Source organism: Hemitrygon akajei, unplaced genomic scaffold (genome assembly GCF_048418815.1).
Source record: "Hemitrygon akajei unplaced genomic scaffold, sHemAka1.3 Scf000057, whole genome shotgun sequence".
NCBI classification, from domain to species: Eukaryota; Metazoa; Chordata; class Chondrichthyes; order Myliobatiformes; family Dasyatidae; genus Hemitrygon; species Hemitrygon akajei.
Window position 1 is genome coordinate 1,437,999 of NW_027331943.1, and position 144,179 is coordinate 1,582,177.

The following is a 144,179-nucleotide window of genomic DNA, read 5'->3' on the forward strand; positions in this document are numbered from 1 at the left end:
GCACACGTTTCCTGGTGTCTGTATCCTCCTCTCTCCACGACACTCGGAGTGATGACGCATAGGATCCGGAGAAGAGGATGTCGGATCGGTCTCTATTGTTTGCGATATATTTATTATTTGTGATAAACAGTCTGCGCAATCGAGTGGAGGGTGGTCTGTCCTGCGAGGGGCTCCCTGATTGAAAATGGTGAATAGGGAGGGAACGTCAGAAGGATTTAAAATGGTGGGGTGAAAGGTTGACTGAAAATGGTCCCCGGGGGTAAATGATGGGCTGCGTGACAATGGGCGCCAGGGAGGGGGCGATGGGGGCATTAAGATGGCCGTGGTCACCTTGTTTCTCATGGCCGACGGGGGGGGGGGGGGGGGGGGGGGGAGTGATACACTGACAAGAGAGTGGGAGTGACAGGTGGAGTTAAAATGACCGACAGGGTGGGCTGATTGAAAATTATCACCGGGGGAGAAGTTTATGTACTGATTAAAAATAGGATTCTGGATTAGAACCCGAATATATATATTTCTAATCTTTTTACTAAGTTTTTCAAAAGTAAATACATAACGTTCATAATAGTATAAAGGGAGTGGGATTACATTGTTGGTAATTAACATCGGAATAAAAGCTATAATAGTAATTTATAATATATATAATTGACATCCAAACCTTTGATACCCAGAATAAAAACAAAAATAAAAAGATGGAAAAAAAAAACCAAATTGAAATCGAAATAAAAACTAAACTAAACTAAACCAAACTAAAACAAAACTAAACAAAGCCGGGCTGTTCAGTTATATAAAAATCAATCATGTCGTCAACTCCGCTCCTCTACTCAAGTCAATGATAAAAAATAAAGGAATTGGGAAAGGTCAGATTACGTTCTATGAAAGTGTTGAATAAAAGGCCCCCAAATTTCTTCAAATTTAACCAAGGGGTCAAATATAACGCTTCTAATATTTTTCTAAATTTAAACAAGATATGGCTTGGGAGAACCATTGAGATGTGTTTGTAGGTCTAATCTCTATCCAGATCAATAGAATAGATCTTCTAGCCATTAAGGTAGCAAATGCAATCATCGGCCGAGCTGCAAAGGGCAAATCAGTCATTGGTAAGCCAAAAATTGCAGTAATTGGATGAGGTTGTAAATCCATTTGTAAAATTGTAGAGAATATATCAAAAATATCTTCCAAAAACTTATACAAGAGAGGGCAAGACGAAAAACATATGAGTTAGAGAAGCTACTCAGAATGACATCTATCACGGATCGGATTTATATGAGAATAAATTCGAGATAAGTTATCTTTGTACCACTTTAAATTGAATCAACGTATGTTTAGCACAAATAGAAGAAAATTAACTAATTGTAAAATTTTCCTCCCATTTTTCTATAGCTACAGAAGTTGAAGTTCCTTCCCCTATTCGTTTTTAATTTTATCAGATATATCTATCTGTATATTTATTATCATACCATAAATGATTGCTATTAAACCCTTTTGATAAGGATTTAAGCCGATTTTCCCCCTATGATTTCAGTTGTATATGAAATCGGAAAGGTCGGTAACATCGTATTTTAAAAATCTCTAATTTGTAAATACCTAAAAAAAAATGGGATTTGGGCAAATTATATTTATTAGACAACTGTTCAAAAGACATGAAACAGTTATCCAAAAATAAATCACGAAAACATATTATACCCTTCATTATCCAAACCATAAAGTTTTGATCCATGACAGAGAGTTGAAAGAAAAAAAACTCAATATAATAGGACTTGAAAAAATTAATTTATTCAAGCCAAAGAATTTACGAAACTGAAACCATATTCGTAATGTGTGTTCAATTATAGGGTTAACCATTTGTTTATTCAATTTAGGGAGAACCAAGGGAAGTAAAGTCCCTAAGATGGAAGCCAATGAAAATCCTTGTGCCGATTGCGTTCAAGATTAACCCAAAGAGGACTAGCATTCACATCCACTTCATATGTCCAAAATATTAAATATCGAATATTAATTGCCCAGTAATAAAATCTTAAATTCGGCAAAGCCAAGCCACCATTCTTTTTGGATTTCTGCAAATATTTTTTTTTACTTAACCTAGGACTTTTATTCTGCCATATATAAGACGAAAATTTAGAATCAATAATATCAGAAAAGGATTTAGGAATAAAGATTGGTATCGCTTGGAAAAGATATAAAAATTTAGGTAAAATTGTAGCAGTGTGCTGCACACAGCGCTGGAATAATGACACGCAGACGGTGAGTTGCAATTGCGTAAAAGATTTATTCAAACTTCGTGGCCTCGCTTTTAAGCTTCACAGTCCCTTCCCGCGCGCGGGCTTTTCCCCTTGCTGGTGAAGAAGGCCTGGAGCCCTTTTTGGGGCCGGCCTCTCTGCACCATCTTGTGAGCCGGTTCGAGTGCGCTGGAATGTGGGTCGCCACATAACCCCCCCACCCCCAGAACCGGCGATACACCCCCCCCCCCCACCAATGTCCACAGTCGGCCTCTGTTTGGGAGGTCTGCCTCTGCGCCGCTGTGCCTGAGCTTCGACCGGCTGCGCCGTCCACATGGGCCGGTTTGAGTCGGTCCACCGTGACAACCTTCTCTCTCCCCCCAATGTCCAGCACGAACGTGGACCCGTTGTTTCTGATCATCGTAAACGGCCCCTCGTAGGGCCGCTGTAGCGGTGCCCGATGTCCGCCCCGGCGTACAAAAACTAACTTACAGTTCTGCAGGTCTTTGGGTACGCAGGTCGGGCTCTGTCCATGCTGTGAAGTGGGTATGGGGACCAGGTTACCGAGCCTGTCACATAGTCTGTCCAGGACTGCTGCGGGTTCTTCCGCCTGCCCCCTTGGGGCTGTTATGAACTCTCCTGGGACGACCAGGGGTACGCCGTACAGCAACTTGGCCGACGAGGTGTGCAAATCCTCTTTGGGCGCCGTGCGGATTCCGAGCAGGACCCAGGGAAGCTCGTCCACCCAGTTAGCTCCTCTCAGGCGGGCCATGACAGCCGACTTCAGGTGACGGTGGAAATGCTCCACCAGTCCGTTCGACTGTGGGTGGTAGGCAGTGGTGTGGTGCAGTTGAGTCCCCAAATGGCTGGCCATAGCTGACCTCCGGCTGGAGGTGAACTGGGCGCCTCTGTCGGAGGTAATGTGAGCCGGTACCCCAAAGCGAGATAACCAGATTGCAATCAGTGCCCGGGCGCAAGATTCGGAGGTGGTGTCGGTGAGCGCGACCGCCTCTGGCCATCTTGTGAACCGGTCCACGATAGTCAGGAGGTGCCGCGCTCCTCGCGACACTGGCAGGGGGCGCACGATATCCACATGAATGTGGTCGAAACGCCGGTGGGTGGGGTGGAACTGCTGCGGCAGAGCTTTGGTGTGCTGCTGCACCTTGGCGGTTTGGCACTGCATGCACGTTCTGGCCCATTCACTGACCTGCTTGCGGAGTCCGTGCCAAACGAACCGTTGGCGACCATCCGGCCGGTTGTCCTGATGGAGGGGTGTGCTAAGCTGTGAATGGAGTCGAAAACGCGTCGCCGCCAAGGTGCCGGGACGACGGGACGCGGCTGGCCGGTGGCGACGTCACAGAGTAGGGTCCTGTCACCTGGGCCTACGGGGAGGTCCTGGAGCTGCAAACCGGAGACTGCGGTCCTGTAACACGGGATCTCCTCTTCTGCCTGCTGTACCTCTGCCAGCGTCTCAAAGTCTACCCCTTGGGAAAGGGCGTGAATGTTAGGGCGAGAGAGCCACGACCTTGTCCTTACCCGAGACGTGCTGGACATCCGTCGTGTATTCAGAGATATAGGACAGATGGCGCTGCTGGCGGGACGACCAGGGATCGGACACCTTCGTGAACGTAAAGGTAAGCGGCTTGTGGTCCGTGAACGCGGTGAAGGGCCTACCTTCTAAGAAGTACCTGAAATGCCGGATTGCCAGGTATAGCGCCAACAGTTCCCGGTCGAAAGCACTGTATTTGAGCTCGGGTGGTCGCAGGTGTTTGCTGAAAAACGCCAGGGGTTGCCAGCGACCCTCGATGAGCTGCTCCAGTACCCCACCGACTGCCGTGTTAGATGCGTCCACTGTGAGGGCGGTAGGGACGTCCATTCTGGGGTGCACTAGCATCGCGGCGTTCGCCAAGGCTTCTTTCGTTTGAATGAAAGCGGCGGCGGACTCCTCGTCCCAGGTAATGTCCTTGCCCGGACCGGACAGCAAGGCGAACAGGGGGCGCATGATCCGGGCAGCTGAAGGGAGGAAGCGGTGGTAGAAATTGACAATACCTACGAATTCCTGAAGGCCTTTGATCGTGGTGGGTCGGGGGAAATGGCGGACCGCATCTACCTTAGATGCGGGCAGAGGGGTTGCCCCGTCTGTGGTAATCCTATGGCCCAGGAAGTCAATGGTGTCGAGCCCGAACCGGCATTTGGCCAGGTTGATCGTTAGACCGTAGTCACTCAGCCGGGCATAGAGTTGTCGGAGGTGGGACGGATGCTCCTGACGACTGCTGCTGGCTATGAGGATGTCGTCCAAATAAATGAATGCGAAGTCCAGGTCGCGTCCCACCGCGTCCATCAGCCGCTGGAACGTCTGTGCGGCATTCTTCAGGCCGAACGGCATGCGGAGGAACTCAAAAAGGCCGAACGGGGTGATGAGAGCCGTTTTGGGGACGTCGTCCGGATGCATCGGGATTTGATGTTATCCGCGGATGAGGTCTACCTTGGAGAAGATCCGTGCGCCGTGCAGGTTTGCTGCAAAGTCCTGAATGTGCGGCACAGGGTAGCGGTCCGGTGTTGTAGCCTCGTTCAGCCTGCGGTAGTCGCCGCATGGTCTCCAGCCCCCTGTCGCTTTGGGCACCATGTGTAGGGGGGAGGCCCATGGGCTGTCGGGCCGCCGTATGATCCCCAATTCCTCCATCCTCTTGAACTCCTCCTTCGCCAGTCGGAGCTTGTCCGGGGGAAGCCTTCGAGCACGGGCGTGGAGGGGTGGTCCCTGGGTCGGGATGTGGTGCTGTACGCCGTGTCGGGGCATGGCTGCCGTGAACTGCGGTGCCAGAACCGATGGGAAATCCGCCAGGACCCTGGTGAAGTCGTTGTCGGACAGCGTGATGGAGTCGAGGTGAGGGGCTGGCAACTGGGCTGCACCCAGGGAGAACGTCTGAAAGGTCTTGGCGTAGACCAGTCTCTGCCTCGGCAGGTCGATAAGCAGGCTGTGAGACCGTAAAAAAATCCGCACCCAGAAGCGGTTGGGCTACGGTGGCCAGTGTGAAGTCCCACGTGAACCGGCTGGAGCCGAACTGTAGCTGCCCCGTACGGGTGCCGTAGGCCCTCACTGTGTTGCCGTTCGCGGCCCTCAGGGGGGGACCCGGTGCCCTGTGGCGGGTGTTGTAACTCGTCCGAGGTAAGACGCTGATCTCGGCACCGGTGTCGACCAAAAAACGGCGTCTCGACCTCTTGTCCCACACATACAGGAGTCTATCCCGACGGAATATGAGGCAGGGCTTGTGTCCTCCGGCCAGAGATAACAAACAATCCGCCAAACCATCCAGGTGCAATAAACGGGCAGCCCGCTCGCGCCGTGAGAGTCCGAAAGTCCTCATGAGCAGGGCTTTGAATTCCGTGTATTTGCCGTCCGCTGGGGGAGACTGTATAAACTCCTCAACCTGGTCGAGGGTGCTCACCACGTAGTAGTAAAGTGTGTCCTCTGAGGTTATCTGCCGAACGGGGAATTGGGCTTCTGCTTGCTGGAACCAGAGGTGAGGTCGCAGCGTCCAGAAGTTTGTCAGTTTCAACGAAACCGCATGAACAGATGCGGCGTCGTTCCTCTCCGGTCCAAATATCGTTTGGGCCGTCGGGGTCACCAATTGTAGCGGTGTGCTACACGCAGCGCTGAAATAACGACACGGAGTCGGTAAACTGCAGTTAAAAAAAGATTTTATTCGAACTTCGCGGCCTCACTTTAAAGCCTCCCTGATCCCGCCCTCCCCGGGCGCGGATGCTGTAGGGGGCACGTACTCACTGTCCTGTCCCGCGCGCGGCCTTTTCCCCTTGCTGGTGAAGCAGACTTGGCGGCCTTTTGGGACGGGCCTTTATGCCGGCGCGCTGGCTATTTATGAGCCGGTTCGAGTGCGCTAGGAAGCGGGTCGCCACAGCACATTGTGAATGATCTCTCTGTAAGTGGAGTGGGCCGTTTTTCAGACGGAGCTGACCGCTAGATGGCGCTAGAACCACGGCCGCCGTTCTCCCCGTGCAGTACTTTGTTTTCAGTTTCTGACAGCAAATGGCAACAAACCGATCGAAGGTGAAAGTGACGGTGAACCAGACGGAACAAGTCACGGCAATGCGGGACAGGACACGGAGAACAGTGCCCACAGAGGGGACGTTCAGGAAACAAACGGGAAAATAATGATAATTGAGTTGATACAAAACGACCCCAGTGATAATGACCAGTAGATCCACCGCTGCCATGGCCACCAGGTACCGTGTGGTGCAGAAGGAGAGGTCGCACTTTCCCCGGGACAGGATGATAATCGCCACTAAATTCACTGGAGAAAGAGAAACGAATGACATAAACATTACGATTCGCAATCAGGTACCCCCAACTTAATCGCCCTCCACTATCCATCAAGGCGAAGGTTGAGTTACTGTTAACCTCAGATTCACTGCTATCGGATTCCAATGACTTTCCACTCACGAGCGGTAAAGAATTTCATCTGTTATCCGTCGTGAACAGCGTATTCATTCTTCTGAAATGTTGCCTCCTCGGCCTCGACCGCACGGTGCAGGATGCATATTCCCTGCACCCAGACTGTCAATCATAGAATCACAGAAATCTACAGCGCATTACAGGCCCTTCGGACCACAATGTTGTGCCGTCCATGTAAACTCAGATAGAGATTATCTGCAATATTTGCAAATCGTTCATCTTGCTCAGTGTGAATGAATGCACAGGTCATTGTTTGAATGAAGCAGCTTCGCGACGGAGCGTCCAGTCCACGTGATCCGATCCCCGTCACAGTACAGCCACGTCAGAAGCCAAGATGGTGAACATTCCTCTATTGCGAGTCGGTATTTCTTAAGGAAGGAACACAAGTTGCACGTGATACAACAATGCTTGTATCATAATGTCGAGACAAAGTTAGAGTAGGAAAACATGACTCTGACAGTGGGATAAAAGTTACTTGCTGAGAATATCAACTGACCATCTCTGAATCTGACTGGTTGCCCTATTTACAAGTGAAGAGTGTTCCAGGTGACCCGAGAATCAGCTCACGAAAAATTTCCAATATATTATGCAAGTCGCTATTTTGGTAGCACTTCGCTTTTAATTTTCCCCATACAGTACATTTATCCACGTTATATTTCTGTAATTGCCATGGATTTCCGCACACATCGAGATTCACTAAATGGCACTAAATCATCCTGGCATCCTCATAATTCTGCAAATAACCCAATTTCAACCCGCCCGGAACGTCAGGGGGAAAAAAAAACGTTCATGTAATTCTCCACATCGCCCAATTTCACATCACCGGGAATGCCAGGAGAAAAAAATATATTCTGTCCTCATAATTCCGCACATCGCCGGGGACGCCAGAAAAGAATAAAACGCCCGGTCCCGACCTAATCAATATAATCGATACAGTCTATATCATGACAGACGGGTTTCATTCTGAGCGCTACCGCACATGTGATTGCCTGCTACCCGAAAACAGAATAATTTATTGCCAATATCTATTTTTCGTCTGATAACGATTATTCAAACTCGCACATCACTGTCTTTTCCACGGGGGAATTTATCCGCGATAATACTTGTAATTTCATACTTTATAGGGAATTAGAGAATCGTTCCTGTTATTGCTGATGGACTAGACAGTTCAGAGAGATGGGGCAGAAAAGAAATAAAAGGGTGCGGAGAGGGCTGAGGAGAGGTGGATAGGGTGCCGAGAGGGGTAGGGAGAGGAAGTTAAGGTGGGGGTAGTGGTGGGGAGAGGAGGATAGGGTGGGGAGAGGGGTGGAGAGAGGAGGATAGGGTAGGGAGAGAGGTGGAGAGAGGAGGATAGGGTGGCGAGAGGGGTAAGGAGAGGAGGATAGGGTGGGGAGAGCGGTGAGGAGAGGAGGATAGGGTGGGGAGAGTGGTGGGGAGAGGAGGATAGGGTAGGGAGAGAGGTGGAGAGAGGAGGATAGGGTGGCGAGAGGGGTGGAGAAAGGAGGATAGGGTGGCGAGAGGGGTAAGGAGAGGAGGATAGGGTGGCGAGAGGGGTGGAGAGAAGACGACAGGGTAGGGAGAGAGGTGGAGAGAGGAGGATAGGGTGGGTAGAGGGGTGGAGAGAGGAGGATAGGGTGGGGAGAGTGGTGGAGAGAGGACGATAGGGTAGGGAGAGAGGTGGAGAGAGGAGGATAGGGTGGGGAGAGGGGTGGAGAAAGGAGGATAGGGTGGCGAGAGGGGTAAGGAGAGGAGGATAGGGTGGCGAGAGGGGTGGAGAGAAGACGACAGGGTAGGGAGAGAGGTGGAGAGTGGAGGATAGGGTGGGGAGGTATGGAGAGAAGTGATAGGCTGCGGAGAGGGGTGGATAGAGGAGGATAGGGTGGGGAGAGGGGTAGAGAGAGGAGGATAGGCTGCGGAGAGGGGTGGATAGAGGAGGATAGGGTGGGGAGAGGGGTAGAGAGAGGAGGATAGGGTGGGGAGGGGTGGAGAGAGGAGGATAGGGTGGGGAGGTGTGGAGAGGGGGGATAGGGTGGGGAGAGGAGTGGAGAGAGGAGGATAGGGTGGGGAGAGAGCTGGAGAGAGCAGGATGTGGGGTGAGTGATGGGGAGAGGAGGATAGGGTGGGAAGTGTGGCGGAGAGAGGAGGATAGGGTGGGGCGAGAGGTGGGGATAGGAGGATAGGGTGGGGAGAGGGGTAGAGAGAGGAGGATAGGGTGGGGAGAGGGGTAAGGAGAGGAGGATAGGGAGGGGAGGGGTGGAGAGAGGAGGATAGGGTGGGGAGAGAGGTGGAGAGAGGAGGATAGGGTGGAGAGTGGAGGATAGGGTGGGGAGGTATGGAGAGAAGTGATAGGCTGCGGAGAGGGGTGGATAGAGGAGGATAGGGTGGGGAGAGAGGTGGGGATAGGATAGGGTGGGGAGGGGTGGAGAGAGGAGAATAGGGTGGGGAGGTGTGGAGGGGGGGATAGGGTGGGGAGAGGAGTGGAGAGAGGAGGATAGGGTGGGGAGAGAGCTGGAGAGAGCAGGATGTGGGGAGAGTGATGGGGAGAGGAGGATAGGGTGGGAAGTGTGGTGGAGAGAGGAGGATAGGGTGGGGCGAGAGGTGGGGATAGGAGGATAGGGTGGGGAGAGGGGTAGAGAGAGGAGGATAGGGTGGGGAGAGGGGTAAGGAGAGGAGGATAGGGAGGGGAGGGGTGGAGAGAGGATAGGGTGGGGAGAGAGGTGGAGAGAGGAGGATAGGGTGGATTGAGGGGTGGAGAGAAGAGGATAGGGTGGGGAGAGGGGTGGAGAGAGGAGGATAGGGTGGGGTGAGAGGTGGAGATCAGAGGAGAGGTTGGACAGAGGAGTGGTTAGAGGAGGATAGGGTTGGGAGAGGGGTGGAGAGAGGAGGATAGGGTGGGTAGAGGGGTGGAGAGAGGAGGATAGGGTGGGGAGAGTGGTAAGGAGAGGAGGATAGGGTGGGGAGAGGAGTGGAGAGAGGAGGATAGGGTGGGGAGAGAGCTGGAGAGAGCAGGATGTGGGGAGAGTGATGGGGAGAGGAGGATAGGGTGGGAAGTGTGGTGGAGAGTGGAGGATAGGGTGGGGAGGTATGGAGAGAAGTGATAGGCTGCGGAGAGGGGTGGATAGAGGAGGATAGGGTGGGGAGGTGTGGAAAGGGGGGATAGGGTGGGGAGAGGTGTGGAGAGAGGAGGATAGGGTGGGGAGAGAGCTGGAGAGAGCAGGATGTGGGGAGAGTGATGGGGAGAGGAGGATAGGGTGGGGTGTGGTGGAGAGAGGAGGATAGGGTGGGGCGAGAGGTGGGGATAGGAGGATAGGGTGGGGAGAGGGGTAGAGAGAGGAGGATAGGGTGGGGAGAGAGGTGGAGAGAGGAGGATAGGGTGGAGAGTGGAGGATAGGGTGGGGAGGTATGGAGAGAAGTGATAGGCTGCGGAGAGGGGTGGATAGAGGAGGATAGGGTGGGGAGAGAGGTGGGGATAGGATAGGGTGGGGGAGAGGGGTAGAGAGAGGAGGATAGGATGGGGAGGGGTGGAGAGAGGAGGATATGGTGGGGAGGGGTGGAGAGAGGAGGATAGGGTGGGGAGGTGTGGAGAGGGGGGATAGGGTGGGGAGAGGAGTGGAGAGAGGAGGATAGGGTGGGGAGAGAGCTGGAGAGAGCAGGATGTGTGGAGAGTGATGGGAGAGGAGGATAGGGTGGGAAGTGTGGTGGAGAGAGGAGGATAGGGTGGGGCGAGAGGTGGGGATAGGAGGATAGGGTTGGGAGAGGGGTAGAGAGAGGAGAATAGGGTGGGGAGAGGGGTAAGGAGAGGATAGGGAGGGGAGGGGTGGAGAGAGGAGGATAGGGTGGGGAGAGGGGTGGAGAGAGGAGGATAGGGTGGGGTGAGAGGTGGAGATCAGAGGAGAGGTTGGACAGAGGAGTGGTTAGAGGAGGATAGGGTTGGGAAGGTGGAGAGAGGACGACAGGGTGGCGAGAGGAGTGGAGAGAGGATAGTGTGGTGAGAGAAATGTTGGGGAAGAGATGGATAGAGGGGACTGAGGGAGAGAGAGGCTGAGGGAGTGGGTAGTGGGTCTCATCACCTCTCCTCACCTTCTCTTTCTCCCCTCCCCTCCTCAATCTGTTTCCTCCCTCTCCCCCACCCTGCAGAAAATGGTGGTGATCCACGCCAACCAGCCCGCACCATCAGACCTCGCCTCCGTCTTCTCCGGCATGCCGGCGCCCACTCCTGCCTTTGACTGGCCCCAGTGACGACACGTCCCCCTACTCCACCGGACCGCCTGAAGGATTCGGGCCGAGCGATCTGAGGCTCAGCCCGAAAGAAAAGTCAAAGCAGGACTTTCGAGATTGAGGAGGGGAGGGGAGGGTAACGGTGCTAGCCTCTTCCCGTAGTCACATTCCTCCCCCGTGGGAACCCCCCAGTTCTTGCTCCCTTGTTACGAGCTGCACTCTCCCACCCTCGGCTCCCGTCAATCCTGAAACACTCCGCTCTCTGTCCCCTCGCTCTCCCCTCTATCACCTCCCATCACACCCTGACTGGTGGCCATTTTGTGATGGTTACATTGACAACCGCTCTCCCACCATTGTAGAATGGGGCAAACCCTTTTCCTCACCTTCCACTCACTTCCCTTCCTGTTTATCCAATCTCAACTCCTCATCCCTCCTCTCCTTCCCCTCGGTGCCCACTCTCACATCTCTCCATTTAACCTTCTGCCGACAGCCATATTGTGACAGGGTCTGATCCTCCCTCCCACTTCCTCCACCACGAAGTGTCACTTCCTCACACTCGCCATCTTGTCACCCTCCTTCCCATCCCATCACTAGCAAACCCCTTCCCTCCCTCCCCTCGCTCTCCTCTCCCCGCCATCTCGACGCTCTGCATCGTATGCTGGTTGGGGCTGCCATTTTGCGATGTCAATCTTCGCCTCTCCTCATCGCCCTCTTTCTCTCTCTCTGGTACCCGGTGAGTCACTCTCCTACTCACTCCGTCACTCCTGACACCCTTTCCCCTCTCTGGCCCTTGCCCTTTCTCCCGCCATCCACCACATTTTGGTGAACATTTTCTGATGGGAAATTTCGCTCCCCCACCCAATCCCTTCTCCCACGTCCGTTGAGTGAGTCGCTCCCCTCTCCCTCGTTGAGACAATGATCTCCCCGACCCATCAGCCCTGACCGCGTCCCCGACCCCCGCTCCCCCTTTCTCCTTCCCACGCCCCACTTTTTTGCAGCTCGTCTTATTTGCGAAGGAAATGTCACCACCCATTCATCCTCCACTATTGAAAACGTCACTCCCCCACACCCCACATCCTGTCCAATCAAACCACTCCCTCCCGTCCCATCACTTTCCCTCTCTCCCCGTCCCATCACTCCCCTTTCCTTCCTGTCGTTTCACTCCTTCTCACCCCGTCTTCTCATATCTTCTCCACGTCGGCCACCAGTTTGTGACAGGAACTTTCGCCCCTCACCTTTCCGTCCCCTATTGATCAGTGACTTCGCCACGCTCACCGTCTCATCAGTCCACTCCTTGTCCCATCACTCCTCTTCCTCCCAAACCCCTCACCCTTCCTCCCCAAAACCCACATGTATATGTGTGTGCGTGATCTGAGATATATACATTAGTTTATTCGATGACAAAATTATCAGAATTAAAACATATATACGGTACCCAAGACGATATAAAACACAAATTAAAATACTGTTATTACAATCAGTAACACACTCGATCCCGGGATTGTATCCATGGGCACCGCATGTTCTTTCGCCATAGATTCTGTGTGCGACAGTGGCCATTGTAAGTCAGTGTCTCACTCGATCCCTGGCGGCCACATTAACCAAGGGTTCGCCCATTTTAAATCAGCGCGTCCCTCCCTCTCTTGTGCTCACTTCTACCAAAGCCGCCACTCCCTCGCCAGCGGCCATTTCCAGTGAAGCGTCGGCCATTTGAAGTCAACGTATCCTTCACTCCTTCTCTGCCGATCACTGAAACCAAGGCGCCGCTCCCTCCTTGGTCCCGTTTCAACCCGGCCGAACGGGGTCTCCTTCAGTCACCACATCTCTCCCTTTTCCTCAACAAAATTAACGATAGTGACGGCCGTTTTCAATCGCAGTCTCACCCTCTTCCTTCCCGGCGCCCACTTTAAACAAGGTATCGCGAACCCTAAACTGCCCTGTCAGGCATTTTAAGCGAAACAACGGCTATTTTATGTCAGAGCGTCACTCTCTCCCATTAGATCATTGTACATCGACCTATTACCCCCTCTCTCTTCTCAATGTGCCACTGTCTCAATTTCGGCCATTTTTCCCGGTGCATCTCTCCCTCCCTGTTGACCATTTGAAGTCTGTCCATCACTCTCTCCCTGTCGGCCATTGTAACAAAGGAATCAGGGACTACTATTTCAGGTCGGACCGCCACTCCCTCGGATTTGTCAGTGCATCCCTCCCTCCCTGGTGATCATTTTCACTGCGTGCGTCACCCCCTCCCTGGTGACACTGTTATCTCGGCGCAACACTCTGCCCCGGTAATAATATTATATTCAGGCTTTAATCCAGAATCCTATTTTAATCAGCAGATAACTCCCCCCTCCCCGCGTTAAAATTTTCAGTCAGTGTGTCATCCCCACCCTGTCGGTCATTTTAACTCTGCCTGTCACTCCCACTCTCTTGTCAGTGTATCACTCCCTCCCTGCCGGCCATGAGAAACAAGGTGACCACAGCCATCTTAATTCCGCCCATCGCCCCCTCCCTGGCGTCCATTGTCACTCAGCCCATCGCTTTCTCCCCGGAGACCATTTTCAGTCAACCTTTCACTCCCTCCCTGGTGACCATTCTAAATCCTTCTGTCGTTCCCTCCCTGGTCACCATTTTCAATCGGGGGGCAGGAGGGGGACAGATAGCCAGAATGGGAGTTCGGTGGATATGAGATCCTGGGCACCCAGACTCTGCCAGTCCGACCTCCCTCAGCCTGGAATGAGACGCTACTGTGTCAGTGTGAGGAGCTCCGACCCACTGTTGCAGTGCACAGGGTGCGGGGGGCAGCAGAAACCTCAAATAAAACTCGAGTCCGACACCAGGACAGGAAGTTACAGCGGTTTACTGATTTCATCATGACAAATGTAAATTGAACAATGTGTGAGCTGCTGACGTGCGGGAATAAATAAGCTGCTCCCGACTCTCTCACAGTCACACACAATTAACTGACCGGCGACAACGAGCGACAGTTAGAATAATCAGTCCCGTTTCTCACCGTCACTCTGCATCGGGGAACCGATGATTATAAAATCACACTTCAGGGCCGTGTCCGAGATCGCTGCAGATCCAGTGTCACTGCCGAGGGATTTGTCAATTTAACAACATTATATCGGCCAGGCTGCCGAATGCACCGTCCTCAGCAAAGGGAGCAAAAAGATTCTCTCCCGGGATAATCCCACCCCGGGAAACCGGTGTCCCAGACTGAGCCCCGGACCCCCGGGCTCTTCCTGTCTGGGTAATTCTCCGGGGTGTCACGTGGGAGAGCCTCGAACCCGCACATCCGGCGGAAGCTGACCCGCCGGACAACAGGCGGAATGACGTCACGGCGGGACCGTTCCAAGCGACACACAGCGCGAGACCTGAGCCGGTTCAGTTAAAACTGTTGAGAGTTGAACCAGGCGCGCGGCCATTAAAGGTAAGGGCGGGAATTAAAGGGGAGGGCAGGGAATCGACCAAATGTCCCCATCCCGCGGGCGGGGATGTTCACACATTCAGATGTTCACACGGCCACTCTCAGTCCGGGTCTGGATTCCCGCAGAGATCCCAGTTCCTTCCTCCCGGTCACACTGAACCGATTCCCCCCCAGCCTGAAACAGATGGGAGAATAAAGATAAAATAAACAGATTACACAACAGTGTCAGTAACAGGGACTGGGGTTAATGTTTCAACAACACTCACAGACAAATATCACCAGAAAACCCGCGGATCCGCTGATATTTTATCACATTGAACATTAACACAAACACTCACTCGATCTGCTTCAGTCTCGGGAGGGTCAGTATGAGGCGGTGGAGAGCGGGGACAGATCCGTCTGTCAGAGAGTTAAATTCCAGGTTCAACTCCGTCAGTGATGGGTTTGTACTGAGAGCGGAGACGAGATCCTCGGCACCAGAATCTGTGAGACCGACCTCCCTCAGCCTGGAGATGAGAGAGAGTGAGGGTGAAGGACACAGAGAGACAGGAGACGGAACAAATCCCCAGTGTTTATCAGTAACACAATTACTGATCACATTAATGTTCAGTGTCAGACACCCAGTGACTGTAAACACAATCTCCCACAGTCTGGTACTTACCACAGTTTCTGTATTTTACACTCCGGGTCCCTCAGAGCCGCAGACACCAGTTTCACTCCTGAATCACCAAGTTTATTAGAACCCAGGTTCAGCTCCGTCAGTGATCGGATTGTACTGAGAGCAGAGGCGAGATCCGCGGCTCCAGAATCTGTGAGACCGACATCCCACAGCCTAGAGATGACAGAGAGTGAGGGTGAAGGAAACAGAGAGACAGGAGACGGTAGAAATCCCCAGTGTTTATCAGTAACACAATTACTGATCACATTAATGTTCAGTGTCAGACACCCAGTGACTGTAAACACAATCTCCCACAGTCTGGTACTTACCGCAGTTCCTGTATTTTACACTCCGGGTTCCTCAGAGCCGCAGACACCAGTTTCACTCCTGAATCTCCCAGTTTATTATCACTCAGGTTCAGCTCCGTCAGTGATGGGTTTGTACTGAGAGCGGAGACGAGATCCTCGGCACCAGAATCTGTGAGACCGACCTCCCTCAGCCTGGAGATGAGAGAGAGTGAGGGTGAAGGACACAGAGACACAGGAGACGGTACAAATCCCGTGTTTATCAGTAACAGAATTGCTGATTTTTTTCTTCAGCACGACTGTGCAAGTCAGCCAGTGAAAACAGCGAGAAGAGTTTAAAAGGAAGACAGATTTACAGAGTGAGCGTCAGAGGAGCGGGAGACAGAGTAGGAAGGCTTTGGCCCAACGGGGCTTCGGCGATAAAGGGTCGAGGCGAGGTAGGTTATCTGTTGACAATACAGACAGAGAGTATGTGTGTGAGGCTGGTTTTCTGTGCTCGGTGTCAGATGTGGGAGATCCTGGAGACTCCCAGCCTCCTGGACGGCAACATCTGCACCCGGTGTGACGAGCTGCAGATCCTTAGGGACCGAGTTAGGGAACTGGAGATGCAGCTCGGTGACTTTCGTCTGGTCAGGGAGAGTGCGGAGGTGATAGAGAGGAGCTACAGGCAGGTGCTCACACCGGGGCCACGGGAGACTGAAGAAGTGGGTCAGAGTCAGGACAGGGAAGGCCAAGAAGCATGTACTAGAGAGTACCCCAGTAGCTGTACCCCTTGACGATAAGTACCCCTGTTCGAGTACTGCCGGAGGGGGATGGCCTATGGGTTGGGGAGCATCAGTGTCAGTGCCTCTGGCACAGAGTCTGGCCCTGTGGCTCAGGAGGGCAGGGAAAGGAAGAGGAAGGCAGCAGATAGGGGACTATAGTCAGGGGGTCAGACAAACGATTCTGTGGACGCAGGAAAGAAATTCGGATGGTAGTTTGTCTCGCAGGTGCCAGGGTCCGGGATGTTTCTGATCACGTCCAAGATATCCTGCAGTGGGAGCGAGAACAGCCAGAGGTCGTGGGACATATTGGTACCAGTGACAGGCAGGAAAAGGGAAGAGGTCCTGAAAACAGACTACAGGGAGTTAGGAAGGAAGTTGAGAAACAGGACCTCAAAGGTAGTGATCTTGGAATTACTGCCTGTGCAACATGACAGTGAGAATAAGATTAGGATGAGGTGGAGGATAAACGCATTGACTGAGGGATTGGAGCAGGAGGCAGGGATTCAGATTTCTGGATCATTGGGACCTCTTTTGGAGCAGGTGTGACCTGCACAAAAATGACGGGTTGCACTTGAATCCCGGGGCACCAATATCCTGGCAGCAAAGTTTGCTAAGGCTACTGGGGAGAGTTTAAACTAGAATTGCTGGGGGGAGGGAACCAAATTGATGTGATGGAGGAGAGGAAGGTTGGCTCACAAATAGAGAGAATTTGGAGACAGTGTGAAAGGGAGGATGCGCAGGTGATAGAGAAGGGAGGCACTCAGTCCGATGGTTTGAGATGTGTCTATTTTAATGCAAGGAGTATGATGAATAGAACGGATGAGCTTAGAGCGTGGATCAGCTCTCGGAGCTATGATGTGGTGGTCATTACAGAGACTTGGATGGTGCAGGGGTAGGAACGGCTGCTTCAAGTGTCAGGATTTAATTGTTTCAGAAAGGACAGGGAGGGAGGCAAAAGAGGTGGGGACCTGTCACTGTTGATCAGAGATAGTGTCACGGCTACAGAAAAGGAGGAAGTCATGGAGGGTTTGTCTAAGGTGTCTCTGTGGGTGGAAGTTAGGAACAGGAAGGGGTCAGTAACTCTACTGGGTGTTTTGTGTAGACCACCCAATGGTAACAGGGACATCGAGGAGCAGATAGGGAGACAGATTCTGGAAAGGAGTTTTAATAACAGGGTTGTTGAGGTGTGAGGTTTTAAATTCCCAAATATTGATTGGCATCTCCCTAGAGTGAGGGGTTTAGATGGGGTGGAATTTGTTAGGTGTGTTCAGGAAGGTTTCTTAACACAATATGTAGATAAGCCTACAAGAGGAGAGGCTGTGCTTGATCTGCTATTGGGAAATGAACCTGGCCTGGTGTCAGGTATCTCAGTGGGAGAGCATTTTGGAGATAGTGATCACAGTTCTATCTCTTTTACCATAGCATTAGAGAGGGATAGGATCAGGCAAGCTTGGGAAACCTTTAATTAGAGTAAGGGAAACTATGAGCCTATAAGGCTGGAACTTGTAAGCATAAATTGGAAACAGATGCGCTCAGGGAAACATACTGAAGAAATGTAGAAAATGTTCAGGGGATATTTGCGTGGGGTTCTGAGTTTGTACGTTCCAATGAGACATGGAAAGGATGGTAGGGTACAAGATCCATGGTGCACAAAGGCCGTTGTAAATCTAGTCAAGAAGAAAAGAAGAGCTTATGAAAGGTTCAAAAAACGAGGTAATGACATGAATCTGGAAGATTATAAGGCTCGCAGGAAGGAGCTTAAGAGTGAAATCAGGAGAGCTGAAGGGACTATGAGAAGGGCTTGGCAGACAGGATTAAGGAAAACCCCAAAGCATTCTGCAAGTATGTGAAGAGCAAGAGGACAAGATGTGAAAGAATAAGACCAAACAAGTGTGACAATGGAAAATTGCGTATGGAACCAGAGGAAATAGCGGAGGTATTTAATGAATCATTTGCTTCAGCATTCATGACGGAAAAGGATCTTGGCGATTGTAGGGATGAATTGCAGTGGACTGAAAAACTTGAAAATGTAGTTATTAAGAAAGAGGATGTGGTGGAGCTTTTGGAAAGCATCAATTTGGATAAGTCACCGTGACTGGAAGAGATGTACACCAGGCTACTGTGGGAAGCGAGGGAGGGGATTGCTGAGCCTCTGGCAATGATCTTTGCATCATCAATGAGGATGTGAGAGGTTCCGGAGGATTGGAGGGTTGGGAATGTTGTTCACTTATTCAAGAAAGTGAGTAGGGATAGCCCAGGAAATTATAGGCTAGTGAGTCTTACTTCAGTGGTTGGTAAGTTGATGGAGAAGATCCTGAGAGGTAGGGAGAGGCAAAATATGATTAGGAATAGACAGCAAGGCTTTGTGAAAGGCAGGTCGTGCCTTACGAGCCTGACTGATTTTTTTGAGGATGTGACTAAACACATTGATGGAGGTAGAGCAGTAGATGTAGTGTATATGGATTTCAGCAAGGCATTTGATAAGGTACCCCATGCAAGGCTTATTGAGAAAGTAAGGAGGCCTGGGATCCAAGGGGACATCGCTTTGTGGATCCGGAACTGACTTGCCCACAGAAGGCAAAGAATGGTTGTAGATGGGTCATATTCTGCATGGAGGCCGGTGACCAGTGGAGTGCCTCAGGGATCTGTTCTGGGACCCCAAGTCTTTGTGATTTTTATAAATGACCTGGATGAGGAAGTGGAGGGATGGATAAGTAAATTTGATGATGACACAAAGGTTGGGGGTGTTGTGGATAGTGTGGAGGGTTGTCCAAGGTTACAACGGGACATTGACAGGATGCAAAACTGGGCTGAGAAGTGGCAAATGGAGTTCAACCCAAATAAGTGTGAAGTGGTTCACTTTGGTAGGTCAAATATGATGGCAGAATATAGTATTATTGGTAAGTCTTGGCAGTGTGGATGATCAGAGGGATCTTGGGGTCTGAGTACATAGGACACTCAAAGCTGCTATGCAGGTTGACTCTGTAATTAAGACGGCGTACAGTGTAATGGCCTTCAGCAGTAGTGGGATTGAGTTTAAGAGTTGAGAGGTAATGTTTAAGAGTTGAGAGGTTATGAAGGGGATAGATCGAGTTGACGTGGATAGGCTTTTTCCGTTGAGAGTAGGGGAGATTCAAACAAGAGGACATGATCTGAGAGTTAGGCGGCAAAGGTTTAAGGGTAACACGAGGGGGAATTTCTTTACTCAGAGAGTGGTGGCTGTGAATGAGCTTCCAGTAGAAGTGGTAGAGGCAGGTTCAGTATTGTAATTTAAAGTAAAATTGGATAGGTAAGTAGACAGGAAAGGAATGGAGGGTTACGGGCTGAGTGGGAGCCAGTGCGAGTAGGTGAGAGTAAGCGTTTGGCATGGACTACAAGGGCTGAGATGTCCTGTTTCCATCCTGTAATTGTTATATGGTTATATGTTGCAGCACTATAGGACCCTGGTCAGACCCTACTTGGAGTACTGTGCTCAATCCTGGTGTCCTCACTATAGGAAGGACGTGGAAACCATTAGAAAGGGTGCAGAGGAGATTTACAAGGATTTTGCCTGGATTGGGGACCAAGCCTTATGAGAATAAGTTGAGTGAACTCAGCCTTTTCTCTTGGAGAGACAGAGGATGAGAGGTGATTTGATAGAGGCGTACAAGATAATGAGAGGCATTGATCATGTGGTTCGTCAGAGGCTTTTCCCCAGGGCTGAAATGGTTAGCACAAGAGGGCATAGTTTTAAAGTGCTTCGAATTAGGTACAGAGGAGATGTCAGGGGTAAGATTTTTTAACGCAGAGATTGGTGAGTGCGTGGAAAGGGCTGCTGGAGGCGGAAACGATAGGGTCTTTTAATTCCAGAATGGCTACATGGAACTTAGAAATATAGTGGGCTATGGGTAAAACCGAGGTAATTATAAGGTAGTGACATGTTCGGCACAGCTTTGTGGGCCGAAGGGCCTCTATTGTACTGTATGTTTTCTATGTTTCTTTGTTTTTGCTGATCACATTAATGTTCAGTGTCAGACACCCAGTGACTGTAAACACAATCTCCCACAGCCTGGTACTTACCGCAGTTTCTGTATTTTACACTCTGGGTTCCTCAGAGCCGCAGACACCAGTTTCACTCCTGAATCTCCCAGTTTATTCTGCCCAAGTCTAAACACAAACAGACAGATTGATGAACAAAGTGATTCAAACCGTGGGTTTAGCGGAATTTCTCTCGCTCGGATATTTCAGGAAACATTAAAACCTTCAGTAAATCACTGATCGGAGTTCCCATCTCAGTCATTGCCCCTCACTGCCCAGCTCCAGCGTATTCACCAAATGTCGGTAATTTAGTTTGTCGGTGTGACCCTGTAAACTCTCTCATTTCCAGATGGCTAAACAAAATGTTCCTAACAGAAAAGCAGAAATGTCAATGGGACACAGTGAAATAGACCCACCCGAGCTAAAGGGATGGGGAAGAGAGATCCCACAAGAAGAGTGGAGGATGGGAACAGAGAACCCACACGAGAAAGGGTGATGGTGAATAGAGATCCCACAGGAGGAAGGGGATGGGCAAGAGAGATCCCCCAGGAGGAAGTCAGATGGACGAGTGATCACAAAGGAAGAAGGGTGATGGGGAAGGGATATCCCACAGGAGGAAGTGGGATGGGGAAGAGAGATCCCACAGGTAGAAAGGGGGTAGGGAAGATAAATCCCACCGGAGGAAGGGGGATGGGGATGAGAGATCCCAAAGGAGGAATGGCGAAGGGGAAGAGATAAATCAGCGGAGGTAGGGGGATGGGGAACAGATCCCACAGGAGGAAGGGGGATGGGTAAGAAAGATCCAGCAGGAGGAAGGGGGGAAAGAGAGATCCCACAGGTGGAAAGGGGTGGGGAAGAGATAGATTTCTCAAGAGGAAGGAAGATGTGGAAGAGAGATGCCAAAAGAAGAGTAGGGGATGGGAACAGAGGCCCCACACGAGAAAGGGTAATGGTGAATAGAGATCCCGCAGGAGGAAGGCGGATGTGGAAGAGAGATTCCACAGGAGGAAGTCAGATGAACGAGTGATCCCAAAGGAGGAAGGGTGATGGGGAAGAGATATCCCACAGAAGGAAGGGGGTGGATAAGAGAGACCCAACGTGAGGAAGGGGGATGGGGTATCGAGATCCAACAGCTGGAATGGGGATGGGGAAGAGAGATCCCACAGGAGGAAGGGGGATGGGGAAGAGATAGATCCCTCAAGAGGAAGGCAGATGTGAAGAGAAATCCCAAAAGAAGAGTGGTGGATGGGAACATAGGCCCCATACGAGAAAGGGTGATGGTGAATAGAGATCCCGCAGGAGGAAGGCGGATGTGGAAGAGAGATTCCACAGGAGGAAGTCAGATGGACGAGTGATCCCAAAGGAGGAAGGGTGATGGGGAAGGGATATCCCACACGAGGAAGGGAGTTTGGGAAGGAGAGTGCATGAAGGGGGAATGGGAGGAGAGATCCCACAGGAAGAAAGGGAGTGGGGAAGATAAATCCCATTGGAAGAAGGGGGATGGGGATGAGATGCCACAGGAGGAAGGGAGATGGGAAAGAGGTATCCCACAGGAGAAAGGGGATGTGGAAGAGAGATCCCACGGGAGGAAGGGGGATGTGGAAGGGAGATCCCACAAGAAGAGTGGGGGGATGGGAACAAATGCTCCACTGGCGAAGGTGGATGGGGAAAGAGATCCCAGACGAAGAAGGCGGATGGGGGAGAGTGATCCCACTGGAGGAAGTGGGATGGGGAAGAGAGATTCCCACAGGATGAACAGAGGTGGAGATGAAAAAAGATCAAGGGAGTGAGGAAGGGGATGTGGGAGAGTCATCCCACAGAAAGAAGGGGGATGAGGAAAAGCCATTCTACAGGAGGAAGGAGCATGAGGAAGAGAGATACAGCAGGAGGAAGTGTGATGGGGTAGAGTGATCCTACGGGAGGAGGGGAGCTGAGAAAGTCAGATGCCACAGGAAGAGGGGAATGGGAGCAGAGACCCATCAGCAGGAAGGGGGATGGGGAAGAGAGATCCCACTGGAGGAAGGGAGATGAGAAAGACAGATGCCACAGGAGGAGGGGAATGGGTACAGAGGCCCATCAGCAGGAAGGGGGACGGTTAACAGGAGGAGGTTGGATGGACGTGCGATCTTAAAGCAGGAAGTGGGATGTCGAAGGCAGATCTCACAGGAGGAAGGGCGATGGGGAATAAGGATCCGACAGGAAGAGGAGGGACGTGGAAGAGAGATCATACAGGAGGAAGGGGTTTGGGGAAGCAGGATCCCACAGGAGAATGTCAGTTGGGGAAGGTACATCGCACAGGAAGAAGGGGGATGGGGAATGGGGATCCCACAGGTGGATTGCTACCCATGCCACGTGCTAGTGAGGCTGGAAAAAGGAAGATAATGCAACTAAATACGTGGCTGAGGGGATGGTGCATGAGGGAGGGGTTCATGTTTCTGGACAATTGGGCTTTCTTCAAGGGGAGGTGGGACCAGTTCGAATTGGACAGTTTGCACCTGAACTGGAGGGGGACTAACATCCTTGCCGGTAGGTTAGCAAGTTCTGCTCCGGGGGTTTTAAACTAGATTGCAGGGGGAGGGGAACCGGAGTGTTAGAGCAGATAGTGAGGTGGAGGAGGATAAGCGTCATGCGAGGACTGCTTGTATAGACAGATATCAATGGTTTGTACGTGACAGAAATGTTCTCAGGTGCATCTATTTCAATGCAAGGAGTTTTGTACGTAAGGCCGATCAGTTTACGTCGTGGATTGGCACACGATGATTTTGATATTTTTGCTATTAGTAAGACTTGGTTGCAGGAGGGGCAAGACTGGCAGCTTCATGTTCCGGGTATCCATTGTTTCAGACGTGATAGGGGGTACGGATGAAAGGGGGAGGAGTGGCATTACCAGTCACCGAGAATATCACAGATGTGCGTAGACGGGTCTGCGCGGAGGGTTCGTCTACAGAGGCCATATGGGTGGAGCTGAGGAACGGGAAAGGTGTGAGCACACTAATAGGGTTGTATTATAGTCAGAGAGAATTGGAGGAGCAAATCTGTAGAGAGTTTGTAGACCAATGTAAGAAACAGAAAGTTGTAATCGTAGGGGATTTTAACTTTACACATATTGACGGGGACGCCCATTCTGAGAAAGGGTTAGATGGCGTGGAGTTTGTCAAACGTGCTCAGAAAAGTTTTCTAAATCAATATCTTGAGGTATCAACGAGAGAGGGTGCAGTACCTGATCTCCTATTATGGAACCAGACAGGTCAGGTGACAGAAGTATGTGTAGGAGAACATTTTGGGTCCAGTGACCATAATGTCATTAGTTTCAAGATAATTATGGATAAGGATAGGACTGGTCCACCAGTTAAGGTCCTGAATTGGAGAAGGGCCAATTTTGTGGAAATGAGAGAGGATCTGGGAAAAGTGGATTGGGTTAAGTTGTTTTCTGGCAGGGATGTGTTCAGTAAATGGAACGCTTTCAAGGGTAAAATTTTGAGAGTGCAGAGTTTGCATGTTCCTGCCAGGATTAAAGGCAAAGTTAACAGGGATAGGGAACCTTGGTTTTCAAGGGATATTGGCGATCTGGTTAAGTAGGTGTTTAGTAGGTATAGGTAACAAGGGACAAATTAGGTACTTGAAGAGCATAGAGAATGTAAGGGATTACGAAAGAAGGAAATTAGGAAGGCAAAAAGAAGACATGAGGTTGTTTTGGCAGATAATGTGAAGGTAAACCCGAAGGGTTTCTACCAGTATATTAAGAGTACAAGGATAGTAAAGGACATAATTGTTCCACTTGAAGATCAGAGTGGTCGTCTATGTGTGGAGCCTCGCGAGATGGGGGAGATCTTAAAGTTTTTTTGTGTCAGTATTTACTCAGGAAACTGGCATAGCGGATATGGAATTAAGGGAAACAAGCAGGAGTGTCATTGAACGTATAGAGATTAAAGAGGAGGAGCTGCTTGCTGCCTTACAGTGAATAAAGGTAGATAAGTCCCCCGGGGCCTGACATGATATTTTCTTGGACCTTGAGAGAGACTAGTGTAGAAATTGCAGGGGCCTTGGCAGAAATATTTAAAATGTCCTTAGCCACGGGTGCGGTGCTGGAGGATTGGAGGGTAGCTCATGTTGTTCCATTGTTGGAAAAAGGCTCCAAAAGTACACCAGGTAATTACAGGCCAGTGAGCCTGACATCAATAGTAGGTAAATTAGCGGAAGGTGTTCTGAGAGATCGGATATACACAGATTTGGACAGCCAAGGGCTGATTAAAGATAGTCATCATGGCTTTGTTCATGGTAGATCATGTTTAATGAATCCTGTAGTGTTTTTCAAGGAAGTTTCCAAGAATGCATATGAAGGAAAGGCTGTGGATGTTGTCTACATGGACCTTTGTAAGGGCTTTGACAAGGTCCCACATAAGAGGTTAGTTCTAAAGGTCCAGACACTAGGTATCCATGGAGATGTTGTAAAGTGGATTTGAATTGGCTGGGTGGGAGAAGACAGAGAGTGGTAGTGGATGATTGCTTCTCAGACAAAGGCCTGTGACTAGTGGTGTGTCTCAGGGATCGGTGCTGGGACCATTGTTTGTTGTCTATATCAAAGATCTAGATGATAATGTGATAAATTGGATCAGCAATTTGCTGATGACACTAAGATGGAGGCGTTTTGGACAGCGAGGAAGGCTTTCAAAGCTTGCAGAGGGATCTGGACCAATTGGAAAAATGGGCCAGAAAATGGCAGATGGAATTTATAACATATGACATATAACCATATACAGCACGGAAACAGGCCATCTCGGCCCTAGTCCATGTCGAATGCTTACTCTCACCTAGTCCCATCTACCTGCACTCAGCCCTTAACCCTCCATTCCATTCCTTTCCTGTCCATATACCTATCCAATTTTTTTTGTAAATGACAAAATCGAAACTGCCTCTACCACTTCTACTGGAAGCTCGTTCCACACAGCTACCATTCTCTGAATAAAGAAGTTCCCCCTCGTGTTACCCCTAAACTTTTGGTCCTTCACTCTCAATTCATTCCCTCTTGTTCTAACCTCCCTTACTCTCAATTGAAAAAAACTATCCACGTCAACTGAGTATCCCCCTCATAATTTTAAATACCTCTATCAAGTCTCTCCTCAACCTTCTACGCTCCAAAGAATAAAGACCTAACTTGTTCAACCTTTCTCCGTAACTTAAGTGCTGAAACCCAGGTAACATTCTAGTAAATCTCCTCTGTACTCTTTCTATTTTGTTGACATCTTTCCTATAATTCGGTGACCAGAACTGTACACAGTACTCCAAATGTGGCCTTACCAATGCCTTGTGCAATTTTAACATTACATTCCAACTCCTATACTCAATGTTCTGATTTATAAAGCCAGCATACCAAAAGCTTTCTTCACCACCCTATCCACATGAGATTCCACCTTCAGGGAACTACGCACCATTATTCCTGGGTCACTCAGTTCTACTGCATTCCTCAATGCCCTACCATTTACCATGTATGTCCTATTTGAATTATTCCTACCAAAATATAGCAGCTTACACTTATCAGCATTAAACTCCATCTGCCATCGTTCAGCCCACTCTTCTAACTGGCCTAAATCTTTGAACAACAAGCTTTGAAACCTTCATTATTCACAACGCCACCTATCTTAGTATTATCTGCATACTTACTAATCGAATTTACCATTCCATCACCCAGATCATTAATGCAAACGACAAACTACATTGGACCCAGTACAGATCCCTGAGGCACACCACTAGTCACCACTTTAATGCAGACAAGTGTGAGGTGTTGTATTTTGGAAGGACAAATCAAGGTAGGACATACACAGTAAATGGTAGGGCACTGAGGAGTGCGGAGGAACAAAAGGATCTGGGAGTTCAGATGCATAATTCCCTGAAAGTGACGTCACAGGTAGACAGGGTTGTAAAGAAGGCTTTTGGCATCCTGGAATTCATAAATCAAAGTACTGAGTGTAGGAGTTGGGATGTTATGGTGAGGTTGTATAGGACATTGGTAAGGCCAAATATGGAGTATTGTGTGCAGTTCTGGTCACTGAACTATAGGAAGGATATCACTGGGATTGAAAGAGTGCAGAGAAGATTTACTAGGATGTTGCCGGGTCTTCAGGAGTTCAGTTACAAGGAAAGATTGAACAGGTTAGGACTTTATTCCTTGAAGCCCAGAAGAATGAGGGGAGATTTGATAGAAGGTTACAAAACTCTGAGGGGTATCGACAGGGTAGGTGCGAATGGGCTCTTTCCACATAGATTAGGAGAGATAGATTCCAGGAGGACTTGGCTTCAGGGTGAAAGGGGAAAGGTTTAGGAGGAAATTCATCACTAAGAGAGTGGTGAGTGTGTGGACGAGCTGTCATTTGATGTAAAAAATGCGGACTCACTCTTAAGCTTTAAGAATAAATTGGATAGATGCATGGATAGGAGAGGTCTGGAGGGTTATGGACTGCGTGCAGGTCAATGGGATTAGTGGAATAAAGTTTTGGCACAGAGCAGAAGGGCCGAATGGCTTGTTTTCTGTGCGCTTGTGTTTTATGATTTTATGATTCTATGAAGGGGGATGGGGAGGAGAGTTCACTCAGGTGGAAAGTGGAATTGAAGAGAGCTCCCGCAGAGGAAGGGGCATAGGGAAGAGAAAACTCACAGGGGGAAAGGGGATGGGCAATTGAGATCCCACAGGAGGAAGGGAGATGGGGAAGAGAGATCCCACAGGACGAAAGGGCATGGAGAAGGGAGATCCCACAGGAGGAAGCGGGATTGAGAAGAGAGATCCCACAGGATTCCAAGGTTAAACGGTAATCCTACGAGACGATAGGATGCAGATAATTTTTGTACTTGTGTGTTGGGTCTGAACAGAGGCCCAGAGGAAATGCGCCCTCTCTCTCTGCGTATCTGGTAGTGAGCAAAGTCATACACGGGGAGGGGCAGGTGAGGACAATCTGACAATTGTATTTCTCTCCCTCTGACTGGATCAGTCTGCTGACGGTCTCTTGTCCCTAACCGGGAAGGGAGTGTGAATTTCTGACCCACCTGCTGCAGTCAGTGTCGGTCTGGGTGTCACTGATCTGATGAAGTCTCCAACATCCCTTCACAAGGAACCACAGAACCCTCCCGTCCTTGAGATATTACTGACCGATCCCCTGGGCATTTGTCACAATTCTTCACAATCTGATTTACTAAAGTTTAACCCAAATTCCATTACATTGAAATAACGCAATGGAACAGTTCCACAGTTCAGAGTGAGAGATAAATCAAGTTACCTCAACTCCTGGCACTTGTGCAGCTCGGGTCCCAGACGCTGGATTCCTTCACACTGAATGTGGCAGTCCTCCAGTTTGAGGTGTTTTATTGTATCACAGAGTCCGATGACATGAGACAGGACCGCGCAGTCAATCGGGGTCAGTGTCATTCCACTGAATGAAAGTGTTTCCACAGATCCCAGTGCAGCCTGAGCCAGTCCACGATTCTGAGACTCAAACAGGTAGTGCAATGTGTTCAGGAATCTCCTTTTACCAGCTTTACTCATTGTGTTTCCAATCTGGCGTTTAACCTCCTCCTTCACCCAGTCAATCACCCGGCAGGTTGTTTCATGAGGAAATGGACCCAGAAACTCCTCCAGGCACCGAGCTGTCATTGGGGAGGAAAGACCAGCAACAAAACGGAGAAATACCTCAAATCGCCCATCTGTCATGTTGTGGGTTTCAGTGAGGAGTTTCATAATATCTCTGCCATCTGGGATCAGGAATTGTGTGACTGCAGCTACAAACTCTTGGATAGTGAGGTGTGGGAATGTGTACACCACGCTCCGGGCAGAATCCTCTCTCTCCAAAAGCTCCATCAGGAACCCGGACAGGAACTGGGAAGGCTGCAGATTGTACTTGATCAAATCTCCATCTGTAAACACAATCTTCTTCTCGGACACTCCTCTGAAGGCCATCTGACCAACCCTGAGTAACACATCACGGGGGTTCTCAATCTCACGGGTGTGGGTTTTCAGGATGTTGTAAATATAGTAGGAGTACAGTTGGGTGATGGTCTTGGGAACTCGCTGCGGGTCCCTGACTCTTTGTGTGAAGAAGGGGCCCAGTGCCAGAGCGAGGATCCAGCAGTAGGAGGGGTTGTAGCTCATGGTGTACAGTATCTCGTTCTCCTTCACGTGTTTGAAAACAGCTGCTGCCACCGTCTGATCTTCAAAGTGCCTGAAGAAATATTCCTTCCGTTCCTCACCGACAAATCCCAGGAGTTCAGCCCAGACACTGATCTTAGCCTTTTCCAATAAATGTAACACAGTAGGACGGGTGGTCACTAGCACTGAACACCCTGGGAGCATCTTGCCCTGGATTAAGCTGTACACAATATCAGACACCTTGCATTTGAATTCAGGATCTGAGCATGTGGACCGATGTTCTGTATCTCTCCAACTGTCAGCAAAATCAATTGTGTCATTGAATTCATCCAGACCATCGAATATAAACAGCAATCTCTTTGGGTTCTTCCAGACCTCTCTCAGGATATTCCCAAAGTAAGGATACTGATCCAGAATCAGTTCCTTCAGGTTTATTCTGCAGTTAATGGTGTTTAAATCCCGGAATTTGAAACTGAAGACAAACTGGAATTGTTGGTATATTTTCCCCGTGGCCCAATCATAAACAATCTTTTGTACCATTGTTGTTTTCCCGATCCCCGGGACTCCGGCCACTGCTGCCGAACTCCCAGATTTGGATTTACTCCGGGAAAAGCTGCTCTGGAACAACTGATCAGTCCGGATTTTTTCCAGCTTTCCACGGAGATGTTTCTCTCTCCACTCCTCGTTGTCTCTGCCTCTTACCAGCAGCTCATGTTCCACCAGTGTCCGATCTCGAACAGTAGAAATGACCGTGAGCTCAGCGTATCGATCAACCAGATGGAAAACCTTCACCTTCTCCCTCATCAGGATCGTGTTCACTCTCAGTGTTTCAGTTTGTGCCCGCAGATTCTCCTTGTGTTTCTGTTGAACATCTTCCATGGGAACAGAGAACGTAGTCAAAATATTAAATAGTTCAACGGACAAAGAAATTTCTAAATGCATTCCAATATTCTGTGTTTGAGATTACATGAATTAATTCAATGCTTCCATGGATATTAGGACAGGAAGTACATTTCTGTTCACAGACACTGGAATTAACAGCGATGAATGTCCCAGAAAATGTCCAATTCTCATATTCTGGTACTCATTACTTGTGATGGTGAAGATACCCCTGATATCCTATTCCAATCCTGACTGCACTTCCGTTAAAGCAACATTTCACTATATTTAAAGCATTGCTTGCATCATTAACAGATAATGTTAATGCTGATCTTGTGTGGAAATATGGAGAGCAGGACACTGTGCATTTTGGCAAAGCTGCACACTGGGGAGTCACAGGTGTCCACTGCTCTTGCATCAAAACAGGAGCAGAATATGCGGGAAATACTCAAGTCGGGCAGAGTCTGGGTGAGAATCACAGTGAAATTGCGGATCTATAACCCATCGGAATGGCAAGAAAGAAAATGACTGGTTTTCAATCGCAGTGATGGAGGATTGGTGGAAAGATGAAATCTCCGTTAATGGAAGAAACCACAAGCGTCTGTCTTAGTGATGTACATCGTGTTTGTGGGAGAGGGTGGTGAAGTCTTGGCAAATGCTACTCATCAGTCTTGCTGCGGGGGTGTGGGGTGCTCTCTTATAAGGCCTCCGTCTGTCAGAGTCGGCCATGGATGTCCTGCCCCTGCAAGTCAGGACACTTCGATATGGAGAGGAAACTTGCCGATGTAGCAAGCTCCCTCTCTCTATGCATCTGATGAACACGACGGAACGGTAGAGACTGACACAGCTTGGGACCAGAGGTGTCGCAGGATATGCCAGTCTGCGTTGAACACCATTTAACACTAACTTAGGGGCTCCAGCTCCAGGCTTTTCCTACTGGGTTTACTACCAAACTCTTCCCCATGAGGGGTTATAGTTGCAAGGCAGCGGAGTTTTGAGATCAGAGTTTTCCTGTTCCTGGGTGAGCTGCCAATCACGGCCGATGAGCCCATCTGCCCAAAGCGACTGGCTGTAAGGCACCATTCAGAAGAAATGCTTCCACTGGGCTTAGTGGCTAAACCACACGTGAAGCCCCTAGCTGGACTTCGTTGCCAGAGGCTATTTTACTCGAATGCCAATGGGAGCATTTCATAGTTCGTGGCAGCTCATCCCCACTACCAACCCCCAGTAAAACAATCTTAAGCAACCAAGGGGCGCTGTATTATTGACACATGCACCACAGAAAAATGGAAAACTTTTCTGGATGCGACCCAAATAGATCATTACATCACATCGATGCAATGAGGTCGTACAAGGAAAAATGGAACAGAATAGTTCAGGGAAACAGTGTTTCAGTTGCCGAGAAAATGCAGTGCAGGCAGACAATAAGGTAGAAGGCTAAAGGATCATTGGGAGGTCAGGGTTTTGTTTTTGAAACTATGCTCGTAAACTGTAGAATTCAACACCTAAATCTACAGTACTGTGCACAATCCTGAGGTGTATATTATGACTGGCAACATTTTGTCTTTATTTTCTAGTTGGCACTTTATCCCGTTGTGATGCGGTTTGAGGAGTTGTTGTTGTTGTTGTTGTTGTTGTTGTTGTTGTTGTTGTTGTTGTTATTTTCTTAGCCTAAACTGGTAAAACTGGAGGTACGGGCATAGCCAAGCACATTCATGATTGAATTGATAGGATATTTCAGACTATTCTCGTGGTGTATAGTATTGTGGGTTTTTGAAGATTTACACAAGTATTCCCGTGTGGGCCTAATTTATTAATACTATTGTGTAAAGCCTTTGGGATGATACCAGTTATCAATATTACGATTGGGATAATGAATACACTGTTCGTGTTCCATAGTCTTTCAATCTCCCCTTTTAATTCAGCATATTTCTGGTGTTTTTCACTAATTCGTTTCTGTAAGTTGTGTTTGGAATGGCTATATATATTCAAAAAGTTGTTTTTACTTGTTTGTTCTGTAAAATTATATCCAAACGGTTATCATGGATTATCCTATCTGAAATAATGATCAATCGCAATATGAGATGAAGGACTCTAACTGTAAAAGTGGAGCTGGTTTGTACTTATAGTAAGTTATCGTGTTTTTCATCAGTTGTCGTTTAAGCGAGATTTTTGGGAATGTTATCCACCACTTGATACTGCTTGTGCAAGTAATGAGATTCAGTTACACTACAGCAAGATCCTGTAAAGTGTTGGATTGTGTCTGGTTTCTCTTGTAATTCTCAGCATTTATCCTCTTGAACCTATTGGTCTTTTATTCTGTATTATTAATAACTACATGTGTTAACAACCTTGACCTGATTTGTTTCAATGATCTCTTCTGTTTCTGGGAAAAGGTCTCCAACTCTGAGCCAGGCGCTCGACGCTTCCTTGTTGACATCTAGTCGGCTCAGATCATGGGGATGTCTTCCATGGGGAGTCAGACTCTTCCACTGGTTAACATTTTCTACTATTATGTTAGTTTCTTCATTTTTATGGGTTATGTTTTCATTTCCGTTCAGTGATTTGTACCCTTTATCAGAATTGCATATGCCTGTACGGAGTGCTGAATCCTGCTTGTGTTGATGAAAATATATCCTTAGAGCTAATAGTGGATTTCAGAAAAGGCAAGATGAGGGAACACAACACACGTCCTCATCAAGGGATCTGATGTGGAAAGAGTGAGCAGTTTCAAATTCCTGGCTGTCAATATCTCTGAGTATCTAACCTGGACCAAATATATCCATGCAGCTACAAAGAAGGCACAACAGTGGCTATATTTCATCAGGAGTTTCCAACATCACTCGAATATTTCTACAGGTGTAACTTGGAGAGCATTGTAACTGGCTGCATCACCGTCTGGTTCACGGGGACTACTGTACAAGATGGGAGTAAGGTGAACACTCAACGATTCAGGAACAACTTCTCCTCTGCCATCCAGTTTCTGAATGGACATTGTACCCATAGATAGTGCCTCATTAACCTCTTTTTTATTTCTATTTTTGCACAACTTATTTAATTTAACATTTCATATAATCACGCAGACATGCATAACTCTATATGCTCAACTTCCAAGCCTGAAGCCATTTTGCTGCTCAGACAGCTCCACTGGACAGGACATGGCCTCGCATGGAGAACTCGTTACAAAAATCAGTACCCTACGGAGAACTCTCCCAAGGTAAGAGAGGTCATGGTGTTCCGCACAAGAGGTACAAGGACCAAATTAAATAGCAGCTCTCTCAGGCAAATATGGAGGTCAACGAGTGGCAGCTGCTGATCCACGGAGAAGAGAAGAATTCTGAGGAACCCAGAAGAGCGACTGCCGAAAAGAAAATGAGATGCAAGAAGGATCCAACTACCCAAGCGCCTGCATCCCAGCTGTCCCGTGTTCAAACTGCTCCCAGGTCCGCAGATCCAGCGTTGGCCCTGACAGTCACCAACGACCGTGCCGTCATCCAGTACGCGCGCGCACACACACACACACACACACACACACACACACACACACACACACACACACACACACACACACACACACACACACACACACACACACACACACACACACACACACACACACACACACACACACACACACACACACACACACACACAATGCTTCCTGGTCATTAATGCTTAATGGAACCCTGGAATGTCCATTCCCTCAAATCCTTTTGTTCCCCAGATCTGGAGTACCTGGTGCTGCTGTGTAAACCTTTCTGTCTGCTGAGGGAGTCACGGCTCTTATTATCACAGCTCTGTAATCACAACTTCCTCAGCTGTGTGTTATTATCACAGAGGGGGGATGTTCTCCACCACACATCGGTCAGGACTGCCCAAACCACAAAATTTGGATCAACAGTTCCGTGTGAATAGCACTTGCCACGTGACCGACACCTTACAATGCTGGTGATCAGCAGGAGCTCAAGGAATTCAGCTCCGATCTGTGCAAAGTCATCCCAGACAGTGAAACGACAATACCGAGACAGGATTCAGGCACAACTCTCCACCAACAACACACACACCTTATGGCAAGGTCTGCACACCATCGCGGACTTCAAAGCTAAGCACAGTGGTGCTGCCAACATTGCCATCTCTCTCCCCGATGAGCTGAATCTGTTTTACACTTGGTTCGATATCGCCAACACTGAACCCCCGAGGAGAGCTGCCGATGCGACATGCACATTGGTCATCTCTGAGTCTGGAGTACGCAGGTGTTTCCAACGAGTGGACAGTCGCAAGGCTCGGGACCGGACGGCATCCCAGGCCGTGTGCTTGGGATTTGCACGGCACAACTGGCAGGTGTGCTTACGGATACTTTTAATCTCTCCCTCTCCAGGTTTAGAGTGCCCTCCTGCTTCAAATCGTCTACCATTGTTCCTGTACCTAAAACGACTAAGGCAACATGCCTGAACGTCTGGTGTTCTGTCGCACTCACCTCAATAATAAGCAAATGTTCTGAGAGGCTGTTCATGGACGACATCTGTAGCACGCTGTCACCCACACTGGGCCCCCTACAATTCAACTACCGACACAACCGATCGACAGATGACACAATAGTCACTGCTCTGCACACTGTCTTTAAACCTCTGGAGAAGAGGGTGCTTATGTCAGAATGCTGTTCTTGGACTAGAGTTGAGCATTCGACACCATCATTTCCCTCCAGGCTCGACATGAAACTCAAGAGACCTCGGCCTTGACCCTGCTTTGTGCAGCTGGATCGTGGAGTTCCTGTCATATCACCGGCAGGTCGTAAGAGGGGTCTACCTCACCTCTGCCCCTCTGACACTCAACACAGGTGCCCATCAGGGCTATGTCCTGTTCCCTCCTTTACTCTCTATATACCAATGACTGTGTTACCACCCACAGCTCCAATCTGCTAATTAAGTTTGTTGATGATACTACATTGATTGGCCAAATCTCAATTAAAAACGAGGTAGCCTGCATAGAAGAAGTCATCACCCTGACACAGTGGTGTCAAGAAAACAACTTCTCCCTCAATGTCGCAAAAACAAAGGAGCTGGTTGCAATGTCGCAAAGACAAGAGGAATGGAGAGAGGATAACCCCCATTGACACCAATGGATCTGGGGTTGAGAGGGTGAACAGCTTTAAGTTCCTCGGCATCCACATCACTGAGGACCTCACGTGGTCTGTACACACCAGCTGTGTGGTGAAAAAAGGCACAACATCTCCACTTTCACCTCAGATGGTTGAGGACATTTAGTATAGGCCCCCAAATGCTAAAGATTTACTACAGGGACACAATTGGGAGCATCCTGACTAGCTGCATCATGCCCTGGTATGGAAACTGTACCTCCCTTAATTGCAGGACTCTGCAGAGAGTGCTGCGGACAGCCCAGTGCATCTCTAGATGTGAATTTCCTACTATTCAGAACGTTACAGACACGGGGTAAAAAGGGCCCAAAGGATCATCCTGGACCCAAGTCTCACAAAACACAAACTGTTCCATCTGCTACCATCTGGGAAACTGTACCGCAGCATAAAAGCCAGGACCAGCAGGCTCCGGGACAGGTTCTTCCACCAGGCCATCAGACTCATTAATTCAAGCTGATACAATTCTACTTCTACAATTGTATACATATACTACATTTGTGCTGTTGGCGCAGAAAAACACTTTTCACAACTTATCTCCGTGATATTAACCCTGATCCTGAAATTTTTTTTCTTACTGTTGTGCCGTTTGTTTTAGATCTGTTATTCATTATATTCATACTGTCCTCGTTCATATCAATCTAAGTGCGCACCAGTGCACATGGTCTTTTCTAGAAATTGTTATTTAAGTTCTTAGTTTTCTTTGCATATTTTCCAGATCCATTTCATACCAGAAGAATACGTCAATATGGGCATCGGGAGAGTTTAGTACCTTTGTTATATTTTTACTGTTCAGCTCTGTTTGGCAGATTTCCTTCAGCCTTGATATAAATTCACCTTTTCTTCAGACTCGCAGTAAATTCAACGTTTCCTCGGCCTTGAAGTAAATTTTGTTGAAAGATTTTCCTTCATCACACGATGACCTATTTTCTTTGCTTATTGATATTCTAAATATATGTTTCATATTCATCCATCAGTTGCCTTGAATCCTGATGCTCTGTTTGATATTCTACCGGCTCTATTGCACCTCTCTTTATGTTTCATGTTCTGTACTTTTCTAGCTTAAATTTCATGTTTACATCTTTGGAGATTAATTCCATTATTTGAATTATTTGTTTTAGTTTTACTGATGCAAGAGTAAATAATTTCAAAACATCAATGTACAGCTGTGTCAAGGTATAATTCGATTTTCTTTTCTGATTTGAAACGTGAGGTTTGTCCGTTTCTGAAAATTATGAGCGGGTTTAAAGCCAGGCAAAACCATTGTGGGCTTTGTGAGTCACACTGAAAAATCCCTACATTTATTTTTATAACGGTGGTTGTTCCTTTGTGGTTGTTAATAAGGTGATTCTTGTACGCCAATGTTTTATTAGATGTTGTAATTTCACAAGTATTGGATGAATCTTATATATATTTGGAACTTCTCTTAACCCTGTGAGGGAGGGAATCAAATGTCTTTGATACAATATAACATTGAAATATTTCTGCTTTCCTGAGGGTTTGATATAGAATTACATAATCTATTATCAGTTGTTCCTTAAATCCGTTCATACCCTAATGGTATTCTTTCTGCTCTTCTGTAAGTATTGTGGTTTTCTAAATGAGTGGTTATTATTTATGAGATCCACAATGTTACAAATTTATATATAAAATTGCCTTATTATTATCAGCCAGTAATATAATAATAGGTGACCAATCAATAGTCTTATAAATGCAGAATTAAAGCTGGCGATACATACCTTCAGTTTTTTTTATATTTTCTGCTGCATGGGAGTATGAAAGGGAGAATGTTTGAGGGTTCATCAGCAAGGTTTTGGGTGGGGTTTGCGTCTGACTAACTTGATTGAGTTCCTCCAGGAGGTGACAAAGGTGGTGGATGAAGTTACAGATGGATATTGTCTACTTGGATATTGGTCGAGTCTTTGACAAGATCCCACATGGGAGGCTCATACAGGATATTAACATGCTTGGGAACTGTGGGGAATTGTCCTGGCTGATGGGGACCCACATTGCGAGAAATTGCTTTCGCTGGTGTGTGGTGAATCTGAAATTATTGTCATAGGCAGCTGAGGAAGACAAGTCAATGGGTATACTAAAATGCAGGTCTATGTTCCTGATTCGGAAGAGCGTCAACATTTACAGAAGGCAGGATAATAGGGTTGAAAGGAATTGCGGAGAAAATTCGCAGAGCCAAATAGCTTAATTCTCTTCCTAATTCTGATGGTTTTAAGGACCATCTGGAGATTTGTATTCATTTCCGATGGTCCAGCTCTGGGAAGGATTGGAGAGGGTACAGAACAGGTTCATCAGGATGCTGCCTGGATTCGGTGGCATGTGAGACAAGCAGAGGTTTAATAAACTTGGTTTGTTTACTCTGGAGTTAGAATAGAGATCTGACTGAAGTTTATAAGATAAGGTCTGGGTAGAGAGCCTGCATTTTGCTTTCAACTCAGCTCATACTCATACCAGAGGGCATTTGGTTACGGTGAGATGGGGTAAATTTACAGCATGTTTGGGTCGTTTTTTCACAGGGTGGTAGATGCCTGGAATTTACAGCTTGGGTCGTGTTGGAGGCAACTGTGTTAAAGATGCTCCAAGATATACCTGAATGTGCAGGAAATGTGAGGTTATTGTCAATAACACGAGAGAGGATATCAAAGATTTGTTTTTCTTTCCCAGATATATAAAGAGTGGAAAAAAAGGGAGAGGGTTGATATCGGACCGCTGGAAAATGATATTGTAGATTTAGTAACGGGTGAGAAGGACATTCTAGACAAACTCTGTGGAAGTCACTAGATAGATAGATAGATAGATAGATAGATAGATAGATAGATAGATAGATAGATAGATAGATAGATAGATAGATAGATACTTTATTCATCCCCATGGGGAAATTCAACATTTTTTCCAATGTCCCATACACTTATTGTAGCAAAAACTAATTACATACAATACTTAACTCAGTAAAAGTATGATATGCATCTAAAATCACCCTCTCAAAAAGCATTAATAATAGCTTTTAAAAAGTTCTTAAGTAGTTTACTTAAATACATTAACACTAGCAGAATTCCAAAATGTAAAGGGCATCTGCGGACAGAATTGAGTGTAGCTGCAATTATGAAGGGGAAGGTTGCTTCTGTATCTGAAAGGTCTGAAGATAGAAAAGTCACCTGGACTGGGACATACAGTGTATCAGGAGCCTGTCTGGGGTGTCTGGGGATTCCCAGAGTATTAGAAACTGGAGTCAAGGGTTCAGCACACCCAACAGATGGATTAACACATTAACAGCTGGAACAGCTGGAAAAATACATTTTAGAATATTCAGGCTGCAAAAAGAGATGATCTGAATTTTAACCTGAAACCAGACTCAAGCGAATGATTAATGGTGAATTTTCATTTCCAGATTCTGCCAAGTCACAGTATAACATTTGAGATGTGGTTTGAACGGTGCATTTCGTCACTCACCTATCAGATGAGAGGGCAACTCAGATAACCCTTGGGCAATGTCTATGTATTCCAGTGGATCAGGACCTGTTTAAGTCAAAATAATGTCCATGAAAACAGAGCAAAAATAACTAAAATGTTTACTTCAATATGTCTTTGTGTTCAGTGCATGTTTTTAACGTACCGAGTTCCTTTATTTCCCTCAGAATTCTGTCCAACTTGGGTAACTCAGTCCTCCACATCACAAAGGATTCCCACATCGCCCTCCGGGCCTGGGAGCCTTTGCCCATCACCAAACTGAGGAAGAGTCTGGAACTCTCTGTCCGGTTTCCCTTCTCTGTCAGCTCAGTGACTTTCTACAAAAGGAAACAATGAATTTATTGTGCAGCAGACAGACAGGTATGGAGAATGTACAGGATAATATCTGTTCATGGCCCCAGTAGCTTCAGAACAGATGCAGTCACTGGGCTGCTGCCTCATCCTCCCTGGGTTCAGTCATTAACAGAGAAACAGTAACTGAAGGAAATTCTAAATCAATAGTGCGTAAGAATAAGGATTCACTGACACCCTGCAGTAGATGCAATGTGATTAATAAACTGGTTCATCAATGTGCAACATTACATCAAAAAGATGTGACAACAAGAACGGAAGAGAGGGGAGGGCGAGAGAGCAAAAAAAAGTGGATGGTGGGCATCACTGAATCGTGGCTGAAAGAAGATCATATTTGGGTGCTTACTTCCAAGGATAAATATTTAATCGAAAGGATAAGCAGGTGGGTGAAAGGGTTGGGTTGACTCTGTTGTCATTAAAAATGAAAGGTCTTGAGAAACAAGTGATATCTGATTGAACGCTGTAGATGTTAAGTAACTGCATACGAAAAATGACCCTGATGGAAATTATATACAAGCCCCTTAACAATAACCAGGATGTGGGCTACAAATTCCAGTGGGAAAGAGAAGAGGCATGTAAAAAGGTCAATGCTAAAATAGTCAATGGGGAATTTCAATATACAGGTAGCTTTGGAAAATCAGGTCATTGCTGAATCCCATATGAGGGAATTTATAGAATGCCTTTGAGATGGTTTTTTGAGAGATGCTTATGGTTGATCCCACTACAAGAAAGGTGGATCTGAATCATGTGCTGCGTATTGCACCAGGTTTGATTAGGGAGCTTAAGGAAAATAAACCCTTAAGAGGCAGTGATCATCAAATAACAGAACTCACACTGCAGTTTGAGAGGGAGAAGGTAAAGTTAGATGTACCTGTATTACTGTGGAATAAAGGAATTACAGAGGCACGAGAGAGGAACTGGGCAAAAATAAATTCAAAAATGACTAACAGGGACCATAGCTGAGCAGGAATGGCTGAAGCTTCTCGGAGCAATTCAGAAGGCGCAGAACAAATGATCACAAAGATGAAGAATTATTCTAAAGGGAGGATGATCAGCCGTGGCTGACGAGGTAGTCAAAGCAGCACAAAAGCAAAGCGGAGGGCTCAGAATATTACAAAATGTAGAAAAAAGCTGGAGGACTGGGATATTTATACAAACCAACAGAAGACCATTAAAAAGCCGTAAGTAGAAAAAGTATGAAATATGAAGGTAGGCTAGCGAATAATGTAAAATAGCTTAACAAAACAAAGGTCTGTCCGATATATGAAGAGGGAAAGAGAGGAAAGTGGATATTGGGCTGCTGGAAAATAACAGTGGAGAGGTACTCTCAGGGGACAAGGAAATGGCGGAGGGTATTAGTCAGTATATTGCGTCAGTCTTCACTGTAAAAATCACTAGAAGGTGCCAGGTATTTGAGAATGTCAGGTGGCAGGAGTGAGTGTATTTGCAATTATTAAGGAGAAGGCGCTCGGGAAACTGAAAGTTCTGAAGATAGATGAGTCCAGACCAACTGCACCCGATTGCTTCTGAAAGAGGAGGCTGAAGATATTGTGGAGACGTTAGTAATGATCGCTCAAGAATCAATAGATTTTGGAATGGTTCCGGAGGACCCACCACTTTAAATTATAGGCCATTTAGTCTGATCAGCGTTTGGGAAGATGTCAGCAGTCGATAACTAAGGATAAGGTTTCGGGGTATTTGGACGCACATGATAAAAAAAGAGGCCAAAGTCCATGGAAGGGATCTTGCCTGATAGAATTTTTTGAGAGAACAGCATGCTGGGTCCACAACAGAGAGTCAGAGCAAGTTGTTTACTTGGACATCCCAAGGACCTTTGACCAGGTGTCCCACATGACGCCATTTCACAAGACCAGGGCCGACAGTAGGACAAGAAAGATACTAGCATGGATAGAGGATCCATGTTTTTCTCCAGACAGATTTTGCTGACTGTCAGGAAGCAAAGAACGGGAACAAATAGGGCTTTTTCTTGTTGGATGTTGGTGACCAGTGGTGTTCTGCAGTGGTTGGTTTTGGGACAGTTTCTTTTTCCGTTATGTCAATGATTTGAAGGCTATATAGCCAAGATTGTGTACGTTATGAAGATATAGTGAGAAGAGGAAGCGTTGAGGAAGCAAGGATTTCAAGGGAGGACATAGACCGTTGAATAAAAGGACACATCAGTGGCATCTGGCATGTAGTATAGGGAGGTACATGGCCATACACTTTGGCAGAAATAATGAAGGCATAGACTGTTTTTTAAACTGGGGGAAAATTCAGAAATCAGAGTTGTAAAGAGTCTCTGGAGACCAAGTGCAGGATTCTTTGCAGTCTGAGTCGGAGTTAGGAAAGGCAAAAACAATGTTAGCATTCATTTCGAGAGGATTGGAATATAAGAACAAGCACTGGCTAGACCGCACTTGCATAATGTGAACGGTTTTAGTCCCCTGATCAGAGAAATTATGTGATGGCATTGTGGAAAGTCCAGAGAGGAATCTAAACTAACAGAACCAGTGATATTAAACCTGATTTTGATGAGAATGATTCCTGGATGCGCCTGTACTGGCTGGAGTGTGGAAGGATGAGGGGAATCTAATTGTAACCTGTGGAATATCGAAAGGCATTGAGAAGACGTGGAGATGATGCTTCAAAGTGGGGGAGTCTACAACCAGACGGAACAGCCTCGGAATAGAGGGACGTCCATTTAGAACAGAGATGAGGAGATTCTTTAGCCGAGGAGTAGTGAATCTGTCGAGTTGGTTGGCACTAACTGCTGCGGAGACCAGGTCATTTATTATATTTAAAACAGAGGTTGGTTCCTTCTTGATTAATCAGGTCAGCAAGTTTCACTGGGAGAAGGCAGGAGAATGGAGTTGAGAGGGACAGTAAATCACCCATGATGTAATGGCGGAATAGGATCGATGGGCCTAATGGCCTATTTGTGTTCCGATGCTTTATGCTATTATGATGTGTAAAGACAACAGAACATTAAGTAATGTCAGTGCGGCCGTCTTATAATGGAGATCGTTACTGCCTGGCACTCGTGCTGTAAAATGGTGATCACTTCCTGAATGCAGGCATGGGCTTCCTCATTTACTGAGGAATAATGAATTAAACATTCAACCGTCTTCAAGCAACATCTCTCTCTCTCTCCCTCTCTCTCTCTCTGGCTATCCGTCCCATAGGGTGATGATGGTTCCTTTCAGTCAGTTAGTGGGGTGGTACCCCACTCCTCAGAAAGGAACCGTGTGCGTGAGTGGATTTTAGGTGCGTAGGGCGTCGCACCGGTCCAGATCCACCCTCTCGACATCCCCTCCCGGATCCAGCAGCCAGGTTGGGTCCAGGATGGCTGGGGGAAGTTCTGTTGCAGTCAATGGCCAGACTAAGCTCGATGCAAGGGATGCCCCTTCCGCTCTTCTTTGCTAGATGGCCGTTGACCCTACCAGAGGGGTCATCCGCCCTTTGACAGGTCTTGTTTTTCGTCCTGCAGGGTGTCTAGCCACCCTCCTCACCAGGCCAGTCTGGTGGGGAGCTGGTTTAGTCACCGACCATCCAACCATGCGACAGGTAGTATTGGGTTACATGGTACCGGCAGCACTCAGACGAGTGGTCTGACCAGAACATACACCGATGATGGAATTAAGGTAATCGAGGATGCAACTGAACATGGATGGGCTTAGGACATTGCTCTGAGAAATAAGAGGAATGTTGTCCCGGGTTTGAATGATTGATCTCCCAGAACAGTTACCAGTAAGGAATTGGAAAGGTTTGCCATAACACGAATATTGGACAACAATTATGGAATAAATCAGCATAATTCCCTGATGGTCCACTGCACTGTAAAATAATCCCTCAGTTTCACTGCTACCAGGTCTGATGAGTTACAGTTGTGAAAGAGATTTAACAAGAGATTTAAGAGAACGATGAATCAGCTGACAGAGAGGACGTGCAGCAGCTAACGGACTGGTGCAGAGCCAACAACCTGTCTCTGAAGGTGAACAGAACAAAAGAGATGGTTGTTGACTTCAGGAGGGCACGGAGCGACCACTCCTCGCTGAACATCGACGGCTCCTCGGTAGAGATCGTTAAGAGCACCAGATTTCTTGGGGTTCACCTGGCCGAGAATCTCACCTGGTCCCTCCAGCTCCATAGCAAAGAAAGCCCCGCAGCGAATCTACTTTCTGCGAAGGCTGAGGGAATTCCATCTCCCACCTCCCATCCTCATCACATTCTGCAGGGGTTGTATTGAGAGCATCCTGAGCAGCTGCATCACTGCCTGGTTCGGAAATTGCACCATCTCGGATCGCAAGACCCTGCAGCGGATAGTGTCTCTCTTCCCGCCATTACGGACCTTTACACTACATGCTGCATCAGTAAAGCAAACAGCATTATAAAGGACCCCACGCACCCCTCATACAATCTCTTCTCTCTCCTGACGTCTGGGAAAAGGCACCGAAGCATTCGGGCTCTCATGACCAGACTATGTCACCGTTTCTTCCCCCAAGCCATCAGACTCCTCAGTACCCAGAGCCTGGACTGACACCAACTTACTCTACTGTGCCTATTGTCTGTTTATTATTTATTGTACTGGTTTGCACTGTTTTGTGCACTTTATGCTGTCCTGGGTAGGTCTGTAGTCTAGTGTAGTTTTTTTTTCTGTGTTGTTTTTTACGTAGTTCAATTTAATTTTTGTACTGTTTTATGTGGCACCATGGTCCTGAAAAAAGATGTCTCGTTTTTACAGTGTTCTGTACCAGCAGTTATGGTCGAAATGACAAAACAAAGTGACTTGACTTGACTTAATGGTTTTCCAGTGAAGCCGATGTCTTCAGGTGATGATTTTATAGATGGACATACATATTTTCAAATTACTTCTCTTACCTTTGGGTAATGCCTGTCTGATTCATTACAGACAGCGCCAATGAATCCCAACGAGAACAGAGTCACTCACAGGTATAACACACTTGATTTTCTAATACCACTCATGGCTGAGTAGGTCAGTTATAGGACAAGACAATCACTGTTTGTGAACTCCAAGGAGAGGGACCTGAAATGGTGTGTCCCTGTCTCTCATTAGTTAGATATTCAGCAAGTTATCAGATTTCTTTTTCATTTTGCCCCTTCTCTTTCAGGACAACCTGTTGACCTTCTTCCTTTTTAGGACAACCTGTTGATTTCTGAGATCATGAGATATCAGCCAGTCAGCAGATTTATGTTTTGTGCTTTCTTCTTCCCTTTTAGGTCAAAATATTGACTTTTGTGGTCATGAGATAGCAGCTTTGTGCGTGATCTTTCACGCCTAACATATCATAGAGATTTTCGAGGAAGTTGCCAGGAAATTTGCTGTGGCCAAGGTTGTGGACATTGTCTACATGGACTTCAGCACGGTATTTGACAAGTTCCCTCATAGCAGGTCGGTCAAGAAGTTTCAGTTGCTCAGCATCCGAGATGAGGTAGTAAACTGGATTAGACACTGGCTTTTTGGAGGAATACAGAGCGTGACTATAGACTGTTGCATTTCTGATTGGCGCCTGTAGCTCGTGCAGTGTCACGGGGATCGGTGCCGTGCTTGTTGTTGTTTGTCATCTATATCAATGATCTGGATGAAATTATGGTTAACAGAATCAGCAAATTTGCGGATGACACCAACATTGGGAAGGTACAGTGGACAAAGAGGAAGACTACAAGAGCTTAGAGTGAGATCTAGACAAAATGAAGAATGGGGTTAAAGGGGGCAGATGCAATATAATACAGACAAATTGCACTTTGGAAGGACCAAGCAGGATAGATATTACACAGCGACCGGTACGGCACTGAAAAGTGTCGTAGAACAGAGTGATCTGGGAATAAAGGTCCATAAGTCATTGAAAGTGACGGCAAATGTGCTCAAGTTGCTGATCTGAAAGAAAGTTTCTTAGCATATTAACCTTCGTAAATGAAAATATTGTGTACAGTAGATGGGATATGATGTTGAATAAGAGGTTGCTGAGGCCTAATTTGGATATTATGTGCAGTTCTGCTCACCTACCTACAGGGCAGATGGAAATAAATTTGAAAGAGAACACACAATAAAAACAAGGATGTTGTCGGGATTAGAAGAAAAGAGTGACCGGGTTAGGACTTTATTCATTGGAACGTGGGAGATTGAGGGGTGATTTCAGAGAAGTTTACACAATTACAACGAGAAGGACAACGAGATCTAGATCTAGGTGCTCTTGTACATCAGTCAACGAAAGCAAGCATGCAGGTACAACAGGCAGTGAAGAAAGCTAATGGCACCCTGGCCTTTATAACAGGTGGAATTGAGTATAGGAGTAAAGTGGTCCTTCTGCAGCTGTACAGGGTCCTGGTGAGACCACACCTGGAGTATTGAGTGCAGTTTTGGTCTCCAAATTTGAGGAAGGACATTCTTGCTATTGAGGGAGTGCAGCGTAGGTTCACAAGGTTAATTCCCGGAATGGCGGGACTGTCATATGTTGAAAGATTGGAGCGACTGAGCTTGTATACACTGGAATTTAGAAGGATGAGAAGGGATCTGATTGAAACATATAAGATTATGAAGGGATTGGACACGCTGGAGGCAGGAAGCATGTTCCCGCTTATGGGTGAGTCCAGAACTAGAGGCCACAGTTTAAGAATAAGGGGTAGGTCATTTAGAACTGAGATGCGGAAAACCTTTTTCACCCAGAGAGTGGTGGATATGTGGAATGCTCTGTACCAGAAGGCAGTGGAGGCCAAGTCTCTGGATGCATTCAAGAGAGAGTTAGATAGAGCTCTTATAGATAGCGGGCTCAAGGGATATGGGCAGAGGGCAGGAACGGGGTTCTGATTGTGTATACTCAGCCATGATCACAGTGAATGGCGGGGCTGGCTAGAATGGCCGAATAGCCTACTCCTGCACGTATTGGCTATTGTCGATACATGAGGTACAGGCAGGATAAATGCAGCAACATTTTCTACTGAAGTAAAGAGGTACTACAACAAGAGGTTATCAGTAAAGGGTGAAAGGTGAAAAGTTCAGGGGGTACAAAGGTGAAACTTGTTGACTCAGAGGGTGCTAAGAGTGTGAAACTAGCTAGCAGCGCAGGCAGTACAAGCGGTTAAGAGAAGTCTGGATAGATCCATGAATGATAAGGGTATAGAGCACCAGGGCCCGGTGAAGGTTGATGGGAATATGTAGTTAAGTATTCCAGCATGGAAATAGATTGTCCAACAGGTCTGATTCTGTGCTGTACTTTTTTAGGACTATGACAGATCAGCCACACATTGTTTGGGAACTCATGGAGCCAAGACCAGATGCGTTTAGCAGGTTTCCCTCTGTCATGTACGGCAGTGAAGCCGGTTGTCTCAGTTTACAATCTGACAGTTCAATATTCATCCTGGATTAATGAGATGAGATGAATCTGCCCGACGGTTCAGACAAGATTTGAAATTGGTTTCAGACTCAATGCCTGTTCAAGGTCCAGATACGCAGCCACTGCTCTGATATCACACTGATAAATGCAGCAGGTGTGAGAGAAAAAAAGCTGAGGCTGACCCTGCAGTTCCCAGTGCTCCCCACCTTAACAGCTGAAACCAGATCTGCTGGAGAGAAGTCAGAGATCAAAGTCTCCATTGCCATGTAGAACGCCAAGAACGTAAAGATTAATTTTGGTCACCATACACGATACAGTTCAGTGACAATACACACACTACACTCACCTCATTCTCTTCTCTACTGAAATGTCCCTCCTTTGTCAACATCCAACCGAGTCTTTCAACCTTTTCTTCAATTGCTTGTTGGAGTCTGTCCCTGTAGAACTTTGTCAGTTGGTACAGTCGATACTCCTCCCCCTCTGCCAGGAGGTCAGAGATTGTGAACTCTGTATCTGGGAATATAAAAAGGAAAATACAGGATTGAACTCAGATATCGCTCGTCTCCATTGATCTCACCCAACTGAACAAAAAAACATGACTTGAACCTGCTCACAGACACAAAAATGGATTAATTCCCCATCTCCAACACTGACCTTAAAATCGAAGCAACGATGTTCTAGCCATGACTTTAATAAAGGACCATATTTAATGCAAACCAGTCCATCCCCCATGCGGCCCACTCACCTATTTCAATTTTGGGTTGGCAATAAATGCTGGGACTGTCGGTAATATTCCCTTCCCAGAGATACTCTCTCCATCCTGGCGAACACATTTCCCTTAGTGCACATCGTGGAAATCCTCAGAGCAGGTAGTACATTTCCTGTAGTGGGATAACGGCTGCCCCACTACACCACATGTACCACATCCACACATTCCCCCTCTCTCTGACCAACCCTCCAACAAGGAATCGCATTTACCCTCCTCCCTGCCACATTCTGCAAACACATCACTCTCATATTTCACTCACCTGCTCCTTGTTGGGGACTTGACAATTCCGTGTTTGATGAGCTTCCGAGCTGACAGGCAGTCGCCTCACTTGTGCTGGTTCCAGGGCCCTGATCGGTGTCTCTGACGTCACTGACTCTGGGCTGACAGGCAGTCGCCTCACTTGTGCCGGTTCCAGGGTCCTGATCGGTGTCTCTGGGCTGAATTTTCTCCACTTCCTCTGCGGCCGTACTGCATTCTGGGATATTGCTCTCAATCTGACCCTGTTTTGGTACATTGCTTCCCTTGGCCCGATCATCTTCCCTCGATGATCCGCCTGGTAAAATCCTCTTCAGTACTTTTCCTACTCGTTTCAATTTCCTACCTGAAATAAATGATGAATTGCAGGTTAAACGATTATGATTTAGATCTGAGCAAAACTGATTCAGACTGCAATTTAGCTGTGACTCTGGCTGACCAGATTTGGAGTGGGACTGTGCTGGGTAATGTGAACCGTACATCCTGTTTGGTGACCATCCTGATAAGACGGTGACTGGACATATTCACTCCCATTAAAATAACTTGATAGACACAGTAATGCTAATCACTTAATTTACAGCAGTTGAATGATGACCATGGGATCTTAATGCAACGGTGTCCGGTGATACTGGGAAATGAAATAAAGATATGACGTCAAACTTACCGGCCTGTAATTTCTCGGATTACTTTTAGATACTTTTTTAAACAATGGAACAACATGAGCTATCCTTCAATCCACACCCGTAAATACCGACATTTTAAATTTATCTGCCAGGGCCCCTGCAATTTCAGCACTAGTCTCGTTCAAGCTCCGAGGGAACACCCTGTCAGGTCCTGGGGACTTATCTACTCTGATTTTCCTCAAGATAGAAAGCACCTCCTCCTCTTCAATCTGTATAGGTTCCATGACCTCACTACTTGTTTGCCTTATTCCCGTTCACTCCATGCCAGTTTCCTTTGTAAATAGAGATGCAAAAAACATGTTTAAGATCTCCCCCATTTCTTTTGGTTCCATACATAGCCGACCACTCTGAACTTCAAGAGGACCAATTTTATCCCTTACTATCCTTTTGCTCTTAACATACCCGTAGAAACTCTTTGGATTAACCTTCACCTTGACTGCCAAAGCAACCTCTTGTCTTCTTTTAGCCCTCCTGATTTCTTTAAGTATTTTTGTGCAGTTTTTATACTCCTCAAGCATCTTATTTCCTCCATGTTGTCATACATGTCATACATCTCTCTCTTCTTCTTTATCATAGTTCCAATATCCCTTGAGAACCAAGGTCACACCCTTGCCAGAGAACAACCTGTCCCAATCCAAGGTTTTTAGACCCTTTCTCATTTCTTCAAATTTGGCCTTTTCCCAGTTTAGAACCTCAACCCGATGACCAGATCTAACTTTATCCACAATCAAGTTGAAACTAATGGTGTTATGATCACTGGAACCAAAGTGTTCCCCTACACACATTTCCGACACCTGTCCTAACTCATTTCCTATTAGGAGATCTAATATTGCACCCTCCCTAGTTGGTACATCTATATATTGATTTAGAAAACTTTCCTGAACACATTTTACAAACTCTAACCCATCTAGACCTTTAACAGCATGGGAGTCCCAATCAAAGTGTGGAAAATTAAAATCCCCTACAATGACAACTTTCTGTCTCCTGCAGTTGTTTTTATCTCTCCGCAGATTTACTCCTCCAATTCTCGCTGAATATTGGGTGGTCTATAATACAACCCCATTAATGTGGTCATACCTTTCCTGTTTCTCAGCTGCAACCATATGGCCTCGGTAGACAAGCCCTCGAATCTGTCCTGCCTGAGCACTGCTGTAACATTTTCCCTGACTAGCAATCCTACTTCCCCACCCTTCATTCCTGTGCCCCTACCACGTTTGAAATATTGGAACTCTGGAACATTAAGCTGCCGGCCCTGCCCCTCCTGTAGCCAAGTTTCACTAATGGCTATAATGTCGTAATTCCACGTGTCAATCCAGGCCCTCAGCTCGTCAGCGTTCGCCACAATACTCCTTGCATTGAAATAGACACACCTCAGAAGATTATTACCACCATCAAAGAGCCTTTCTGATTTTGCATGAACTTTTAACATTATTTATTTTCACCCCCGCTCCACTGTCTGCTCTGGAGCTGTGGTTCTATAGAATGGACTAGATTAAGCTGGAAAGAGTTTAGTGGAGAATGACCAGTACGTCACTGGACTAGGATGTTGGGTTTTCTATTATATGGTTCGTCTGGGACCATTTGCCCTGGATAATTGGATCTTGAAGGGTGAATTTACACATATACTTAAACATAATCAGGGGCCTAGATAGGGTAGATGGTCATAGTCTTTTTCCCGGGGTAGAGGAGTCTAAGACTCGAGGACAGAAATTTAAAATGGACCGAAGGGGCATTCGTTTATGTGGCGGGTGATGGGTATAAATTACATGCAGCCAGAAGAGGCAATAAACAGAAATAAATTTACAAAGTTGAGAGGATGTGGGCAGGGAAAAGGATAGAAGTCTATAAGGGAAATTTGGGAAAAGCTGTGCGAAAATGGAGCAAGCACAAAAGACATTTGGATCAGCATGAACTAGCTAGGCCGAAGGACCTGTGTCCAGGCTGTTATGTCTGTTTTATTTTCCCCGGAATCAGAGTTGAGCACAATCACAGTGCCTACTGGGGACTGAGACATTTGGTCATTGGCTATACCTGGTTTTCCATCAGAGATCCTGGGAATTTTAAATCCAGGTAGCAGGCCAACTTAATAGGGAAATATTGAGAACTCACATTCACCATTTGTACACAGCGCAGACATGGATTCGGGTATTAAAATACTGAAGCAAACCACATATTAATCCAGAATGAAATGTCATCTGATCTTCAACCATTCCCAATGCTGCCAATGTTCTCGGCTTGGCTACAGAGAACAGATTTCGGAAACTCCCCTCATGTCCTTTCCACAGCAGACAAGAAAACCAGGAGGGAGTTGATAGCTGCCGTTACAAATCCTGAAATGCTCGTTTATCACACATCTCTGAATTCCTGGAAATGCTCCTACCATCTGGTTCTGAATTTTATAAATGAAAGTTGGAGATATCTTACACATCAGGGCCTGTGTCGAGGTGAAACAGAAGCTGACCCAGGACTTTTACATAGCCCACAAGCCCGCTATTGCATTCCTGTGTTTCACTCACAGCCATCTGATCAAGGAGTACCTGCTCCTTTCACTCAGGTGAAGCTTTGAAGCTCACTCAGGTGAGTGGAGTGATTCGACCATTACCGGTGTCAGGTCCCTGAGCTGGAACTGTTAGATTGATCAATTACATCAAGGCCGCTTTACCAGTGGGATCAATGATACTGCTTGATGAAAGTTTTCTGTGCCCAGTTAGCATCTGTGTAAGTTTGTTCATCTGTACTTGTGTGTGCCAACAGGACAGAAGTTCAGTTAGAATGATCCCAGTGATCATACCTTTGTCCATTCTGTATCTGACTGACGATGGTTGATTGCCGTCGTCTTGTTTATACTTTGGTCCCGGAGCAGGAAAGTTCCACCTACTGGTGATACCCTGAATTACAAACAAGCAGACAGTGAGTCAGAGAGAATACGATTACAGTATTTGCAAATAACAGTATCGCCATCCCCTGTATCAGAGCATCCGTTGGCTTAGGGACAAAACATTTCCTGTTAACATGAACTCCCACACCATGTCTGTGTCTGTCCAGTGCATCTACTGATAGAGTTACAGAGTAACAGAGCACAGATAGAGACCTTTCAGCCCAACGAGACAATGCTGACCACAGTGCTCACCGAGATGGTCCCAATTTCCAGTGATGGGCCCATTTCCCTACTGGCCTCTTCACTCCATCTACACATCCCAACTGCTTCTGGAATTATACAATTGGGTCTGCCTCATCCACTTCCTCTGGCAATTCCCTCCACATAATCACCACCTCTACATGAAACCGCTGCTGCTAGTGTTGGTTTTGGAATCTATTTACCACTCCTCTGCCCATTTAGATCCCCTATAAGCTACGATAATCTTCACCGTGAACACCATCCACTAATTTTGTGCCATCAGCGAACTTACTGGTCAAGCCTTGTACATTGACATCCAAATGTTTGTCGGATAATAACTGTTATGGAACCTGGCGTTGCGTGTCCTCAGGCACCTGTAATTTCTACCTGATGGCAGCAGCGAGAAAAGTGCATTGCATGGGCGGTGAGGATCTTTCATGATGGATGCTGCTTTTCTACGGCAACATTTCATGTAGATAAACTCAATATTTGGGAGACCTTTACCCGTGACATACTGGACCATATCCAGTACATTTTGAAGGATTTTCTTCTCAAAAGCATTGGTGTTCCCCGACCAGTCCGTAATGCAGCCAATCAGCAGACTTTACACCACACATCTACAGCGGTTTGCCAACGTTTTTGATGACATACCGAATCTCCACATACTCCTGAGGAAGGAGAGGCACTGTCGTACTGTCTTCGCAATTATATTTATATGAAAGGTCCAGGACAGGACCTCTGAGAGTGAGACCCAAGAATTTAACGTTACTGACCCCCTCCAACTCTGATTCTCCAATGAGTACTGGCTCAAGGACCGCGGGCTTCCCTCTCCTGAATTCTACAATCAGTTTTTTGGTCGTATTGATATTGAGTGAGAGGTTGTTGCTATTACACCAAGTTTGCACCAAAACTTGCTATCAGCCAAGTTTTCAGTCTCCCTCCTGTATTCTGATTCAACACCCCTTTTGATAGAGTCCACAACAGAGGTATCATCAGCAAACTTATATATGGTGGTGGAGCTGTACTTAGCCGCACAGACACAGGTGTAAAGCGAGGAGAGCAGGGGGCTAAGTACACTTCCCTGTGGTGCTCCTGTGCTGATGGAGATTGTGGAGGAGATGTTTTTGCCAATCTGAACTGAGTGAGGTCTACAAGTGAGGAAATCCAGGATCCAATTGCACAAGGATGTATTGAGGTCAGGTCTTGGAGTTTGCTGAATAGTTTTGCGGGGATGGTGTTTTTAAAGGTACTCTGATAATTTTTACTTTGAACTTACTCAACTTCCCTAATGAGGCAAATGACATCGAGCTGCAGCTCCAGTTCCTTAACTCATTCTCTGCGGAGTTGCTGCTTGGTGCACCTGGTGCAGATGTGGTTATCTGGGAGGCTGGAGATCTCCCAGAATTTCAGTAATTTCTCTTTTTTTATTTTAAACAATTCACAAACATCAACTGATTTCACAATGCTTGTGATGTCCTGAACAGATTTTGCTGAAATGCAATGCCCATATTCACTAGTTTTCTCTTCATTCCGATACATCAATGTTCACAACATCCATCCCCAATACCTCCGCACCTCACTGTCAATCTGATACATCTCCTGCTGAGGTCACTTGTCTCTTCACTGAGGGGCAGTGATCAGAGACTTAAAGAAAAAAACAGGCAGCTCTCCTTCTTGGGCTGTTACTGAACAGTGGCTCACCAAAGATAACCGAAAAAGCAAATAACAAAGCTTTACATCATGTACTGTGAGTTTAATTATGAGCAAGAGTAATGCGGCAACATTCCATAATAGTGAAATTGAAGCTGTATTGGCTCCTGTTACCCTGCGTCATGCTGCATTTAATTCAGCCTGTGCAGGTGATGTTACCCCAGTTCACAGCCCCAGAGGCGAGGGTCCTCTCCCAATCCCGACCCCGCAGACAAACCCAACACAGAATGGAAAGGAAACTGCCGCCCATCCAGGAACAGTGAGCATGCGCAATGACTGTTGCACCATCAGTGCGGGGCTGAAATGAAACCTACAGATGCTGCAGATCTGCGGTAAAATGAGAGGGGGACACAGGGTCCTGTGACTGGTGGAGTGTCTCCCGTGACAATAAACCGGATCCTTATTTTAATTATGTGGAAATATCAGATAGACTGGAAATTCGGGAGGGAGGTTTAATTGAAGTGCACACATTTTTGAGTAGCTCAGAAAATAGAAAAGACTAAATTCTCACACAAATGGGTAATATACCCGGAAACACTGGCTGCATTTCGGCCGGTTGGAAGAGTGGAATGGAGTCAGGAGAAACATATTCCCCACCTGCAACGGAAGGTCGTGACAGATGTAGATCTCACTGCCTTGTCCAAACGGCCGAAAGATGGGTGTGGTCCCAGCACCACCGCCTCATCCCCACCCCTCCCGAGGAGCAGAATAACAGGGGCTGAGCGTTAGCTCATCCCATGCGGTTTGGTATAAAGGTCCCACAACCCGGACTGACCCCGGCAGTTTCCGTCCAGGAAGCGGGGCGAAGGCCGCCAGTTCGATTGAGATAACGGGTCTCACTGCCCAGCATCAGACCTCCTCACTCGGGACTGGTCTCAATACTCACCGATGGGAAAGTTATGTCTTCACCCCGCAGTCAGTGATCCATACCCCTGCTCCCCGCCCGGCGGACTTTTCCCAAACCCGAAACCTATTCAACAAAGAATGGAAAGGAAAACACCGCCCATCCGGGAATGCGAGCATGTGCATTATGATCAATGCGTCATCAGAGGGGAGGACTGTCCAGGGTGATCTGCTTTGGGATGGAGTGGCTGCATCCAGTGCAGAGTCGTGTTGCTTAGGATTTTCATAAACAATAGTTTTATTGATGTTAGCTGGAATTGCCAGCAGGGAAAACACAGATTGCATCAGGTAACAGAACACCTCCCGTACACAGTCTTGTCTCCTGGGAAACTAAACACTTTCACAATGTCGACCTTAGGTATCCCTTCCTCTAAAAGCGACTGAATCATTCAGATCGCTGATCACTGAGAGCAATTATGGTTTGTTGGTCATTAAAGTTCGCCCTGGGTGGTTTGGATGGAGTTGATGTGGAGTTTGGGGTGTCACAGTGAAAGAAACGGACAGCCAAACGCTCTGACCTTGTGACCTCCAGCCACGGATGGTGCCGCGGTGAACCTCCTGCAAAGCGCAGGCGCGGTGCCGACTCCAGCTGTCGCCGGCGGGACTCCTGTACGAGCGGCGGTGAGGAAGGGGCTGATCTCGGCTTTGAGTAAATAGAGGGTGAGTTGAAGTGGAAAATGTCCGGTTTCGAGCTCCGCCGGACAGCTAGAGGCTCCGTGCTCTCCAGTCTTTCAGTCCCGGTTTTGCGCCTGAGCCGGGATTGTGGGATCAGTTAGATGCGGGTCCCCTTGCTGGGAGGGTGGACCTGCGTGAAGAGGTGCTGTCTATATGTGTGTCGGTGTGGGCTGAATGCTGGGAAGGATTTGGAGCGATTGGCACAGTAGTGGGAGGGAGGGATATTGAGCGTTATCAGACGCAGTTATTGGACGTGGAGGACGGACATGGGGCAAATTAAGTGGTAAACTAGGGAGGATCTGGTTCATTGGATCTGACAGGATATGTCAGGAAGCAACAATTTTCTCTTCATATTAATTAATTACTGTCTAATCTAGCTGTTAACATTGTGTTTGTTACAGAGTCCCAGAACCTACAAAGTCTCAGTCTACAAATCTCTGGTGAGGCCGCAATTAGAGTATTGTGTTCAGTTCTGGTCACCTCATTATAGGAAGGATGTGGAATCTATGAAGACGGTGCAGAGGAGATTTACCAGGATGTTGCCTGGATTGGAGAACATGTCATATGAAGCAACGTTAGCAGAGCTGGGACTTTTCTCTTTGGAGCGTAGAAGAATGAGAGGGGACTTGATAGAGGTCTACAAGATTATGAGAGGCATAAATAGAGTGGATAGTCAGTACCTGTTTCCCAGGGCACCAATAGCAAATACCAGAGGACATAGGTACAAAATTAAGGGAGGGAAGTTTAGGGGGGACATCAGGGGTAAGTTTTTTACACAGAGGGTTGTGAGTGTCTGGAATGACTTGCCAGGGATGGTGGTGGAGGCTAAAACATTCGGGGTAATTAAGAACCTCTTGGACAGGCACATGGATGAAAGAAAAATGGAGAGTTATGGGGTAGTGTGGGTTTAGTACTTTTTTTTAATGATTATATGGGTCGGCACAACATAGAGGGCTGAAGTGCCTGTACTGTGCCGTACTGTTCTATGGTTCTACCCTAGACAGTCATCACCGTCATGGGCTGCGAGTACAGATTGGGAATGGAGAGAGGGTGTCAGTGACCTCTGCATAAGAGAAGGACATGGGTTCGTACAGCCTCCTGTGAGATATAAATGTTCTCACAGTGGGATCAGAACTGGTGGCATATCTGGAGTTAAGAAAATGGGATATTGCACAACACAATCATCACATGTCCTACCGGCTAACAGGAATAAAATGCTTTTAATATAAAATTGAAAGTAAAGTGCTGGAAACGGTACATCAGATTGGATCTGAGGAAAGACCCGGTGTCAGAACTGGACTGACCAAGTTGCTGCCCGATCTGCTGAATGCTCTCAGCGTTTTCTCTTTTTACTTGAAATGTTGCGCAACTATTGACTGATTACAAGATGTTTGTGATGGCCTGAACGAAGCTGCAAAACTTTAATGCCCACATTCATTAGTTTTGCCTTCATTTCAACACAGGGGTAATACAGTCGATGCATTCAGTGCTCACAACATCCTCCGCATCTCACTATCAATTTATTTCCTAAAAAAGATTAACACAGTGGACATTTGGTAACATTGAAACTAAAATCAGAATGGTTGTCATTAACCTACCACATACTGTATTGAATAAATCCTCTCGAAATCCAGGTAACAAACATCGATTTCAGAAATGACTCAGTAAGGCAAAATACTTCACAATGAAGACAGCGACAGAAGAGCGATTGTTGGCATAATAATTGTTGTGATACAGGCTGGACAGATATTGAACAAGACATTTGATATATATCATTGAGTTGGTGGATACAGGCTGGACAGAGGTTGAACAAGATGGTTGATACATATCATTGAGGTGCTGGGATACAGACTGGACAGAGGTTGAACAAGATGGTTAATATATATCACTGAGGTGGTGGGATACAAGCTGGACAGAGATTGAACAAGATGGTTGATATATATCATTGAGGTGGTGGGATACAGACTGGACAGAGGTTGAACAGGATGGTTAATATATATCACTGAGGTGGTGGGATACAAGCTGGACAGAGATTGAACAAGACGGTTGATATATATCATTGAGGTGGTGGGATACAGGCTGGACAGAGGTTGAACACGATGGTTGATATATATCACTGAGGTGGTGGGATACAGGCTGGACAGAGGTTGAACAAGATGGTTGATATATATCACTGAGGTGGTGGGATATAGGCTGGACAGAGATTGAACAAGATGGTTGATATATATCATTGAGGTGGTGGGATACAGACTGGACAGAGGTTGAACAGGATGGTTAATATATATCACTAAGGTGGTGGGATACAAGCTGGACAGAGATTGAACAAGATGGTTGATATATATCATTGAGGTGGTGGGATACACACTGGACAGAGGTTGAACAAGATGGTTGACATATATCATTGTGGTGGTGGGATACAGGCTGGACAGAGGTTGAACAAGATGGTTGATATATATCATTGAGGTGGTGGGATACAGGCTAGACAGAGGTTGAACAAGATGGTTGATATATATCACTGAGGTGGTGGGATATAGGCTGGACGGAGGTTGAACAAGATGGTTGATATATATCAGTGAGGTGATGGCATACAGACTGGACAGAGGTTGAAACAAGATGGTTGATATATATCACTGAGGTGGTTGAATACAGACTGGACAGAGATTGAACAAGATGGTTGGTATATATCACAGAGGTGGCGGGATACAGGCTGGACAAAGTTTGAACAAGATGGTTGATATATATTATTGAGGTTCTGGGATACAGACTGGACAGAGGTTGAACAAGATGGTTGATATATATCACTGAGGTGGTGGGATACAGGCTGGACAGAGATTGAACAAGATGGTTGATAAATATCATTGAGGTCGTGGGATACAGACTGGACAGAGATTGAACAAGATGGTTGATATATATAATTGAGGTGGCGGGATACAGACTGGCCAGAGGTTGAACAAGATGGTTGATTTATATCATTGAGGTGGTGGGATACAGGCTGGTCAGTGATTGAACAAGATGGTTGATATATATCACTGAGGTGGTGGGATACAGCCTGGACAGAGGTTGAACAAGATGGTTGATATATATCACTGAGGTGGTGGGATACAGACTGGACAGAGATTGAACAAGATGGTTGATATATATAATTGAGGTGGCGGGATACAGACTGGCCAGAGGTTGAACAAGATGGTTGATTTATATCATTGAGGTGGTGGGATACAGACTGGACAGAGATAGAACAAGATGGTTGATATATATAATTGAGGTGGCGGGATACAGGCTGGACAGAGATTGAACAAGATGGTTGATATATATCATTGAGGTGCTGGGATGCAGCCTGGACAGAGGTTGAACAAGATGGTTGATATATATCATTGAGGTGGTGGGATACAGACTGGACAGAGGTTGAACAAGATGGTTGATATATATAATTGAGGTGGCGGGATACAGACAGGACAGAGGTTGAACAAGACGGTTGATATATATCATTGAGGTGGTGGGATACAGGCTGGACAGAGGTTGAACAAGATGGTTGATATATTTCTTTGAGGTGGTGGGATACAGACTGGACAGAGGTTGAACAAGATGGTTGATATATATCACTGAGGTGGTGGGATACAGACTGGTCAGAGATTGAACAAGATGGTTGATATATATCACTGAGGTGGTGGGATACAGGCTGGACAGAGATTGAACAAGATGGTTGATATATATCATTGAGTTTGTGGGATACAGACTGGACAGAGATTTAAAAAGATGGTTGATATTTATCATTGAGGTGGTGGGATACAGGCTGGACAGAGGTTGAACAAGATGGTTGATATATATCAGTGAGGTGATGGGATACAGGCTGGACAGAGGTTGAACAAGTTGGTTGATATATATCACTGAGGTGGTGGGATACAGACTGGACAGAGGTTGAACAAGATGGTTGATATATATCGTTGAGTTGGTGGGATACAGGCTGAACAGAGATTGGATAAGATGGTTGATATCTATCACTGAGTTGGTGGGACAGAGGCTGGACAGATTTTGAACCAGATCGGCAGGGGATGAGCATATGGAGCCAGATGGGAGAATGGGATCAAGGGCGATCTCTGATGTTCCTCCCGCAATACACAGATCCTGAAATAATAGTACGCACGAGTAGATAACAGATTCCAATATAACAAAACCAGAACAAACAATAAGAATTTTGGCATATGTCATTTTCTACTCGACACACTTTATCAATTCACCGCAGAAAGTATCCCATACCGATACTTCACATCTTCATATAGCTACTGCTCTTCCTTTAATTGAATGAAATAGTGGAGAACTGTGATAGAGCTGAGTACGTAATAGAAACCAACCTCCCCTCCATGGACTCTGTCTATTTTTCCCACTGCCTCAGTAAAACAGCCAACATAATGAAAACTCCCCACAATCCTGAACATTCTCACTTCTCACCCTCCCATAGGGGTGAAGATAAAATAAAACAGAAACACGCCACCAGGCTCAAGGACGGTGTCCATTCTGCTGTTAGAAGCGAACAGCGTGATGAGTGGACTTCTGACCTCACAGTCTAAATCGATGTGACCTTGCACCACATATCTACCTGCACTGCACTTTCTCTGTAACCAGAATGATTTGTTTTACCTCAATGTACTGCTGCAATGTATTGATCTGTGTGGAGAATACTGGAGACACGATTTTCACTCTAACTCTGTACATGGAAAACATTCCCCATTTCAATTGTGTGGAAATATTAGACAGCGTGGGCTGCTCCTTTGGAAATTCCGGAAGGAGTGTACACATTTCCGAGAAACACAGATAAATGAACAAGACTTATTTCTCGCATTAATAGGGCCGTTTCCAGTGTGCTGGAAATATGTAAAACAATTACCGACCCCAGGCATCGATCCAGGTGAAGTTTGGATCCGATACCGGGCCGGGTGATGGAGGTAAAGTTCCCCAGGTACATCTTAATGGATGGGTTCAGTCTCGGCATCACCACCTCATCCCGCTCCTGGGACCAGAACACCAGGGGCTGAGCGGCTGGCTCATCTCAGTCGGTTTGGTGTGAAGGTCCCATAACTCGGACCGACCACAACAGGTTGTATCCTGGAAGCGGAACGAGACCACCGGTTCGAGGACGTTAACGGGACTCCCTGCCCATCATCAGGTGCCCAACTTCCCCCGGGAACGGCTTCAGTACTCACCGATGTGAAAATGTCGGTCGCGTTCACCCCTAGTAACCGGTTATCAATACTCACCGATGAGAACTTGATTAATTGTTCCAGGAGACAGCGATCGGACTATCCGCTCCCAGCAGACGATCCGCTTCAACAGAGAACGGAAAGAAAACCCCGCCCATCCGGAGTCTGTGAGAGCGGGGGCGGGGCCTCGGAAGCGAGAACCTGAGATGCTGCAGATCTGCGTTTGAAATGGGAGTGAGAACCTGGATCACGTGACGGGTGGAGGGTTTCCCACCTGAACCGGTGACTCTGCTCCTTGCCCCTCACACGCTGCCCGACCTACAAGCCGCATTTTACATATTATTTCATATTTAGCCCAGCTACACTTTTAATCTCTCCCTCTGCGTCTTCCCCGTCCCCATCGCTCCACCACCCGGTTCTCAGAGTTACTGGATCAATTCTCATCCCGTTCCGACACTGAATTCCCACCCGAAGAAGAATTGTGCAGGTTTCATTGAAATCACTTCTACGTTTATAAACACTAATTTCTATTCACATTCCTCCGGAGCCTCACTGGACAGGAACACTGAAACATCAAGTGAGAAACAGGAGGAGGTGGCCATTCAGCCCCTCAAACTATCAACAAGATGACGGCTGCTCTGCCATCTCAGCCACATGTTTCTGCATTATCCCCATTTCCTCGATCCCTTCGGTCTCCACTAACTGCCGGCCTCTGTTTTATGTGAGGACGATCACTGATCTTCATCGTCCTCCAGGAATCAGTCTGGTGAATCTCTAAAAGAAACACTCTCTAACTTCTTGTAATCCTCCATGGAATTAAATATCTTCTGCAGCCCCGTGTTGCCCCAACCACTCACCTCCCACCCCTGTCACTATTTCCATCGTCCCACCTCCCCCCTCACCTGGATCCGCCTCTCTCTCCCCAGCTCTTGCCCCATCCCCAGCCCTCACCTCTTTTCTCTGACTATTTCCCGTCCACTCTCAGTCCAGAGGGAGGGTCTCGGCCCGAAATGTTGACAGTCCATTTCCCTCCACAGATGCTGCCCGACCCACTGAGTTCCTCCGGTAGTTTGTTCTTTGGTCTGTATAACCCGTGTTAGTATGGGGAGCGGGATTTTACACCATATTACAGGTACAATCTCAACTAAGCCCAAAGAAGTGAAGCCATGTCACTCCTTTACACAATAACATTTACAATAAGCACAATGTACCTTCGACCTAACCCCCTACCCACTGCCGGGAATGTGGAACAATCCTTGTTCCAAGCCTGCACCGGTATCGCTTCCCAACTCCTCTGACACAACACTGCCGAATGCATTGGTGTTTCTTCCTGCACCTGCTGTCAAGTTTACTTAGTCCATTTACTGACTCGTCGAACCCTTTTCTCGAACTATCTTTCTTCATCTCAGGAGGCCGTATATCCACTGACATCTTGTATAAACCCATTGATTCTCACAGCTACCTGCACTATACCCATTCCATCCCTTCTCTCAGTTCCGCTGTCTCCGCCACATCTGCTCTCAGGATGAGGCTTTTCATTCCAGAACTAATGAGATGTCCTCCTGCTTCCTTTCTTCCCCAGCAATGCTGCCCTAATCCGCATTTCTTACGCCCATCTTCCGTCTGCCCTCAGCCCATCCACCCGCGGCCCCACAATGGAGAGGTTTCCTCTGATCCTCATCTACCACACCACCAGGTTCTGCGTCCAGCACACAATTCTCCGTAACATTCGCCATCTCGAACGGGATACTAGTAACAAACATAGCTTTCCCTCACCCCTCTCCCCCACACTTCCGCTCCTTTCGCGACTCCCTCTTCCATTCTTCCTTTCCCGCTGATCGCCCTCCTTGAGGTTTTCCTTGCGAGCGTCACATGTGCCAGACCTGCCCCCAGGAAGCAGCAAGTTCCTCTTTATAATAGATACTGTCTAATCTTGCTGTTAACATTGAGTTTGTTACAGGGCCCCAGAGTCTGCAAACAGATGATTGTTAGGAAGCAGAAGCTGATGGTGAGAAGCTGTTTCTTGGACTTGGGTTCCGTGCTTAATGATGTTCCCGGGGTTACACCCATTCCTACTTGTCGTGTATATCGATAATTTGGTTCATAAGGTACAGGATATGGTTAGTCAGTCGGCACAAATTAAGTTCAAGCAATTACATTTCTGAAAGACAGTAAGTATAAACAAACCCCTCTCATTCCCGCTCCCCACTCAGAACTGACCAAAAGCTATTTCAAAACACGCAAAAGCTTGAAATGAGCAAACACTGAGGGAATGTGAGTGGCTTTAAAGAGCTGGGCTGCTGACAACACATTACCAGACTTGAAGTGATTGCAGCTGGGTATGACAGAGGCATACCTGGCACATTCAGTCTCATTCCAACTGTTTCCTACCTTCCTTTGTATAGATATGTAATGTCTAAAGGACCAGTGTTTGAGTAAATGAGACTCACCAGACTTTCTCCTGACTGAATCAATGGAAACCCTGAGTCAGAAAGGTTCTCTCCAGTTGGTGCTCTCAGTCTTCGGGCTAGTTCACTTGTTGATGTTCCCTCGTCTTCAGTCGTGGTTTGCTTCCATTTGGGGTTTTTCTTCCAATAAATCTCTCACCGAAGCTCCAAATTCAACTAGACAGATAATAAAGCACATTAACAATACAAATGATAAAACAAATATTTCCGTTCATCGAAGTTTAAATGTTGAAGACAAATACAACGATTTCAAAGAACAAATCTGAAATTTCCCCTCGTACTTCCCAATGCCTGATATGGGATACGATGGAGTCATCGTTCAGTTATGGTCAGACACAAGATGTAGGAGGAGAATTAGATGATTCAGTCCATCGAATCTGTTCCACCATTCAAACATGTTTTTTATTCCAACACCATATTCCTGCCTTCATTCTGCAACCCTGAAGCTACTGAGCAATCACGAACATATTAAAATCTGCCATAAATATACGCAAAGGGCAGCCTCCACCCCCCTCTGCGGCAACAGATTCCACACAGCAGCTGTCCTTTAACTGAAGAGATTTTTCTCAAGCAAGGCTGCAGGCCCGGGTGGTGTCAGCCCCATGGTGCTCAAAGCCTGTCCCACCCCCCCAGCTATGTGGAGTACTTCACCATGTCTTCAACCTGAGCCTGAGTCTCCAGAGGGTTCCTGTGCTGTGGAGGACGTCCTGCCTCGTCCCTGTACCGAGGACGCCGCGCCCCAGTGGCTCCAATGACTACAGACCGGTGGCAGTGACCTCCCACATCATGAAGACGCTGGACAGACTTGTCCTAGAGCAGCTCCAGCCTGTAGTTAGGCCACACTTAGACACCCCTCCAGTTCGCCTACCAGCCCCGACTAGGAGTTGAGGATGCCATTGTCTACCTGCTGAACCGTGTCTACGCCCAGCTGGACAAGCTGGAGAGCACTGTGAGGGTCATTTTTTTTTTGACTTCTCCAGTGCGTTCAACACCATCTGCCCTGCTCTGCTGGGTAAGAAGCTGACAGTGATGCAGGTGGATGCTTCCCTGGTGTCATGGATTATTGATTACCTGACTCGCAGACCACAGTATGTGCGCTTGCAACACTGTGTGTCAGACAGAGTGGTCAGCAGCACTGAGGCTCCACAGGGAACTGTCCTGTCTCCCTTTCTCTTCACCATCTACACCTCGGACTTCAACTACAACACAGAGTCTTGCCATCTTCAGAAGTTTTCTGATGACTCTGCCATAGTTGGATGCATCAGCAAGGGAGATGAGGCTGAGTACACAGCTACGGTGGGAAACTTTGTCACATGGTGCGAACAGAATCATCTGTAGCTTAATCTGAAAAAGACTAAGGAGCTGGTGGTGGACCTGAGGAGGGCTAAGGCACCGGTGACCCCTGTTTCCATCCAAAGGGTCAGTGTGGACATGGTGGAGGATTACAAGTACCTGGGGATAAGAATTGACAATAACTGGACTGGTCAAAGAACACTGAGGCTGTCTAGAAGAAGGGTCAGAGCCGTCTCTATTTCCTGAGGATACTGAGGTCCTTTAACATCTGCCGGACGATGCTGGGGATGTTCTCCGAGGCTGTGGTTACCAGTACTATCATGTTTGCTGTTGTGTGCTGGGGCAGCAGGCTGAGGGTAGCAGACACCAACGGAATTAACAAACTCATTCGTAAGGCCAGTGATGTTGTGGGGCTTTCTGACGGTGGTGTCTCAAAAGAGAATGCTGTCCAAGTTGCATGCCATCTTGAGCAATGTCTCCTATCCACTCCATAATGTACTGGTTAGGTACAGGAGTACATTCCGCCAGAGACTCGTTCCACCGAGATGTAACACTGAGCGTCATAGGAAGTCATTCCTGCCTGTGGCTATCAAACTTTGCAACTCCTCCTTCGGAGAGTTAGACACTCTGAGCCAATAGGCTGGTCCTGGACTTATTTCCCCTGGCATAAGTTACTTGTTATTAATTAATTATTTCTAGTTTTATTTTGCTGTATTTCTACTCTATTATTGGTTAGTGCGGCTGTAACGAAATCCAGTTTCCCTCTGGATCAATAAAGTATGTCTGTCTGCCTGTCTGTCATCATAATTTTAAAAGCAGGCGTCTTTATTCTAAGACGGTGCTCTCAGATCACAGACTCCCTGTCGAATGGAAACATCCTCTCCATGTCCACTGTATCCAGGCTTTTCAGCATTCGGTAGGTTTACTTAAACATACATCCCCCCCACCACCCCCACTGCCCCTCTGAACTCCATTGAGCACAGGTCCAGAACCATCAAATGCTCCTCATACATAAAGCCGATTATTCTTGAGATTATTCATGTGGACCTTGTTAGCAACAACTGCACTGAACAGATTCCCAGGAACAACAGGCAAATTGATACCAGAACAATTTAGTGCGAAAAGTTGTGGTTTGTTTAAACGGTTTGAACAATGATCCCACAGACCAGAAATACTCGCTCAACACATCATAAACCTGGGCAAGTTGACCCCCGGGTCCATTTTACTTGATCTAAAACTATGATATCCCATGACCCAGCCTCACAGGGTCACACAGCTGAACCTGTCCCTTACCGACGCCAGAAGCCTCGCACATCGTCCACACATCTCACAGCAAGTGGTGTATTCAGGGATATACCCACAACCAATGTCCAGATGCCCGAGACTTCTGATTCATTTGGAAGGAGGAACATCGTGTCCTATCTGTATAAGTACTAAGGATTACAGCCAAAACCGCAACTCTAGGACTCCTTGCTACCGATAAAATGATGCAGTGTTTCGGCCAATCAGAGTTCAGAAACTAACACTCAATCAACCTATGGCAGAACGGGAAGCTGATGATCATCTGACTGGACCAATGATCGGGCTGGAAAACCTGGGCGTGAGTCACCAGATACAAGCTATACGTTTCACATTGTCTCCTGCAGCTAAACTGACACAATTTATCGTTATCTTATTGTTAAGTGAGGTCTTGTCCAGCACAATTGTGTAGGCTAACAGGAATAAAATGCTTGTGATACAAAATTGAAATAGTATTGCTGGAAACTTGTTTCATCAGATAGGACGTGTGGAAAGAGAAACTGTGGAAGAGCCAGTATCTGAATTAGGATTGTCCAAGTTACTTCCCGATCTGCTGAACGGTCTCAGCATTTTCTCTTTTTACTTTAAATGATGCACAACTATTGACTGATTACAAGATCTTTGCGACGGCCTGAACAAAGTTGCACAAATGTAATGCCCACATTCATTAGTTTTGTCTTCATTCCAACACAGGGATAAATCCGTCGATAAAGTCAATGCTCATAACATCCTCCCCACCCCACTATCAGTCTGTTACATCTGCTCCCGAGGCCCATGTCTCTCATTGAGGGACCGTGACCAGAGAGCGATAAAAATGAGCACCACACCCTGCAAGTCACATGGGCTGTTACCGTGGCAACAGAGAAAGTGGCTCTCCAAAACTGACAAAAATTAAATGAAATAACAGACTCACTTTAAATGCTGTCAAGATTAACACTTCGCCATTTTGTAATGTTGAAAATAAAATTGTAATTATTGATGCGATACAGACTGTCATTGAGGTGGTGGGTTACAGAATGGACAGGGGCTGAACAAGATGGTTGATATATATCACTGAGGTGGTGGGATACAGAATGGACAGAGGTTGAACAAGATGGTTGATATATATCACTGAGGTGGTGGGATACAGAATGGACAGAGGTTGAACAAGATGGTTTATATATATCATTGAGGTGGTGGGATACAGACTGGACAGAGGTTGAACAAGATGGTTGATATATATTATTGAGGTGATGGGTTACAGGTCTGAGAGAGGTTAAACAAGATGCGCGGGGAATGAGCAGATGGAACCAGATGGGAAAAGGGATCATCATTAGTTTTCTCTTCATTCCAACACAGGAATTATTCAGTACACACAGTCAATGCTCACAGCATCATCCCCACCCCTTTATCAGTCTGTTACATCTGCTCCTGACGCTACTAACTCTCACTGAGCAACGGTGACGAGAGCGCGATAAAAATGTTTACCACTCCGTACCGGTCACATGGGCTGTTATCCTGGCAATGCAGAAAGCGGCTCTCCAAAAGTGACCGAAAATGTAAACAACAGAGTCAATTTAAAACGCTGTGAGTCTCGTTATGACAATATTAACATCATTCAATATTGCATGTACTTGTTCAAAATAAGTCTGTGAACGGTGGCTTTCATTAATTGGTGAGAACCTCCCACCCCCCCCCCCCCCCGCCGCGCCCCCAATCCCCCGTACAGCAATAACTTCAAGCAAATGCTTCCGTTAACTGCTGATCTTCCTGCACATCGGCCTGGAAGAATTTTATGTCATTCCGCCTTACAAAACTGCTTCGACGGAACTGCTGCTTCGAGGTAGGATTCCTCGACGGAACTGCTGCTTCAGCCCATTCCGCAACTTTCCTATGGGATTAACGTTAGGACTTTGAATAGGCCATTCTAATTTTCTTTTGTAATTATTCTATTATTGATTTACTCTTGTCTTCTGGATCATTGTCTTGTTGCGTTATCCAACCTCAATTAAACTTCAGTTGACAGAGTGCTACGCTGACATTCTCCCGTAAAATGACTTGATATAAAATTAACACACAGCTATTTTATAACGTTGAAACTAAAATTGTAATGTTTGCCTTTACCTTACCTCAGGCTGCAGTTAATAAATCCTCTGCTATTTCTAGTTAATAAACACCGATAGTGAGGCAAAATAATTCACAATGAGGCGACAGTAGTAGTTTCAATGATTACAGTCCAAACAGCAACTCTCCAAGGACTCGTTGCTACCGGTAATATGATGCAGTGTTTCGGCCAATCAGATTTCAAAAACTAACACTGCGTCAACTTATGGCAGGATGGGAACCTGATGGGCATCTGACTGGACCAATGATCAGGCTGGAAAACCTGGGCGTGAGTCACCAGATACCGGGGATACGTTTCACATTGTCCCCTGCAACTAAACCGTATTCAATTTATCACGATCTTTTTGTTAAATCAGGTCTTGCCCAGCACAACTGGTCATCACATTTCCTGCAGGCTAACAGGAATAAAATGTTTTTAATATAAAATTGAAATAATGGTGCTGGAAACTCGTTTCATCAGATTACATTTGTCGAAAGAGAAACTGTGGAAGACCCAGTATCTGAACTGAGACTGTCCAAGTTGCTGCCCGATCTGCTGAACGTTTCCAGCTTTTTCTCCTTTTCCTTTAAATTATGCACAATTATTGACTGATTACCGGATGTTTGTGACGGCCTGAACAAAGTTGCAGAAATGTAATGCCCACATTCATTAGTTTCGTCTTCATTCCAACACAGAGTTAATACAGTCGATACATTCACTGCTCACAAAATCCTCCCCACCCCACTATCAGTCTGTTACATCTGCTCCCGAGGCCCATGTCTCTCCCTGAGTGACCGTGACCAGAGAGCGATAAAAATGTGCACCACTCCCTGCAAGTTACATGGGCGGTTACCCTGGCAACAGAGAAAGTGGCTCTCCAAAAACGACAAAAAAAATGCAATAACAGACTCACTTTAAATGCTGTCAAGATTAACACTTCGCCATTTTGTAACGTTGAACCTAAAATTGTAATTATTGATGCGATAAAAACTGATCAGAAATTGACAAGAAGTTTGATATATATATCATTGAAGTGAGGGCATACAGACTGGATAGAGGTTGAACAAGATGATTGATATATATCACTGAGGTGGTGGGATACAGACTGGACAGAGGTTGAACAAGATGGTTGATACATATTGAGGTGGTTGGATACAGGTTGGACATGGGTTGAACAAGATGGTTAATATATATCATTGAGGTGGTGGGATACAGACTGGACAGTGGTTGAACAAGATGGTTGATATATATCGTTGAGTTGGTGGGATACAGGCTGAACAGAGATTGGATAAGATGGTTGATATATATCACTGAGGTGCTGGGATACAGCCTGGACAGAGGTTGAACAAGATGGTTGTTATATATAATTGAGGTGGCGGGATACAGACAGGACAGAGGTTGAACAAGATGGTTGATATATATCATTGAGGTGGTGGGATACAGACTGGACAGAGGTTGAACAAGATGGTTGATATATATAATTGAGGTGGCGGGATACAGACAGGACAGAGGTTGAACAAGACGGTTGATATATATCATTGAGGTGGTGGGATACAGGCTGGACAGAGGTTGAACAAGATGGTTGATATATATCAGTGAGGTGATGGGATACAGGCTGGACAGAGGTTGAACAAGTTGGTTGATATATATCACTGAGGTGGTGGGATACAGACTGGACAGAGGTTGAACAAGATGGTTGATATATATCGTTGAGTTGGTGGGATACAGGCTGAACAGAGATTGGATAAGATGGTTGATATCTATCACTGAGTTGGTGGGACAGAGGCTGGACAGATTTTGAACCAGATCGGCAGGGGATGAGCATATGGAGCCAGATGGGAGAATGGGATCAAGGGCGATCTCTGATGTTCCTCCCGCAATACACAGATCCTGAAATAATAGTACGCACGAGTAGATAACAGATTCCAATATAACAAAACCAGAACAAACAATAAGAATTTTGGCATATGTCATTTTCTACTCGACACACTTTATCAATTCACCGCAGAAAGTATCCCATACCGATACTTCACATCTTCATATAGCTACTGCTCTTCCTTTAATTGAATGAAATAGTGGAGAACTGTGATAGAGCTGAGTACGTAATAGAAACCAACCTCCCCTCCATGGACTCTGTCTATTTTTCCCACTGCCTCAGTAAAACAGCCAACATAATGAAAACTCCCCACAATCCTGAACATTCTCACTTCTCACCCTCCCATAGGGGTGAAGATAAAATAAAACAGAAACACGCCACCAGGCTCAAGGACGGTGTCCATTCTGCTGTTAGAAGCGAACAGCGTGATGAGTGGACTTCTGACCTCACAGTCTAAATCGATGTGACCTTGCACCACATATCTACCTGCACTGCACTTTCTCTGTAACCAGAATGATTTGTTTTACCTCAATGTACTGCTGCAATGTATTGATCTGTGTGGAGAATACTGGAGACACGATTTTCACTCTAACTCTGTACATGGAAAACATTCCCCATTTCAATTGTGTGGAAATATTAGACAGCGTGGGCTGCTCCTTTGGAAATTCCGGAAGGAGTGTACACATTTCCGAGAAACACAGATAAATGAACAAGACTTATTTCTCGCATTAATAGGGCCGTTTCCAGTGTGCTGGAAATATGTAAAACAATTACCGACCCCAGGCATCGATCCAGGTGAAGTTTGGATCCGATACCGGGCCGGGTGATGGAGGTAAAGTTCCCCAGGTACATCTTAATGGATGGGTTCAGTCTCGGCATCACCACCTCATCCCGCTCCTGGGACCAGAACACCAGGGGCTGAGCGGCTGGCTCATCTCAGTCGGTTTGGTGTGAAGGTCCCATAACTCGGACCGACCACAACAGGTTGTATCCTGGAAGCGGAACGAGACCACCGGTTCGAGGACGTTAACGGGACTCCCTGCCCATCATCAGGTGCCCAACTTCCCCCGGGAACGGCTTCAGTACTCACCGATGTGAAAATGTCGGTCGCGTTCACCCCTAGTAACCGGTTATCAATACTCACCGATGAGAACTTGATTAATTCTTCCAGGAGACAGCGATCGGACTATCCGCTCCCAGCAGACGATCCGCTTCAACAGAGAACGGAAAGAAAACCCCGCCCATCCGGAGTCTGTGAGAGCGGGGGCGGGGCCTCGGAAGCGAGAACCTGAGATGCTGCAGATCTGCGTTTGAAATGGGAGTGAGAACCTGGATCACGTGACGGGTGGAGGGTTTCCCACCTGAACCGGTGACTCTGCTCCTTGCCCCTCACACGCTGCCCGACCTACAAGCCGCATTTTACATATTATTTCATATTTAGCCCAGCTACACTTTTAATCTCTCCCTCTGCGTCTTCCCCGTCCCCATCGCTCCACCACCCGGTTCTCAGAGTTACTGGATCAATTCTCATCCCGTTCCGACACTGAATTCCCACCCGAAGAAGAATTGTGCAGGTTTCATTGAAATCACTTCTACGTTTATAAACACTAATTTCTATTCACATTCCTCCGGAGCCTCACTGGACAGGAACACTGAAACATCAAGTGAGAAACAGGAGGAGGTGGCCATTCAGCCCCTCAAACTATCAACAAGATGACGGCTGCTCTGCCATCTCAGCCACATGTTTCTGCATTATCCCCATTTCCTCGATCCCTTCGGTCTCCACTAACTGCCGGCCTCTGTTTTATGTGAGGACGATCACTGATCTTCATCGTCCTCCAGGAATCAGTCTGGTGAATCTCTAAAAGAAACACTCTCTAACTTCTTGTAATCCTCCATGGAATTAAATATCTTCTGCAGCCCCGTGTTGCCCCAACCACTCACCTCCCACCCCTGTCACTATTTCCATCGTCCCACCTCCCCCCTCACCTGGATCCGCCTCTCTCTCCCCAGCTCTTGCCCCATCCCCAGCCCTCACCTCTTTTCTCTGACTATTTCCCGTCCACTCTCAGTCCAGAGGGAGGGTCTCGGCCCGAAATGTTGACAGTCCATTTCCCTCCACAGATGCTGCCCGACCCACTGAGTTCCTCCGGTAGTTTGTTCTTTGGTCTGTATAACCCGTGTTAGTATGGGGAGCGGGATTTTACACCATATTACAGGTACAATCTCAACTAAGCCCAAAGAAGTGAAGCCATGTCACTCCTTTACACAATAACATTTACAATAAGCACAATGTACCTTCGACCTAACCCCCTACCCACTGCCGGGAATGTGGAACAATCCTTGTTCCAAGCCTGCACCGGTATCGCTTCCCAACTCCTCTGACACAACACTGCCGAATGCATTGGTGTTTCTTCCTGCACCTGCTGTCAAGTTTACTTAGTCCATTTACTGACTCGTCGAACCCTTTTCTCGAACTATCTTTCTTCATCTCAGGAGGCCGTATATCCACTGACATCTTGTATAAACCCATTGATTCTCACAGCTACCTGCACTATACCCATTCCATCCCTTCTCTCAGTTCCGCTGTCTCCGCCACATCTGCTCTCAGGATGAGGCTTTTCATTCCAGAACTAATGAGATGTCCTCCTGCTTCCTTTCTTCCCCAGCAATGCTGCCCTAATCCGCATTTCTTACGCCCATCTTCCGTCTGCCCTCAGCCCATCCACCCGCGGCCCCACAATGGAGAGGTTTCCTCTGATCCTCATCTACCACACCACCAGGTTCTGCGTCCAGCACACAATTCTCCGTAACATTCGCCATCTCGAACGGGATACTAGTAACAAACATAGCTTTCCCTCACCCCTCTCCCCCACACTTCCGCTCCTTTCGCGACTCCCTCTTCCATTCTTCCTTTCCCGCTGATCGCCCTCCTTGAGGTTTTCCTTGCGAGCGTCACATGTGCCAGACCTGCCCCCAGGAAGCAGCAAGTTCCTCTTTATAATAGATACTGTCTAATCTTGCTGTTAACATTGAGTTTGTTACAGGGCCCCAGAGTCTGCAAACAGATGATTGTTAGGAAGCAGAAGCTGATGGTGAGAAGCTGTTTCTTGGACTTGGGTTCCGTGCTTAATGATGTTCCCGGGGTTACACCCATTCCTACTTGTCGTGTATATCGATAATTTGGTTCATAAGGTACAGGATATGGTTAGTCAGTCGGCACAAATTAAGTTCAAGCAATTACATTTCTGAAAGACAGTAAGTATAAACAAACCCCTCTCATTCCCGCTCCCCACTCAGAACTGACCAAAAGCTATTTCAAAACACGCAAAAGCTTGAAATGAGCAAACACTGAGGGAATGTGAGTGGCTTTAAAGAGCTGGGCTGCTGACAACACATTACCAGACTTGAAGTGATTGCAGCTGGGTATGACAGAGGCATACCTGGCACATTCAGTCTCATTCCAACTGTTTCCTACCTTCCTTTGTATAGATATGTAATGTCTAAAGGACCAGTGTTTGAGTAAATGAGACTCACCAGACTTTCTCCTGACTGAATCAATGGAAACCCTGAGTCAGAAAGGTTCTCTCCAGTTGGTGCTCTCAGTCTTCGGGCTAGTTCACTTGTTGATGTTCCCTCGTCTTCAGTCGTGGTTTGCTTCCATTTGGGGTTTTTCTTCCAATAAATCTCTCACCGAAGCTCCAAATTCAACTAGACAGATAATAAAGCACATTAACAATACAAATGATAAAACAAATATTTCCGTTCATCGAAGTTTAAATGTTGAAGACAAATACAACGATTTCAAAGAACAAATCTGAAATTTCCCCTCGTACTTCCCAATGCCTGATATGGGATACGATGGAGTCATCGTTCAGTTATGGTCAGACACAAGATGTAGGAGGAGAATTAGATGATTCAGTCCATCGAATCTGTTCCACCATTCAAACATGTTTTTTATTCCAACACCATATTCCTGCCTTCATTCTGCAACCCTGAAGCTACTGAGCAATCACGAACATATTAAAATCTGCCATAAATATACGCAAAGGGCAGCCTCCACCCCCCTCTGCGGCAACAGATTCCACACAGCAGCTGTCCTTTAACTGAAGAGATTTTTCTCAAGCAAGGCTGCAGGCCCGGGTGGTGTCAGCCCCATGGTGCTCAAAGCCTGTCCCACCCCCCCAGCTATGTGGAGTACTTCACCATGTCTTCAACCTGAGCCTGAGTCTCCAGAGGGTTCCTGTGCTGTGGAGGACGTCCTGCCTCGTCCCTGTACCGAGGACGCCGCGCCCCAGTGGCTCCAATGACTACAGACCGGTGGCAGTGACCTCCCACATCATGAAGACGCTGGACAGACTTGTCCTAGAGCAGCTCCAGCCTGTAGTTAGGCCACACTTAGACACCCCTCCAGTTCGCCTACCAGCCCCGACTAGGAGTTGAGGATGCCATTGTCTACCTGCTGAACCGTGTCTACGCCCAGCTGGACAAGCTGGAGAGCACTGTGAGGGTCATTTTTTTTTTTTGACTTCTCCAGTGCGTTCAACACCATCTGCCCTGCTCTGCTGGGTAAGAAGCTGACAGTGATGCAGGTGGATGCTTCCCTGGTGTCATGGATTATTGATTACCTGACTCGCAGACCACAGTATGTGCGCTTGCAACACTGTGTGTCAGACAGAGTGGTCAGCAGCACTGAGGCTCCACAGGGAACTGTCCTGTCTCCCTTTCTCTTCACCATCTACACCTCGGACTTCAACTACAACACAGAGTCTTGCCATCTTCAGAAGTTTTCTGATGACTCTGCCATAGTTGGATGCATCAGCAAGGGAGATGAGGCTGAGTACACAGCTACGGTGGGAAACTTTGTCACATGGTGCGAACAGAATCATCTGTAGCTTAATCTGAAAAAGACTAAGGAGCTGGTGGTGGACCTGAGGAGGGCTAAGGCACCGGTGACCCCTGTTTCCATCCAAAGGGTCAGTGTGGACATGGTGGAGGATTACAAGTACCTGGGGATAAGAATTGACAATAACTGGACTGGTCAAAGAACACTGAGGCTGTCTAGAAGAAGGGTCAGAGCCGTCTCTATTTCCTGAGGATACTGAGGTCCTTTAACATCTGCCGGACGATGCTGGGGATGTTCTCCGAGGCTGTGGTTACCAGTACTATCATGTTTGCTGTTGTGTGCTGGGGCAGCAGGCTGAGGGTAGCAGACACCAACGGAATTAACAAACTCATTCGTAAGGCCAGTGATGTTGTGGGGCTTTCTGACGGTGGTGTCTCAAAAGAGAATGCTGTCCAAGTTGCATGCCATCTTGAGCAATGTCTCCTATCCACTCCATAATGTACTGGTTAGGTACAGGAGTACATTCCGCCAGAGACTCGTTCCACCGAGATGTAACACTGAGCGTCATAGGAAGTCATTCCTGCCTGTGGCTATCAAACTTTGCAACTCCTCCTTCGGAGAGTTAGACACTCTGAGCCAATAGGCTGGTCCTGGACTTATTTCCCCTGGCATAAGTTACTTGTTATTAATTAATTATTTCTAGTTTTATTTTGCTGTATTTCTACTCTATTATTGGTTAGTGCGGCTGTAACGAAATCCAGTTTCCCTCTGGATCAATAAAGTATGTCTGTCTGCCTGTCTGTCATCATAATTTTAAAAGCAGGCGTCTTTATTCTAAGACGGTGCTCTCAGATCACAGACTCCCTGTCGAATGGAAACATCCTCTCCATGTCCACTGTATCCAGGCTTTTCAGCATTCGGTAGGTTTACTTAAACATACATCCCCCCACCACCCCCACTGCCCCTCTGAACTCCATTGAGCACAGGTCCAGAACCATCAAATGCTCCTCATACATAAAGCCGATTATTCTTGAGATTATTCATGTGGACCTTGTTAGCAACAACTGCACTGAACAGATTCCCAGGAACAACAGGCAAATTGATACCAGAACAATTTAGTGCGAAAAGTTGTGGTTTGTTTAAACGGTTTGAACAATGATCCCACAGACCAGAAATACTCGCTCAACACATCATAAACCTGGGCAAGTTGACCCCCGGGTCCATTTTACTTGATCTAAAACTATGATATCCCATGACCCAGCCTCACAGGGTCACACAGCTGAACCTGTCCCTTACCGACGCCAGAAGCCTCGCACATCGTCCACACATCTCACAGCAAGTGGTGTATTCAGGGATATACCCACAACCAATGTCCAGATGCCCGAGACTTCTGATTCATTTGGAAGGAGGAACATCGTGTCCTATCTGTATAAGTACTAAGGATTACAGCCAAAACCGCAACTCTAGGACTCCTTGCTAGAGTTTCGGCCAATCAGAGTTCAGAAACTAACACTCAATCAACCTATGGCAGAACGGGAAGCTGATGATCATCTGACTGGACCAATGATCGGGCTGGAAAACCTGGGCGTGAGTCACCAGATACAAGCTATACGTTTCACATTGTCTCCTGCAGCTAAACTGACACAATTTATCGTTATCTTATTGTTAAGTGAGGTCTTGTCCAGCACAATTGTGTAGGCTAACAGGAATAAAATGCTTGTGATACAAAATTGAAATAGTATTGCTGGAAACTTGTTTCATCAGATAGGACGTGTGGAAAGAGAAACTGTGGAAGAGCCAGTATCTGAATTAGGATTGTCCAAGTTACTTCCCGATCTGCTGAACGGTCTCAGCATTTTCTCTTTTTACTTTAAATGATGCACAACTATTGACTGATTACAAGATCTTTGCGACGGCCTGAACAAAGTTGCACAAATGTAATGCCCACATTCATTAGTTTTGTCTTCATTCCAACACAGGGATAAATCCGTCGATAAAGTCAATGCTCATAACATCCTCCCCACCCCACTATCAGTCTGTTACATCTGCTCCCGAGGCCCATGTCTCTCATTGAGGGACCGTGACCAGAGAGCGATAAAAATGAGCACCACACCCTGCAAGTCACATGGGCTGTTACCGTGGCAACAGAGAAAGTGGCTCTCCAAAACTGACAAAAATTAAATGAAATAACAGACTCACTTTAAATGCTGTCAAGATTAACACTTCGCCATTTTGTAATGTTGAAAATAAAATTGTAATTATTGATGCGATACAGACTGTCATTGAGGTGGTGGGTTACAGAATGGACAGGGGCTGAACAAGATGGTTGATATATATCACTGAGGTGGTGGGATACAGAATGGACAGAGGTTGAACAAGATGGTTGATATATATCACTGAGGTGGTGGGATACAGAATGGACAGAGGTTGAACAAGATGGTTTATATATATCATTGAGGTGGTGGGATACAGACTGGACAGAGGTTGAACAAGATGGTTGATATATATTATTGAGGTGATGGGTTACAGGTCTGAGAGAGGTTAAACAAGATGCGCGGGGAATGAGCAGATGGAACCAGATGGGAAAAGGGATCATCATTAGTTTTCTCTTCATTCCAACACAGGAATTATTCAGTACACACAGTCAATGCTCACAGCATCATCCCCACCCCTTTATCAGTCTGTTACATCTGCTCCTGACGCTACTAACTCTCACTGAGCAACGGTGACGAGAGCGCGATAAAAATGTTTACCACTCCGTACCGGTCACATGGGCTGTTATCCTGGCAATGCAGAAAGCGGCTCTCCAAAAGTGACCGAAAATGTAAACAACAGAGTCAATTTAAAACGCTGTGAGTCTCGTTATGACAATATTAACATCATTCAATATTGCATGTACTTGTTCAAAATAAGTCTGTGAACGGTGGCTTTCATTAATTGGTGAGAACCTCCCACCCCCCCCCCCCCCGCCGCGCCCCCAATCCCCCGTACAGCAATAACTTCAAGCAAATGCTTCCGTTAACTGCTGATCTTCCTGCACATCGGCCTGGAAGAATTTTATGTCATTCCGCCTTACAAAACTGCTTCGACGGAACTGCTGCTTCGAGGTAGGATTCCTCGACGGAACTGCTGCTTCAGCCCATTCCGCAACTTTCCTATGGGATTAACGTTAGGACTTTGAATAGGCCATTCTAATTTTCTTTTGTAATTATTCTATTATTGATTTACTCTTGTCTTCTGGATCATTGTCTTGTTGCGTTATCCAACCTCAATTAAACTTCAGTTGACAGAGTGCTACGCTGACATTCTCCCGTAAAATGACTTGATATAAAATTAACACACAGCTATTTTATAACGTTGAAACTAAAATTGTAATGTTTGCCTTTACCTTACCTCAGGCTGCAGTTAATAAATCCTCTGCTATTTCTAGTTAATAAACACCGATAGTGAGGCAAAATAATTCACAATGAGGCGACAGTAGTAGTTTCAATGATTACAGTCCAAACAGCAACTCTCCAAGGACTCGTTGCTACCGGTAATATGATGCAGTGTTTCGGCCAATCAGATTTCAAAAACTAACACTGCGTCAACTTATGGCAGGATGGGAACCTGATGGGCATCTGACTGGACCAATGATCAGGCTGGAAAACCTGGGCGTGAGTCACCAGATACCGGGGATACGTTTCACATTGTCCCCTGCAACTAAACCGTATTCAATTTATCACGATCTTTTTGTTAAATCAGGTCTTGCCCAGCACAACTGGTCATCACATTTCCTGCAGGCTAACAGGAATAAAATGTTTTTAATATAAAATTGAAATAATGGTGCTGGAAACTCGTTTCATCAGATTACATTTGTCGAAAGAGAAACTGTGGAAGACCCAGTATCTGAACTGAGACTGTCCAAGTTGCTGCCCGATCTGCTGAACGTTTCCAGCTTTTTCTCCTTTTCCTTTAAATTATGCACAATTATTGACTGATTACCGGATGTTTGTGACGGCCTGAACAAAGTTGCAGAAATGTAATGCCCACATTCATTAGTTTCGTCTTCATTCCAACACAGAGTTAATACAGTCGATACATTCACTGCTCACAAAATCCTCCCCACCCCACTATCAGTCTGTTACATCTGCTCCCGAGGCCCATGTCTCTCCCTGAGTGACCGTGACCAGAGAGCGATAAAAATGTGCACCACTCCCTGCAAGTTACATGGGCGGTTACCCTGGCAACAGAGAAAGTGGCTCTCCAAAAACGACAAAAAAAATGCAATAACAGACTCACTTTAAATGCTGTCAAGATTAACACTTCGCCATTTTGTAACGTTGAACCTAAAATTGTAATTATTGATGCGATAAAAACTGATCAGAAATTGACAAGAAGTTTGATATATATATCATTGAAGTGAGGGCATACAGACTGGATAGAGGTTGAACAAGATGATTGATATATATCACTGAGGTGGTGGGATACAGACTGGACAGAGGTTGAACAAGATGGTTGATACATATTGAGGTGGTTGGATACAGGTTGGACATGGGTTGAACAAGATGGTTAATATATATCATTGAGGTGGTGGGATACAGACTGGACAGTGGTTGAACAAGATGGTTGATATATATCATTCAGATAGTGGGACACAGACTGGACAGAGGTTGAACAAGATGGTTGATATATATCAATGAGGAGGTGGGACACAGACTGGTCAGAGGTTGAACAAGATGGTTGATACATATTGAGGTGGTGGGATACAGGTTGGACAGAGGTTGAACAAGATGGTTGATATATATCATTGAGGTGGTGGGATACAGACTGGACAGTGGTTGAACAAGATGGTTGATATATATCATTGAGATAGTGGGACACAGACTGGACAGAGGTTGAACAAGATGGTTGATATATATCAATGAGGAGGTGGGACACAGACTGGTCAGAGGTTGAACAAGATGGTTGATACATATTGAGGTGGTGGGATACAGGTTGGACATGGGTTGAACAAGATGGTTAATATATATCATTGAGGTGGTGGGATACAGACTGGACAGTGGTTGAACAAGATGGTTGATATATATCATTGAGATGGTGGGATACAGACTGGACAGAGGTTAAACAAGATGGTTGATGCATATCATTGGGATGGTGGATTACGGGCTGGACAGAGTTTAACGAAGATGTGTGGGGAATGAGCAGATGGAACCAGAATGGAAATGGGATCATCTTTAGTTTTCTCTTCATTCAGTACACACGGTCAACACTTTTCAGCTCTGGGATGTTGGTGGGATTCCTTGCCTGAACTGCTGCTTCAGGCCATTCCACAACATTCCTATGGGATTAACGTTAGGGCTTTGGCTCGGCCATTCCAAAACTCGAAATTTTCTTTTGAAATTATTGTCTTATTTATTTACCTTTGTCTTTCGGACCATTGTCTTGTTGCGTTATCCAACTTCAATTAAACTTCAGGTGACAGACTGCTACCCTGACATTGCCCTGTAAAGTGTCTTTATATACAATTAGCACAGCTGCCAATTCATACAGTTGAAACTAAAATTTGAAATGGCTGCCTTTACCCTACCTCATGCTGCATTCAATAAATCTTCTTCTAGTTCTAGGTAACAAACACTGAGCGCGGAATTAACTCAGTGAGGCAGAATACTTCGCAATGAGGTGAGAGTAGGAGAAAGATTGCAGATATATAATTATTGATAAGATACAGGTATAAAATGAACAATATGGCACGGAATGAGCAGATAGAACTTGGTGGAAGAACACATCAAGGACAATCACTGATGGTCCTACAGAAATAGACTGAATTTACAGTGCATACTATGATATAAATTATCCTAAAGTGAAAAAGCTAGAATGAACCAAAGTAAACTTTTCCATATGTCCTTTGAAATTATGCATGCCTTGTAATCCAGGAAATTTCCTGGTAAAGCTCGTCTGCACTCGCTCCAAAGCCTCGACATTCTTCCCAGATTGAGGCTACAAGAACTGTGTGAAATACTCCAGATGTGGCCTAACTCGATCTTTAACATAACTTCCTGATATTTGAAATCAACGCCTTGATTGTAAAGGTAAGCATGCCATTTGCTTTCTTAACCACTCTGTCGATCTGAGCAGTCTCTCTCAGGCAGCAGTGAACTTGGACTCCAGGATCCCTCTGCTCATCAACAATGTTCAGGTTCTTGTATTTAACAGTGTACTGTCTCTTTACATTTCTCCCACTCAGATGAGAAGATGATAATCAAATCTCTCTGAGTTTTGTGGGGTCCTGTGGAATTCATAACCAAGTGCACAAGTACGGGAAGGTACCGGTACAAAGAAACATTGAATTGCGGCAGCATCACAGGCAAGTACATTCAGATAACACACGGAACACAAATAATACGATTCTCTGGCATTAACAATATCGAAATGTGTTTTATGTTTTTAAATACAGGTTGTATGCAATGATATAATATATATATTATGTATCAATAATATATATATATTATATATATTATGTATCAATAACAGACTTAGAAATCTCATTAACAATGTAGAGATATAAGTTTTATGTACTTAACAATATCTTAATATACATTTGTGTCATTATCAGTATATAAATATACTTTCGTTCTACAACAGACTTAGAAATGTTGGATTTGGTCCATCGGTCAGATTGCTGATACAGTTTGGGAAAAACTGGGCTCCAACCACCGGTCCTTACAACACACACTGAAACATCTTGCAGACCCAGGAAGGATTTGGTTATTCCATCTCCTTAAACACAGAGACAACAGGAACAGGAGCAAGCCAGTCGGCACATCCAGCCTGTACTGTCATTCAATAAGATCCCGGGCCAGTCCATCATTGCCCCCCAACACCACTCCTATCCCCACTTTTCCCAGACCATTGGCCCGACTTGGAGGTCAACAGTCTTTCGGTGTCTGTCCCCCAGCTCACCACCACCATGGTCTCAGACATTTCCACAGCTGAACCCCTCCTATCCCCACCGGGACAAATATCGTGTTTGCTCCTTCTCACACTACCGGTATCCTTTCAATAAAATCCCCCTCCCCTCCGTCTTCTGCCGGGATCCCTAACTCCCCCGGGAGCTGATTCAAGCCGATGGGCCGAGCGGTTTCCTCCAAACTCTCAGCGATACATCAGACTCGGGCCGCAGGAGAAACATCACAAGCGCTGAAAATTCCCTCGGAGGGAAATGGAAATAAATCAAAAAGAGGGACATTTCCTATGGGGTTGGCTCGGCTTTGACGGGGTGCTCGCTGAGGGAGCGGGGTTACTGCCCTCTTGGATGCTCTCCATCCGCTATTGTGTGTAACCAGTGATTGACATCACTTCGCACCAATGGGATAGCTCAGCTCTAGAATTCTCTGTTGACGGCAGTGTGTGGGTGACGCCACTTGTGGGAGAGAGCTCACATTTAAAAACACCTGAATGGACCATTCTTGTGATTTCAGTGGGACAACGACATTAATCACGGATTTCATCACTGATTCCAGTGTTGTGGGATGTAAAGTCCCCTGTTATGTGTCCGGCTGTGCCGTGTTGTTGGTGGAGTGGGCAGCGTGGTGTTTGTCTCGATTCGGGTCACAACACCAGAATTGGCAGCGGGGTCAACACACAGTGTATTAGTCAACAGAAAACCTCTCGTCCCCGCAGTCTTTGTGTCCTGGTAAACTCAACAGCCTTAACATGTGGATCATAGATATCCCGTCCTCTAAAAGTCAGTGAATCTTTTGGACAGCTGAGCGCAGAAAGGAATTAAGTTTATTCGTCATAAAACCTCGCCCAGACTTGGTTGGATGGATTTAGTTTGGTGTTCGGGATGTCACAGTGAAAGAGCCGGACGGCTGAAATCTCTCCATTGTCCAAACATCCTTCCAGATGAGGCAACAATTCAGTTGCGAATCCCCCTGTGGTCGCCTAATTCGATGCAGCCTCCTCTACACTAGTGACACCAACTCCTCCACATTTGTGCGGCGTTAGGTTTTAGTTTGGGGGAGAGGGGGTGTTGATGTTCTTGTTGCGTTTTGTGTGGGGAGAGGAGTTTTTTGAGGTTGACGATCGGCTTGCCATTCTATTCATGTGTGTGTGTGGGGGGGGGGGGATTTTATGTTTCTCTCTGAACGGCGTTCATGTTCTTTCTTTTTTTCATGGCTGTCTGGTGGAGAAAAAAATCAGAGTTGTATATGGATACATGCTTTGATAATAAATTACCCTTTGAATTATCTGCTATGAGTGGGACTTCTAGACACTAGACACTCGAATACTACAGCACAGTACAAGCCCTTCAGCCCTCGATGTTGTGCCGGCCCATATATTCCTTTAAAAATGTACTAAACACACACTACCCCCGTAACCTTCTATATTTCTTTCATCCATGTGCCTGTCCAAGGGGCTCTTAAATACCCCTAATGTTTTAGCCTCCGCCAACATCCCTGGCAAGTCATTCCAGGCACTCACAAACCTCTGTGTAATAAACTTACCCCTGATGTCTCCACTAAGCTTCCCTCCCTTAACCTTGTACCTATGACCTCTGGTGTTTGCTATTCGTGCCCTGGGGAACAGGTACTGACTATCCATCTGATCTATACCTCTCATAGTCTTGTAGATCTCTAGCAAGACCCCTCTCATTCTTCTACGCACCAAAGTGAAAAGTCCCAGCTCTGCTAACCTTGTCTCATAAGGCTTGATTTCAAATCCAGACAACGTCCTGGGAAATCTTCTCTGTACTGTCTCCATAGCTTCCACATCATTCCTATAATGATGTGACCAGAACTGAACACAATACTGCAAGTGTGCTCTCGCCAGAGATTTGTAGATTTGCAGCATGTCCTCACTACTTTTGAACTCAATCCCCCTATTATCCCATAGGCCTTCTTATCTATCCTATCAACCTGTGCAGCGACATTGAGGAATATATGGATTTCAACCCCAAAGTCCCTCTGTTCATCCACACTCTTAAGTAACCGACCAATAACCCTGCACTCAGCCTTCTGGTTTGTCCTTCCAAAATACATCACCTCACACTTCCCCGGATTGATCTCCATCTGCCGCTTTTCAACCAATTCTGCATCCTGTAACCTTTGATAACCTACAGCTCCACCCACAACTCCTGCAATCTTCATGTTATCTGCAAACTTACTCACCCATCCTTCCACTTTTACATCCAGGTCATTTATAAAAATCACGAACAGCAGAAATCCCAAGACAGATCCTTGCGGCACTCCACTAGTCACCGACCTCCAGGCAGAATACTTTCCTTCCACTACTACCCTCTGCTTTCTTCCTGCAGAGTATGAAAAAAAATTTGCCCACGGCTATATAGTTTAAAGGTATCCCATAATGTTCCACCGGAAATTCTTTCCGTTGAGTTAGTTGAAAAGAAAAATACAATCGGTTCTTTAATGAAATTAACAAAATTTAAATCCTGAAGCAAAACGGAGTTGAACCGCCATTGTCGATTGGACCTCTTGCGCGTACTAGGCGCTGTCTCCGCGCCGGCTTTCGAGTCACCGTATTTTTCTTCTCGGGTGGGTTCGGTTCCTGCCTCCAACGCTAGAAAATTGCCCAGAGTGTTCCGTTACTAACATGACTCTGTATGAGAGTTTCATCATACCACACTGCGCTTTCGTTACAACAGCAGTGTCTTGTGGTCACAGAGACGGGGAGGGAGGATGAATATCGCGAAGACCGGTTGAAGAAAGTGAGATCGCGGATACGGTGTGGGAAGGACTCGGGTCAAACAGGTCAGAGAGATAGCACGGGTTGCTTGTTTCAGAGGGACTGTCGAATAACCATATAACCATATAACAATCACAGCACGGAAACAGGCCATTCCGGCCCTCCTAGTCCGTGCCGAACTCTTAATCTCACCTAGTCCCACCTACCCGCACTCAGCCCATAACCCTCCACTCCTTTCCTGTCCATATACCTATCCAATTTTACCTTAAGTTGAATGTAAGCGCTGTAATCCCAGAATGTCCCGCAGGTAGGAAAGTCAAAATCGCTCAGTGTATTTATGGACAGTATTCTCTGACTCACACTTCCCTACCTCATCCCATTCTCTCTCTCTCTCTCTCTCTCTCTCTCTCTCTCTCTCTCTCCTCTCTCTCTCTCTCTCTCTCTCTCTCTCTCTCTCTCTCTCTCTCTCTCTCTCTCTCTCTCTCTCTCTCTCTCTCTCTCTCTCAACCCCAGTGCCTATTTCCCCTCCCCAAACCCGCCTCTCTCTCTCTCCATTGATTCCCCAATCCTGGTTTCTCCCTCCCACCTCTCCCTCCCACGAGTTTCTCTCTCTGCATGCCGTCACTCCCTTCTCTACCATCAGCATGCCGTCACTCCTTCTCTACCCATCACACAGCCACGTCTCGGAATCTCCCCTTCTGAGTTCTCTTCCAAACTCCCTCCACACCCCGATTCCCAAATATCTCTCCTCACCCCCAGAACTTTCGACCTTCCCCGGCCCCCCTCCTCCTCGATCTCTCTCTACTTCACCGGTCTCTCTCCCAGACTCTCCCCTCAGTCATTTCGTCCCAAGTCTCTGCCTCATCTCTCTACACTAGCTCTGTCATACAATTCTCCCTTTACCCCCGCCCCACTCTGTCTCGCTCAGTATCCCTCTCCCTCTGCCGTTCTCTTCTCCTAGAATCTCGGCTGCATCTCTCTTCTCCCCCACACGGTCGTTCTATTCTCAGACACTCGCCGCCGTCTCTCTACATTCCCCAGTCCTCTTTCTCTCCCCCCACCCGTCCTCTCACATTCTCTCTAGCCGATCTCTCCGTAACCTCGGCCTCTCTTTCCTTGCCTCTCTCTCTCTCTCTCTCTCTCTCCTCTCTCATCTCTCTCTCTCTCCTCTCTCTCTCTCCTCCTCTCTCTCTCTCTCCTCTCTCTCTCCTCTCTCTCTCTCTCTCTCTCCTCTCTCTCTCTCTCTCTCTCTCTCTCTCTCCCTCTCTCTACCTACCTACCCCAACTCTTCGCCCTCCTCTGGACTTTCACTCCGCCAGTCTGTTTCTCATCCAGTCACTCTATCGCCCTCCGGTCTCTGCTCCGTCCCCCTCTCCGTCGCGTTTCTCTATTCCGGCTATTCCCCTCCCGCTTTCTACCGACACCAAACTCCCGACAACCGATCTCACTCCCCATCTAATGTCACTCTCGAAACCCTGATCTCTCTCCACACCAGATACCCTCGACCTCCCCGGCCACCCTCCCCAGGGTCTTTCCCTGTCCTCCTCTTTCTCTCGCTACCTCACCAGTCTCTGTCCCGGTCTCTTTCTCCCGAGTCCCGCTCTCTGGCCAGCCTCGAATCCGTTCCCGGGTAATGACTTTTCTGTTCATTGACTGCTCATAGAGTGTCGGGGAGTGAAGATGGCGTCTGAACCTTCGCGTTTTATAGTTGAAATAATAACATTTACTTGCTGATAAATGCAGATTTCCTGTACATCACTTATCATTATTAGAGGGATGGTTTTTGTAACAGTGGCGTCCATCATTAAAGTTGCCCACCAACAGGACACGCCCTCTACACAGTGTTACCATCGGGAGGGAGATTAATTGTACAGCTACCGTAAAGTTAATAAATTTCACGACGTATGCCTGTGATATTAAATTTGTTTCTAATTCTGATTCACTTGCAGCGGGGATGTGTTAGTTTGAATTAGTTGAAAGTCTGTCAGAACCTCGTGAGACGAAGGGTTGTACTGTACTGTAATATTCTATGTTCTGTACTCTATCTACTGTACCGCATCTCACTGTTTAAGTTCAGTCGATTATTTATTTAAAGTAACGACACCTTCGTTTCCAGACTACTCTCAATGCACCTGATAATATTGTAGGATCATTTAACAATAGGCCATAAATATCTGTGACAGCCACAGGATGATAATGATAGTTTTGCCTGGAAGGGACTTGTCAAGTTCTACGTAAGGAGGAATTGTCCTCGGTGTTAAATCTACGCTGGTCATGGGGCATGAAGGGAAGTATATGGACAAACAGGAACATTAGCGATAGTCAGGATGGGCCAGTGCGTAGTAGGTCATGTCTAATCAAGCGAACAAAGCTTTACGAGGTAGTTACCAGGAATGGTGTTGACGGCAAGGCAGTGGATGCCGTCTGCAGGGACTTCAGCAAGGAACTTGAAAGGTTTCACATGGGAGGATGCTCGGGATGGGTCAGTAGCTTGGCTTTCATGATGAACTATTAAATTGCTGTCACCATTGACTACATTGAGGAAACTAGAGTGTGGTAATAAATGGTTGTCTCTTTGTTTGGGGACCTGTGACGAGTGGAGTGCCGCACGGATCGTTGCTGTCATCGTTGTTTGTTGTTTGTCATCTATATCAATGATCTGGATAATGATGTCGTTAACTGGATCAGCAAACTGCCGATGACAGCAGCATTACCTGTGTAGTTGACAGCGAGGAAGAGTACCGGAGCATGGTACCAGAAAAGGGATCACATGGTAGGGATGGGTCAGTCGCTTGGCTTTCACAATGAGGAAGTAAATTGGGATCCTTGCTGTGTCCGTTGTTATTTGTAATCTATATCAACGATCAGGATAATAATGTCATCAACTGGATCAGCACGTTTGCCGATGACAAGAACATTACGGGTGTAGTCGACAGCGGACAGAGTACCAGGGTATGAGTCGGGATCTGGACCATCAGGGAAAATGTTTGAAAACTGTCAGATCGAATTTAACGCACACAATTGTTAGATGTTGCCCTTTGGGAGGGCAAGCCAGGGTTGGTCTGACACAAAGAGAAATAGGGCACTGAGGAGTACGATAGAATAAACGAATCTGGGAATGCAGGTCCATAATTCAATGAGATTTGCGGCACAGTTAAACAAGGTCGCTAACTTTCCGCCCACTGGTCTTCCTAGAACAAAGTACGGAGTACAGGAGTTGGGATGTTAAGCCTTTATTGGGACTTAATTTGGAATATTGTGTGCGGTTGGGTTCAACTACCTGCAGGAAAGATGCAAATAAGATTGAAAGAACGCAGGAAAAAAAGTTACACGGCCATTGCCGGGGACTGAATGTTTTGAATTAAAATGAAAGATTACATATGTCAGCACTTTATTTCCGAGCGGGTAGAAGACTGAGGGGAGATTTGATAGAGGTAGACAACATTATGAGGCGTATAGAGAGTGTAAATGCAAGCGGGCTTTCTCCACTGATGTTGGGCGAGAATACAACTGGAGATTTTGGGGTGAAGGGTGAAATGTGAAAAGTTTAAGGGAAACATGAGGGGAAACTTCTTCACCCAGAGGGTGGTCAGAGTGTAGACACTGCTGACAACACCAATGGTAACTGAGATACCGATGTCAACGTTTAAGAGATGATTGGAGAAATACACGGATGAGAGTGATTTCCAGGAACTGATGCGAAATTCGAAGGCTGCATATCTTTCCGAAATTCTCTGAAGTGCTGATGTATGCTAGCTTCAGCTCTCCACATCTTACTCACCTAAGTTCTTTAGAATGCGTGTTGAGGCCTTTTGCTTTGCAAGTTGTGGATGGCCATGGTCCGGGTCGTAAAAAAAAAAAGAAGCTTTTGACTTCAGTTGACTTCATAGGCCAATTTACTGAGTACAGGAGTGAGAATGTTATGTTGATGTTGTTTAAGAATTCATTGCTGCCTAATTTGGAATATTGTGTGCTGTTGGGCTCACCTACCTGCAGGAAAGATTTAAATAAGTTTGAAAGAATACAGAAAACAAATGAAGACTGTAGTTCCGGGCTGTAGGTGGGTATGACAGTGGTCTCAGTACGGTGAACAGATCTGTTGCTACAGAGGTGCTAATAGGTAAAAGGGATGATTAGCCTCGATACTATACAACAAAGGGTCATTTAATCCGAATCCTATCCTTGGTCAGAAATTGGAGGTCAGTAATCCTGGAAGTCGTTGGAGGTTTGGAGACGTCATGTTTTCATTGTGTTGAATATTAACTCGTGGACGATACGTTACCTTCTGCGCCTCTTTCTCTTGGAGTCGAAAGGCTTCATTAATTTTTTTATGATTGCAATTACAGATATTTGTTAACCATTGAACAAATAAGAGCATGTCACTTTCTGAAATATTTTGAAAATATGAATGCATTGTCGCGATTTGCATAACATTTGCCACCTTTTAATCTTACAGTTCTTCTTCCGTGGTCAAGGAAAAAAGAAATATCCTGTCCGAAATCTCAGCAATATCTTCGTTTCCCTTCCTAAATCAGCTGAACTATATCCATTCCGGCACCGGGGAATCATCTATCATAATGTTTTCCAAGTTTCAAGCGCATCCTCTTTCTCAGCGTCGGCATGTTCTGGCATATCTGCCTTTTGACGCTGTGTTCACATTCATTAATGTATTCAGTGAGGAGCTTCACCGCCCCCTTGGACTCCAGACACAAGTTTTCCTCTTTTGCCTCTGATCTGCCCACAATGTCTCCAGTCTCCTCCTGTTCTTCACATTGCAACTCGCCAAGGATTTCTCAAATCCCCTTCTAAATGTTCTAAATCCATTACTAAATTCTCTTCTGTGTGCTTTGTGACCTTCCATAAACCTGCCAGATCCTTTTCCCCGAAACCTTAAGTACCTTTCTTTCTTCCTCTTGACGAGTTGTTCCAACTTTATTGCCACCTAGGATTACTTTATCCTATCATCCTTGCCCTGTGTCAATGAGACAAACACTTATTGAACCCCATGTCAGTGCTCCCTGAACAATCTCCACATATCTGTTGCACATTTCCCAGAGTTCATCGTTTCCCAATGTACGTTCCCATGTTCCTGACAGGTAGCACCATACACCGCATTCAATGCTCCCTGGTCCTATCCATGTGCAAGTTAAATAGAGGGCAGATCTGCCCTATTGCTCTGAAATGCTGTCCCACCGAGAGATCTGTCACCTGATCCGTTTCCTTTTCTAATATTAGGTCCGGTATGGACTGTTCGCCAGTCCGCCTGTCTTCTTATAGTGACATAAATCCTTCCTGGACACAACTGAGAAATTATGCCATACCAAGACCTTTTACCCTGAGGTGGTGCCAGAGAATATTCTGGAAGTTTCAGTTACCCGTGCCAATAACACGGCCGATGTCAAGTATTGGCTTCCCGATCGGATCTTTACCATTCCCGTTGCACTTATTTGGTTGATCTGGTGGGCGGCTGTATAGAATACTCCAAACGGAGTGATCAGCTTCATGTTTGTGTGTTAGTCGCACTATCTATTAAAAAGCAAACGCTCCACGTTGTCCTCCCTTTCTGCAGCTGCGATACTATCCGTGGTTTCCTACAGCGTCCCCTTTACACTCTGTTACCCGACCCTGTCCATTTTGAAACATCTAAAACCCGGAAAGTCCTGCAGCCATCCCTGTCCTTGTAACAGTCGGGTGTCTGTGATAGTTTGGAACATACTTCAACCAAAGTGACAATCAGACCAGCAGCATTGAACGTTTGTGTTGCTACCTACCTGAACTGTATGAAGTCAGCAATCCTCCGCCAATTCTGCATTTTCCGGATGGCCAGGCATATTATTGTTCGATTTTATGACATATTTGCCAAACCTGTTCATTGTAAATCGGCTTTATTTGAAAACTCCGCAGAATTGCAATTGGACACGGGCGTTATCTACACAGATGGCCATTTAATGTCAACACATACTTCATTCCATTCCTCAGCTCTTCTCTGAATTTCCTCTGTGTCAGTGTATAGATACAAGTATTGGTGCACATGCTGAGAATTTGTAACATGAACCCAAATTGTTGTAGGATGTATACCGGGGAACTCAAATATCTGTCCTGGTAATAATAGTTTTGCACTTGCCATTTCAGGGAATGGGCTACAAAGGGCATCCAAAATAATATGAAATTAGCTGATATAGAAAACAGCAAAATCATCGATTTTCTGCGTTTTTCCACCTCGGTATCTTTGTGATTGTCACTGCTGTACCGAAGCTTTCTGCGGACTCTATTTGCCACAACGATATGCCTTACGGTTAACCCGTTAAATACCAGGATTAAGCCGATTGGTAGCAATGGTGTTAAAATACTGTTCAGTAATTGGTAACCTCTCCACACGGGTGAAGTAACGTATTCATATGTAGCGGTGCACCGCCACGGCGTGTTGTCAATGATGACGTAAGGTTCAAGGGCAAAGTAAAACGGGACACCTCTCCCGCAGCTCACTATAACCACGGTCACCATAACCACCGTTGCTGTTCTCTCGGTGCAGTATCGCTCCCGCAGCTTTTGGCAACATATTGCGATGAAGCGATCGAAGGTAAAACTGACCGTAAACCAAACAGAACAGTCCTGCGTCACGACCCGAAATACAAGTGTCAGAGCGCATACAGGAGTGATGAGCAGGGATCTAGAATAAATGTAGATATTGTTGGTCTGTTCCACTAAAGCAGCAACGATGACAACCAGCAGATCCGCAGTTGCCATTCCAACCAGGTAACGGGTGATGCATTTGGAGAGTCCGCATTTGCCCCGAGAGAGGATCACAATCGCCATTAAGTTAACTGCAAGAAATTTGGAAACAAAATAGAAATTTGGTCAGCTCCCTGAATGCCTTCATTCTACTGATGCTATGCAGGGTATGGTCTATTTGGAAGTGGAAAGAGGAAATCCAGTGTGTGCGGTCTCCGTCGCTGCACTCCGGCTGGAGGACAATGACGGATGTGAATCTCAGTGGATTGGCGACCTTCCGACAGTTTTGAACAAGGCATCCGAGTTCCAGGACTCACGTACCGGTGGGCACTCGATCACTCCTGTTAGCAAAACCATTTCCATTACTAGTGGTGAAAGAACTGAAGGGATTGTTTGCAGCCGTGACAAAGTGGAATCAAAAGATACAAAGCACAAGTTATCATTTCAAGAACAGACCTACGTGTCGAAAATAGACTGGACCGTCATTTAAATAAGCTGTCACGTTGTTATAAGTCGAAGTGTCTGCACTGATAGAGACACGGACCGAGATAAGCAGTGACCAGCATCACTACCGAAAGCCTAACGAGGTGAAATTATGAAACTGTGACAATATCGGGACCAACTTAATTGAGAAAAGAAGAAAACTCTGCGATCAAAGTATGGAAAATAGAAATAAAACCATTAGATGCCTGAGTCCTCCAATTTCAGCCGAGGGTAGCATCTGTGCTCAGTAGCAGTGCAGATACCGCAGCAGAGTAACGACGGCACCATACATAAAGCAACCAGCTCCGGCATCTTACCGGGGACACCAACCGCTACAAGTGTGGGATAGAAAATGCACGCGATGTGGTAAATCGTCGAATATCCCATATTCCGTCAGAAGCAGCGTTCAGTTGTACGGAGCGTTTCAGCTGCTCAGATGGACTGGTGATCGGTTAACAGACTTTTATTGAGCAGAGAACAATTCCACTGAGGCAATTAGCGTGGCTGTCACGTCAGGGACATTAGTGCCAACCAACTGCACAAACACTTATCTTAAACTATTTATACTCACTCTGTCCCCGTGTCATGAATTTGACTCCTCAATAGAGTCCATTACTGTAAAACAAAATAGAATGTGCTTTTTTCCATGTTATTTTGGATGATACCTGGCTTCAGCTATTTAAATGGAATTTTTTATATCATTATTGCTTTAAAACAGGCATTCATCTTGAAGTTGATTTATTTTGTAATATTTCACCGTGCACAGTCGCTTCTGAAATTGAGTGAAGGAGTTTGTTCTGGCGGGTGAAATGAACAAAACTTCCTTATTAAAGGGGAACAATCGTTTGTCCTTTTCTTTCGTTCGTTCCAGTCATTTCGGTCTGTTTGTGTGTTGGAAATCACAGTTACAGCTGACATAAAATAAAATACACTGCACGTATTCCTGCAAACACTGTAAAGATCCACAGCGATATTCCAGAGACCTGTGATCAAAAGGGGAGAGTGTCCTCGGGAGATTAGCGAGGGCTGTGGACAGTTTAAAGAACAATGTTTTCCAGTGCACACATGGGCCGTTTGGCAGGAACCTGACCTCTGCCAGTGAATGACTTCATCACCTCATACCCGTGACATGCGATGCAGTCTATTTAACCTTAAAGATATTCTCAAATCTGCCACTATTCTACCGGTAATTTTCCATCCATTCTGTTTCAGTAAATATAGTAAGTAAAATCTATGGACAATCCGCATGTTTTCAGGCCGTTCTGTCATTTTCCACGAAGTTGTATTTTTTTGTCCTGATTTACTGTCAGGTATATTGCCTTTCGAGCGTCACTATGATTATATGCAGAACAGCGGATGTGGTCAAGTTCACCTGTCAATCACACTTCCTTCTGCAGTGCACCGCTCCGTGGCGGTTGTGATACTCGTAGCGATGAGCGGCCCTCGATTTATTGGAGAGAGTCTTATCACTCCGTTTCCATTGCTGAATTCGTACTAATGTGCGGCCCTCGATTGACTCAAGAAAGTATCACCTCTCCCTTCAAATTCGTCCTCCCAAAATGGATCACTCCGTAACCTTCCGGGTTGAACTCCATCTGTAACTACTCAGCGCTGCTCTGCGTCCCGTCACTGTTCTGTTGTAATCTGTGACAAACTTCTATACTGTCCATAATTCCACCAACCTCCACATAATTGAAAATACAATTATCCACCCTTCCACCTCCTCATCCAAATCATTCATAGAAACACATAAGCCGGGAGTCTCAGACTGATCACTGCAGGACTCCACTGGTCACCAACATCCAGGGAGAAAACGCTGCATCCACAACTACAGTCTCCCTTCTGTAAGCATCAGTGCTGAATCCACCAGCCACCTCTCCCTGGATGCCAAGCCTTCTGACGCTATGAACGGTCGTACCATGGTTAACCGTATCAAATGCTTATTAAGATCTAATTATACCAGATCAACGTCAGCACTTTTCATTGTCCAGTTGTGGAAGCCTCTATCCACTTGGTGACCGCATCCACTATCTCGAGGATATATTTCAGTCCTCCAGGGGGTGGATGCGAATATCCAACAAAATAAACCTGCAAATCAACACGTGGTCATTCTACGGGACGTGTCTTAAAACTGCTTCTCGAGCCGATTTATCTGGGTTAGATCAACATAGATAAAACCCAATTACTTTCATATTGCTATAGCCCACCAAGAGAAAGTAAAATTCGATACCCCTGGGCATGGCACACAAAGTCTTTCAAATATTTGGGCATCATTATGCCAAAAGATTTGGCAAAATGATCAGAATGTAACTATCAGCCTTTATATAAAAAGGAAAAATAAGGAAGATGTGGCAAGATGGAGCCTGATTCCTTTTCTCAGTCTCAGTTCAAGGATTGAGTCTATTAAAATGAATATACTGCCCAGACTGTTATATCTCTTTCAGACCCTACAAATAGAGATTAATCAAAATCAATTCAATGAATGGAACAAGACGCTGTCAAGGTATATTTGGCAGGGTAAACGGCCTAGAGTTCGTCTCAAAACTTTGCAATTAGCAAAGGAAAAGGGGGGATGGGGCTTGCCTTCTCTTAGAGGTTATAATTTTGCAGCACAGTTGAGAGCTGTGATATGTTGGTGCAACCCATCATCTGACGCTCAGTGGAAAAACATGGAGGAGCGTGTACTTCCCATCCCCATACAAGCAATTTTGTCTGATAACAACCTGCAAAGGTACGTAAATACTATTGATAACCCATGGGTGAAATTGACTCTTAAAATATGGAAAACAACTATAAAAGAATATAATCTAGAGGGAGATATTGCAATTCTTAACTGGTGTGCCTATGACTTGGATTTTACACCGAATAAACTGAATGCTAGATTTAAGGACTGGACAGCTAAAGGAATAACAGTTCTTTGCAACATAATGAAAGAAGGAACACTGTTCAGTTTTGAAATGCTTAATGAGAAACACCTATTAGGAAAACAAGATTTTTATCGGTATTTACAGATGCGACAATATGTTAATAAGACGCTTAAAAATGTAACCAAGGCAATTACATGCTTGATTGAACTCTTTAGAAAAGCATGTAATTCAGATAATGGTAGTAGAATCATTTCAAGCATGTATAAGGGGTTGTTAAATCTCAGAACACATTTGACTTCATACTTTAAAACAAAATGGGAGAAGGAAGGAGTGATAATTATATCTGAGGAAGAATGGACAACAATATGGAGGTATCAATGGAAGTGTAACAGTTCACAGAAATGGAGGGAGTTCGGATGGAAAAACTTGATAAGATATATTATTACACCCTCTCAGAAATACCATTATGATAGTAACCTCCCTGTTTGCTGGAGAAATTGTGAAAATCAAAATGCAAATCATTATCATATTTTTTGGCACTGCCCCGTTATCAAAGACTATTGGAGGGGGATACACAATGCCCTACAAGACATCTTTAAATGTGAAATACACTTAGAGAGTAAGACCATATATTTTCTGTACAAAGCGGAAGAATGGTTGAAAAGAGATAAATATTTAATGAATATACTGTTGGTGGCTCGTTAAAAAGACTCTTGCTAGGAAATGGTTATCACAGGAGAGCCCAACTTTAAATGCATGGATGGAAATTACAATGGACATTTACAAAACGGAGAAGAGAACAGCATCTGTTAATCATAAGCTGGAACAATTTGATTCATACTGGGATAAATGGCTTAACTGTATAATGCCTCATAGTCCTGATTTTATTCTCACAAATCAATGAATCTGTTGTAAAAAAAAATGATGACGCCCTACTTATACATAGTTCGTTCCTTTTGCTTTTTTTTCTTTCAACTCTTTTCTATAAGTGTATACCTTAGATCAAGTCGTCAAGTCAAGTCAAGTCAAGTCAACTTTTATTGTCATTTCGACCATAACTGCTGGTACAGTATAGAAAAAATGAGACAACGTTTTTCAGGACCATGGTTTACACGACACAGTACAAAAAACTAGATTGAACTACGTAATAAAAAAAACACAGAGAAAGCTATACCAGATTACAGACCTACACTGGACTGCATAAAGTGCACAAAAACAGCATTACAATCAGTAATAAACAGGACAGTAGGGCAAGGTGTCAATCCAGGCTTCAGTTATTGAGGAGTCTGATAGCTTGGGGGAAGAAACTGTTATATAGTCTGGTCGTGAGAACCCGAATGCTTCGGAGCCTTTTCCCAGATGGCAGGAGTGAGAAGAGATTGTATGCGTGGTGTACTGTCCATTCATAATGCTGTTTCCTTTTCAGATGCAGCGTGTAGATAAATACTTTGTGGAGATTTGTGATATATATGATTATATGGTATATATGAACAATGTCTGAAATACATCTTATGGAAATGTTTGTTTAATGATGAACTTCAATAAAAAATAAATTACAAATCAAACAATTCTTACAATAATATTGTACATCTTCTCGCAATTTCGACATCCAACACAGATTCTTCAACTGTTCCATAATTCTGTCTGCTCCTTGATACCCACAAATGTAATGGTGTCAATACATCACCTGGTTTCTTTCACATTCTGGCACAAAAAAATACCATTATTAAGTACAATCCGATTCCGTGCCTATATCCCTCGATATTTGCCAAACGCTTCAGAATCCTCGCCTCTTTGTAGCTTTGCTAACTCCTGACCCTGTTAATGAGTCATGACTAAGTCTATATCTGAACAGTTTGCTGGTTTCTCTGTCATCCCTACCTCTACACCTGGATTCCCTTTCACCACCCAGCTTGATTCTAGTTTGGCGACCTCACCAGCCTTCCTGCTCCCTTCCGGGGAAGTCTGTAATTGAGCCTTCACCTTTTAGTTTAATCGATAAGTGTTTCCACTTCCCTCCTCAAATATTTACTTCAACATGGGAGCTGATGGTACTAGTTTGCCATCTTTTGAGATATAACCTCTAGATTCCCATAACGGTAAATATTCAGCCAAAGCACATGAGTATGCAGTGAATGAAGCGAGATGGGTCAGGTGCAGTCATCTGAGTTTAATCTCATTCGAGTTTTTGTTCAGCGCAGAAGTAGTGAGTCAAAGGGCTTGTTCCTGTGCTGTACTGTTCCCAGGATCCCAACATCTCCAGCTGATGTGTTCACATTGTAATATCAATTTATTAATTATCATCTCCCCAATCTCCTCCATTCATCTCATTCTTCAGCACTGTGTCATATAGGACACGGTGCCTTGCAACACAGGAGCCATCGCTTCCTTCCATCCTGTCCCAGACGGGCGGAACAGACCCGTCTGAGCTGTGATGTAACCAGTAACGTCAAATTCCCAGTAGGTCATCAATGAACCGGGTGCTGCAATGTGGAACTTGGATCATTCGAAAGGTGGAAGTTGACTTTCCCTCGCATTCCTATTCACAAACTCTCTCAGTGCTGCACAGAACAACGGAGACACAATTTTATCAATGGAAAATGCAAGGCATAATGCAGACAAGTCTGAAGTTATCAAGTCTTATGCAAAACCTCCATCATCCACCCTGGTGCATTCAAACGACAGCAGACCCGAGAAAGATACAGTCGTGTTAGATTGAATGGTTCATAAAACACTGTTGGCCAGTAGAAACTACAGTCTGATCAAGGACAGGGGAATCAGACAAACCAGTTCTCTCTCTTCCCCCATTTTGTGGACTATGAACGGATTCTTGTACTGGAATAATTTAATCAGAGGAACTGAATGTGAACACAGGAAGCTTCAGGTAATGATCTGCTAAACCTGAGACCATTCTCAAACAAGTCGCCATTTGTTATGTGAAGGGCGTCGACTCTGAACTGATTCTTGACTCTGGGACAATCTAATCAGAGCAATAAACCTGAGACCATGCTCAGAGGAGCAGCTACTTGTTGTGTAAAATGCCAGACATATCAAAGAAGCAATCTGCAGTCTCGTTAGACTCTGTCTGGGTTGCCTCATTTAACTGGTTTGGAATGGTCAGGGTGTAAAGATACGAATACACAAGGCTGGGGTGGGCAGTGCCACGTAAAATAGGTTGGTTGTAGCTCTGTACAATGATCAGGAACCAGGTGACCCAGGTAGGTCAGGTGACCTTGAGCCAGTGGTTCGGAAATCACATGATTCCATTGATAAGATACCGGAGATCCAAATATGCAGGGGAAATAACTCTCCAGCGGCCAGAGACCAAGCATTGCCGAAAATTAGGACCACACGGACAAGTGGAGATCGGGAACATGAGGATCGGAAGATGATGAGAGGCATTGATCATGTGGATAATCAGAGGCTTTTCCCCAGGGCTGAAATGGTTGCCACAAGAGTACACAGTTTGGTGCTGGGGCGTAGGTACAGAGGAGATGTCGGGGTAAGTTTTTTTTTACTCAGAGAGTGGTGAGTGCGTGGAATAAGCTGCCGGCAACAGTGGTGGAGGCGGAAACGATTCGGTCTTTTTTAGAGACTTTTGGATAGGTACATGGAGCTTAGAAAAATAAAGGGCTATATGTAAGCCTAGTCATTTCTAAGGTCAGGACATGTTCGGCACAACTTTGTGGGCCGAGGGTCCTGTATTGTGCTGTAGATTTTCTATGTTTTCTATGTTTCTATGGAATGCCTTGCCAGCGTAGACTCTTTTCCCGGATAATACCTTTTATCTTCATTGACTGTTCATGGAGTGTCAGGTTTTCCAGTAGGGTGCACATAGGAAGATAGTGTGTAAATCCACGTGCTTTCAGTAGAAATAATAAAAGATACTTGTTGGTAAATACAGATTCTCTGTATCTCATTGATCATTGTTACAAGGGATGATTCTTGTCACAGTGGCGTCCATCATTAACATTGCCCACTAACAGGACGTGCCCTCTACACAGTGTTACCATCGGGAAGGAGATAAAGAAGCCTGAAAGCTCAGGCTCAGCGATTCAGGAACAGCTTTTTTCCCCGCTGCCACCTGTATCTCAGTTTTGTTTTCTTTATAGTTATTTATCCTGCATTTCATTGTACTGCAACCGTAAAGTTAACAATTTCACGACGTTTGTCTGTGATATTAAATCTGGTTATGATTCTTAAAATATACCTTTGAAACCTTTAATTCTGATTCAGATGCAGAGGGGATATGTCAGATCGAACTTACATTAGTTGAAAGCCTATCAGAACCTCGTGTACTGTGATGTAATATTCTATGTTCTGTGCTCGATCGAGCGTACCGTGTTTTGCCATAGTTATGTAAGTCGATTAATTATTTAAAGCTTGGAAGGGACTCGCCCAGTGTTGAGACTACCCTGGCCATGGGGTATGACAAGAAGTATCTGGATAAACAGGGACATTAACGATAGTCAGTATAGCCAATGCGTAATAGGTCATGTCTAACCAATCTCTCAGAGCTTTTCGAGGTAGTTACCACGAATGGTGTGGAAGGCAAGGCAGTGGATGCCGTCTAACAGGGACTTCAGGAAGGAATTTGCAAGGTTCCGTGTGGGAGGATGCTCGAGAAGGTTCAGTCGCTTGGCTTTCACGATGAGGTAGTAAATTAGATTCGCCATTGGGTACGTTACGGAAGCTAGAGTGTGGTAATGGATGGTTGCCTCTCTGACGGGGTACCTGTGATAAGTGGAGTGCCCCAGGGATCGTTGCTGTGCCCGTTGTTATTTGTAATCTATATCAACTATCTGGATAATACTGTCGTTAACTTTGCCGACGTATAATTTGCCGATGACACTACCGGTGTAGTTGACAGCGAGGAAGAGTACCGGAGCATGTAGCAGGATCTGGACCAGCTGGAGAGATGGGTTACAGATGGCCGATCGGATTTAACGCAGACAAGTGTTAGATTTTGCACTTTGAGAGGACCAGACAGGGTTGGTCTGACACAATGAGAAATAGGGCACTGAGGAGTACGATATAACAAACGAATCTGGGAATGCAGATCCATAATTCAATGAACGTTGCGGCACAGTTAGACAGGGTCGTAAAAACAGCTTTCCGCACATTGGCCTTCATGGAGCAAAGTACTGAGTACAGGAGTTGGGATGTTATGTTGATGCTATTTACGACTCTATTAAGGCCTAATTTGGAAAAATAATGTGTACGATTTTGCTCAACTACCGGCTATTGCCGGGACTGGGCGCTTTGAATAAGAAGGAAAGATTATATATGTCAGCACTTTATTCCCGAGCCTGTAGGGGTATTGAGGGGAGATTTGATAGAGGTATACAACAATATAAAGCGGATGGCGAGTATAAATGCAAGCAGGCTTTCTCCACTGCTGTTGGGCAAATACAACTAGAGATCTGGGCGAATGGTGAAATGTGAAATATTTAAGGGAAACATGAGGGAAAACGTCTTCACTCAGACAGTGCTGCCAAGGCAAATAGCAATTGTGATTTCGATGCCAACGTTTAAGAGATGATTGGATAAGTACTGGGATATGGATGGCCACGGTCCGGGTGAGGTCGATGGGAGTAGGCAGTTTAAATATTTCCTCACTGACTGGACGGGCTGAAGACCCTGTTTCTGTGCAGTGGTTCCCTATCGGTGTCTGACTGGATGTCTGACAATTTCGTGTCTCACAGCACCGACCAATCTAGAAAGTCGTTGATCCTGCTTTATCCCTCTGTCCTTGCACACACTGAAGCATGGAGACTGAGTTAATGGATGGTTACAGCGTGAGAAGATGGAAGCTCTGGAACTTGTTTATTCCATATTCTCCAATTACCTGCGATGGTTTTAAAGGAAGACAAGTGTGAGCCCGGATACTTGCTTTGCTGTCGCTGCGTTTTTAGTTTGTGTAGATTTGTATGATTCATTATTTAATGATTTCAGAGGGAGACACGGATTCTACACCGGCCATGTGGATTCAGGGTTAAAGGGATCGAAATATGAGCATATCTACACCAGATACATTAAAACCACGATTTAGAGGTCGATAGGCATTTGGATAAATTGGTGTGTACTTGAACTGGAAATTTGGAATTGGTATTTTGGAAGAATTGTTCTTTTAATGAGCAGCAGAAACTGCAGCTGAACACTTTGAAATGCTGGTTTTAAGTTGTAGGGTTCCACTGGAAAAGATGCTTTGAAGTCATTGTAGCATTTGCCCTGTAATATGTAAATGGCAGGTCAGTTTAGAAATCGCGCTGTTGCAGTCAATAGCTCAGCGATTTGCTTCCGTCATCAGCCCTAATTCCATACATGATCCTGCTGCTGCTGGGAGGTCAGATTAAATCCGTTATTTCCCTCAGCCCTGTTTCTCGGAGCACTGTGACTGCTGACTCCAAATATAGTTGTGAAGTGTGCCGAAATTTCAACCCTCCTTGCGGAACACGGCTGCCCTCTGTCTTCCAGCCGGAATGCACTCTAATCATCTGCCTTCTGTTAGTAAGCCAATTCTGAACCAACCAGTCACGTTTCCCTGGATCCGTTGCCTCCTGACTTTCTGACTGAGTCCACTATGGGGAAATGATCAAACGCCTGACCAAAATTAAGATGTAACATGTTGACTCGCCGTAACCAGACTATGTTTCTCCAAATACTTATAAATTCCCTCTACAATAATCGTCTCCAACAGTTTACCCACTACTGACGTAAGACCTGGTCTACAATTCCAAGGAGTATCGTTAATATTTTTCTACAACAAATGAATACCATTTGGCACATTCCAGTCATCTGGTTCCGTGGACAGTGAAGACAGAAATATCCTGTCCAAAAGCTTACCAATCCCTTCACTTGCTTTCCCAAATTACATAGAACATAGAATAGTACAGCACATTACAGGCCCTTCGGCCCGCAATGTTGTGCCAACCCTCAAACCCTGCCTTCCATACAATCCCCCAACTTAAATCTCTCCATATACCTGTCTAGTAGTCTCTTAAATTTGACAAGTGTATCTGCCTTCACCACTGACTCAGACAGTGTATTCCACGCACCAACCACTCTCTGAGTAAAACACCTTCCTCTAATATCCCCCTTGAACTTCCCACCCCTTACCTTAAAGCCATGTCCTCTTGTACTGAGTAGTGGTGCCCTGGGGAAGAGGCGCTGGCTGTCCACTCTGTCAATGCCTCTTAATATCTTGTACACTTCTATTATGTCTCCTCTCATCCTCCTTCTCTCCAAAGAGTAAAGCCCGAGCTCCCTTAATCTCTGATCATAATCCATACTCTCTAAACGAGGCAGCATTCTGGTAAATCTCCTGGAGTATATCCCTTCCGACACCAGGGAATCATGTATCATAATATTTTCCAAGTTTCCAGCGCTTCCTCTTTCTTAGCGTCTGCATGTTCGAGTATATCTGCCTTTTGACGCTGTGTTCACATTGATCAATGTATTCAGTAAGGAGCCTCACTGCCTCCTTTGACTCCAGACACGTTACCTCGGTTTTCTCTGATCTACCCACACTCTCTCCAGACTCCTCCTGTTCTTCACAGTGCAACTCGCCAAGGCCTTCTCAACTCCCCTTCTACCTCTTCTAAGTCCGTTGTTAAATTCTTTCCTGTCTGCCTTGTGACTCGAGACAGCCTTACCTGATTCTTTCTTCCTAATCTATAAGTATCGTTCTTTCTTCCTTTTGACGAGTTGTTCCAACTTTCTTGTCTCCCAGGGTTACTTTACACTGTCATCCTTTCCCTGTGTCACTGAGACAAGCCTATACTGAGCTCCATGTAAGTGCTCCCTAAACAATCCCCACATATGTCGTGCGCATTTCCTTGATTCCATCATTTCCCAATTTACCTTCTCAAGTCCCTGCAAGGTAGCGCCATGCATCGCTGACCCTCCCATGCTCTCTTGTCCCATTCCTGTGCAAGGTGAATGGAGGGGAATTCTGCACTATCGTCTGCAATTTTGACCAACGGAGAGATGTGTCACCCGATCCGTTTCCTTTCCTAATATTAGATCCGGTATGGACTGTTCGCAAGTCCTCCTTTCTTCATATAGTGACATGAATCCTTCCTGGACACAACTGAGAAATTATGCCATACCTAAACCTCTTACCCTGGGAAGGTTCCAAAGAATGTTGGAGATGTTTCATTTCCCCGTGTCAACAACTTGGTACATGTCCAAATTCTGTTTCCCTCACTGTTCCCGTCGCGTTTTTTTTTTCTAAATCTCGTGGGCGGCTGTACAGAATACGACAATTGGGTTGATTTATGTTTCTGTGTTCGTCTCACAGTCCATTAACAAAAGTACGCTCCACGTTGTCCTCCCTTTCTATATCTGCGATCCAGTCCCTGGTTACCAATCGTGTGCTTTACTTGTCACTGGCCATTTTGAAACATCTGAAACCCGGAAAGCCCTGAAGCCATCCCTGCCCTTGTAACAGTCGGGTGTCTGTGATAGTTTGGAACATAATTTAACCAATGTAACAATCACGCCAGCAGCATTGAACGTTTGCATTGCTACCTACCTGAACTGTATGAAACAAGCAATCTACCGCCAACTATGCAATTTCCGGATGACCAGGCATATGATTGTTTGAATTAATGACATATTTGCCAAACCTGATCATCTAAAAGGGCTTTATTTGAAAACTCCACTGAATTGCCATTAGACGCAGGCGTTATCGACACAGATGGCCATTTAATGTAAACACATACGCCATTCCATTCCTCAGCTCCTCTCTGAATTTCCTCTGTGTCAGTGTATAGATACAAGTATTGGTGCACATGCTGAGAATCTGTAACATGTACCCAAATTGTTGTAGGATGTCTGCCGGGGAACTCAAATATCTGTCCTCGTAAAAATAGTTTTCCTTTTGCCATTTCAGGGAATGAGCGACATAGGGCATCCAAAATAATATGAAATTAGCTGATATAGAAAACAACAAAATCATCGATTTTCTGCGGTTTTCCATCTCGTCATCTTTCTGATTGTCGCTGCTGTGCCGAAGTCCTCTGCGGACTCTATTTGCCACAACGATATGTCTTACGGTTAACCCGTTAAACACCAGGATTAAGCCGATTGGTAGAAATGGTGTTAAAATGCTCTGCAGTAATTGATATCCTCTCCACACGGGTGAAGTGGCGTATTCATATGTGGTGGTGCACCGCCACGGCGTGTTGTCAATGATGACAGAAGGTTCAATGGCAAAGTAAAACGGGGCACATCTCCCGCAGCTCACTATAGCCACGGTCACGATAACCACCGTTGCTGTTCGCTCGGTGCAGTATCGCTCCCGCAGCTTTCGGCAACATATTGCGATAAAGCGATCGAAGGTAAAACTGACCGTAAACCAAACAGAACAGTCCCGCGTCACAGCCGCCAATACAAGTGTCAGAGCGCACACAGGAGTGATGAGCAGGGATCTGGAATAAATGTGGATATTGTTGGTCTGGTCCACTAAAGCAACAACGATAACCACCATCAGATCCGCTGTCGCCATTCCAACCAGGTTACGGGTGATGCATTTGGAGAGTCCGCATTTTCCCCGAGAAAGGATCACAATCGCCGTTAAATTAACTGCAAGAAATTTGGAAACAAAATAGAAATATTGTCAGCAGCAATTCTCTGAATGCCCCCATTCTACCGATGCTATGCAGGGTATGGTCTGTTTGGAAGTGGAAAGCGGGAATCCAGTTTGTGCGGTCTCCGTCGCTGCACTCCGGCTGGAGGACAGTGACGGATGTGAGTGTCAGTGGATTGGCGACCTACCCACAGTTTAGAGCGAGGCATCCGAGTTCCACGACTCACGTACGGGAGAACAGTTGATCGCCACAACAAACAACACCATTTCCATTATTTGTGGTGCAAGTGCTGACGCCATTATTTGTAGCGGTGGCCAGGTAGCATTAAGGAGAGATAAGACACGAGTTCTCATTTACTGACTGACCGAAGAACAGACCTACGTGTCGAAAATAGACTGGACCGTCATTTAAATAAGCTGCCACATAGTTATAAGATCGAAGTGTCTGCACTGATAGAGACTCGGACCTCGAAAAGCAGAGACCAGCATCATTTCAGAAAGCATAGCGAGGTGAAATTATGAAACAATGTCAATATCGGCATTAGCATAATTGACAAAATAAAAATGATGTCGATCAATGTACCGAGCATTTAAATAAAACAGTCAGATACCTGAATCCTCCATTCAGGAAAGACGTTTCAGCCGATGGTATCTGTACTTTATTACAGTGCGGATACCGTATCAGAGTAAAGGCTGATTTATACCTCTGCGTCAAATGATCGCCGTGGGTACGGCGTATCCGCGTAACCTACACTGTACCCTACGCCCTACTCTACGCCATAGCCTGACGCGCACTTCTCCAAAAATCCAACTGCGCGTCGCGGCGACTCAGACCGCAACAAATGTGATTGGTCCGCTTGGTTGCATCGCATTTCCTCCTGTCTGTAGGCATACTGTCAGGTACACTGATGCGAAATTAATCGCTGGAGACGATGAACCAAATCTTCAAATCTACCTACAGACATCCGAAAATAATTGAAATACATTTCTTCGTCCATGTCTCTCAGTGGCTGGACAAGCACAGGAAATTCACCCTCCTGCCTCAAACCAGAAGGCCATAACCATAAGACCGTAAGACAAAGGAGCAGAAGTCGGCCGTTCGACCCATCGGGTCTGCACCGCCATTTCATCATCAGCTGATCCAATCTCGCCTTCAGTCCCCTTCAATGGTCGTACATAGCATCTACTCCGACGTTTTCTCTCTTTTCTGCGTAGCAGTAATTTGAATAAAAGTAACTCTTGCTCAACATTCATCATCTCCAACTCCAACATGATGCGCTCAGTCGCCATTGTTTGAAGTACACGAAGAAACTCTACACGGTGTCATTGAAACCTCATCGCCAACTAGCGTTTTGGCGGTGAATTGCAGGTTTAAATGCTCACAACGGCGCAGGCCACTTACGAAGGGTTCGGCGTAGGCTACTACGCAGAAGTATAAATCAGCAAGACGACGGCATAATGCATAAAGTGAACAGCTCCGGGATCTTACCGGGGACACCAACCGCTACAAGTGCGGGATAGAAAATAGCCGCGATGTAGTAAATCGCCGCATAGTCCATATTCCGTCAGATGCAGCGTTCAGTTGCACGGAGCGTTTCAGCTGCTCAGAAGGACTGGTGATCGGTTTAGCAGACTTTTATTGAGGTGAGAGCAATTCCACTGAGGCAATTAGCGTAACTATCACGTCAGGGACATTAGTGACAACCAACTGCACGAACACTTACGTTAAAATATTTTTACTCACTCTGTCACCGTGTTATTAATTTGACTTCTCAAGGGACATTGCAATCTATTTACTTTAAAACAAAATATGAAGTGAATTTTCCATGTTATCTTCCATGATACCTGGCATGAACAATTTAAATGTGATATTTTTATGTCTGTGTTCCCTTTAAAGTTGGCATTCATCTTGAAATCGATTTATTTTGTAACATTTGACGGAGCACATTCGCTTCTGAAATTGAGGGAAGGAGTTTGTTCTGGCGGGTGAAATGGAGAACACTTCTTTGTTAAAAGGGAATATACGTCAGTTCTTTTCTTTCGTTTGTTCCAGTCATTCCGGGCGGGGTGGGTGATGGAATAAACAATGACAGCTGACATGTGTTACAATAACACTGCATTTATATTCCTCCAAACACATTAAAAGATCCACAACGATATTCCAGAGACCTGTGATCAAAAAGGGAGAGTGTCTTCGGGAAATTAGCGAGGGCTGTGGGCAGTTTGAAGAACAATCTTTTCCAGCGCACACATCGATCGTTTGGCAGGAACCTGATCTCTCTATTGACTTGACCAACCCATACCCGTGACTTACGATGCAATCGATTTAATTTTAAAAATATTTGACTTTGAAGACTGAGAAGGTGAAAAAAGCACTCTACCACCACTGAGAAGAACTTAGACATTTTATTTATTAATTTGTTGAATAATTGACATCACCGGATATCTCGCTGCACTGGCGAACTGTTCTATGAATTTCCACTGAATTCCCCGCAAATAAACTTGTTTGTGCAGCAACATCACACCATCAGCATGTATCCGGAGTGTTCAACATTTTCCAAGCCTTGGAGGACTCCGAGCTAAAACGTACGCGGGGGAGGCAATGACGGGAGAATTAGACCACAGTGGACAGCGGAGTGGAGACACACGGGGAAGAGAGACATGGGTAGAGAAACTGAGATAAAAACGTGCAAGAGACGGAGGATCAGCGAGATAAGGGAACGCGAAAGAAGTAGAGACATGAGGGAAAAGAAATTTCAAGGAAGCAGACACTTTGGTTTGAAAGACAATGGCGGAGAATGGTTGGTTGTAGAGAGACTGGGAGTAGGTGAAAGAGTTATAGAGTGAGAGAGGGAGCAGAGGAAAGAGGCTGGGAAAAAAAGAGAGACTAGTGGAAGAGAGTCTTGTAGAGATGGGGAGAGGCACGGGGAGCGAAAGAGAGAAGCGCAGGAAGAAAGAGAGAGACTGGGAGAAAGACGGGAGAGAGGAAGAGGTTGAGAAGGAGCGAGTGTCAAGTGCAAGACAAGAGGGGTATAACGGTAGAAGGAGAGTGACGAGGAGAGAAACCAGAAGCGTGGCTACCCTGGTGTCAGTTCTTATTGTGTGTCATTTATCAAACGTCTCCTCTGCTCATGGAGCAAATACTTCTGTAAGCCCGCCTGAAATAATTGTAATTATCCAAATTCCACTAGTCGCCGTGGCAGGGTATTGCTGAGCAGCAGCGCCTGTGCAAGAAAATATGCTCGGAATTGAGTTTTCAACAAGTGTCCCTTGTTTGGGTCCTTTCCATTGGCAAATGCATTCTAACGTGCATTACATCAGAGTCCGTTATATTCTTATTTAGACTGAATCACGTAACGAATACTCTTGTAATCTCAAAGGAATACGGGCCCAACATATTTCGACATCAGGCTCTCCTCTCAACAACGGAGAGGACAATGGGTTTTCTACCAATTAACTTCAAATGGCTTCGGAGTTCAGTTGTGACGCAATCTGCGAGTGCAGGCTCGTTGGTCTAGTGGTACGATTCTCGCTTCGGGTGAAAAAAGCATATGCGAGAGGTCCCGGGTTCAAGTCCCGGACGAGCCCCGTTATTGGATATTATCAGCGATTTGCTTTACGATTTTTTTGCATTGACACACGAGATAATTGGCAATATCAAACAGAAACTCTGAAGAAGAAATTGGAAATAGTTTTCAAGGCAGATAAGTTTGAAGTGTCACATTTTGGAATGTCAAACCAGCTGAGTATTTATTCTAGGAATGATAGAGCACTGGGGAGTGAAATCAGCAGGGAGAGAGAGTCGGAGAAGGACAGAGTTTGCTGAAACCCGTCTCATGTGCAGAGAGACTGTGGGAAAGGTGTTCGGCACGCTGGCCTCAGGAGGTCAGTGTAGGAGTTGGGAGACTGTGTTGCTGTTACACTCTGTTGTGGAAATACATGTGAAATGGAAACAGCGCAGCAGTCTTTACAAAACGATGGGTCTGCATGTTGATGAGCGCTGTAGACATTAATGTGGAAGAACGAGAAACTGGCGAGTGAACTTATATAGTTTAACCACTTCCCTTTTCCAGACCAGGATACAAGTGCCTCTAACTTGCATACAGTATCGGCTGATACACTTCATAGGGTTGCGAATCGGTGCGGGCAGAAATTAGGTGACAAGCGAAACCACTCACTCCGGACACATTGTTGTGCCAAACGCTTGGGGTTTCGAGAGCTGGAATTTTACCACTGAACTCATTTTCTTCTGATCCAGATTGAGAGTCTCAGTTCTGATCTTCACCAACATCTGTCTTACGGATGTGACTTACTTCAGAATCAGAATCAGATTCTGGTTTAATATCTCGGACAGATGTTGAGAAATCTGTTAAATTAGCGGCAGCAGTGCAATTAATACGTGATACATATAGAAATGAAATTCAATCAAACATCCATTTAGAGTAAATATATGTATATTAAATTGTTAAATTAAAAATAGAGCAAAACAGATAAAAGAGTGATGCAGTGTTCATAGGTTCAATGTCCATTTAGACATTGGATGACAGAGGGGAAGAATTGGTTCCTGAATCGCTGAGAGTGTGGCTTTAGGCTTCTGTACCTCCTTCCCGACGGTAACAGTGAGAAGAGGAATGTCCTGGGTGGTGAAGTCCTTAATGACGATCTGAGGCACCGCTACATGAAGATGTCCTGGGCACAACGGAGGCCTGTCCGCAGGGCGGAGCTGACTAATTTCATAACTTACTGCCAGTCTCGCCGCTGGCTTTTCGGGGCAGCGATGAAGATCCTCCATCCCTGCCAGTCAGCGACGCTCAGGGATTCATTCATCGTGTCAGTAGCTTCCTCTCGGTTTTCACAATTCCCTGCCAAGTCCCGGGTCGAGATTCAGAAATACCGACAGATACAAATGTAGACGGACTCTTCATTTTCGTTTCACTAAAGTTTTCTTTGACCAGTTCGGCTTGTTATCTCTGAGCTGAACCCTCGAATTTGTTTGAGCGGTGAGCACTCTCAGTCTGCTCTCCACCATTTGACTTGTTTGGCATGAGTGACCCTACCAAGAGCCAAATCATTAACTCCTAACTCCAGCCAGCTTCGCTCTCCAGGTTACTGAGCCAGGCAAGCCTTCACACCGCGACTAGGTTGTGTTCTGTTTGGAGTCTATGGATGTGATCACTAATTATAACCCAACCCTGAGACGAATACCAGGAATGTCTGACAACATACCGAGCTGAAACCAATCACGTGAAAGTGACAGTCTCAGCCCATCCTGAGTTTGCAGTGAAATGTGCAAACCCTTTATGAAGAGCGTCGTTCTCCGTGACGCCGCTCGCTGCTCCATTCTGTAGACACTGAACCATTTCAGCAACGACCAAGGACTGATTACTCACAGTCACTCACACCGGGTACTCCGGAGGAACAGCCATTGCGTTGACTGTACTGCTGATCAATGACTGGGACGGGTGTAGCACCGAGGAGGCGGTGACTCTCCCTGCTAAGCATACTGACTTCGGAACTTGAAGGAACACATAGTTTACGTTGACTGTGCAGGCAATCCCGTTTCTAATGACACCAATAGGCGTCTCAGCATCAGACCCAAAATGCTGACACGGTCAATGTGCAGACGTCATAATTGTTCATTAATGACATTTAGAGTGCTGTCGAAGAATCAAATGCATTTCTGTGGGCGTATCTAGACAGCATTGTCAGTCGTTGCGTCACAGTCTGGTGTGGGGCGGGGCTCCAATGCGTAGGATGGAAAGAAGGGGCAGAGTGCTGTAGTGACGGGCACGCCTCGCCAATATCATGTTCTCAATACGGTGCCAAAAGAAGGCTGGGTGCATTATTCAGGACCTTCACCAGACCAAACATGCCCTCTACATATTTCTACCCACGGGGGTGGGGAGTGGGGGAGTGTGGCGTGGGGTGGTGGATGTAGAGGAGTCTGAAAGTAGAAAATCACATTTTTATTAAGAGCCGTTTTTTCTGCTCAGCTTAGACATTTCTCAACACATGAACACATGAACTCTCCCTAACAATTCTTTTTTAATTTCTATTTATTTTATTTATTGTAATTCATAGTGATGTACAGAATTTTTTTTAAAAAAAATCGTTAGTGAGAGATAACATAGGATCAGAGTATGGGAGTTATATGCAGGCCTCTAGCAGTCGACTTTGAGTACAAATGACAATGGGAGATGCACAAGGCATGTGAAAATGGCAATATTACGATGGTCATTGTAGGATCTCAACATGCAGGTAGTTTGGGAATGCCTACTGGATGGTTTTTTTTAGAGTACATTGTGGTTGAGCCCATTAGAGAAAGGCAGTTGCGGATTGTGTGTTGTGTTGTGCTTTGGCCAGGTAGATTAGTATACAGGAATGCTTCAGAGGCAATGATTGCAATGTGATCGATTTTATCCTGCAGTCTGAGAGCGAGAATCTAAAATTAAACGTATGAGTATTCCATGCGGTAAGTGGAACTGCAGTGGCACGAGTGAGGAGAAGAGAAACGTGCAAACGGTTAATATTATTCTCAAAGCCTGCATGTGCAATACCACTCTGATATTCGTCTGCTCCGGACAACAACTGAATCCAGACAGGTCATGGGTGTTGATGTAAGGACAGACATCAACCCCGGCACGAAAAAGGAAATGAAACAAATCTCACAAACCCCAAACTATCTCCTCCCCCCCAGCAAAAAAATAATAATAGCGACAATAGCAGTCCCCCAAAACATCAGTGGCAGAAAGAAGTCAGGGACGATAACAATCCTCGACCCCGTCACTCGCATGGAAACACAACAGCAATACAGTTCCCGACCACGTCATTCGCAGAGAATAATGTCAGGGACGATAACAGTCCTCGACCCTGTCACTCGCAGAAAACAACAGCGACCTAAGTCTAGGGCTGGCCAAGTCGATTGGAAAGGGGAACCAGCAGGGTTAACGGCAGATCCAGCAGGGCTGGTGTTCTAGGGGCAATTGGAAAGGCGCAGGATAGATGCATCACAAATAAGAATAAATATTCGATACGGAGAATGACGCAACAGTGGCTGACACTGGAAAGTAAAGGCAGCATAAAGGCAAAAGTGAGGGCTTATAATATAGCAAGCATTAGTGGGAAGCTAGAGGTTTGGGATGCTTTCAAGATACAAAAGAAAGCAAATCAAATTTGATGAGAGGAAAAAATAAATGGCTAATAATAGAGAAAATACTATTTTTTCAGACATATGAAGAATAAAAGGGATGCGAGAGTGGGTATCAGAAAGCTGGAAAATGACGCGGAAGAAGCAGTAATGGGGGAAAAAGAAAAGGGACGAACTGATTGAATATTTTGCTCTGTGGAAGACTCCAGCATAATGGCACCGAGAAACACGTGTCAGAGGGCATCAGTGAGAGTGGATGTTATGACTCTGGAGAAGGGGCCTGTGAAGCTGAAAGCTCTGAAGCTGTATGTCAACGGGACCAGTTGGACTACACCCCAGGGTTCTAAAAGTGGGAACTAAAGATTCTCGAGGCAATAATAGTACCCCTTCACGTGTCATTACATTCTAGAATAGATCCTGATGGTTGGAAAATTGGGATTGTCACTCCACTCTGAAAGAAGGAAGGGAGGCTAAAGAAAAGAAAATATAAGAAAGGTAGCCTGAGTTCAACGTGTTCAAAAACTCAAAAGATTAAAACACATTTAAGATCAAAAAGAGTTGAGGAGATGGGAGAAGATTTGTCAAATAGATCATCGTGTGGTACGGTGATGCACATTGGAAGGAAGGATACGGTGGGATACAAAGATTTGGGCACCGATGCTCAAAAATTTCTGTTTACTGTCAACAGCTCAGCGAGTAAAAGATGACCTGATTTCCAAAAGACATAAAGTTAAAAATGGCACATTTCTTTAATATTTTAAGCAAGATTACTTTTTTATTATTTCCATCTTTTACAGTTTCAAAATAAGAAAAAAGGAAAAGGGGCCGAAGCAAAGGTTTGGGCCACCTGCATGGTCAGTACTTAGTAACACCCCCTTTGGCAAGTATCACACCTTGTAAAGGCTTTCTGTAGCCAGCTAAGGGTCTTTCAATTTTTGCTTGGAGGATATGCGTCCATTCTTCCTTGCAAAAGTCTTTTCGCTCTGTGAGATACTTGGCCATCTTGCATGCACTGCTCTTTTGGAGGTCTGTCCACAGATTTTTGATGATGTTTAATCGGGGGATTGTGAGGGCCATGGGAAAATCTTCAGCTTGTACCTCTTGAGGTAGTCTTTGTGGATTTTGAGGTGTGTTTAGGATCATTATCCTGTTATAGAAGCCATCCTCTTTTCATCTTCAGCTTTTTTTTTTACAGACGGTGTGATCTTTGCTTCCAGAATTTGTTGTTATTTAATTGAATTTATTCTTTCCTCTACCAGCGAAATGTTCCCCTGTGCCATTGGCTGCAAGATAAGCCCAAAGCATGATCGATTCACCATTTCCGTTACCGAAAATAAATCAAGTACAACCCTCACTTCAGGTGCAGTCCTACGGAGGGTGCTGAACATTGATGGAGCTGCGATGGCCGAGTGGTTAAGGCGTGGACTTGAAATCCAATGGGGATTCCCCGCGCAGGTTCGAACCCTGCTCGCAGCGCTCACACTACAAGCAGCAGCGTGTAGTGTGCCAATAAAATTTAACACCCTGGATGCTGTCTGAGCGCTGGGCCCCAAATGTGTTCAGTTGACAATCTGCAGTTGCCTTGCAAAATACCTATACACCCATCGGCTCGCCATCTCTATTTCGGGAACCGTTTCCTTTGACAGTCTCACCGCATCCGATCGTCCTTTTTTTTAATCCCAACGAAGTAAATGAGCTCACACATTCCTGCATTCCTGTTTATTCAAAATAAACACTTTTGTCCAGTTTGTGCCCTCACTGAACGAACCAATTGCAGCCTAAATATTCTCATTGCAACCTGCTGTCCGGCAATTCACGTCATCAGCCTCACACAGTCAGGACAGTGTCTAACAGTAGATTTTCAGTAGGAACAGGACGATTGATGCTGGTGTGTTCTACAACCGCACGGATGCAGAGCGCCTCGCTTCGTTCACCAAGGTATTTCCTTACGTTCGACAGCGGGCGATTTATCGCACTGAGCAGAATCCTCGCGTCCAAATCAAACAACACACACAAAATTTGTGTCTGTTGTTGTTGAATTTCCAGCATCTGCAGATTTCCTCGTGTTTGCTATCCAAATCAGAAACTAACTTTGGAATTTTAAGAATTAATGGCACTAATTGAATGTTAATTGCCTTTATAATTGAAGGCACTGGGAGAATGGCATCAATAAGTATAACGTGCTCCTGCTCCCTCTGTTGAAGGGCAATGTGGTAAACGCATGAACCATTTCTCCTCCTCAGTACAAACGGTGAGAATACTTACGAGTCCTGCAGCGTTCGAGTTTAAATGAAGGGACGGAAGATCCACTTCGTTTTGTCGGTGAGGTGAGTTACTCTGGTGGTCAAAAAAACACTGGGAGGAAAACAGTGGACGAATGTGAACATGAAATTAATAAATTGCCGTGTAACTCTCTCTCTCTAACTGCCTTTCAAATCTCCCTTGTTCTGTCTACGATGTGACTCTCTCCCCTGCCTCACATCTATGTACCTCTATCTCTAACACACCCACACACACATTCTCGCTTTCCTCTCTCTCTCTCTCTCTCTCTCTCTCTCTCTCTCTCTCTCTCTCTCTCTCTCTCTCTCTCTCTCTCTCTCTCTCTCTCTCCTCTCTCTCTCTCTCATCTCTCTCTCTCTCTCTCTCTCTCTCTCTCTCTCTCTTTCTCTCTCCACATCTCACTCCCTCACTCCCACACTTTCCTCACAAGTTGAAGCGAACGCTTAGCTATCAATATTCGTGTTCAGTGAAAGGACTGTGTGAATGCAGTGGGATGTTTATAGATTTTCCTTTACAAGACAGCTCGGGTGGAGTGGTAGGGGAGTGGATGTAAACTGGTGCTGAAATGTCGGGGCGAACAGGTGATATGACATGAAAGAGTAGCGAATTTTTAAACAAATCTGCTCCTGCACTTTGGTTCAGGTGCTCAGTTATGACACGACCACCATGTGAAATTTCGATTAGCTGAAAACACTTGAATTGTCAACTTATAAAAATATTTCCATATTCAATAAGATATGTTGTTCAGCCGCGGCTGGGAGGGGGGAGATTGAGATTGTGACTGATTCTCTGAAGTGGGCAGCACGGTCTCTGAACGCGAAAAGCTTTCGCCGTTTCATATCACTCTCACTGTACAGACTCCCCATTGCTCTCTTGTCTAGCGAGCCATATTGACATAGACAAATCGGTTCGCTGACCTTCCGTCAAATCATCCTCGCCAATTGTCACTGACGCGGTATCATGGTCCGACAACAACCAATCTCGTCAAACTACGTGCAACTACCTAGCTCCCATTCGTGTATGCAGATCTCAATCCAACGTGTTATCCAATTGCGGAAAGGGTCTCACCCGAGTTGCTCCCTCCCACAGACTCTGACTGATTCTGCCTCCCAAAGTCCCGTCAATACTGAGCCAAACTCAGAACAATGTCCATTATATAACATTCATATCCATATGCTTCTGATCGAAGCTGGGGGCGCTGTCAGGGCGTCTAAATAAAGGCGGGTGACAGAAGTTTATCTCCTCTCACCTGGGGAGACGGTAGAAGATTTGGTGGAGGTTACCGGCCGACTTTTGACCGGCAACTGCTGTATGGGGGTGGGGGGGGCAAATGTAGGCTGATGTACATCAGAAGCTGATGTAGGCAAACTGAGTAAGTAGGACCCGAGTCCAATATGGGAAATGTATGGTCACCCTCTTCTACAGAGAGACAGCATCTCTGAGTGGATTGAGGTGCAGTGAGGAGTGAAGAAGTTCAAATCTACATTGTATCGATTGCAAGTTATTGTCTGTAAGACCTCGCACAGTTATTTCGAGCTTTATTGAGACAGCACCTGCGATATTTTTCTCAATGTCATGTTCTGCTCATATATTTTGTGGTTTTATGGTGCTGAATCAGGCGGATGCAGGTTAAGGATAGACAGGAACCGGGTTGTTGTGGAAGCAAGTTAATACACAAAATAATTTAAAACAAACACATTAAATTACAGCAGGCAATATCTTAATTCCCTGACCGGGAATCGAACCCGGGCCGCAGCGGTGAGAGCGCCGAATCCTAACCACTAGACCACCCGGGAAGCTGATAAATTTCTGACTACAGCAATAGACAACTACCAGACCAGCAAACTATGAAACAAAACCTATAGATGAATAATAATGAATGAATGTGATAAATATTGTCACGAATCTACTGCTCAGCACCTTGCAGACGGCGTGTTCACCCAGTGCTTCTGGTTAAGGAACACTCTGGACTCTGAACGAATCAGTGGGAAACACTCTTTCTCCAGTGTCTTTATAAAGATTGTGACATTTAGATTCTCTTATGAGCCCTGGGTCATTTTTGTTTCTGTCCTCGCCTCGAAACGATTCAGTAGTCGGCCCCCGATTCCCGTGACATTGTCGCCTATACATCTGGTGTCTTGTTCCTCACCCTCCGCCTGGATGGAGGTAGGAGAAAGAAAACCAGACGTTCAGAATGCCCGAAATATGGTCTGGGGATGGAATGCTGGGCTTTTTGATCGTGCTCCAACAGTGGTCGAGAGTGCGGGAGCCCCTGGTACTGAGGATGACGTGCTGATGACAAAAAAGCCTAGAGTTATTTAAATAAGCCTGATAGAAAATCCGCAATTATTTGAAAGTCCTCAGGGTAGGCAGTTCTTTGTTTGCTGGTCGCGGCACTCAGTACATGGTATGCTTGCTTAACATCTCCTCTGGCGGTATGTGAAGTGCCGTCCGGATCAATGAGGAGAACCTCTCGGTAAGCAGCACCGACAGGACTCAATCATTGGATGTTGTGATTGGGAGAACAAGGGTGCGGCAAGACCGCTATATACGGAGAGCATGAAGTCATTAAACAACACCGCCGATCCACCGCCCCCCACCCCCAGCACCACAATACCTTCTTATCTTCTCAGAACGGTGGATTGAGAAGCCTTCCGGCTGTTCCGCCGAACTGAGCCATGTCTCCATCAAACAGAGAAGACAGCAGCCCCTCATTTCCCTCCGAAGCTGCAATGTTGCGCTGACGTAATGCATCTTGTTTTCAAGTGATTGGCCTTTCGCGAAGAAGATGCTGGGTAAAGGATGCTTCATAACCCGTCGATTTAGTCTGGCTTGAAGTCTTCCGAACCGACCTCTTTTCCGGCAATGGTAATAGCTGACCTTCGCTGATAGCTGAAAGGTGCCTCACCTGCATTCCCGAGAGTCAAGTCCATCTGGTCCTTCAGCAGCTCGTTAAACCGCTGAGTAATTTAGACAGCTCATCAGTACGTTTCTTAAAGGGAAACTAGGGGCTTCAGATTGCAGCCACAGTGGTTCAGCTGTAATACATCTAGACATTTTGCGAGCTGTCGGCAATACGTCGCGTGTATCGCCAGTGCCATCGTGGATCTTTGGATTTATAAACAAATCTCAAAATTCCTAAAGCCGTGTCAATAATGTAGACATCCCGCTCTTACTGGAGCCTACAGAATGCATCACCTCGCACTTTATCTCTCTCCTGTCTATCCCCCTCCCGCTTTCTACCGACACCAAACACCCGACTCCGATCTCTCTCCCTATCGAAAATCTTTCACCAACCCGGGATCTCTCACCTCACCAGATCCCTCGACTTTCCCGGTCTCCCTCCCCATATTCTTTATCTACCTACCTCTTTCTCTCGCTACCTCACCAGTCTCTGTCCCGGTCTCTTTCTCCCCAGTCCCTCCCTCCCGTCTCTCTGGCCAGAGTCGACACCTTTCCCCGGTGATAACTGTTCTCTTCATTGACTGCTCGTGGAGTGTCATGGAGTGAAGATAGCGTGTGAACTTGTGTGCTTTATCGTTGAAATAATAAAAGTTTCTTGTTGACAAATGCAGATATACTGTACCTCACTGATCATTATGAAAAAGCATGTTTCGTCTAACATCATTAAAGTTGCCCACCAACAGGACTTGCCCTCTGCGCAGTGTTACCACCGGGATGGAGATACAGAAGCGTGAAAGCTCACGCTTAGCGATTCAGGAACAGCTTCTTCCCCTCCGCCACCAGCAACTCAGTTGCATTTCCTCTATATTTATTTATAATTAAGTTTATTGTACTGCTACATTAAAGTTAACACATTTCACCACATATCACGATGATATTAAATCTGGTTCTGATTCTGATTCAGATGCGGGGGGGATGTGTTAGTTTGAACTTAAATTAGTTGAAAGGTTATCAGAACCTCGTGAGACGATGGGCTGTACTGTGCTCTAATATTTTATGTTCTGTGCCCTATCTAGTGTACCGTATCTTACTTTTAAGTCCAATCGAATAATTATTTAATGCTACGAATCCTTCCTTTTCCAGATTACTCTCAATGCGTCTGATAATAGTGCAGGAGAATTTAGCAACAATCGTCCATAAATGTAAGTGCCGACCGCTGGATGATATCAACAGTTTTGCTTGGAAATGACTCGTCAAGAACTACGAAATGATGAATTGTCCTCGGTGTTCAGACTATGCTGGTCATGGGGTATGAAGGGAAGTATCTGGACAAACAGGTACATTAGCGATAGACAGTATGGGCCAGTCCATAGTACGCCATATCTAACCAATTTTACAGATCTTTACCAGGCAGTTACCCGCAATGCTCTTGAAGAAATTCGTCAAGTTTCCGTGTGGGAGGATGCTCGGGAAGGATCAGTCGCTTGGCTCTCACAATGAGGAAGTAAATTGGATTCGCCATTGGATACGTTGAGGAAGCTAGAGTGTGGTAATGGATGGTTGTCTCTCTGACGGGGGACCTGTGATGAGTGGAGTGTCCCAGGGATCGTTGTTGCGTCCGTTGTTGTTTGTCATCTATATCAGTGATCTGGATAATAATGTCGGTAACTGGATCAGCAAATTTGCCGATGACAACAACATTACGGGTGTAGTCCACAGCGAGGAAGAATACCGGAGCATGAAGCGGGATCTGGACCAGCTGGAAAAATGCGCTGAAAAATGACAAATCGGATTTAGCACACACAACTTTTAGATGTTGCACTCTGAGCCGACCAGACAGGGTTGGTCTGACACAATGAAAAATAGGGCACTGAGGAGTACGATAGAGCAAACGAATCTAGGAATGCAGGTCCATAATTCAATGAAAGTTGCGGCACAGTTAGACAGGGTCGTAAAAACAGTTTTTCGCGCATTGGCCTTCATAGACCAAAGTACTGAGTACAGGGGTGGGGATGTTACGTTGCTGTTGTTTAAGGCTTTATTGGGGCCCAATTTGGAATATAGTGTGCGGTTGGGAGCAACTACCCGCAGGAAAGATTCAAATAAGATTGAAAGAATGCTGTAAAAAATTACACGGCTCATGCCAGGACGGAATGTTTTGAACTAAAAGGAAAGATTACATATGTCAGCACTTCATTCCCGAGTGGGTCGAAGACTGAGGGGAGATTTGATATGTGAAATGTTTAAAGAAAACATGAGGGGAAAAGTCTTCACTCAGAGGGTCGACAGAGTGTAGACAGTGCTGTCAACGCAAATGGTAATTGAGATTCCGATTTCAACGTTTAAGAGATGATTGGAGAAGTACACGGATGAGAGGGATATGGATGACCATGGTCCGGGTGAGGTAGATGGGAGTAGGCAGTTTAAATAATTCCTCACTGACTGGACGGGCTGAAAACCCTGTCTCTGTGCAGTAGTTTCCTATACCTGTCTGACTGTATGTGTGGGTTAGAGCTTTAGCGTCTCACAGCACCGACCAATCTAGAAAGTCGTTGATACTGTTTTATCCCTCTGTCCTTGCACACACTGAAGCATGGAGACTGAGATAATGGGTGGTTACAGTATGAGAAGATGGAAGCTTTGAAAGTAGTTTATTCTGTATTCTCCAATTGCCTGCGATGGTTTTGGAGGACGACAAGTGTGAGCTCGGATGTTTGCTTTGCTCTCGCTGCGTTTTAGTTTATGTCGTTCTGTATGTTTCGTTTATTAATGATTTCAGAAAGCGACACGGATTCCACACCGGTCATGTGGATTCAGGGTTAACTAGATCGAAATATGAGCGTATCTACACTCGATGCAATACAAACACGATTCAGAGGTCAATTGGCATTAGGATAAATTGGTGTGTACTTGAATTGGGAATTGGGAATTGGCATTTTGGAAGGCTGGTTCTTTGAATAAGCACCAGAAGCTGCTACTGATCAGTTGGAAATGCTGGTTTTAAGTTGTAGGGCTCCGTTGGAAAAGATGCTTTGAAGTCATTTTAGCATTTGCCCTGTAATATGTAAATGACAGGTCAGTTCAGAAACGCTCTGGTGCAGTCAATCGCTTAGCGATTTGCTGACGTCGTCAGCCCTAATTCCATTAATTATCCAGGTGCTGCTGTGTGGTCAGATTAAATCGATTATTTCGTCAGCCCTATTATTGGAGAACTGTAGCTGCAGACTTGCAATAGAGTTTTAAAGTGTACCGAAGTTTCGACTCTCCATGCGGAACACGGCTGCCCTTTGTCTTCCAGCCAGAATTCACTCTGTCTACTACATCATCTGCCTTCTGTTAGGAAGCCAGTTCTGACTCAACGCAGCCAGGTTTCTCCAAATCCCAGGCCTCCTGACTTTCTGAATGAGTCTACTGTGGGGAACTGATCCAGCGCCTGACCAAAATTAATGCCCTCACATCGACTGTCCTGTTTGTTTTAGTTTCACTTTATCAGATAATTCAATCTGACTCATAAAGGACAACATGCCATGTTGTCTCTCCGTAGCCAGACTACGTTTCTCCAAATACTCATAAATTCCCTCTTCAATAATCGTCTCCAGTAGTTTACCCACTACTGACGTAAGACTCCCTGGTCTATAATTCCATGAATCACCCTGTTACTTTTTGTCAACAAATGAACAATATTTTCCACCCTCCAATCTTCTAGTTCTACTTCTGTGGCCAACGAAGACACTAACATCCCGTCCAAAAGCACAACAATATCTGAGCTCGCCTTCCAAAATTACCTGGACTATATCCCCTCCGGTTCCGGGGAATCATCTGTCATAATGTTTTCCAAGTTTCCAGCGCATCCTCATTTCAGCGTCGGCATGTTTGAGCATATTAGCCTTTGCTGCGCTGTTCACATTGATCAATGTATTCAGAAAGGACCGGTTCCTCACTGTTCCCGTTGCAGTTTTTTATTTTGATAGAAATGCGGCTGCACAGAATACTCCAAATGGGGTGATCATGTTTCTGTGTTCGTCTCCCAGTCCGTTAACAAACGAACGCTACAAGTTGTCCTCCCTTTCTGCAGCTGCGATACTATCCCTGGTTTCCCATCGCACTCCCTTTACACTCTGTTACCCGACCCTATCCATTTTGAAACATCTAAAACCCGGTAAGTCCTGCAGCTATCCCTGTCCTTGTGGCAGTCGAGTGTCTGTGATAGTTTGGAACATACTTCAACCAGTGTAACAATCACGCCAGCAGCATTGAGCGTTTGTATTGCTACGTACCTGAACTGTATGAAGTCAGCAATTCTGCAATTTCCGGATGACCAAGCATATGATTGTTTGAATTAATGACATATTTGCAAAACCTGTTCATTGTAAAATGGCTTTATTTGAAAACTCCGCTGAATTGTAATTGGACATGGGCGTTATCTACACAGATGGCCATTTAATGTAAACACATACTTCATTCCATTCCTCAGCTCTTCTCTGAATTTCCTCTGTGTCAGTGTATAGATACAAGTATTGGTGCACATGCTGAGAAATTGTAACATGTACACAAATTGCTGTAGGATGTATACCGGGGAACTCAAATATCTGTCCTGGAAAAAATAATTTTGCGTTTGCCATTTCAGGGAATGGACTACAGAGGGCATCCAAAATAATATGAAATTAGCTGATATAGAAAACACCAAAATAATCGATTTTCTGCGTTTTTCCACCTCGGCATCTTTCTGATTGTCACCGCTGTGCCGAAGCCTTCTGCGGGCTCTATTTGCAACAACGATATGTCTTACGGTTAACCCGTTAAACACCAGGATTAAGCCGATTGGTATCAATGGTGTTAAAATACTGTCCAGTAATTGGTATGCTGTCCACACGGGTGTTGTAACGTATTCACGTCTGCTGGTGCACCGCCACGGCGTGTTATCAATGATGACGTAAGGTTCAAGGGCAAAGTATAACGGGACACATCTCCCACAGCTCACTATAACCACGGTCACGATAACCGCCGTTGCTGTTCTCTCGGTGCAGTATCGCTCCCGCAGCTTTCGGCAACATATGGCGATGAAACGATCGAAAGTAAAACTGACCGTGAACCAAACAGAACAGTCCGTCGTTACAAACCTAAATACAAGTGTCAGAGCGCACACAGGAGTGATGAGCAGGGATCTGGAATAAATGTAGATATTGTTCCACTAAAGCAACAATGATAACTGCCATCAGATCCGCTGTTGCCATTCCAACCAGGTAACGGGTGATGCATTTGGAGAGTCCGCATTTTCCCCGAGATAGGATCACAATCGCCGTTAAATTAACTGGAAAAAATTTGAAAGCAAAATAGAAATATGGTCAGCAGCAACTCTCTGAATGCCCCCGGGGCGTGGTCTGTCTGGAAGTGGAAAGCGGGAGTCCAGTGTGTGCGGTCTCAGTCGCTGCACTCCGGCTGGACAGCTTAGAGCAAAGAACCTGAGTTCCACGGACCGGTGAACGGAAGATCGTAAACAACACCATTTCCATTATTAGGGGCGAAGCTGTTGAAGGGATTGTTTGCAGCGGTGACAAAGTGGAATCAAAAGATACAAAACACAATTTATCGTTTACTGACTTACAGAAGAACAGATCTACTTGACGAAAATAGACTGGATCTTCATTTAAATAAGCTGCCACAATGTTATAAGCTCGAAGTGTCTGCACTGATAGAGACTCGGACCCAGAAAAGCAGAGACCAGCATCACTTCAGAAAGCCTAGCGAGGTGAAATTATGAAAAAATGTCAATATCGGCACATAAGCAATGGACAAAAGAATAATCACTTCGATCAAAGTACAAAAATGAAAATAAAACAATGAGATGCTTGAAACACGGTACGGCCGATGGTAGCGTCTGTGCTTAGTAACAGTGCGGATACCGCAGCAGAGTAACGACGGCACCATACATAAAGTAACCAGCTCCGGCATCTTACCGGGGACACCAACCGCTACAAGTGTGGGATAGAAAATGGCCGCGATGTAGTAAATCGTCGAATATCCCATATTCCGTCAGAAGCAGCGTTCAGTTGTACGGAGCGTTTCAGCTGCTCAGATGGACTGGTGATGGGTTTAGCAGACTTTTATTGAGGTGAGAGCAATTCCACTGAGGCAATTAGCGTGGCTATCACTTCAGGAACATTAGTGACAACCAAATGCACAAACACTTACTTTAAACTATTTAAACTCACTGTCACCGTGTCATTAATTTGACACCTCAAGGGATATTGCAATCTATTTACTTTAAAACAAAATATGATGAGAATTTTCCATGATACCTGGCTTCAGGTACTTAAATATGATATGTTTTAGTTCTGTGTTGCTTTTAAATTAGGCATTCATCTTGATGTCGATATAGTTTGTAACATTTGACGGAGCACTTTCGCTTCCGAAATTGAGGGAAGGTGTTTGTTTTGGTAGGTAAAATAGAGAAAACTTCTTTATTAAAGGGGAACTTCCGTTCATCTTTTCGTTCGTTCGTTCAAGTCATTCCAGGGCTCTGAGTGATGGAAATCACAGCGACAGCTGACATGTGTTACATTAAAATAAACTGCACATATTCCTCCAAACACTTTAAAAGATCCACAGCGATATTCCAGAGACGTGTGATCAAAAAGGGAACGTGTCCTCGGGAGATTAGCGAGGGTTGAGGACAGTTTGAAGAACAATGTTTTCCAGCGCACACATGGGCCGTTTGGCAGGAACCGGACCTCTGCCAGTGAATGAATTGACCGTGACGTGCGGTGCGGTCTGTTGAACTTTACAAATATTCTCAAATGTGCCACAATTCTACCAGTCTTTCCCATTCATTCGCTCTTTGAAAAAAAGTAGTTAGTGAAATCTTTGACCTATCCGCAGGTTCCCGGGCTGTTCTATTATTTGTCACGAAGTTGCATTTTTTCTCCTGATTTACTGTCAGGTATATTGCCTTTCGAGCGTCGCTATGAATACGGGCAGAACAGAGGATGTGTTCAAGCTCACCTGTCAATCAAACTTCCTTCTGCTCCTGCAGTGCACTGCTCCGTGTCCATTGTGGTTCTCGTACCGATGAGCGACCCTCGGCTTTTTGGAGAGTGTCTCATCACTCTGTTTCCATTGCGGAAATCGTACCAACGTGCGGCCCTCGGTTGACTCGAGAAACTATCACCTCTGACTTCAAATTCATCCTTCCAACGTGAATCACTCCGTAACGTTCCGGGTTTAACTCCATCTGTAACTTCTCAGCGCTGCTCTGCGTCCTGTCACTGTCCTCTTGTAATCGGCACTATACATAATTCCACCAACCTCCATATCATCGCAAATACAATACATCACCCTTCCACCTCCTCATCCAACTCATTCATAAAATCCGGGGGTCTCAACTGATTTCTGCAGGACGCCATTGGTCACCGACATCCAGGGAGAAAACACTCCGTCCACAACTATCCTTTGCCCTATGTGGGCGTCATTTCTGAGTACACCAGCCAACTATCCCTGGATACCAAACCTTCTGACCTTATGAATGGTCCTAAACAAAGCCTTATTAAAATGCATTTATACCAGATCCATTAAGCCCCACTTTATTTGCAGAAGACCACGTAATAAACACGTTCCCCCATCTGTTTCTCTCTCCCATTTTGCCCGCTTTGACTCTGGCGAGTGCAAACATGTGAACTACCCTTCTCCTCAGGGTACAAACCGGAAGTGTGTGCCCAACTCTCTGAGTGGACAACTGCTCTTCATCTGTATCACCATCGATTGCCGGAAATGTGAATCTAAGAGTATATGATCTTATCTCGGTCCAGAGCATCCCTTTGACAAGATGCTTTCTGGAACTGAGCTACTAGATGACATTGACTATCTCCAAGGGGTTTGTATTGGTTAATATGATACTAACACAATTTGTTTGGAACAGTCTGAATTCGATATACTGATGGATCGGCTCTGTCAGCGATATCATATGTCCCTCAAATCGCGAAGCTGTAAAGGGGCTTGGCTGATGTGGAAATATTATAACCTTCTGTCCAATTTCCAACTCCCGCGGTTTTATTTGAACCTCGAAATAAGCTTTGTTCTGCTGTTTCTTCCGTCACCTCTTATGGGCGGCGACACAATGGGCAGACTTAATAGAGTCAATTCATTGCTCAGTTGATGGTAAATCTAGCCCAGACAAGGTTTCCAAACTTTTTTTTTAATTTTCGCTAGCATTGTCTTTAAAGTCCCGCTCATCCATTCAGTAATTGCACTCTGTTGTGGTCGATAAGGGATACCAACCTATGTTTTACCCCAGACAATTTCATTACATTTTGTATCACATCTGCGGAGTAGCGGGGACCATGAATTATTCTAGAGAGCTCTGCAATCCCCAAAGGGTGGACATTCCGTCCAACATAATCCTGGCTGTGACGTCAGCGGTTTACTTTATCTAGTTGGGGAAGGCTCTCTCCACCTGGTGAACGCATCCCCTATCCCGAGGATATAGTTCAGTCCTCCAGGGCATGGAGGTGAAAATCCAACACAATAATCCTACAAGTTAACACATGGTCCTTCTACGGAGCGGTTCTTAAAACTGTTTCTATTGCCGATTTATCTGGGTTATCACTGTTCACAAATCAAACAATTCTTACAATAATGTACATCACCTCTCAGTTTTGGCCACCAACGCAGATTCTTCAACTGTTCCATAGTTCTATCTGCTCCTTGATGCCCACAAATGTCACAGTGCAAGTACATCATCTGGTTTCTTTCACAATTCCGGACCTCAAATTTACCACTATCAAGGATAATCCAAATCCGTGCCTGTATCCATCGATATTTCCCATAATCTTCAGACTCCTCTCCTGTGTGTACCTTGGCTAACTCCTGATCCTGTTGCTGCCTCATGACTAAGTCTATATCTGTACAGTCTGCTGGTTTTTCTGTCATTCCTACCTCTATATCTAGGTTACATTTCACCACCCAACTTGATTCAAGTTTGGCTAACTCACCAGCCCTCCTGCTCCCTTCCAGGGATGTCTTTACGTGAAACTCCACCTTTTTTATCCATCAGTGTTTTCTCTTGCCTTCTCAAATATTTACTTCATCAAGAGAGCTGATGATAAAGGTTCGCCTTCTATTGGGATATAACCTCTAGATTCCCATAACGGTAAATATTCAGTCAAAGCACATGAGCATCCAGTGAATGAAGGGAGATGGGTCATGCACAGTCATCCGAGTTTAGTCTCATTCGGTATCTTGTTCAGCGCAGAAGTAGTGAGTCACAGGGATTGTTCCTGTTCTCTGCTGTTCCATGAACTCAACATGTCCAGGTGATGTGTTCACATTGTAATGGCAATCTGTTCAGCATCTGCTGTCCATTCACCTCAGTTCATCTTTTTCTTTTGGACTGACGGGTGTAATATAGGGCACGGTGTCTTGCAACACAGGAACATGCTCTTCCGCCAGCATGTCCCTGACGAGCGGGACATTCCCGGCTGTGCAGTGACGTAGCAGTGACAGCAATTTCCCAGAGTTCATCAGTCAACTGCCTGCTGCAATGCGGTCCTTCAGATGATTCCAAACGTCAGACTTGAGCTTCCCTCGAATTCCTACTCCCAAACTCTCTCAGTGCTGCACAGAACAACGTAGTTACATTTTCCCAATCAAAAATTCATAGCATATTGCAGACGAGTCCGAAACTGTCATAAGAGAATCGAAACGTTTATGAGCGTGAGAGAACTCGAATTGATTCACGATCTAGTTCACATAGAGCAATATGTGACAGAATCAGCAAATGCAAGTGTGCAGAGATACACGGTGAAGGCAGCAATTTAGAATTGCTGAGGGAAATGTATTCATATAAATAATGCAGGTATATGAGACAGGTTTTATTTCGATCAATTTATGAAATTAATTACGCACTTATTTATTTAAATTAATTAATATATTTATTATTTTTTAAAATTGTCATTCAACATTACAGAAGTTGTGTTGCCAAACCATAGAGGTTTACAGATCAAATGCTGCTCAGTTGGCGCTGTGTGGGTTAGCAACGAATAGCATGCAGAATTACGTCGAGCCGAATGGCTTGTTTGCCATATGACCCTATGATGCTTAATGTTCTGCTCAACACAACCGTCATTATTCATCAGTTCACTGTCCATTTCACAATTTTAACATCATCCAACTGCAGAAGAATCTTGTTCTAAAAATAGCTCAGCGAATACAGATTCTGTTTTAAGAGTATTCACTAGATTGGTGGAACAGCGGGAAAGAAGGAGAAAAAAAACATCGGCTCACACTGAGTCAGATATTCACAGGTACGGACTGAGACAACACCCGTAACGCTGGAGCAGACAGATACAGAAGGAACCCCACACTCGCACACTGTAACAGAGACAGACAGATACAGAATGAAACCCACACTCTCACACTGTAACAGACACTGACAGATACAGAATGAAACCCACACTCTCACACTGTAGCAGAGACTGACAGATACAGAATGAAACCCACACTCTCACACTGTAACAGAGACTGACAGATACAGAATGAACCCCACACTCTCACACTGTAGCAGGGACTGACAGATACAGAATGAACCCCACATTCTCTACCATAGCGGAGACCGCCAGATACAGAATGAAACCCAAACTCTCACGCTGTAGCAGAGCCTGACAAATACGGAATGAAACCCACACTCTCACACTGTAGCAGAGACTGCCAGATACAGAATGAAATGCTCATGAAATTTTTAAAAAAAACAGGTAATGATAACGATCCAGAAGATTTTAATGCTAGCGGGATAGAGATTAGGATCGAAATTACGAGACTCTGAGATGCCCTAAGAAGGCTTTTACGAGCAGTATTGATGAAAACCACAAGGCGGTCTAAAAGTACGTGAAGAGCAAGGGGATAAAATGTGAGAGAATAGTACCAATCAATTGTGAGGGTGGAAAAGTGTGTAGGGAACCGGAGGAGATAACAGAGGCACCTAATGAATACTTTACTTCAGCATTCACTGCGGAAAAAAAGATATTTACCATTGTAGAAATGACTTGCAGTGGACTGAGAAGATTAAGTGTGTAGATGTTAAGGAAGAGAATGTGCTTGTTACAAAGAATGAGGCGAACCCAAGTGCAGGACACAGGCACGGAGATTTGGTTAGGATGGAGACGTTAATGGCAAACAGGAGGGAGAGCAGGTAGGCAGGAGACGTCGGACAGAATTTATCTTGACTCGGATCCTAGCGAAATAAACGGCGGAGAAAACTCTTAGTATGGAGACATTATGAAGTAAAACCTTAGAAGTCTTACCTTGGCGCGGAGAGGCTGGGTTTCACAGGTAAACCTCTGAACTGGAATTGCACTTAGAAAACTGATCTTCACACGAAGAGACGGAGTTTCACAGGTAATTCTCGATACTGGAGAAAAAACTTAGATCATACAGTCTTAAGCGGTCGGTAAACGTTAATCACCACACAGGCAAAACCAACGATCTGTCAACTAGTGGTTGTGCCGCTAGTGTTTTTACGCTGCAGGTCCTGATAGAAACCAGGTGTGTCGTCATCATAGGGATTTCGGAGCAAATAGGAAATTAGCTGTCGGAACCGTAGCATAATGAAAGGAAAGTACAAGCAAATACGGAATGAATGATCAGGACCGTGATAGCACCCATCACTCCCCGCCCCCGCAAGGGAGGCTCCACCAGGCTTGTCCAGATTGTGTCGATGAAAATCACGGATGAGGGAAGGGGTCAGGATGAACGAGCGGGGAATCTAGGTGCACTCCTTCGGGCCGTATCCCTCCCAATCGACCAGGTACTGGAGACCCCTGTCTCGGTGGCGCACATCCAGTATTCGCCAGACGTTATATGCTGGGTAGTCATCAACAATCAGGGTATGTGGAGGGGGTTCGGCAGGAGGGCACAAAGGGCTGACAGTTACCGGTTTCAATTGGGAGACGTGGAATATAGGATGAATGTGCATAGATTTTGGCAGTTTGAGTCTGACACCCGAGGGGTTGATTATAATCTCGAATGGTCCAACATAGCGAGGGGCGAATTTCTTGGGTTCATCATTAAGGGGGATGTGTTTTGACGAGAGCCAAACCTTCTGCCCAGGCCGATAATTGGGTGCAGGAATTCGATGGCGATCGGCAATCCTCCGGTTGCAGTCGGCTCAACCGAGAAAGACCGCGCATGCATCCTTCCAGATCTTGCGGCACTGGCGGAGACGGGCCTGACTGAAGGCACAGTCATGTCATCTTCATGTACGTGAAACAGAGGGGGTTGGTAACCGAAGGAGCATTCGAAGGGCGACATTCCAGTGGCAGTGCTGAGCAGGGAATTGTGGGCGGACTCTACGCAAACGAGATGTGTGCTCCAGGATTACAGGTTGCTGGCGGTTATGCAGCGCAGTGCTGCTTCCAAATCCTGGTTTTCTCGTTCTGTTTGACCATTAATCAGCGGGTGGAAGCCGGAATACAGACTTACTGAGGCTCCAAGCGCTTGACAAAAGGATATCCAGACTTGAGAGATGAATTGCGGACCCCGCTCAGATATAATGTCCGAGGGAATTCCATGATAACGGAAGATGTGATGAAGAAGGAGGTCGGGTGCTTCGGCTGTAGGGAGTTTGGGAAGTGTTAGGAAGTGCACAGCTTTGGAGAAGCGGTCCATCACGGTGAGTGCGGCAGTGATCCCATGTGAAGTGGGTAGTCCCGTAATGACATTCAGCTCAATGTGAGACCAAAAGCGGCTAGGGAAAGGTAGGGGACGAAGCAATCCAGCAGGTGGTCGGTGTGAGGCTTTTACACGGGCACACACAGAACAGGCAGAGACGAAGGAACGAGTGTGAGCATCCATGAAGGGCCACCAGAAATGTCTCTTCAGAAGGGATAGAGTCCGATCGATCCCGGGATGGCAGGCGAAACGATAAATGTGCCCCCACTGGAGAACCTGAGACCGAACAGCGTCAGGCACGAAGAGACGACAATCGGGTCCATTCCCTGGGTCAGGCTGAGTCCGCTGGGCCTCGCTGACTATGGATTCGATCTCCCAGGTGAGGGCAGCCACCACACCGGATGGTGGAAGGATGGTCTCGGGGTTGGGAAGCCCTACTCGGAGACATATTGACGAGAGAGAGCATCGGGCTTCCCGTTCTTGGAACCAGGTCGATAGGCGAGTGTGAATCTGAAACGGCCAAAAAGTAATGCCCAAAGGGCTTGGCGGGATTTCAGGCGTTTGACATTGTGGAGTTATGCGAGGTTCTTGTAGTTCGTCCAGACGATGAATGGATGTTCAGCGCCCTCTAGCCAGTGTCTCCACTCCTCCAAAGCGAGTTTGACGGCCAGTGACTCCCGGTTCCCTACATTGTAGTTCCGTTCGGCGGGGTACAGGCGGCGAGAGAAGGAGGCGCAGGGATGGAGCTCTTGGTCTGGACTGGAGCGTTGGAAGAGGACCGCTCCCACCCCAGAGACGGAGGCGTCGACTTCCACAATGAATTGACCAGCAGGGTCAGGTTGGGCCAGGATGGGAGCGGAGGTGAATGCATCTTAGCTTCGAGAAGGCCGAGTCCGCTTCGGGGGTCCAGTTTAAAGGTGTCGCAGGAGAGGTGAATCAAGTAAGGGGCGCTGCCACCCGGCTGTAATCCCTGATGAAGCGACGGTAGAAATTTCTGAAGTCCAGAAATCGCTGGAGTTGCTTAAGCGTCGTGGGGTTTGGCCACTCGGCCACCGCCCGGATCTTTTCAGGATCCGCTCTCAATTGCCCGCCCTCAATGATGTACTCCAGGAAACTGATGGAACGGGCTTGGAACTTGCACTTCTCTGCCTTAACGAATAACTTGTTCTCCAAAAGCCTCTGATAAACCTGACGGACATGGTGCGTGTGTTCCTGAAGACTGCGGGAGAAGATTTAGATGTCGTCTAAATAAAAGAAAACGAAATGGTTAATAAATTTCGTAAGGACATAGTTTATCAGGGCTTGGAAGACAGCGGGGGCATTGATGAGGCCGAATGGCATGATCAGGTATTCGAAATGACCAAGAGGGGTGTTTCAAGCTGTTTTCCCACTCATCTCCCTCCCTTATACTGACCAGGTGATAGGCACTCCGCAGGTCCAACTTAGAGAACATTGTGGCTCCGTGAAGGGGCTCGAAGGCAGAGTTGATAAGGAGCAGTGGACACTTATTCTTTATGGTAATGCTACTCAGGCCACGGTAGACAATGCAGAGGCTCAGTGAGCTGCCATTCTTCCCCACAAAGAAGAATCCTGTGCCTACAGGGGAAGATGAGGGTCGGATAATGCCCGCCGCGAAAGAGTCATTTAGGTAAGCCTCCATTGCTTCCCTTTCTGGTCGGGCAGGTTATACAGCCGACAGATGGGTAGAGGGACCCGGGGAGAAGGTCCCACGCTGTAAATTGTCCAGAATGTCCCGTTACTAACATGACTCAGTATGTTTCATCATACTACTTTGCGGCGTTCGTAACAGGAGCCAACGGATGTTATTACAGAAACGGAGAGAGAGGGTGAAGACAGCGAAGACCAGTTTAGGAAAGCGAGATCGAGGATAGTGGTTAAGGATGGGAAGGAGAGTGGTTAAGCAGGTGTGGTGAGAGAGGTCAGCGAGTTGACACGGGTTGCTTGTTTCTGAAGGACTTTAGAATGGAAGCGCTGTAATCCCAGAATTCCCTCCAGGAAGGAAAGTCCTCTAATCGCTCAGTGCATTTATGGACAGTATTCTCTGACTCACACTTTCCGACCTCATCCCAGTATCTTTCTCAACCCGTAGTGTCTATTTCTCTCCCAAGTATTTTAATTTCACGTCTCTCTGTAACCACCAGTCTCCCCAACTACCCCCCCCCCCCAGCCAATTTCTCTTCCTACCCGCTTTCACTCATATCCACCCCTGTCTTTGGCTTTCCCCTTCCGAGTTCACTTCTAATCTTCCTCCTCACATTGATCTTTCCACATCACAAATATCTGTTCTCACTCCAGATCTCTCGAGTTCCCCGGTCTCCCTCCCCCTGGTCTTTCTCCCTCTACCCTCGGTCTCTCCCTCTACCCCGCCCCACCCGGTCTCGCTCAGTTTCTCTCCCCCACTGCCGTTTCTCCTCTCCTAAAATCTCGGCTGCGTCTCTCTCCCTCCCGTCCTTCTCAGATTCTCGCCGCCGTCTCTTTACATTCCCCAATCTCTTTCTCCTCAGTGAGGAAGACTAACGAAGCTTTAAGCGGGATCTGGACCAATTTGAACAACGGGCTGAAAAACGGCGGGTCGCATGTAACACATACACAAGTGTTAGATGTTGCACTTTGGGAGGGCCAGCCAGGGTTGATCTGACACACTGAGAAACAGGGCACTGAGGAGTACGACAGAACAAATGAATCTGGGAATGCAGGTCCATATTCAATGGAAGTTGTGGCGCAGTTAGAAAGCTTTTCGTACATTGGCCCTCATAGACGAAAGTACTGAGTACAGGAGTTGGGATGTTATGTCGATGCTGTTTAAAAAATTATTGAGGCCTAATTAGGAATATTGTTGTGTTTTTGCTCAACTACCAACAGGGCAGGTATAAATACGTTTGAACGAATACAGAACAAAGTTACCCGGCTATTGCCGGGACTGGATGTTTTGAATTAAAAGGAACGATTAGGTATGTTAGCACTTTATTCCCGAGCGGGTAGAAGACTGAGGGGAGATTAAGATAGAGGTATACAACATTAAGACGCGTATAGAGAGTATAAATGCAAGCGGGCTTTCTCCACTGATGTTGGGCGAGAATACAACTGGAGATCATGGGTGAAGGGTGAAATGTGAAATGTTTAAGGAAAATAGGAGGGGAAGCTTCTTCACCCAGATGCACTCCAAAGTGTAGACAGTGTTGCCTACGTAAATGGTTATTGAGATTCCGATGTGAACGTTTAAGAGATGACTGGATAGGTACTGGGATATGGATGGCCACGGTCCGGGTGAGGTCGATGGGAGTAGGCAGTTTAAATAAATCCTCACTGACCGGACGGGCTGAAGACCCTGTTTCTGTGCGGTGGTTCCCTCTGGCTGTCTGACTGTATGTCTGGGTTAGAGCTTTAGTGTCTCACAGCACCGACCAATCTAGAAAGTCGTTGACACTGTTCGATCCCTCTGCCCTTGCACACACTGAAGCATGGAGACTGAGTGAAATGGATGGTTACAGCGTGAGAAGATGGAAGCGCAGATGTGAGATGATGATGGATGGAAGCTTTGGATGTTGCTTATTCTGTATTCTCCAATAGCCTGCGATGGTTTTGAAGGAAGACAAGTGTCAGCCCGAATATTCGCTTTGCCTTCGCCGCGTTTTTAGTTTGTGAAGTTTTGTATGTTTCACTTATTATTGATTTCAGAGGGAGACACGGATTCCACACCTGTCATGTGGATTCATGGTTAAATGGATCGAAAAATGAGCGTATCTACACCCGATGCTATAAAACCACGATTCAAAGGTAAATTGGCATTATGATAACTTGGTGCGTACTTGAACTGGGAATTTGGAATTGGAATTTTGGAAGGCTAGTTATTTTAATAAGCAGAAAGACCTGCTGCTGAACACTTTGAAATGCTGTTTTTAAGTTGTAGGGCTCCATTGGAAATGATTGCTTTGAAGTCATTGTAGCATCTGCCCTGTAATATGTAAAAGACAGGTCAGTTTAGATAACGTGGCGGTTCAGTCAATTGCTGAGCGAACTGCTTACGTCTTCAGCCCTATTTCCATAAATTAACATCGTTAGTGTAATATGTAAATGACGGGATAGTTAAGATAACGTGCCGGTGCAGTCAATAGTTCAGCGATTTGCTTACATCGTCACCCCTAATTCCATTAACTTTCCAGCTGTTGCTGGGTGGTCAAGTTAAATCGGTTATTTCACTCAGCCCTGTTTCGCGGAACACTGTAACTGCAGAGTCCAAAATAGAGTTGTAACTTGTACCACAATTTCGACCCTCCGTGCGGAACACGGTTGTCCGCTGTCTTCCAGCAGGAAGTCACCCTATCTACTACATGATCTACCTTCTGTTAGGAAGCCAAATCTGAATCAACGCAACCAGGTTTCCTTCGATCCCAGGCCTCTGACTTTCTGAATGAGTCCACTATGGGGAACTGATCAAACATCTGACCAGAATTAATGCACCACATCGACTGTCCTGATTCATCTGTTGGTATTATTTTCATTTTTTTTTTTCAAATAATTCTATCTGGCTCATAGAGGACAACATGCCATGTTGTCTCTCCGTAACCAGACAACATTTCTCCAAATATTCATAATTTCCTTCTTCAATAATCCTCTCCAGTAGTTTACCCACTACTGATGTAAGGCTCCCTGGTCTGTAATTCCAAGAAGTATCCCTATTATCTTTCGTTAACAAATGAATAATATTCCCCCTCCCCAAGTCATCCAGTTCTACTTTCGTGGCCAGCGAAGAGACAAAGATCCTGTCCAAAAGCTCACTAATATCTTCTCTCGCTTTCCCAAATTACCTGGACTATATCCCTTCTGGCACTGGGGAATCGTCCATCATAATGTTTTCGAAGTTTCCCCCGAATCCTCTTTCTGAGCGTCTGCCGTGTTACGCTGTGTTCACATTCATCAATGTATTCAGTGAGGAGCTTCACTGCCTTTTTGGGACTCCAGACACAAGTTGTCCTCTGATCTGCCCAGACTCTCTCCAGTCTCCGCCTGTTCTTCACAGTGCAATTCGCCAAGAACTTCTCAAGTCCCCTTCTACCTCTTCTAACTCCATTGTTAATTTTTTTCCTTTCTACATTCTGACCCGCTATAGCCTTACCTGATTCTTTCTACCTAATTTTTAAGTATCGTTCTTTCTTCCTCTTGAGGAGTTGTTCCAACTTTCTTGTCACCCAGAGTTACTTTACGCTATCATCCTTTCCCTGCTTCACGGAGACAAGCCTATACAGAACCCTATGTCAGTGCTCCCTATACAATCCCCTCATATTTGTTGCGCATTTCCCTGAGTAGATCATTTCCCAATTTACCTTCCCGAGTTCCTGCCAGGTAGCACCATAATTAGCTGATCCCCAGTTAAATAGATCCCATGCTCCCTGGTCAAGGTAAATGGAGGGGAGTTGTGCCCTGTTGTTCTGTAGTGCTGAGCGACTGAAAGATCTGTCACCTGATCCATTTCCTTTTTTAATATTAGATCCGGTACGGACTGTTCGCTAGTCCACCTGTCTTCTTATAGTGACATTAATCCTTCCTGGACACAACTGAGAAATTATGCTATACCGAAACTTTTCACCTTGGGGAGTTGCCAAATAATATTATGGAAGTTTCAGTTACCCATGCCAATAACATGGCAAATGACCATGTCCCGCTTCCCGATCCGCTCCTCACTGTTCCTGTTGCAGGTTTTTTTTTTGTTAGAGGGGCGGCTGTATAGAATAATCCGAATGAGGTGATCACATATCTCTCTTTGTCACACTGTGGCCCTCCGTATCTGGAGCTGCGATACTATCCCTGGTTTCCCATCGCATTCAATTTCCAGTTTGTTACCCGAATCTGCCCATTTTGAAACATCTAAACCCCGGAAATTCCTGAAGCCATCCCTGCCCTTGTGACAGTCGAGTGTCTGTGATAGTTTGGAACATACTTCAACCAATGTAATAATCAAGCCAGCAGCATTGAGCGCTTGTATTGCTAACGACCTGAACTGTATGAAGTCATCAACTCCGCCAATTCTGCATTTCTCCGATGACCGGGCATATGATTGTTTGAATTAATGACATATTTGCCAAACCGGTTCATTGTAAAACAGCTTTAATTGAAAACTCCGCTGAATTGTCATTAGACGCGGGCGTTATCTACACAGATGGCCATTTAATGTAAACACATACTTCATTCCATTCCTCAGCTCTTCTCTGAATTTCCTCTGTGTCAGTGTATAGATACAAGTATTGGTGCACACGCTGAGCATTTGCAATATATACCCAATTTGTTGGAGGATGTATACTGGGGAATTCAGATATCTGTTCTGGTAAAAATAGTTTTCCTTTTGCCATTTCAGGGAATGGGCTACATCGGGCATCCAAAATAGTATGAAATTAGCTGATATAGAAAACAACAAAATCATCGATTTTCTGCGTTTTTCCACCTCGGCATCTTTCTGATTGTCGCCGCTGTGCCGAAGCTTTCTGCGGACTCTATTTGCCACAACGATATGTCTTACGGTTAACCCGTTAAACACCAGGATTAAGCCGATTGGTAACAATGGTGTTAAAATACAGTCCAGTAATGCGTATCCTCTCCACACGGGTGAAGTAGCGTACTCATATGTGAGGGCGCAACGCCACGGCGTGTTGTCAATGATGACGTAAGGTTCAATAGCAAAGTATAACGGGGCACATTTCCCGCAGCTCAGTATAACCACGGTCACGATAACCGCCGTTGCTGTTCTCTCGGTGCAGTATCGCTCCCGCAGCTTTCGACAACATATTGCGATGAAGCGATCGAAGGTAAAACTGACAGTGAACCATACAGAACAGTCCATCGTTACTAACCGAAATACAAGTGTCAGAGCGCATACAGGAGTGATGAGCAGGGATCTGGTATAAATGTAGATATTGTTGGTCTGTTCCACTAAAGCAACAACGATAACCACCATCAGATCCGCTGTCGCCATTCCAACCAGGTAACGGGTAATGCATTTGGAGAGTCCGCATTTTCCCCGAGAGAGGATCACAATCGCCGTTAAGTTAACTGCAAGAAATTTGGAAACAAAATTGAAATACGGTCAGCTCCGTGAATGCCCCATTCTACCGATGCTATGGTGGGTATGGTCTGTTTGGAAGTCGAAAGCGGGAATACAGTGTGTGCGGTCTCGGTCGCTGCACTCCGGCTGGAGGACAATGACGGATGTGAGTGTCAGTGGATTGGCGACATTCCCACAGTTTAGAGCGAGGAATCCGAGTTCCACGACTCACGTACCGGTGAGCAGTCGATCGCTCCTGTAAACAACACCATTTCCATTATTAGAGGTGAAACAACAGACGTGATTATTTGTAGCGGTATCAAAGTGGCATTGAGGAGATATAAAGCACGAGTCTTCTTTTACTGCCTTACAGAAGAACAGACCGACGAGTCGCAAATAGACTAGACCGTCATTTAAATAAGCTGCCACGTTGTTATAAGGTCGAAGTGCCGGCACTGATAGAGACGCGGACCGAGAAAAGCAGAGACCGCATCACTTCAGAAAGCCTAGCGAGGTGAAATTATGAAACAATGTCAATATCGGAACGAACATAATTGATAAAAGAAAAATCACTTCGATCAAATTATGAAACGGTGTCAATATCGAAGAAAACACTGCGATCGAAGTATGAAAAATGAAAATGCCTGAATCCTCCATTCCAGAAACACGTTTCAGCATCTGAGCTCAGTAACAGTGCGGATACCGCAGCAGAGTAACGACGGCGCCATACATAAAGTAACCAGCTCCGGCATCTTACCGGGGACACCAACCGCTACAAGTGTGGGATAGAAAATGGCTGCGATGTAGTAAATCGCCGGATATCCCATATTCCGTCAGAAGCAGCGTTCAGTTGTACGGAACGTTTCAGCTGCTCAGATGGACTGGTGATCGGTTTAGCAGACTTTTATTGAGGAGAGAGCAATTCCACTGAGGCAATTAGCGTGGCTATCACGTCAGGGACATTAGTGACATCCAACTGCACAAACAATTGCGTGAAACTATTTTTACTCACTGTGCCCGTGTCATTAATTTGACTCCTCAAGGGATATTGCAATCTATTTACTTTAAATAAAGTATGATGTGTATTTTCCATGTTATTTTCCATGATACCTGGCTTCGGCAATTTAAATAGGATATTTTTATATCTGTGTTGCTTTTAAAGTCGGCTTGCATATTGAAGTCGAATTATTTTGTAACATTTGACGAAGCACATTCGCTTCTGAGATTGAGGGAAGGAGTTTGTTCTGTCGGGTGAAATGGAGAACACTTATTTATTAAAGGGGAACATTCGTTCTTTCTTTTCTTTCGTTCATTCCAGTCATTCCGGGCAGTGTGAGTGATGGAATGACATGACAGCTGACATGTACTACAATAAAATACTCTGCACTTACTTTCCTCCAAACACTGTAAAAGATCCACAGCGGTATTCCAGAGGCCTGTGACCAAAATGGAACGTGTCCTCAGGAAATTAGCGAGGGCTGTGGACAGTTTGAAGAACATTGTTTTTTTTTCCAGCGCGCACATGGGCCGTTTGGCAGGAACCTGCCCTCTTCCAGCAAATGGCTTGACCACCACATACCCGTGACCTGCCATGCAGCCCATTTAACTTTAAAGATATTCTCAAACCCGCCACAATTCTACCAGTATTTCGCCATCCATTCTATGTTTGAACAGAAGTGACAGGTAAAACCTGTGAACATTCCGCAGGTTTTCAGGTTATTATTTGCCACGAAGTTGTCTGTTTTTCTCCTGATTTGCTTTCAGGTATATTGTCTTTCATACAATCATAGAAACATAGAAAACTTACAGCACAATATAGGCCCTTTGGCCCAATGTTGTGCCGAACATGTCCCTACCTTAGATATTCCTAGCGTTACGCATAGCCCGCTATTTTTCTAAGCTCCATGTACCTATCCAAAAGTCTCTCAAAACATCCTATTGTATCCGCCTCCACCACCATTGCTGGCAGCCCATTCCACGCACTCAGCACTCTCTGCTTAGAAAACTTACCCCTGACATTTCATCTGTACCTACTCCCAAGCACCCTAACCCTGTGTCCTTTTATGGCAACCATTTCCTCCCTGGGAAATGCCTCTGACTATCCACATGATCAATGACTCTCATCACCCTGTACACCTCTATCAGGTCACCTCACATCCTCCGTCGCTCCAAGCAGAAGAGCCGAGTTCAACTGCTTTCATAAGACGATCGTCACTATGAGTCTGTGCAGAACAGCGGATGTGGTCAAGCTCACCTGTCAATCACAATTCCTTCTGCTTCTGCTCCTGCAGTGCCGATTGTGGTTCTCGTACCGATGAGCGGCCCTCGGATTACTGGAGAAAGTCTCATCACTCTGTTTCCATTGTGGAACTCGTACTAATGTGCGACCCTCGGTTGATTCGAGCAAGTAGTAGCTCTGCCTTCAAATCCACTCTCCCAAAGAGAATCACTCCGTAACATTCGGATTGAGCTCCATCTGTAACTCCTCAGCGCAGCTCTGCGTCCTGTCACTGTCCTGTTGTAATCGGTGACAACCTTCTAAAATCATTCATAAAAACACAAAAGCCGGGGGTCTCAAACTGATCCGCGCAGGACTCCACTGGTCACCGACAACTAGGGAGAAAACGCTTCATCCACAACTACAGTCTGTCTTCTGTGGGCGTCAGTCCTGAATCCACCAGCCACCTCTCCTTGGATACCAAACCTTCTGACGCTATGAACGGTCCTACCATGGTTAACCGTTTCAAATACGTTATTAAGATCTATTTATACCAGATAAAATTTTCTACCTTTACCAATGTGTTTTGTTGCATCCTCACCGAATTGAACCAGGCAGTGAGCTGTGACCTGCCTCTCCCAAAGCCATTCTGATTCTCCGAAATCAAGTTCTCCCAAACCTTGCAAATTCGGTTTCTAAGAAACTTCTCCAATAATTTGCCCGTCACTGAAGTAGGTCCCCTATACTACAAGCGCGGCAGTGATAAAGCAAAGGTAATAGCCAAGTGTGCAGAAATCTCTTCCTCCGCTTCCCACAGTAACCTGGGGTTTCTCGCAACTTCACAAGAGGACTTATCTATCCGAATGTTTTTCAAAAGTTCCTGTACATCGACTTTTTTACATCCCCGTCCTGTTTTTGCACATCAGCCCGTTTAGAACTGTCCTCCCAAATGTTAGGATCGCTCTTACTGTTGAAAATTGAAGTAAAGTCCGCATTAAGGACCTGTCCCAGCTTCATCAACTCCAGCCGTATGTTTCATCTCTACCCCTGACCGGTCCTATACTCAGTCTGGTCATCCACTTCTTCACATACATCTAGAATGCCGTGGGGTTTTCAAGTTCCCTAATTCCGTTCTTCAGCTCGTCCCTGGCTGCCTTGTAACTCTACAGCCGTGTCTGATCCTAGCTTTCTAAACCTGGTCAGTTACTTTCTTCCTCTTGACCTGATGATCCACATCTCTGTCAAACATGGCTCCTTCACCTGCCCAGAACCCTATGCAAGTGCTGTCTAAAATGCATTCTCATTTCCGGTGTACATTTCCCAGGGTGCATCCGTTCCCTGTTTTAGCTCTGAGATTCCAGCCTAAACCATCACAATTACTTTTAGCCAATTCATTACTTTGGAAACTTTGGGCCTGTGGGGAGTTAGACACACAGAAAGACAGACAGACATAGTTTATTGATCCCGAGGGAAATTGGGTTTCATTACAGAATAGTGAAGAAATATAGCAATATAAAACCATAAATAATTAAATAATAATGTCAGTCATGCCGAGTGGAAATGTCCAGGTCAGCCTATTGGCTCAGGGTGTCTGACACTCCGAGGGAGGAGTTGTAAAGTTTGATGACCACAGGCAGGAATGACTTCCTATGGCGCTCAGTTTTACATCTCGGTGGAATGAGTCTCTAGCTGAATGTACTCCTGTGCCTAACCAGTACATTATAGAGTAGATGGGAGTCATTGTCCAAGATGGCAGGCAACTTGGACAGCATCCTCTTTTCAGACGTCACCGTCAGAGAGTCCAGTTCCACCCCCACAACATCACTGGCCTTACGAATGAGTTTGTTGATTCTGTTGGTGTCTGCTACCCTCAGCCCGCTGCCCCAGCACACAACAGCAAACATGATAGCACTAGCCACCACAGACTCGTAGAACATCCTCAGCATCGTCATACATCGTATTTGTAATCCTCCACTATTAGCAGGGCAGTGTGGTTAGTTCGGGGACTGACACAGGTTCGTGGGGAGAGATCGCTGTAATGGGATTCGTTTGGGGACTGACACGATGGTGTGGAGAGAGAGCGGGGTAGGGCGATTAGTTTCCGGACTGACACAGGGCTATGTAGAATATGTTGGGACTTAACGGGGCAGTGAGGTTTGTTTGGGGTGACACGAGGCTGGGGAGATAGCGAGATGGTGGCATTATTTTGGTACTGACACAGGCCTCTGGGATTAGTGTGTGTCCCCGTTCACGAAAGGTGGGTGCCAGTACAGAGTGAAGCACAATAAAATACAAATTTTACTGTATTTTCACAAGTGTCAGGTTCGTGTTGTTCCATAAATAGTTACAATGACAAATCGAACTTCCCCGCCCCATCCCCTCCATCCAGTAGCTCCCCCTAACGGTCCAGCCCCGCATTCCCATGCTTTCACTCCAGCCTTCCTTTGACCTCCAGACTACGGAATCCCCGAGCCGAGGGGCACCTCCAAACACACGAGTGCCTGGACTTCTGATCACCCACCTACCGGGCCGGCTCTCCCCCATTGATCACGGAGGTGAGGTAAATCCACAACCTCCCCTCACCTTCCCACAGCCTCTTCGGCCTCCGGACCTATCGACCCGAAACGCCTCACAAGTGAGGCCCCTCGGTACACACGCTCGGGATGCTCTCGCGCCTTCACCACCCTTACCGCCTGGGACGGAGGCAGGAGGTTGGGGGCGTCTTGTGTCCGGATATGGATAGGCACCGGCGAATCACCGTATTCACCGTATTCAATAGGAAGTAGAAGGGACCTGGTGGGTGGAGCGGGAACACGGGTACTTCAAATTACAGTCGACGGCGACACGGTCCAGATTCTCCCTACCCACTTCCAGTCCGGCCCGGTTCTAGTCTGCACTGAGCTCCGGTTGCGACTCTAAATCCGACTGCAGACTGGAAAGATGGCTGTCTGTATCCCATCAGCGTTCCCCCCCCCCCCCCCCCCGGTGCACTGCACCTCTCGGCGGCAGGCAGGCACGGTCCCGATCGGGAAGGACAAGGGGTGCCAAAGAGGGCAGGCAAGTCGATTTCAGTGGAGGGTCATACTGAGGGTCAGGTCGGAGGAGCGAAGGGAGGGCTTCATGCAGAAGAGGGTCGTCGCGAAGACAGGTTAGAGATCGAGATGTCGAGATGGGGTGGAGAGGGGCATCAATATGACACAGAGTCTCTCTATCTCTCTATATCCCTTCCCCAGTCTCTTGCTCTACCGGCTCTACGCAAGCTTTCTCATCGTCTCTCTCACTGACAGTCACTCATCTGCGTCTCTTTCCAGCCCTGAGGTCTCCCTCCAAGCCTCTCTCTCTCTCTCTCTCTCTCTCTCTCTCTCTCTCTCTCTCTCTCTCTCTCTCTCTCTCTCTCTCTCTCTCTCTCTCTCTCTCTCTCTCTCTCTCTCTCTCTCTCTCTCTCTCTCTCTCTCGTCGCCAGATCCTGCCCCGGTCTCACACTCTTCAGCACTTCAGTCATTCAGTCACCAAGTCAGTCTCTTCCAGGTGTTCTCCGTCCTCAGTCTCTTCCGCTCTCCAGTCCCTCTCTCTCCCGCTGCTCTCAGGCACTCTGTCCCTGCCCACTCCGTCTCCCCACACAGTCTTCCTCCGTGACTTATCCTCCCCCAGTCTCTCTCTTGCGTCCGACTTTCTGTCCCTGTGTCTCTCCCTTTGGCTCTCTCTCCCAGTCTCCTTTCCCATTGGTATCTCCGCTCCCTTCGTCTTACTCTTTCCAAAGTCTTCCTGTCACCCTGGTCTATTCTGCCGGGCTTTCCCCTATCCCCCCCCCCCCCATGTCTGCGTTTGTCTCTCTCTCACCGCAGACTCCTTTTCGCCTCCGATTCTCTCCGTTACTCTCTCCATAGCCCCAGTCTCTCACCCTCTCGTGTCACTGACTAGCACCCCCTCTCCCGAGTCTATCTCGCTTGCAAGCCATTGCTACTCTGCTGACATCCCTGCCAGAAGCTCCTTCCAATTTCCTTTGGCCAACTTCTCTCTCTTACCACTGTAATTTCCCTTACTCCACTGAAGTACAGCTACGTCAGACATTACTTTCTCCCTATGAAATTTCAAGTTGGACTCAATCATAGTGGGTCTACACATATTTATTTGTCTTGTTGTGTAAATGGGATGGCTGGGTCTCAAAGCCACTGATTCGCCTGGTAGGGGTCGGTCGTCTAGCGGGCGTCGGGAGAAAGTCTGCAGATGATATCGTTGGACTGGGAACTCCAATGTTAAACTATGGCTACATCCACACTAGGCCGGATAAATCCGTAACCGAAGCTTTTTCTCTTCGTTTTTACCTTCCGTCCACACTAAAACGGCGTTTTCGTCTCCTGAAACCGGAGCTTTTCAAAAACGCTTTCCACGGCGGATATTTTTGAAAACGCTGCTCAGGCAGATCAGTGTGGACGGGGGTAACCGGAGACTTCTGAAAACGCTATCAGACGGCAGCGCGCTATTTCATTGTTTTCTTGAAAGCAACCTAACAACTTTAGAACTTAACAGCCAATGATAATGTTTCATTCTTAATACGTTTCCTCATACCATCAGAATAGGAAATAACCTGACCACGGATATATGCCTTGAAAGTGTCCCAAAGTGTCCCGTTGAAAATTTCTTCTGTAAAATTAGTTGAAAAGAAGAAATCAATCTGTTCCTTCATAAAGTTAATAAAATCCGATACTCCACTAGGCGCTCATGGAGTGAGATTGGATCCGGCTTCTCTCCATTACCGTTATTTTTTTTTAACCCAGGATCACCCTTATTTAACCTATTTTTATCTACACTAGAAGACTTTTATTTTTGAACTCTCTCTTGAGCTTTGATCGTGAATTTTTGAAGAAACGAGCAAGGAGATGAGTATGATGACCACAAGAGCTAAAGGAACAGATTAAAACGAGAAAGATTCCGACGGGAGCGGAAAGAAGAAAAGAGGTGAACCTACCAACCTGAATTAACTTACGAGATAATGTTGGAGCTTTTGAAGGCACAATGTACTGAACTACGCCAAAATATTAAAGAAGGTTTGAAGGTACTTCAGGACTCTTTGGCTGCGCTCGATGACGAAGTTAAACAACAACAATCCGAAATTACAGAACTACAGGACGACGCTCAGAAGAAAGATTAGAAAATTGATCGTTTGGAACAAACTCTGCCTTCGACAGTTAAACAGTTGGAGAGTTGTAAATCCAAGATCATCGATCTCGAAAACTGATCCAGAAGACAGAATCTACCTACAATCGGTCTCCCCGAAGATAACGAAGAAAGGGGATCCTTTAATTTTTCTCTCAACTTTTAAAGGATGTGTTTACCTCTGAGTTTCCAAAAGGACCCCCATTACTTGAACGCGCCCGTCGCTCTTTTCTCCGAGCCCTGGGGTTAGACCGAAATCAGAGATTGTCTGCTTCCATTATGTACATGTTAAAGAACATCTTATCCGCATTGCTCGTCTGCAAGGTAGGATCAAATTTCAAAATTATCAATTCCGTCTCCTGGAGGATTATAGCCCATTAGTGATGAGTGCACGATAGGCTTTTAAATCTTTGATGTCGGAATGTTACGAAACGAGTCTCAAACCAGCGTGACTTCATCCTGCGCGCCTCAGAATTACTACTTCCGAAGGTCAGCGCCAGATTTTTCTGTCCACAAACGTCGCTCGAAGTTTTTTGGATGAACACCATAACATTATCTACCTGCTTCGGATACTCATTTTTAATTCATCTACGGTTTTGTAGTCCTGACTGTGTACTTAGAGCCTGGTTTTTATGGCCTACAATTTTCCTATGAACTTTGATCTTTACAAGTTTAAGGTTTTTGTTTTCGGTGACTAATGTAGTGACACTTTATACTTCAACTATAATCTTTTTTACTTGAAGTGCTCGTCTTTTTTCTCTCTCCTTTTAATTTTGCTAATCCTTTTTTAAATTATTTGATTTTTGACATTTTTCTTAACGATTGACATAGGATTTTTTTTCGGGAGGAATATCTTGTTTCTCTTTTTGTTCTGTATAATCAAGATGGCGGTTGGTTGTTCTTATCTCATATTCCCTCTTGTTCTTTTATTCTGCAATTTTTTCTCCTTTTGCATTCTTCTTCCCATCATACCTTTTTGTTTTTTGAAATGTTACTTTTTCATTTACTTATGTTTTTTTTCCGATTTATAACATACACTGACATTTACTTCCCCTTTTCAGAAATCACTTTCTGAAGATTGTTACAGGATAATCCTTTAAATTTTTGGATATCAGGTGGTCTTTACTTTAACATGCATTTTTGGAGTTGTCTTCTGGAGAAACGGGTGTAGGCTTAGTGTTATTTCTCTTTTGGCCTTTTTTTGTAATTTTTTTATTCAAATTCATCAGCAAACAAACATTTCTATAAGATGTATTTCAAACATTATACATATATATCAAATAATCATATATCACAAATCTCCACAAACTATTTATCTGAGGTATACACTTATAGAAAAGAATGGACAGAAAAAAACAAGGAAAAGGAAAGAACTATGTACAAGTAGGGAGTGATCTTTTGCTTACAACATATTCATCGGTTTGTGAGAATAAAATCAGGCTTATGAGGTGTTATTTCATTAAACCATTTTTCCCAGTATGAATCAAATTGTTCCAGCCTATGACTAACAGATGCTGTTATGTTCTCCATTTTGTAAATGCCCATTGTAATTTCTATCCATATATTTAAAGTTGGGCTTTCCTGTGATAACCATTTCCTAGAAAGAGTCTTTTTACCAGCCTCTTTAATATTCATTAAATATTTATCTCTTTTCAACCATTCTTGAGGTATATATCCAAAATATATGGTCTTACTCTTTAAGGGTATTTCACATTTAAAGATGTCTTGTAGGGCATTGTATAAACCCCTCCAATAGTCTTTGATAACAGGGCAGTCCCAAAAAAATATGGTAATAATTTGCATTTTGATTTCCACAATTTCTACAGCAAACAGGGACGTTACTATCATAACGGGATTTCTGAGAGGGTGTAATAAAATATCTTATCAACATTTTCCATCCAAACTCCCTTCATTTCTGAGAACTGGTACACTTCCATTGATACCCTCCATATTATTGTCCATTCGTCCTCAGATATAATTATCCCTACGTCCTTCTCCAATTTTGTTTTAATGTATGAAGTCAAATGTGGTTTAAGATTTGACAACCCTTATACATGCTTGAAATGATTCTACTACCATTATCTGAATTATATGTTTTTCTAAATAGCTCTATCAAGCATGTACCTGCCTTGGTTATATTTTTAAGCGTTTTTTTTTAACATATTGTCGCAACTGTAAATACCGATAAAAATCTTGTTTTTCTAATGTGTTTCTCTTTAAGCATTTCAAAACTGAACAGTGTTCCTTATTTCCTCATGTTGCATAGAACTTTTATTCCTTTAGCTCTCCAGTCCTTAAATCCAGCATCCAATTTATTTGGTGTAAAATCCGAGTGAAATGCACACCATCTAAGAATTGCAACATCTCCCTCTAGGTTATATCTTTTATAGTAGCGTTACATATTTTAAGAGTCAATTTCACCCATGGGTTGTCAGTAGTATTTATGTACTTTTGTAGGTTGTTATCAGCCAAAATTGCTTGTATGGGGATGGGAAGTACCCGCTCCTCAATGTTTTCAATTGAGCGTCTTATGATGGGTTGCACCAACATATCACAGCTCCAAACTGTGCTGCAAAATAATAAGTTCGAAGAGAAGTTAGGCCCCATCCCCCTTTTCCTTTACTAATTGCAAAGTTTTGACACGAACTCAAGGCCTTTTACCCTGCCAAATATACCTTGATAGCATCTTGTTCCATTCATGTAATTGATTTGATTAATCTGTATTGGTAGGGTCTGAAAGTGATATGACAGTCTGGGCAGTATATTTATTTTAATAGACTAATTCCTTG

The 144,179-nt window shown here is 45.8% G+C and overlaps 1 protein-coding gene and 2 non-coding genes across 9 annotated transcripts; 1 reads left to right on the plus strand and 2 right to left on the minus strand.

The window, feature by feature from the left end:
- Positions 1 to 13,752: 13,752 nt before the first annotated feature.
- Positions 13,753 to 76,112, minus strand: LOC140721544 (NACHT, LRR and PYD domains-containing protein 3-like). Of its 7 annotated transcripts, none has more exons than XM_073036364.1 (14): positions 76,000 to 76,112; positions 71,298 to 71,471; positions 61,192 to 61,365; positions 49,932 to 50,028; positions 46,462 to 46,803; positions 45,780 to 45,946; positions 37,876 to 38,047; positions 37,713 to 37,778; positions 27,351 to 29,088; positions 20,125 to 20,211; positions 15,326 to 15,496; positions 15,000 to 15,170; positions 14,677 to 14,844; positions 13,753 to 14,513 (listed from the first exon to the last, which is right to left on the minus strand). In XM_073036364.1, exons 4-14 carry the CDS (start codon positions 49,939 to 49,941, stop codon positions 14,426 to 14,428), a joined length of 3,180 nt encoding a protein of 1,059 aa, XP_072892465.1. In that variant the 5' UTR covers positions 49,942 to 50,028; positions 61,192 to 61,365; positions 71,298 to 71,471; positions 76,000 to 76,112; the 3' UTR covers positions 13,753 to 14,425. The 7 variants fall into 7 exon arrangements, with proteins under 7 accessions (XP_072892465.1, XP_072892466.1, XP_072892464.1 ...); XM_073036365.1 differs by having other exon boundaries at positions 75,995 to 76,104; XM_073036363.1 differs by lacking the exons at positions 71,298 to 71,471; positions 76,000 to 76,112 and adding exons at positions 58,799 to 58,958; positions 65,910 to 66,020.
- A 29,358-nt stretch (positions 76,113 to 105,470) lies between these two features.
- On the plus strand, positions 105,471 to 105,555 carry trnap-cgg (transfer RNA proline (anticodon CGG)). Its single transcript is given in 2 exon segments — positions 105,471 to 105,506; positions 105,520 to 105,555. It is a non-coding gene; the product is annotated as a tRNA-Pro (tRNA).
- Positions 105,556 to 113,118: 7,563 nt separating this feature from the next.
- Positions 113,119 to 113,190, minus strand: trnae-cuc (transfer RNA glutamic acid (anticodon CUC)). Its single transcript has one exon. It is a non-coding gene; the product is annotated as a tRNA-Glu (tRNA).
- Positions 113,191 to 144,179: the final 30,989 nt, after the last annotated feature.

Bases quoted from the DNA above. Each gene is read 5' to 3' on its own strand.
- LOC140721544 (XM_073036364.1), bottom strand. The intron at 37,779-37,875 runs GTACGTTAAAAA...TGACTTAAACAG, and splicing joins GAGGGAAATAAAGGAACTCG to GTCCTGATCCACTGGAATAC. The intron at 14,514-14,676 runs GTGAGTGTTTGT...CATCTGTTTCAG, and splicing joins CCGAGACTGAAGCAGATCGA to GCTGGGGGGGAATCGGTTCA.